This window comes from Sander vitreus, chromosome 2 (assembly GCF_031162955.1).
Source record: "Sander vitreus isolate 19-12246 chromosome 2, sanVit1, whole genome shotgun sequence".
NCBI lineage: Eukaryota > Metazoa > Chordata > Actinopteri > Perciformes > Percidae > Sander > Sander vitreus.
The window spans coordinates 11595335-11716020 of record NC_135856.1 but is presented as its reverse complement, the minus strand read 5'-3'; the positions used below and the strand labels follow the sequence as shown (position 1 = coordinate 11716020).

Genomic DNA, 120686 nt, shown 5'->3' with positions numbered 1-120686 from the left:
ACTGCGGCTACGAGTGACAGTTATGGGATAATGCTAAATGCTAAACTACTGTCTCGCATTTAGCTAAAATGCTCTGCTATTGTAACAGTAGCACAAGTGGAAAAGAGTCACAAAGTCAGCAAACCGAATCAGTCATGTCCATTATACAGCAACATAATGTTAGCTAACATTAGCTCACATGAGCTAACATGAGCTAACATACTGGTCATAGGCCTACCAGACCATGCATGTAAGGCTGTTTCAGCAAAGTTTAAAATAAAAGACTTAAGTGTGTTGAATTTAAGAACAGTGTGTTTTACTGCTTAAATTTGTAAGAGAACGAGTGTAATTTCAAATCTTACACTGTCTCGCTTTAAGTGTGCATTATCATCTGTCTGGACTGTTATACACCTCTTCTCTACAAGATGAATGTCGATAAATGCAATGATAATACTATTGCTCAGGTGGTGGTGATATATCAGTTTGAGTGCCATTAGTAGCCAATCGTTGAATTAAAATGAGGGGAAGGGTGATGGAAGGTGTGTCTGCTGACAGTGTTTGGTGCTGGGACACTCGTTTATCGGTGTTTTAAGCCCCCAACGTCTCCTTCCAGACAGCGCTGCCTGGAAGGCACTAGGATTAGGCAATGGTTATGGTTATGGTTAGGGTTAGGGTTTAGGTTAGGTGCCTTGAAGTCAACGGTCGCAGCGCTGCCTGGAAGGAGACGTTGGGGGCTTAAAACACCATCGAGCGGGACACTCACCACCCTACACCACCAGAGTCCTTTATTGTGGTGGGACATTAGATTATTCCTTCATTTGAACCATGCCTCACATTTAATTTGCTCCATGATATGCAGAGCTGGCACTTGGAACCACCACTTGCTCAGTAGTGGTTTGTGTTTGTGTAGTTAATCTAATGATTGTGTGCGAGGCACCCAGCAGGCTGCTCTGCGGTACATCACCTCCTCGTGAAGCCACAGTAAAGTATGAGATTATAGGCAGGGCTCAGATCTCACACGATGATGGTAAAGAATCTAGTTCAGCTGCAAGAACAACAGAGCACAGGGAGGTCCACTTCTCTTCTGGCAAACTCACTATGAAAATGTGTCCACATTTGGTTTTATTCCTCACTGGAAGAGATAGTCAAGTGTGCAATGAGACCAGCTGAGACCTCAACAGTTAAAGAAAGACATAAAAAGCTTTACGAGGAATGACAACAAGAAAAGTGTTTAATATTTGACATGATCTCAACACTACAAAGAGACACCACAATCAAAAAAGCATAAAGTGTAAGCTTACATAATGACAAAACATACATTTTATCTTGTTTTGTTAAATGTGAAATGAATGACAGTGTGAGTCAAACTATATGACCATTTATTGTTGAATGTCATAGAAGTAAAGCAGTAAATAGTAAAATTCACAACATCACTAATCATTTTGGCATATTATCATTTACATCTCATTACGTTCACTTCCTGGAAAAGTGTACATACATTTTTACATAATGGTGTGACAGCAGGCATAAATAAAAACTATTAAGATATAGTTGTCTTTTTTAACACCTTCCCCATTAAATAAAATAGTATTTCTCTAATCCCCAAAACCCTTAAAACACATGCTGTCAAATGCATGTTTAACAACCATAGAACAAATGAACAATGTATGAGTATGTATGATGTGCTGCTGACAACAAACAACATAAAATTATCACTCCTAATGCAAATACATCTTTGGAAAGAAGGACACTTTGGAAAAAGATTAATACCTGCAGAGATTGTATTTGAATAGTGTGAATATTTATGTCATGCTCATTGTGACTTACTGATTTAAAGGAAATGAACACAAAAACTGAACAAGTAATGGTGCCTCCTCTGAGGCTGCAGCACTTTAATTAGCCCACTATGAGCCACGTGGCACTATGTCTCAGTCGTCCACAGCCAATGAGCCAAACTGTTACACAAACTGGGTTCCTTATAGCAGTAACGAACTGCACTGATGTATGGATATATAGTATTGGTAGAGTTGAATTTCACAATTATTTTAATAAATTGATGTCTGCACGAATGACACCATCTATCGTATTACTGTTAACATATCATCCACTAACAACTAGCAGATAGTGAGGCCACAAGTTAGCAGCACATTTTATTTTGAAGTTATAATTTGCATAAGAACAAATAACAAATGTGCAGCTCTTTGTCTGAGGAGGTGAAGGAGACGCAGTGTCACGCTGGGTAAAGCCTCAGAGGAGGCAGCTGCCTCCAGCGGTCACAAAAGTCTCCTGAGCCTGGATGTGTGTGTTTCAGGAAGCTTCATTATTAAACATGACTATGAATTTGGAAACGTTGTCTGTCTCTAGTAAAATGCCCAAAATTTCAATTTTCCAGGAACAAAGAAAAACAGCATGTTGAGATTGACAACCCCACTTTTTTTTTCTTTTCTTTTTAAATCTAAAGCAGTTTGAAAAGAGTTGTGATAGACCCTGTTGTTGTAGAATTGTATCAATAGATCACGTAATACTTAAAACGCAGGGGAGACATATCACAAAAACTGGAGTTGAACTTCCCTTAATCAACAACTTATTTCACGAAAATATTTCAGTACTCAATAGCATGCTGAGCCGAGTTCTGTGAGTGTGCAGACATGTTAAGAGCTAATACTACTTATTGTTTAGGATATAGCTTTCAAATATACTAGCACCGGATAAAATGTATGTCATTCACAATGTATTAAAAAGGTAAATTATTCTAAAGGACAATTTTTTTGGCCTCCAAAGATTTTTGCCTATCTACTATCAACTATTGGACGGACACATTACACATGGACGAGGTAGGGTTCCTCTAGTCTAAAGTCTCAGTGTTCACAACATTTTTTTTCCCCAAAAACAAACCCAAAAATACTTTTTCCTTTTTTTAACTGGCTAGCGAGATAAAGACAAAATCTGTCTGTCAACTAAAAGCTTATTTGATTGAAACGTGTTCTTCAGAATGTATGACCAGAATGAACTGCATCAGTTTTCTTGGACAACAAGACTCCTCCCAATGAAAATGTGTACAGACGAGCACACAACATAAAATACATACGCCTAGTATTCAACAGACAGAACAGCCATGAAACTTATTTGGAGGCTTTTCACTTCTCAGAAATGTTTAATAAGACGAGCTAACAGGTCCTCAACAATGTCTTCATATATAGTATAGTGATCATCATGATTGAATTTAATATTACGGGACCTTCAACAGAAAACTTTGCTTCCCTCACATTTACAGGTGGATTTACTTAGGTCATCTTTAAAAACAAAACAAAAAATCCATATAAAGACAAACATGAGACCTTCGATCTAGTCAAATGGTTAGACTGGGTGCTTCACGACAGACGGTGGTTACAATCTTACAAAATATAAAAAGAAAACCCTGGTGAGTCGGTTGTGTTAGCCCGGGACATGGCACAGAGGAAACAGTCCCTGCATGGACAGACTATAAACATAAAAAGGTGGGAGAACAATAGTAGGACCCTCTCATCTGATGTAACACGGCAGGCAAACGGACAGTGGATGATGAGACCGTCGGTAACAGTTGGTAAAGGACAGTGGCGGAAAGAAGGAAAAAGTGGTGGGGCTACATTTCTGGGAAGTGCGGTGGTAGGAAGGAGCGGTCAGTTGACAAAAACAGAGCAGAAGAAGAGACAGAGAAGACTTTAGCCTCTGCTGAACCAAGGAATCTAAAAAGAAAACTGAAATAAAACAGTAGTTTTCTGTTCAATCACTTTCCCTCCCAGGCATCCTCCTTCTGTTTGGCTGCCAGGTGCTTTTGTTCTGAAAAAAATAAATCACAAAGACACAGTTCAGCATATCAATCAGCCCTTAACTAAACAAGACTACGTTTATTTGGTGCTCTAAATTAGTATAGCGGTCAGGGAAGTAAAGAGCTGAGGCAGACTGAAGAGCTGGCGGTTAATTAATCTCTGGATAAGACCTTACGTGGCATTCATTCCAAGGACACAATGTTCGGCACATGATGCACGTCTGCGCTAACATCCACTGTGCGTGTTATGATCTTACATAAAGAGCACAGCAGTAAGAACAAAGGAACTTTTTTTTAGTTTTCTATACTCAAGGTCCTAACTTCCTGACTGGCTCTTTAGTGGACAGCCATTTGTGGTTTTCTGTGCCTATATACTTATGTTCCATCTGCGAAGGGAAAAGGCTGCTGTACTGATTATAGACCTGTTATGATCTGTGCAGCAGTGGAAGGAGAGCAACTGCGCATCAACTTGCAACTACACAGCTCCCACTTGTGGTGGAAACCGTGTGATGCAAAGACTAAGACAGTCAGGTAAGGACTGTTAAGTGTTTATAATATTTATGTATTCAGTGAAGGTTTGCCTGGGAACCCATGTTCTTTTTTTAAGGACACCCTGCTTGACAGTATGGCTGTGGCAATTACCACATTACCTCGGTGACGCGGTCACCTCACACCCACCGCTTAGTCAAGCTTATAACTGCGGGGTTTTGTTCTTGCAAGCGTGTTACGTTCAATAAACAGTGTTGAGTAGCCTGTCTGTCAGTGTTTCAATAATGAATGCAGGCCTCCGCCGAATGCATGTGAGCGGAGTGGTGGGTCCAGAATTTCCCACTCCTCCTCACGAAGGGGTTTATTCCCCGTGCTGCGTTGTATTTATGAAATGGCGCCCACCCTCCCTCCATGCCGCCAGTGCCAGGAGCTCCTCGTTCACCCGCCGGCAAAAAGTCAGCCAGATGCCGGCGATGCTCTGGGTATTGAGGGCGGGCGCCTTCATCTGAATGTACAATGTGAGCCTGGGCAGGGCTCGGCGATGCTTAGAACTCAGCAGTACCAGAGCGGGAGGTAAGGCAACGCTTCAACTTTTTGAAACATCGTCTCTGCGCTCCATCCAAAACCCTCCCGCTCCGCTCACATGCTCTAATCCAGACCAATATTCCTGCAATGTCAGCCTCTTAATAACACTGAAATAAAGATAGCTATTTAGAATATGTATGCTAGAAAGAATAGACTACTAAGGAACTATTTTATAACAGCTGAAATTAAAACATTTTTTATGGTGGTAACTGCGACAGTTTAAATGACTTCACAAATTTGTGCAGTATGAAAAGAAATCAATACCGTGACAGCCCTACTTGACACTCAAACATATTAAACCCATTCTTCACGTATGCGATAAAGATCTGCAGTATTTCAGTCAAAAGTCTGCTTCTCAAACATCTAGACTACATGCAGAGAGACCAGAGCTGCATCTCATGGCTCTTAATGTTGACTTCGGGTCACATTGACCCATTTTCAATTTTTGTTTTATGTCAGGGAATATGGGACATAGAAATAAGCGCTGAAAATGTGTAGAAGAAAAATTTAACAATTTAAAACGTTGGAAAAAGCAAAAACAAACTGAAAAAAGGCGTCAAAAACGTCGAAAAAAAACAAGGTTTCTTTTTCAAGGTTGACGGGAGGACATCACAAGGGTTAAATTGCCTCCTTGAGTCCTCCACTTGCCTGTTTTACAAGCATCTTAGTCCCTTCCACCGAGGAGGCACGGGAGAGATGCGAGGAAATCATGGGAGGAGAGAGGCAATGAGCAAATCTGTTTTGAGAGGGATGAGATGTTTTTTCCTCTAAAGCGTCACATGAATTCGTCAGCAACTCCTTCAGCTGCACGGCTTCAGGGAAGGCTACTCTTGTGTATCCTCGCCTATAGCTCCTCGATGAGCCCACTTTGATGATCCTTCCTCGATGATCCCTCCTCAATGATCCCTCCTCAATGATCCCTCCTCAATGATCCCTCCTCGCTCCTCAGGGCAGAATTAAGAGCTTTGAGACGGCCTTCACCGAGGGGGGACAGAACAACTGCTGGTTCAGACGAGGACCGAGGAGTCGAGGAGCTATCAAATAAGGGCCATGAAATGCAGCCCAGGCCTTCAAAAGAAGATGTTCTGCTGACCACAGTACATCTTCACATAAAAAAAACTCAAAATCATAAGCTGAACATAACATCTCTGTTAATAATGTACCTCTCGCCTCCTGCAGCTTCTTCCTCTCTGACTCACGCTGATCCTTCGTCTGGTTGCTCTTTATACCGAGGGCACCGATCACAAGCTTTCGAGCCAGTGCTGCACTCGTCTGAGGTCTCTCTTTAGCAGGCAGGAGGTAGTCTGAGGATGGGAAGAAAAGATAGTAATGTAAACATAATATTAGTCTCTAAATATGTGAGCTAGAGAAGCCAAACTGATAAAGAACTGGAAAGGCACATGGCTATATTTGTACCTGAGCAGCTACGAGCTTGGGCCTTTATGGCAGAGGAGGATTTGGAAAGAGGTCGCAACTTCATCAGTGGATGTCTGGATCTTAAAGCTTCACGAGCTGAAAAATGGAGAAGAAACTAATTACACAGGTCTATGTGGTGGGAAAATCAGTTAAATACAACAATAACACACCAACAATTCAGACAGTAAACTATTTATTTTCTCAATACGGTCTACATGTTGTTTAATATATTTTGGAGACAACTGAAAAAGCACATTTGTAAAATTATGTCCAAACGTGATTTAAACGCGTTTCCTCTTACAACTCACCACAGTTTCATATAATGGCTTCGCAACACCTAACTAAGGTCGATAATCTTGAGTTTCTCCCATCAGTCTACTTTATTTCCTCCCATTATGGCAGGGAAAAGTATCACAACAATATTTACTGCAGAGGATAGTATTGTTAGGTATTCCCCACCTAAACCGCCCTTCATGTAATCTCTATCTCTATCTATATATATATATATATATATATATATATATATATATATATATATATATATATATATATATATATATATATATAGGCAAATGGACTTTGGTATTGGAAGCATTCTTGTTTCTGTTTGTAGTCTGAGTAGTGCTGACCAATCATGTTTGAGCAGGTAAACAGCCCGTGTGAAGAGTAAAAGAGGCGGAACACATTGATTGATGACTGTTTTGTGTATCTGCACCTTGACCACCCAAATTTCCCTATTTGGGATATTGAAGTTTACCTTGACCTCGAAATGCAATCTCAGAACCCATCAGCTATCGTCTGACGATGATTTAGCTGAAATGTTGTCTAGAGCTAAAACAGTTACAAAAAGGTATTGACTCAGACTGTAAACAACGATCCATTATCCGGATATCGGCAGTCTTCACTGGAACCCCCGAAATATTGGCCGTTGCGGCCGGAGGCTAAAACATTGTCAGGCTGATAGCCGATGGGTTCCAAGATTGCCTTTGATGTGATGCAGCACTTCACTAACCTGCTATGGGGCTTGAGAAGAGGCCCAGGGCATGTGAGTCATCAATCCACTTGATGTCAAAGCCTCTCTCTCTATAAAAAAGAGGGAGTGAATAGTCACACAACAAGCAGTGCAGAAACAACTGTTACTCCTGTGTCTTGTGGCTCTCACATGCAATGCAAATACTAGGGATACCACATTCTCTGAGATTTTATTATAGTGCTTTAGTCAAGAATCCAATGTTGATCTTAAAATGCAGCAAAGACTAGCAAGGCTAGGAGTGGTACGTTGAATTCTACATACTGGTAGCACTGAAATAACTTGAGAAGGTCCTCCGTCTTAAACTCTGCAGGGAAGTCGTAGATCTCTACAATGTGAGCAAGTTCGTCCTCTGTGAGGTCGATGTCGTCCTCGTCATCTCGGTCCATGTTGTAGTAATCAAACCTGGGGTCCTGGATTGACTTCTTCTTTCTACCTTCCTTCAAAGAGAGCTGAAGAGGGAAGAAGTGAGAAGAGTGAGAGCAGATGAGAACAGGTGGAAGAAGAGGGAAAGGACAATTGGATTTGAGTTTTCCTGCTGGGTTGTAAGCGTTAAGTGTATTATAAGAAAACGTATTAGACTGCATACAAATAAACTGACAAATGAGTGTGTGAATTTTGGGGACAGTTCTACCACCAAGACCAAGCTCTTACCTCCTTAAGTAGGTGTGGTTCCAGACAATCTCCATCATCATTGAACAAGGTGTCCCAACTCTCCTCTTCTTCTTCCCCTTCCTGGGGGGATGTTTCTTCCAGCCATGAGTTAACATCTGTCTCCACATTGGTGGAGTCAGGCTGACCATTAACCGGCACATCTGTATCCTGTAACTGCACTTCCTTCACATCAGGATCCCCATTCTCTGTCTTACCTCCATCTTCTCCTCCAACAGACGCTTCCTTGGCCGCTGCTCCAGCCTTGTCCTTCTTGTTCTTGGCGTTTTTCTTTGCCTTGTCTGTGTAGCGAGGCCGGGGTCTTGGTTTTACTTCTCCCTGAGTCTGAGCTTTCTCTTTGGAGCCATGAAGTCGTTGCTTGGGCACATACAGACCCTGACTGGGCTTCTTTGACTGAGCAGGAGGTGTGGGTGTTGGCTGGGTTTGAGCACAGTCTTCTGTTGCCTGTTCCAACTCCATTATTTAATTATGTTTAAAAAATAACGTTACCTGGATCATAGAGGAAAAGAAAACAGGAGAAGAGTCAATGCAGTGGAAATAGCAAGGGGCCTTCCGTCAGAAATCACCCCTTTCGGTAGGTTTTTTTTTCCAAGTCTATAAATTTGACTAAAAGCATTTAACCACGACAATGCTGTTAGCTAGTTAGCTTACCAATCCAGCTAACTTAACTTCCACTAGCTGAGGTTGTAATAATTGTTTATTGAAGACATAAACATAAAGTTATTATTATACATTAAGTTATCGATGTACGTTCAAATGTAATGACGTTCATTTCATTCAAAAGCATGCCTTAACAAATTATATATAATAACGGTTGCTCTGTCGGCTTACCCGTGTTTGTTTTGTTTAGCTCGATACAGATTTTCGTCGCACTAATGACGCAAGCATAGGATAACGCAAAGCTTTTTGGGAGATAGCGTTCCTGATTGGCGCTGCAGCTGAACCACTCTGGACGGCGAATATGTTTGTTTACCGTCGAATTGGTTTTTCATCAAAATATTTATCATCTTTATATGTCAGTATTTCTACCCCGGCAGGAATTATTAATGTGCTGTCGCTTGAATGTATTCTGCCTTTGTCAACGCAGTAATGTATTTGTATATCAGCGCATACAAAGCCACAAACAGAGCAGACTTCCGCCTCTGACAGACACGCTCACAGAAGCACAGACCAGCCATTGGTCAACATTCTAATTAGGCACGCAGTTCTTCGCTGATTGGTCAATCTTCACATAAGTTACACAAGCTGTTTCGTACATTTTAAAAGCAGAAGATATGTAAAGTGGAGGGTCTTTGCCAACTAATATAATAAACAGCGCTCTGTGCACTCACATCGCTGCAGCGAAGTCAGATCATCTCCATCTATATACACTGATAGAGCTGTCAGGTAAGAAGGATTTTGAAGTAAAAAAAAAAATCCTACACGCCAGTCTGCTCAGAAACAAACAGGGATGAGGACTAGCTGCAAGAATATATATCGTGCGTCATTTTTAACAACAGTTAACCAAGAAATCTTCAAAATGTCACTACGAACACTACAGAGCGTTAATATAGCTGTAGATACAGATACAAACATGTTCGTTTTATGGACATTATGCAAGCATCTGATGATTTATTTTCAAGTGTAGGATTACCTTCTCAAAATGGGAAAATAAAAACATAATGGTGTTTACTGGTGAATTTGCAGAGAAACACCTCAAATATTTCTGTTTGTTTTGATGATTATTTTGAAACCCTTCAGATAATTTAGGCTTTTTGTACACTTTGATGTGTAAAATGTATCAATTAAATTGGTGGTGTTCTTCTGTAAATACATGTTACTCATGCACAGTATCTCTATACAATATATTTGGTCATCATCAGTATGTCTTCCCTGCTTTATACAATAGAGTATTATAAATTGAAATGCGTAACCCAGCCCTGCTCTGTGTTCCACCAGGTTGAAATTATGTGGGGTTCAGGTCTGTTGCTCCTTTTGTTTGGACTCTGCCATCAGACCCACACCCAGGGCTCTGAGCCCATGCTTCAGGTTGTAACACAGACAATACTTCCTCCTGACAGTCTGCACAATCCCATACAACTCAACTATGGAATGGCTGTTACAGATGTGGATGGTGACGGAGACCTTGAAGTGGTTGTGGCAGGGTGAGTTTGAAAATGGTTAGCTTGTTTCATATGTTCATTTCACTGCATAGAAATTCATATCATATATGTGCAAAACAAATGTGTGTGATGTTCTCCCTCAGGTACAATGGGCCCAACCTGGTGCTGAAGTACGATCACACTCAAAACAGGCTGGTAAACATTGCTGTTGATGACAGCAACTCTCCATACTATGCCCTGAGGGACCGAGCAGGAAATGCTATTGGAGTTACTGCGTGTGATGTGGATGGAGATGGACGTGAGGAGATCTACTTCCTCAACACAAACAATGCCTACTCTGGTAAATAGTGCATTCTTATGATATGTCCTCAACATTTTTTACCCCAGCAAGTAATTTCAGGTAGCTGAATGCACTTCAAAAAAGCAAAATCTTACCAAGTATATTCATCTAATTTATAGTCATAATATGTAATAACACTTAATATAAGACACAATCACCTAACAAGTAATATTTCAGTGAGATATAGGGACTTGTTTTTAGATGATGAATCTCAAATATCTTGTTAAGTGAAAGAGTGGAAAACATTTTGCTGAGTCGTATTTCAGATGAAACAAGCTTTTTTTTTAACATCTCATAAGGTTTTTAAGCTACTGTTGTTGTGGTTTTGGACATTTCTGTTGTGGTTTTGGATATTTCTGTTGCCTGTTTTCTTAATTCTGTCTGTTTCCCGTTTTGTATATTTATTCTGTATATTTCTGTTCACTGTGGTGTAGATTTATCCTGTTTTGTGTATTCTGGTTTGTGTATACTTCTGTTCCCTGTTGTTTGTATTATGTTCTGTTTCCGGTTTTATTTTGATAGTCTAGTTTTCTGTCATGTCTAGTTTTGCCTCCTGTGTTTTCCCATCTGTGTGACTGTCTAATGTGCTCCACCTGTTCCCCAGCCCTGGTGTCACCTGTCCCATGTGCGCTCATTACCTAGTTTATTTAGCCCCTGTGTTTCCTTTGTCTCTTGTCAGATTGTTTTGTGTCTTCGTCCGGTCAGTTTGTGTGTGTTTTACCTCCCTGTGTCAGTCAATTCAAGGTTGTTACTCCCTGGATTTCCTTTTTATCGGTTTCCTAGTTTTTTGAGACTCTTGTGGTTTTTGGTTTTCATCTCCTTGTTTTTTGCATTTTTTTGGATGGAAGTTTTTCCCCTTGGCTTTTGGGGACTCTCTCTGTTGTCATTTTCCTTTTTGTAATGAAATAAACCCCCGTGCTCAAACCTTCTCCTGCCTTCCTGCCTCATCTCTGCATTTGGGCCCACTATTCACTGCTCGTGTAACAGCTGTGTTATTTGTTGTTTGAAGATCATATCTTATTTCAAGAAATCTTACCAGGTGAATTTGTACTTGGTCCATTGGCAGATTTGTTTTACTTATTACAAGCAAAAAAACACCTTGATTCATTGTTTGTTAGTTTTTTTACTTATTTTTGCATTGGCCCTTTTTCCTCATAACTGACTATTTTGGGTTTTTTTAAATGTAGGACGGGCAACTTATTCAGACAAGCTGTTCAAGTTTCGGAATGGCCGCTTTGAAGATCTTCTGGGGGACGCGCACAATGTGCGTCGTGTCGCTAATCGCATGGCAGGACGTTCGGTTGCATGTGTTGACAGAAAGGTCAGTAAACCCACTTTGTAAACCTATTTATAAAGTCCCACAATCTGATCTCTATTTACTCTTTTTTTCTGCTGTTTCTCAATAATTCACAATTCCTTCAAAAAAATCTTCAAATAGAAGCTCACTTGGTAGAGCGTGCAACCATATATAGAGGTTTACTCCTCGAAGCAGCAGCCACGGGTTTGACTCCGACCTGCGGCCCTTTGCTGCATGTTGTTCCCCCTCTCTCTCCCCCTTCATGTCTTAAGCTGTCCTATACAAATAAAGGCCTAAAATGCCCAAAAAAACAAAAAGTCTTCCTCTCACTCTCGTGCCTGTTGTTGTTGTTGTTGTTGTTCTGCAGGGAACAGGCCGTTACTCAGTTTACGTGGCCAACTATGCCAGTGGCAACGTCGGTCCCCACGCCCTCTTAGAGATGGATGAGACCGCCAGTGATATCACCAAGGGCATCATTGCTCTGTCTGACGTGGCAGCCGAGACGGGGGTCAACAAGTTCACAGGTCAGGAGTCTCAGGTTGGAGAGTTGAAGTCTGTGATGTTTTGAAGTGTTCTGAATCAGCTGAAGCATTCACCGCTTTGCTTCTTGTGCAGGGGGGCGCGGTGTGGTGGTCGGACCAATCCTGAGCCAATCGAGGTCGGACGTGTTCTGTGACAACGAGAACGGACCCAACTTCCTGTTCAGGAATAATGGGGACGGGACTTTTGTTGATGTGGCCAGACAGGCAGGTGGGTAGGAAACCGGATGGAAAGAAGCAGGTATAGTCAGAAGAAGATACGTTGTGTGTAGTGCTAATAAGCAAATTATTCAACTCAATTTTATTTATAGTATCAAATCATAACAAGAGTTATCACAAGACACTTTACAGATAGAGTAGGTCTAGACCCCACACTATAATTTACAAAGCCCCAACAATTCCAGTAATTCCCCCAAGAGCAAGCATTAGCAGTGGCTAATGCGACAGTGGGGAGGAAAAACTACCTTTTAGGAAGAAACCTCTGCAGACCCAGGCTCTTGGTAGGCGGTGTCTGACGGTGCCGGTTGGGGATGTGATGAACAGTGGCAATAATAGTCACAAAGATAATGGAACAGTGACTACAAATGGTAGTCATAGTAGTTCATGTCATAACAGGGCACTGAAGGGCGTTACAGGAGGTAGCGTGGCATAGCATGGGTGGACGTAGCAGGATGCAGCAGGACGCAGCCGGACACTGCAGGGCATCGCAGAGCGTAGGACCACAGTTACAGCTCCAACCGAGATCTTGGTGCCACCCTAATCCAAGGGTATATTCTAGGCGAGAAAAGAAACATAAGGACTCCGGGGAGTAAACTCCCCAGAGCTAGGTTAGTAACAAGCATTTCTGGGACATGGATGCACACAAATGGAAACAAATGGAAAAAGAGAGGAGAGAGCAGCTCAGTGTGTCACAGGAAGGAAGGAACTTCCCCGGCAGTCTAGAATTATAACGGCTTAACTAAGAGAAACAGGTTAAGGAGTGGAGCCTGGTCGGGCTAGAACTCTCCCCAACTCGGGCTGTACTGACCTGCCTCCCTCTACTTTTATTATATTGATTATATGGTAGATGAATCTGACTATGAAGAGAAGCAGAGAAGAGAAGGGGTGCTGTGTCTATAGCTATACACCCTGCCCCGCCGTTCTAGGCGTACGCTGCAACTCCTCACTCCCTAACTATAAGCTTTATCAAAGAGAAGGGTTTTCAGTGTATTCTAAATATGGTGATGGTGTCTGCCCCCCGAACCCAGACTGGGAGCTGGTTCCACAGGAGAGGAGCCTGATAGCTGAAGGCTCTGGCTCCCATTCTACTTTTAGAGACTCTAGGAACCACAAGTAGCTCTGAGTTCTGGGAGTGTTGTGCTCTAGTGGGACAATAAGGTACTATGAGCTCTTCAAGATATGAAGGTGCTTGACCGTTTAGAGCTTTGTAGGTCAGGAGAAGGATTTTAAATTCAATCCTGGATTTTACAGGAAGCCAATGCAGAGAAACTAATACAGGAGAAATATGATCTATTTTCTTAGTTCTTGTCAGAACACGTGCTGCAGCGTTCTGGATCAGCTGGAGAGTCTTAAGGGACTTATTTGAGCATCCTGATAGTAAGGAATTACAGTAGTCCAGCCTAGAAGTAACGAAATGCATGGACTAGTTTTTCAGCATCGTTTTGCGACAGGATGTTCCTAATTTTGGCAATGTTACGCAGATGAAAAAAGGCTGTTCTTGAGGTTTGTTTTAGATGGGCGTTGAAGGATAAATCCTGATCAAAAATAACTCCTAGATTTCTGACAGTAGTGCTGGAGGCCAGGGCAATGCCATCCAGAGTAGCTATATCTTTAGATAATGAAGGTAGGTGTTTGGAGGCCAACACAATCACTTCAGTTTTGTTTGAGTTTAACATCAGAAAATTGTAGGTCATCCAGGTTTTTATATCGTTAATGCACACTTAAGTTCAGCCAACTGACTGGTTTTGTCTGGCTTGATTGACAAGTATAATTGGGTGTCATCTGCGTAGCAGTGAAAGTTCATTGAGTGTTTCCTAATAATGTTGCCTAGAGGAAGCATATATAAGGAGAATAGAATTGGTCCAAGCACTGAGCCTTGTGGAACGCCATGGCTAACTTTAGCGTACTTGGAGGATTTATCATTAATATTAACAAATTGAGATCGATCAGAGAAATGGGACTTAAACCAGCTTAGTGTCATTCCTTTAATGCCAACTAAATGTTCCAGTCTCTGTAACAGGATGGTATGGTCAATAGTGTCGAATGCAGCACTAAGATCTAATAAGACAAGTATGGAGGCAAGTCCTTTGTCAGCAGCAATTAGAAGGTTGTTAGTAACTTTCACCAGTGCCATCTCTGTGCTATGATGCTTTCTAAATCCTGACTGAAAGTCCTCAAATAGACTATTCCTATGTAAAAAGTCACATAACTGATTAGCGACTACTTTCTCAAGGATCTTGGAGAGAAAGGGAAGGTTATATATAGGTCTATAGTTGGCTAAGACCTCAGGATCGAGGGTGGGTTTTTTCAGAGGTTTTATTACAGCTACTTTGAATGACTGCGGTACATAACCTGTTAACAAAGACATATTGATCATATCTAGTAATGAAGTGTTAACCGTGGGTAACACTTCTTTAAGTAGCCTCGTTGGGATGGGATCTAAGAGACAGGTAGATGGCTTAGCAGAAGAGACCTTTAGCATTAATTGTTGAAGGTCTATAGGAAAAAAGCAGTCTAAGTATATGTCAGGTCTTGTCGTTCTTTCAAGCACTCCTGCGTTTAAAGGTCAACCGTTATAAGTTTAGGGCAAAAGGTGATGAATTTTAACTCTAATTGTTATAATTTTATCATTAAAGAAGCTCATGAAGTCGTCACTACTAGGAGCTAGAGGAATAGATTGCTCAATAGAGCTGTGGCTATCTGTCAGCCTGGCTACAGTGCTGAAAAGAAACCTTGGGTTGTTCTTATTTTCTTCTGTTAGTGATTTAGTAATAGTCTGATCTGGCATTTCTGAGGGCCTTCCTATAATTTTTCAGACTGTCTTGCCAATCTAATTTGCGAGTTTGGGAGTTATACCAGGGTGCTAGTTTCCTTTGCTTCGTCATCTTCTTTTTAATAGGAGCAACAGAGTCTAAAGTTGTCCGTAGGCAGGCCATAGCACCGTCTACAAAATTATCAATTTGGGAGGGACTAAAGTTAACATAAAGGTCCTGTTATATTAAAGCATGACATTGAGTTAAATGCTGTTGGAATATCTTCCTTCAATTTTAGCTATAGCACTGTCAGATAGGCATCTAGTGTAGAAGCTTTTATTTAATTTTGTGTAGTAAGAATTCGAAAGTTATTAAAAAATGGTCTGATAATAAAGAATTCTGTGGAAATACTATTAAATTATAGCATGCTAACACGCTAAACTAAGACCGTGACCATGGTAAACGTACCTGCTACACATAAGCATGTTAGCTATGTCATTGTGAGCATGTGAATGTTTAGCTCAAAGCACCGCTGTGCCTAAGTACATCCTCACAGAGCCGCCAGCTTGGCTGAAGACTCTAGTTTCTTGTTGAAAGGTTTTTAATAAATGAGACCAGGGAGGTAACTGAAATATTGAGGTTATTACACTGAAAATGTACCAAAATGCAATGCTGTCTGCCAGAGTGTCTTTTTTAATACTACCACTAAGGGTTGCCAATATAGGGAATTTTCAAATCCTACACATAGAGGGCTTTAAAAGGCACTAAGGCTTTCAACATTGTGTAACTTCTGCAAGGTGTGGAGGACCGGGACCAGCATGGCAGAGGAGTAGCACTAGCTGACTTCAATGGCGATGGAAAGACAGACATCGTCTATGGCAACTGGAATGGCCCACACAGACTTTTCCTGCAGGGCAGTGACTCTAAATTCCGGGTAAGGAAGAAGAACAGGACAGTGGTGGAAAAGATGAAGTGAGTTTGATGAAGCAAGACCTGACAGTTTTCTCTTGCGCAGAACATAGCCACTGGAGGATTTGCGGCTCCCTCACCTATTCGCACAGTCATCGCTGCCGACTTTGACAACGACAAGGAGCTTGAAGTGTTTTTCAACAATATTGCTTATAGAAGCAGCGCCCCTAACAGGCTGTTCAGGTAACATTTCAATTATTATGTAAGTCCTATAAGAAGAACACACTATTACACAAATAACAGTTGTCAGTTAATCAAATCCTGGATTATTGTTTACATTATTAGCTATATTTAGATTATTGTGTGTTTGTTTGCAGGGTGTCAAGGAGAGCTGATGCAGACCCTTTGATCCAGGAGCTTAATGTGGGAGACGCTGCAGAGCCGCAGGGGCGAGGAACAGGTCATCTTTCTCTCAACTCACAACAGAGGACATTGGATAACAGACTGTCATCCGTTTTAATCTCAAAATGTTCTAAACTCGAAGTGAATCATCTCTGCTACCTATCTGTGTGGATAAGATTTGCAGAGACACAGCTGTCAGATAAACACCACAGTGAAGTTGTTATGTAGGTCAGTGCAGTGAAAGCTCTGTTTGTTTTGGACAGGTGGCACTGTGACAGACTTCGATGGGGACGGACAGCTGGACCTGCTGCTGGCACATGGAGAGAGTGCCCAGCAGCCAATCTCTATCTTCAAAGTCACACAGGTGTGTGTGTGTGTGTGTGTGTGTGTGTGTGTGTGTGTGTGTGTGTGTGTGTGTGTGTGTGTGTGTGTGTGTGTGTGTGTGTGTGTGTGTGTGTGTGTGTGTGTGTGTGTGTGTGTGTGTGTGTGTGTGTTTTAACTTGGCCCTAAAGAACTGTCAAACCTCACCAGGGCTCGTCCAACAACTGGCTGCGGGTCATCCCTCGCACCAGGTTTGGCTCTTTTGCCCGGGGAGCCAAGGTGACAGCCTTCACCGCTCACAGTGGAGCACACACACGCATCATTGACGGAGGCTCGGGGTACCTGTGTGAGATGGAGCCTGTCGCACACTTTGGTTTAGGTAACTTCTTTTCACACTTTATAATCCAAAGACACTGAATGAAAATGGGACGCTCAAACATATAAATCTAAATTATTTTTTATTGCATGTATTAAACCCAATCTACACATTGTTTATATTAGTACAGTGGAGTTCAACACTTTGGGAAATACACTTGGACGCTTTTATTCACATTCTTGCAGAGCGTGTCATGAGAAGATCAATACCAGATTATCTTTGATCAGTTTATCTTAGTTTAAAGAATGTGCCTACTTAAGCCCCTAAAGCTAATTACTTAACATGCATTTTGTTTGTTTATTCCATCAACAAATGGATACAACAATTTATGTTTTTATAGGGAGTAATGTGCTGGAATCATTTCTTGACAAACAACTCATTATTCATCGCTTTAGCACTTCTGTGCTAGTTTCATGGCAACCTGAAAATGTCAAGAGCCTGTGAAGTCCCAGTAGTTTAACATTTTAACAATGGTCAGAGTCACGCTAGCTGTTCCCCCCCACTTCCCCTCTTTATGCTAAGCTAAGGGAATGGCCTCCTGGCTCCTGGCTCCATCTTCATGCTTAACGTACAGACATGTGAGTCATATCAATCCTCTCATCTAACTCGCCGCAAAGATTTCCCAAAAGCGGGGTGCCCTGGTATCTCACCTGGTAGAGCGTGTGCCCCCATGTACGAGGGCTCAGTCCGCACTGCAGCGGCCCGGGGTTCGATTCCGACCTGCGGCCCTTTGCTGCATGTCATTCCCCTTCTCTCTCCCCTTTTATGTCTTAAGCTGTCCTCTCAAATAAAGGCCTAAGATATCTCCAAAAAAAAAGATTTCCCAAAAGCTCAAACTTTACCGTCAACATGTAATGTAATACAGTACATGTAATATCATGTGTTGTCCCAACACGCACATAAACTTTTTGAAAGGTATATTTTCCTTTTGTGTGATGCTCAGTGATTTTCTTTCTACCCATGTCTCCCAGGTAACGATGAGGTGACGGTGCTGGAGGTCTCCTGGCCAGACAGCAGCTCCATCGCTCGAACCCTTCAGCCTGGTGAAATGAACTCAGTGGTGGAAGTAGCCTATCCCAAAGGAGGGGAAATGTCTCTGCTTGCCAATGACACGCAGGTACGCAGAATTGATCCACGGCATCTATTATGAACACTTACAATGTTTGAGGTAGTCTGTGATAGTGGCCTAAAATACTTAGCCAACCCACCACAGTCAGTCTTTTGTCTTTTTCTCTCACTGTCAATTTCAGTTCAATTAGAAGCAGTTTTACAACAAATAACAGTAGAAAATAACACTTTATTATTTCCAGTCCCTTGTCTGCAAAATCTAAATATTACAAAAAAAAAATTACAATTGCTAACATTTGTTATATACCAATGATTTTTCTTTTTGTTCAGTGTGGTAAAGGCTTTTCTGTTAAGAATGGCCGCTGTGCAGGTAAGCACATTTTCTTTTTAATCAGTTCTTTAAATGAAGTGACTTTTTTTTTTTTTAAAGCTGAATAAAACCATTTAAATCAAATTTCTTTCTTTTTTCTTGAATTTCTGTGAAGGTCTTGAAGGTCTGTGAAGAGAATCACATCAAATGCAATCAAAACATCGCTGTAGAAAATACATCGTTACAGAAAACGTTTTTAAAGATACTTTCTTTTTTGTCTGTACTTGTGTTTGTTTTCTTTACGCTATGAGTAGTTTTTAATATTGTTGTTTCTATTTTTTGTCAACCTTTAACTGCTAGGTAATGGTTGTTGTATATGTCATAGCAAAAACCCTAAATAAACTGCTACTAATCAATATGGTCAGATTGTCATTTCATAGATACAAAACAATTGTATCTGTATTCAGTGCTTTGAGAGACTCCCTCTAGTCTCACATACACAACTTCAACTTCATCACTCCATAAACTTTGACAAACCGTCTGCATGTTGGACCCACTGAGTTTTCACTAAAAACCTGCAGCCATGTGAAAAGGATTTAGTAAGAACAAGACATGAACTCTGGCAGACTAGCTGGAATAATCACAAAGGTCTAGCTCTCTGTACAAAGGAAAGATATTCCTTTATTCTTCTGTTTGCATCTCTCTTCTGCCGTTTTTTACATCTTCCTTCCATGTGCCGGTGTCAGTTTCATCCATTTGTACTGTGTTGTCTTAATCTGATGTCTGTCTTTCCTTCTTCTCCCCTATTGTGTCCCTGCATTCATGCAGCGTTGGCTCCATTTTTTACGATGGCGTCCGCTCCATCTCTGTCTCCACATTTGAAGCCTCCTGTAATAAGACTAAGACTAATAAGACGTTTTACTACAGTGTGTCATGGTGATCTCTGCACTGGCAGATCTCAGGGGTTGGTAGTCTTTAGGGTAAAGTCAATACAGTAAGACATCCTGGACCAAGCATTTGCAAAAAGACTGGACTTCCTGTGACATTCAGTACAGTAACAACAAGTCTGTTTTATCAAAAGGCATGTTCTAGTATCTGGAAATCCTGCAGTCTGCTGTTTCCTGGTGAGCTGGGTGTACGCAGTTGTAAGTAAAGAATTAAAAACTGGGTTCCGTATCATGCCTTTTACAAAGCTGAAAGTGCTGACCAAAGCTTGTTACAACATCAAAATAGCAATTTTTTTTAAATCTGACATTTGATGTCTGAAGTTTTTAGTGCAAGCAATACGTTTTTAAATCATAATCATTTACTGTAGACCTTTTCCACAGCAGACATATCGACTTGTGACTAGGAAAATCACAGGTGTTAGTAATAACATTATGGTTGGCAACATTTAAGTGCCCCAGTAAGCCAGCATGTACAGCCGTCATTAATTGTATTATGGATACCTGTGCCTTTCCTACTGTGACATGCCAAACTGTGTTTTGTGAAAAAGGTATATTGTGCATAATATAAATATCTTTGTACCTATTATCCAGTAAGTCAATTTCACATGAAGATATGAAAATACATACATATAGTTGATGGTTAAATTAAATCCTGTCCAGCCAAGATTACAAAAAAAGATCTCAAGGCACTATTGATGTGTCAAACACGTGTAATTAGTAGCATTTTCTGGCTACTTGTGGGCAGCGGAATGAACATTGGTATATTATCACCCAATAAAATTGTTATGGCTAAGGTGTTGGCAAACAGTTGCGTATTTACACATCCAGCAGTCACAGAGCAACATTATTTATTGGAAGTCATGTTTCTGACTCCACCTGATGAATGAGTCCAGTATTCACTCTCTTTTGGCTCTGTTTGTCTCCTGACAAAAATACCTAGCTCGTTATCTGCTAAATGCTTCACTTTGTTCACCAGCTAGTTGCTAACGGAGCTCTTTCACTGAAAACAGCTGCCAACACTGAAAACAAAACAGTAAAGCTGCGTAAAATTAAAACAAGCTCTCCAGAGTAAAGGTTAACTGAAAATTCTGAGTTTGATCCATTATTAATATACAAAATGTTGATTAGTGCAGCTTTAATAACTGCTTTCCATTTAGGAGTTCAAGTTGCAGAGCCCTGCTACTGTGTATGCTGGGTTACAATCATGACTTACTGGCACATCTGAATGGAACAAGGCCATTATTAATGTTATTGTAAATACCTGTACTTTTGCTGTGACTGTGAAGTAAAATGTCTGCCACAGTAAAATGTCTATTTTAAAGACAATGATGAGCTCTGTGCAGCTGTGATGAAACAGTATTTATTTGACACCAGTCATATTTGCATGTGTATCAAACAATAAGCAGTACGAAAGTTTGTTGTTGCACAAAATGTCACCCAAATAAAAGAGACATTCACATTTGTGAGCCAGTTATGGCAGTTATTGTTCTTTGGAAGTGTGTTCAGAAATCAAGCAAGGGTTGGTGTATTTTAAAACACTGAAGGTAAGATTCAGGAAGACTTTTTTGACCCATCCTTTGTCTACTTACTATTGCATGTAATGCACAGTATGTTTTTGCATTATCAAAAATGTAGGAATGGTTAATTTCACTCATTGAAACCAAGAGGTTCGTACCGAGGTGTGTGTGTGTGTGTGTGTGTGCGTGCGTGCGTGCGTGCTTCATGTGATATGGAAGATCTGCTACATATACATGGATGGGCTGAATGACATTCATCTGCTACCAGACAGCATGATTTACATCAGAGGTGAATGAGGTTCTTTGTACAGTTTATCTTGGTGGGTGAAACTTTGCGATGCCTTCAAATACTTGTACATCCTACGCAGATTTGCTAAAATCTGTAAACTCAGCCAGAGCTACAGATAACACGTTTTAACGCCAGTGTCTGGTGTGCAGGGGGTTGATGGTGGAGTTCAGTCCACCATGGTCCGGTGCAGTGCAGCTGGGGCTGATCTGGACCACATGGTGCGGCTGAGGTTTGGTGAGGCTTGTGGTCTTCACCCGTGCCTCAACACTTCATTACTCCCTCTTTTTCGCTCATCCTTTTCTCACCCACCAGATTACACAAAGCTGTGGTAACTTCAAAGAGGACAGGAAGAAAGGCAATGGTACGAACACACAAAGTATTACTAGCGAAAATAAGATTGAGACACCGCATCCTACGGTAACATGACTGCGTCGGCGCATGCACGTTCCTTTGCAACAAATTCCTGCAGCACGTGTTTTATAAGCATGAACACCGGGATGGCACGTCACACGCAGCGTGACTTTATTTGTCAAAAGCAAGTGAATCCTTTGTGTGAGCGTAGCTTTGGGATGTATGTGCTAAGTGTTGGAACAGGGGAAGCATCATTGTCCTCAGTTCTCCTGCAGGGTTGCGAGTGATCAGGGGGACATGGTTGTTAGGAAGTACCCAGTCATCGAGCGGTGCTGCCAGACACAGAGCTGCTCCCCGAGCTGGAGCCACTGGAGCCCCGGTCTTCATAGATGGAAATCTCTATCTGGTGGGAGAGTTAGGGGCCAAGAATTTGCTAGAGTGTGGTTTATTAAACAGAATGTATAAATGCACATGCACCCAAAGACATTGAGTAAGGATACGACACGCATTCCCCTTTCTATGGGATCAGTGATGAGCAGCCCTCTGGGAGCATAGATCTTCTCATTCTGTTCTTGAATGTACTTGGCTATCTTCTTCAACACCTAACACACACACACACAGAAGAAAAACGAGAAATGGTGCAGAATCCCAGACACGTTAGTCATCATCCAAGACCATTAAAATGCATAGAGTTTGAGATCGCCAGTCTGACCTTCTCATAACGCGTCTCCATGCAGAGGAAGATAAGATACGCTGTAGAGCAGGCCAGACACCCCTCCAGGTAGGACTGGCCTCCTATCTTTTCTGCCTCTGCGTAATAGTTGTTCAGCGTCTTCACAGTGTCCTCAAACAGTGTCCGCTCAATCTGCAAACGCACGCAGAGTCATGACTAGCAGGGTTAGGATTGACAGTGACAGTGGAGAAACAGACAGGTAACATGGGGAGAGAAAAAGAGGGATATGGCACGCAACTAAGTCCAACTGGAACATTTCAGTTATATGATATGTGTCTTTACAACTCTCCACTCTAACATTTTTTTAACCACTCTAAACACAACATGAATTCTCTGTACAGCAGTAAAGGTAGGTAAATAGATCAATTATATTACGTTACAATAGTTTCAATCTAGTAATATGATGTCTCCAAATATACCTTCAAATGCATGCATGGTTGGATAGGCAGGTTAGATAATGACAACACAACATTTTAAGTCAAGCCAAAGTCACAGGCTACGGTCTCCTCACCCTGCTCTCCAGCTCAGAGGGGAACTTGGTCTGAAACCGGCAGGTGGTTCCTTCGCTGTAGTCTCTCTGGATGAAGACTTTATTAGCCAGAGATGCACTGTGCCTCAACTCTTGCAGATTGTGGAACTGATGAGGATAAAACACACACACACACACACACACACACAGACAAATATGGTGAGGTTTATACAGTATGTCTTTAATGAGTCCACAGAGAGCGCTCCATCTCTCTCTGCACCTGTCCACTCACAATGTGTACAAACAGTGGCAGGTTTGGAAGTATAGGATGATAGAGGAGAAGCAGACGAGATGTGATCAATCACTCTGTGGCTCAGTGTCTGCACTCATTTCTGCCTTGTGTTCTGTTGGAGCAGAGCCCAGCATTGGACATACTATCTTTTACACATACACATACACATACACACACACACACACACACACACATTCTCTTCATCCCTTTCTCTCTGTTCACACAGGTAGAGTACAGCAGGAAACGGGACAACATTTCACTCCATCTCACAACAGATCGATCAGGCTGAACACGATGAGGCAGACTGATAAAAGGCCGTCCAAACTATTGTAATATCTCCTGTTAGTGATGGAAATATTTCATCAGGGTGTATGTTTGGTAAACATCACAACATTATTATTATTTATTTATTTTTGCATTTCTAAAAGCACGGATGCAGGCGAAAGAGGCTGACAGCAGTGAGGAAGGTCAGGGCGGCGTGGCTACTGTCCATGGTGCTGAACGCTATGCATTAGAGTGTGTGTGTGTGTGTGTGTGTGTGTGTGTGTGTGTGTGTGTGTGTGTGTGTGTGTGTGTGTGTGTGTGTGTGTGTGCGTGTGTGTGGACACCGGATTAACGGGGCGCCTCAACAGACAAAAACACCAAAACAGCTTAACATCGCGGGGAGGTGATCCGCTGTTTCTGCCCCATTTCAGTTTCCATGAAGCACACAGATGACTTTCAAATTCCCTTATAATCGTTTCCCTTTTGAAAGGCCAGAACACGCTTTACAGGAAGAAGAAAAGAAAAAAAAAAAAATACAACCAGTCCTCGGACGAAACTGACATGATAGGACACACACAGGCGTCCGTAGTGATTTAAGTGAGCCGCACATTGTGGTTTCACCGTGCGCAGCCTGCAATCCACTCATTGACCACGTTAACTGCACCTGTTTTATTTAAATAGTAATGCAATAGTGTACACTGGTGAACGAAACATCAAGCAGGAAATTAAAAGAGATAATATGACAGCCTTACCTCTGTCGCCATGTTGCCATCCGCCGCCGTAGGGACGAGTCCCTGCGTGCGCTGAAATCGCTTTAGTGGGACACAGTGACACATTGGAGGAGTGGAGGGGGAAGGGCGGGAGGGGGAGAGGAGAGAGAGGAGGGGTGGGGCTAACACAAATACAGTGTTTAGGTCATTTTAATTCAGCTTTTAGGCGAGTTTGGACGCCGCTTTAAAGATCTTGTCATTGGTGTAAGTAATACCAATACAAATGGCTCTGTGCTATTCAAGTGTCCCTGTAAACCATGACATTGGACCGTTAGCCAGCATGCACAATACCAGGAACCTAAGAATAAACCGAAGCAGATAAATAGAATTCAGCGATTATTACTTTTATTTTTTACAACTTTTTTTTTTTTTTTTAACAGGAAAAAGGTATCTATGGGAGCAAAGTACTGTTAGACTTTAAACTTATATTAACTAATTAACTGGCTACACTGACTTATTATGATCACATTTGTTAGCAAATAGAAGCCTATTTACACATCTAACAGACACATTCATTTGGAGTGGTGTTTCTGGCCACCTGGAGAATGTAAGTCCAATATTCTCTCTCCTTTTGCTCCGTCACTAACTTCTGAGAGAAATATCTGGCTCTTTAGCTGCTAAATGCTCCACTATGTTATCCAGTTAGTAACTGTGTCCTTCAGCTGTTTGGTAATGAGCAGGTAGTGTACAGTGGGTTTATAAGAGCTTCTTCGGCTAAAAACAGCTGATGAGAGTGGTGAAGTGACACAAGTTGTGCTCTGAAAGAGACTAAAATGCTCTACAGATCTGAGGGGAACCGAAAATTGTGGTTAGTAAGTCTTACAATTGAGTATTCAGTTGCTTTTATTATGTTTTTATTATGACCTTTCTTTGTTTCCATACTTCTGAAGCAAAGACACCAGAAGAGCCTGCCAGAAAACTCCAATTCAAAGTGACCATACTTGTGACTTTAAGTTAAAGTTTAAAATCATAGGGTTTAATTCAATATCTCATCCATAAAATAAGGGAAATATATACAGACATAATCATTAGGGAAAATAATAACTTGCACTTTCTGGAGTTTTAAATTAAATATATTAGATATAGTAGAACAATTTACAGTAACAGTTTGTATCAGATTACAATAAAAGCAATGCAAACTATTACAATCATCTGTGTCTGAATCATGATTAAAACAACTTTCCACCACAATCCACGTTGGGTTATAAGGCCTCCACATCAATTCTTTTAAGTCCTGCTTGCAAGAGTGTGAGGCTCTGACGACAAGTGCAGCTGGTGCTCAGTCCATTTAATCAACTTTAATCCAGTTGAGTCGACTTGGATCCGGTTAGAGGAAAAGCACAGGCTCCACGGCCCTCTAGTAGTTTTTTTTTTACTTAAAGGATATTGGTATACTCCAAAAATCTGACATGTAAACACAGGAACAATGACGACCAAAATGAAGCACCAATTTGATCATTACAAGTAGACAGAGCTGGTCCGCTAAACAGAATTTTCAGGCAACGTATCAGAAATGTAACGTGATTCATTGCAGGCCATGCATTTTCAGTTTACTGCCATAGAGTTACCATTGTTTTATGGCATGTCATATCTAATCCCCTGAATAGATAAGGGGAATAGTAAGCTCCATTAGCTGATGGGGAAAATACATTGTCCCCAAAGAACTATTCACATAACATTGTTGACCCGCTGCAGGTCAAAGTGTATTGGTGGACAGCAAACAAGCCTGGCTGGCCAGCCTGCGCACACAGTGGCAATCAAAGCCAAATGTGGAGCTTCTTTTGGTCGTACGTCTATTATTTTTGTTCATCTGAACAACCCACTAAACCATCGCATTCATCACCACTTTACAAACTTGCCATATTTATACACTGCCGGCCTCAGTTTTGTTCGTACAAAAAAAGTCCTCTCAGCATTACAGTACACATAAACTGCTACACAGGGCTGAATATATAAACATTCAAGTGGAATCAACCTTATGGCGAGACAAAGCATGTGAAAGCAAAACCATTGAAGGCTTATAAACCCGTCACAACTAGCCCATTCATGGCCTCCACTCTGCATGCTTTGAACCTCTCTCTGCTCACCAAAGGGAAAAGGTCCTTTGATTTTGCAGCCATTGTGCTCTGTAGCAAGTCTCATTGATTCATAAGGTCCAGTTCTTCATTGAGAGTTGAAACAGGAAATATTTAGCATATTACAGTGGAAGTCCCATAAGCAACACATGTAGCTAAAGAGGGTTGCAACTGCCAAAGGCATTGAGGCTGGGGCGGGGGGGGGGGGGGGGGGGGGGGGGGGGGGGGGAGTTCTTGACAGATGTAAATGCCTTAACTTAAAAACCAAGGCATGTGTTAGGGTTTCAGTAACTTGGAGGAAGGCTCAGGAATGGCCTCCAACTGGCCAATGGGAAGACATGCCATCTCACTGTAACTTGATGAGAGAGGAATTACAAGCAGCACAAACAAACACAGTCTCTCTCTGGGCCTCTGGAGCTAAAAAAAAAGAGAAAATAAGGAGGGAATAGCATCATAAGTCAAAGAACAGATGAGCAAGAGGAACAACGACAGGATAATGTGATGTGAAATGATGCAACTGCCGTGCATTTTTAACAATCTCTCTAAAAAATAAAAATTTACATTTTCCCTTCTCACCTGTTGCTCCCATGCAAGATCTCAGCACCTTGAAGGAACAGCATCGGGAACAGAAGCTGTTGCCACAGTTACTGCAGCTCCTCTGTAATACAAATAGACATTGTGTTGAAGCACGTGACAATAGAACAGTAAGACAAAATAAAATATGATGATGTTGAGATGCCTAAATATATCCTCATTCTTGTTGCAAGTTTTTCAGTCTCACCCTTTTCTTCAGCACGGAGAAGACGGCATTGCAGCTAGAGCAGTTGCCTTTGGAGAAAAAGACAGAGAGAGAAATGGTATTATGAAAAATAAAAAGCATCTGTTCGGAGCTATGAGACTAACCAGAAATAAACCAGTGGATGAGTCAGAGCAGCAGGCTGACCTGTGCTGGTGGTGGGGTAGCGTTTACGCAGTTTCTCGGTCAGTTTGGACACCTTACTGCGTATTGGTTCGTTGCGGCTCAAGAGACCATTTTCAGAAATGGTGTCATACTCAGGAGCTCCAAGAGGCCCGTCATCATCCTCCTGAGGGCGAGGGAAGGAGGGGGGGGACACACACAAGGAAAAAGGAGGTCACATACTGTGTAATCTGGAGTTGGTCTTTTGGAGAATGAAAACCTGGCCAAGAAACCAAACCCAGCGGTAGGGCTAAACTGGATACAAATTTGTTGGGATTCATTGTGACTTTCAGCCAGTTTGCCTAATAGATGTTTGGCAAATGAATCAAGTATGATGATGGCAAGTAGTTGGGCCACGAGGGCGATGAACTAAGGTGGAAAATACTTGCATTTACAGGAATAATGCATGCATGCATGCTTATATGGTTGTACCTAATCTATCTGCCATACATAAAGACACCAAACTGCTTAAGAAGCTTAGAAAAAAAATGTGCAGTATAAGCAAAAATGTTGCTTATACCTCTTTATTAAACGGGTAGCTCAAATCAAGCAATCTGATTAGTTCATAGCCGTGGTATAATAACCACATACCACAGCTATGACGACTAATTCTTAAACTATAAGTATCCCTCCGTGTCTGAGAAAAAAAAACGTAGTTCATCTGTACACACAGTGCCATGACACAGAGCTGGTTTAAAATCGGCAAAGTATCCCTTTAAGTGAACGCTATATTTAGAATATTTTCACCACTTTACCTTGCTGTCAGACATCACTTTCCGACGGGGAACTGAAGCTGTTATCTATGCTCTCTTCATAGCCACCAGACTCCATTGACAAGAACAGTAATTTTACCTTGCAGAACACGGGGGTTGGTGTTCTACCACTGCCTTGATCGGTTAGTTGCTGGTCTACTGCTGTTAGTTTGCTGTGACTTTGCTGAATCCAAGCTAACTCTTTAGCGTAAAGCAAAATAAATAGCCTATGCTAGCTGCTAGTGTAGGTTAACGTTACCTGCGTTCCATAGCAACCACCTCAGTATTTGCAGCCAGCCAGCCCAGAAGGGACTATTTTATTTTGAAATTATTATGTATTAATACAAAGCTATTTACATTGGAATGTACCTATACATTTCATATTGCAATACTTGATGACTGTTTTATTAAAGCAAGAGCTCACTTCATCCTGTTATGTTGTAATTATATCACACATACCACAACCTGTCGTAAGATATTGCTTAAATACCTTCCAACACTTATACCTCTATCTACCTACATGTTCCCAAATAAGACTTAAAAAAGGTATATTCCCCACTTTCTGGAAACCAATGGCTAGGCAATCAAGTTGGTACAACCTCATCATCTAAAGGGCCCAACTATAACGTTATAAGATGGAGGGCCAGAAAGAAAGAGAAACAAACAGTATTTTGTAACTTGTTAGCTGTGTGTTGAACAGCCAGTTTGAAAACCGCAACAACTTAAAAGCAAAGTCTGCTGATCAGGAACTCTAAAACATGTATGCACCAAATGCAAATGTCTCTATGCAAAACTCTTGTTCTTAACATACTTTCAATCAAAACACACAAACACTGAGACACACTAATGAGTCCATCTTACTGGATTGGCATGAGGAAGGAAAAGCTGATTTCACTAATGCAATATGTCTCGTGAACAATGGCAGTCATGCAGACTAGAAATGAGTGAGCTGTATAATGGGATTATTGGAGACAACAATCATGGGCCTGTTAATTCTAGTGTTACTAACACTATCACATAACTCGTGCCAGGGGAACTAACACTTGGTGATGGACGGATGGGAGGCACTGGGAAATCCACTTACCACTAAGACCAAAGGGGTTTCCTTGTCAGGAAGCAGAACAACACACGAGAACAATGTTACCCACAAACACTGATATTCAGTGTGATTACACAGGAACACAACCAAAACCATGGAACACCACAAGTTAACTTCACAGAAGGTTACAACACATGAAGTAGTTGTTCACGTGTCAAGTAGTTCTTTAGTGCGAGTTTATTGGGTGGCAGGGGGGGCACTCACCTGCATGGAAACTGAATGTTCCTGAGTTCAAAGGACAGCAGAGAGAAACAGGAAGTTACAGGACATAGGTCATGAAAGGAGGATTTTCTCACATACATGGCAAGCTCCAACAATTGTGGTTCAAATGTGTAAGTACTGAAGAGTTTTTTTCCCTAAATTTACCAGCGACATTTATTAATCAGTGGCATCAGAACATAGTCAATCATTTTATTTTAAATGGATTTCATTTACTTTTTTGGACATCAGTCTGCACACAAAAACCTACAGTGACAAAGCAAAAAGTATTAAATTCTGCTACAAAAATCAAAAACTGCAACCTCTCCTTTACATTAGTATTGAAACTCTTTGCTATGGCACTTCAGGTGCATCCAATTCTCAATTGACTTTCAATAGTCATTGCACTTAAAGCCAAATATGGTTGAACAACTTAGACAATTGTTACCTGCAAAAGTGACTAGTGTAGGAAGGTAGTTAGGAAGAAGTAAAAGGTATCCACTATCCAGAAAAGAAAAAAACTTCAGTGAATATCAATGGCAACACAGGGGTTTACAGATTTAGGGGAAAACTAGAATTACCACTGTGCAGTTGTATGCCTCTGCGAACCAGTCAAGTTGCAGTTTATATCCATGTCTGTCCAGACTTACATAATAAATGTGGTGAAAACTTTGAAAGAATTTATTAAAAGATATTAATTGTATTTTTTAACGAAACGTAGATGCACACATCTTCAACCCGGCAGCACAGAAGCTCCAAACAATCACCACAGTTTTAAGGTGGGCACCCAAGATTAGTGTCACCAATTCAGTGTCCGACCAAATGTGAAATATGGTCACACAATCTCCCATTCGGTTCCTGAGTTATGCCGTTGAATAATGGCCAGAAAAGCGTTTTTTTTTCAGAACATTAAGATGTCACAGTGAAGTTGACCTTTGAGGTATAAAATGTCATCACTTCATCCTATTAGACATTTGTGTGAAATATTGTCATAATTTGCTGAGATATCGCATTCGCAGGAATGGGACGGATGTACTATGTAAACACAGACGGACGGACAACCCCAAAAAAATGACCGTAAAGTGTAGAATTAGGTTTAGAGTGGTACTTACCTCAATGGCATCCTTAAATTCATCATCAGGCTCTGCCTCCTCAGCCTCCTCTACACTGCCAGGAGACAGGTCCTGTCATCACACACACACACACACACACACACACACACACACACACACACACACAGTAAATAAATATATAAATACTGGGCTGATGGTCCCAGGATGAGCACCGTGGACAGTGGCCATGCTGTGACTGATGGATTTGCATTACTCATACAGGGAGAGCATGGAATAAACTGGATAAGAAGGTTACAGCTACAGTTGGTTTTGATGTAAATCACAACTGCTAATTCCTTCCGTATTCAAACCCACATACACTTTTCTCCACCATGCTCCCTCCTCTCACCTCCAGACTAGTTGGCGTGGGGGTCCTGTCCAACAGGTGGCCGTGTTCCGGTTCTACACACTTTCCCTCTGAGGCCTGGGCCTGGCCCATGTGGATCAGCTTCGTAAGGTCCAACAAAACTGGAACCACAGGAGAAACAACACTTTAGCTTTCCTCTCTTAAATCAGAGCTAGTGTTGTATTCAGCCTTGCTCCGTCCAGACAGGATGAACTAACCTCTGCAGAAGTCTCTGTTCCACAGGAAGATTGCGCTGTTGAGCCCAGCAAACACCCAGCCCAGTGGAGCGATGTAGAGCAGGCAAGCCAATATTAACATCCCTCCATAGAACCTAGAAGGAGATATTACAAATGGCAGGTCTCACTTAGACAACAACCACCATATAAGTGACTGAGCGGCCAGTACATTCTTACAATGAGAAGGTTTACATTTCATGCTGTAACTATTGACCTGGGCTTAAATAAGACGGTATTTAAATGAAGGTGTTAACAGAGGTTTTATAACAGGAATATTCCACTGGTGTTCCAAATCACAGAGCACAGCCCAATGAAGTAACATTAAGTTACAACGTGAATTTTCCTTTAAGTAAAACTAAATTCAATTTTTAAAAAAAAATGATAATGTCATATCATAACAGAAGTTATCTCAGGACACTTTACAGAGAGAATAAGTCTAGACCACTCTCTATAATTTACAAAGACCCAACAATTCCCCAAAAGAGCAAGTATTTAGTGCGACAGCGGCGAGGAAAAACTTCCTTTAAACAGGCAAAAAAAACTCAAGACAGAACCAGGCTCTTGGTGGTTGGCCATCTGCCACTGCCGTAGGGCAGTAATCGTGATTATGATTTCGGCTCCCAATGATCACAAAAACAGAATAATCGAGAAAAACAATTATTTAGCTCATTACGTTTTGCAAGTAAACTCTTATTTTCTCTTGTGTTCTGAATGAAAAAAATTAAGTTTAAATAGGAAAAGTATTTTTAAGTTTTTTTACTGTTGATTTATTTAACTTTTTCCACTGTTTTTTAAGTTGAATAATTGAAACATCTTTCCAGAAGTCAACGAGTAATCGTGTTAAATTATCGTTATTTCAATATTGACCGAAATAATTGTGATTATATTTTTTTCCGTAATCGAGCAGCACTACTCTGCCGGTTGGGACACTGAACTAAACTAACTAAAAAAATGCCTCTATTTAACTATGCTTAGTGGCCGATGAAAACATCAGCACAGAAACAAAGAATAACCGATCTATTGTGAAGATGTTCATGAGCCTGTTGAGTAATGTGATACTGTCCGTGTGTGTGTGTGTGTGTGTGTGTGTGTGTGTGTGTGTGTGTGTAGATGCAGACCTTGAAGACTGGGTGTGATTATCCCAGTACAGGACCTTGTAAAAGGTTTCTGAATACAGGCAGGCAAAGGACAGCATGTCATCCAGGTGCTTCAACCTGGCGAAAACAACAAACATGAGCACAGCCACCAACACAAACGCTGTAAGAACAAAGTTACACTTCAACCTATACATGAACAAACAGCGTGTACAAATGTTACAGTTTGTAAACCTGTTCCAAAAAGAGCAACTGGTATGGTAGTAAATGGTATGAGCAAATGTAAAGGTATCCTGTGGAGTTTGTGACCACAAGCGGAGCTGTAGGGCGATGTTTTAATGATTAGGGATCCGTTTTTTTTAAACGGCTTTGCAAATGTTTTATGAGGTAGGAAATGAATAAAACAAGTTTGTAAGGCCTCAAGGATACTCATTATATAACATTGAATTTGAAAAAGGTTTGTTGTTATTTTTTACAATGAAAACTCCATAGCGTACCTAAGCATTTCTGAATGTGTAACCAACAAGTGTTTACAAAAGTAACTGCAACAAGGAGGTGGAGTGACAGGAAGTCAACATGTGTTTTTTAAAACAGCAGAAACACCCAAAGACAAGTGCACACACATAGACAAGCTATTATTAACTTTATTGTATGTGTGCCACACATACATACAGCACACTAGAGCTGAAACAATGACTCAAATAATGCAATAGTCAATCGACAGAAAATAAATGGGAAACTATTTTGATAATTGATTAATTGTTTAAGTATTTTTTTTCAAGCAAAAATATACCGATATAAAAACATTATCGATTCTCAAATGTGATGATTTGCAGTTTTTTCATTGTCTTATGTGGTAGTAAATTAAAACTATGTCAGGTCTGTGGCTATTTTCTGACATTTTATTGAGTAAACACTAACGAATAATGAATGGATAATGAAAATAATGGTTAATTAGCCCCTGCAGCACATAACCCCATCCCCTGCAGTGTTCATCTTACAGGTCTTTGACTTCCAGCATGGCCTCCTGTTTGGTGAGATGCACTGTCAGCAGGTCCCTGCGGTGCACAGCGTGAAAGCGTCTCTTGTGGAGCTCAGCATCTGAGGCTCTGCCTCCGCACCTGTCCTGCAGGTAACCCAGGGCTGCAGGCGCCGCCACCGCCACCACACCCACTGTGATCCAACCCACTGATACCAGAGAGGCAGACACAACAGTTAGTTAATACATGATTCAAGTGGCTTTTAAAACACCAAACAAAAACCTGGATCGATATTAATGACTGATCTTACCTTCATTAACAGTGTAGAAGAAGACATTGAGAAACATACAGGCAAGCAGAGAGCACAGGGGCATCTTCCATCTGAGGGATAAAAAGCAGATGATCTTGAATACTCCTATATCCTTTTTTTTTTACTGCAATTGCAATGCAAGGCCAAAACCAATGATATCATATGATGCTCAAACAGGCCACAGACAAACACGCATACACACCCGAGCAGGAAGCGGATCAGCTCCACTGCATCTGTAGCTGGTTCTAGAAACAGGGCCATTCTCTTATAGGACACCACCATGTTGAGGAGGTCAAAGTGTGGTGTACACCGTGGGCTCCCCAACTCAGAGGCCTCTGGGGACCCAGAGGTCTCTTTAGATGATGTGTGTGCCAGCTCCCCCCCTTCCCCTGCACCATGTGAAAGGTCCTGGGACAAGCCGTGCATCGTCATCCCTGCAAAGAGTGACAAAAAGAAAGCAGGCAGGATTCAGATGGTGAATTGACAGTGAAAAGGACAGAAGATTCATGACTCGCTAATTTCACAGCCCCCTAAAGAGATATACTCTGGACCCTGTCAAACCAATTTAGAGTATTTGGTCCCAATGAGACCAAACAGGCAGACAGGAAAAGTAGAGATTGAAACAGTCTGTTCAGAAGTTGGGAAGGAGTCCAGAGACCATAGCCCTGTTCAAGACCTCTCAGTCACACTCACAAGTCAAGTGAAACCACATGACAATTCAGTCTATTATCAGGCCAGGGAGACTGAAACGTGTGATTGCGTCATTAAAAGCAACTTAAGCAAATCTTGCTGCAGTGATGGTAAAGTGTAGCCTAGAAATCTAGACGCAGCCAGGGTCAGTCTAGCAACTCTCCGTTGGCTTGCGAGCTGGAAAAACAAAATTCTGGTCAGGCCAATCACGTCATGCATAGAGTTGGTAGGCGGGTTTATCATTAGGACAGCCGAGTTGCGACGGTTCCGTGTGAATTAAGAGCGAGTTAAGCACTGAAGTCACTCTTAAAAAAGCAAGATGTAGGCACTCTATTCCATTGTGTTTGGGAGTGTGAACATATAATGAAATTTTGGAAAGATGTGAAATGCATAATAGATAAAATCTTGAATATCAATATACCAATTTCTGCAAAAATATTTATATTACATCTATACCCTCTAAACATACCATTGAAAAGTAAAGAATACGCATTAACAGACGTGTCTATTACAAGCAAAGCGTCTTATTGCTTTACATTGGAAGAACATAAAGGCGTCAAGTATAGGTAACTGGCTGAAAGAAATTGCAATAAGTATGTCAATGGAAAAGGTATCTTATATTGTGAAAGGTAAATATGGGAGGTTTGGGGCGGTCTGGAACCCTTTTTTTATTCTTTCTTGAACGTGGGGGAAATGACGTACCAATGGCTGATTAAGAAGTTGTATCAAACATAAGATGTGATGAGAAGCTTTTACTTATCTTTTTTTATTTATTTAATGTTTTTACTTTTTTTTTATTATTATTCTTGGTGTCTCTGTCATTTGCATCTGTTTTTCTTAGATGCTGAACGTGCTTAGTATGTGTGTGTAAAAAAGTTTTGATATGTTAAAAAATCAATAAAAAAAATATTGATTAAAAAAAAAAAAAAAAACGCAAGATGTGTTTGGAGTTTTACCGACCGGATACGGCAAAAGTTTAATCTGTCAACTAGCATTGCTCTGGTTGGCTATGAGTGCAGACGCAATTTGAAAGACAACCGTTTATCCCGCCCCTCGGATTAAGCCCTGCCAATGGTGAGTTCCCAGACCCAACATCTTGAAGTGGGTCTGGCTTGTCAGGCTAGGTAAAGTGTACACCAGGGTGTGTCAGTAAACCATAACATCAGAGTTAGGTGTGGTTGGGCGCCCAGATAGCTCAGTTGGTAGAGCAGGCGCCCATATATAGAGGTTTACTCCTCGACGCAGCGGGCCCGGGGTTCGACTCCGACCTGCGCCCCTTTGCTGCATGTCATTCCCCCCCCTCTCTATCCCCTTTCATGTCTTCAACTGTCCTGTCAAATTAAAGGCCTAAAAATGCCCAAAAAATAATCTTAAAAAAAAAAGAGTTAGGTGTGGTTACAAGTGCAACACAAGCTGTGCTCTATTTGACCATGCTGGCTTGGTGCTTGTTATATAACAGCAAAGGCTAGGAACCCTGTTTAAATGGAGTGCAAGCAGCATATGAGGCAGAAGGTATGATGTTGAAAAACCAAGTTTGGAAATCACGCTCAACCAGCACAGACACCCACAGCATACTTCTGACGACAACCAACAGAAGTGCAACACACTTACAATTTTCAACCAGACAGTGCAGTTAAATTGCCTTTCCAGCCTGTTAAATTACTTTGATTTTCAGCAATGAAGAGCATCTAATAAAAATGACTGTCGAGCATTTTTGGAGTATAATTGTATATAATTGTATAATTGTACTATATAAATGAAGAATGTTGTCATTCTTCATTTATATAGTACAATTATACAATTATTACAATAGCAGACTATTTTTTGCAAAGGCAAGATTTATAGAAAAGCTATTCTCTATGCTGTTTTGTGTTGGGGTGTGTGTTTGGGGGGGGGACGGGTAAAGGGGTGAAAAAGACAAGAAAAAAACAAAAATGACGTGCAACATTATGAATCTTTTTTTTGTTTTGTTGCTGGTGTTTCGGTTTTGTTTATTATGCTCATGTTTGTTTTGTTTGCTAGTTTTGTCCTTTGTAGGCTATATGTCGAGCATATAGTATATTTATATAGCATGTGCTGTGTATATAATCAGGCACAGTTCACTCTATGTCTAATTTGTAGGGTTTTTTTTAAAGTTAACTGGGCTGAGCCCTCTTCTGTGTTTTGACTACAACTATTGCACAAAAAGAAGATAATGCCCTTGAGAGGGGAATAGGCTTCCGTAACCACTGATGAACTGTGCTGTATGTAATGTATTTTGGACTTAATCTGCAAATGAATAAATAAAACGTCAAAATAATTATTTGATTTAAGTTTATTTAAACCTATTAAAAGTTATCAGACTGAGAGAAAGTTATCTTTACAATGATATGTGAGTTCTTCTGACAGCATCACTGTATTAGCAGGGAATTAGTAGGGTGCAATTAACTGTAAATGTTATGGTCAAGAGATTTTTAAAGTGACCATACTAACACCTAATAGTCTCCAACAGAGCACCTTGTACTGTATGTTTTCAACACAAGTAATCATAACATGAAACATTGTGAAAACATTATGTATTTTCTTCTTATGCACTCCATCCCTGGCCATCCTCCTTTAGCAATAATGTGTGAAATTAAATTATTCATCGTGACAGTAAATAGCCGCGGGGGGGGGGAATATGAGTACTTCAATCAGCACTCAGTGCTGTCTGCTGTGGCCTGTGAGTTGCTGTCAAACAGGAAAGTTTACTTGGCTGGCTGACAGAGGGACGCTGCAGAGACATTATTGTTGTTACCAGCCACTATTATCTGCTGTCTATGAAGGTATGAAGGAGATAACATACCACGAGCTGAGTGTCCAACAACAGCCAACTTGTGAAGCAGCAGCAGCAGCGGCGGCAGCTGATAAGAGCTCAGGCTTAACTAGCGAGTCCCACCGACATCATCAGCATGGAGGAAGGAAGAGCCTCCAAATTCAACCGGTCCGGTCAACATGACAGCAGCCTGCCCTCCTGCGTGAACATTAACCTGTCGAAACGAGGCAATTTATATAACTGCCCGGTTGTCTGCAGAGAAAGTCGACGGTTAAAGCAGATATTTTGTTTGGCTGCTTATCCTAGCAGGCTTTGTTAGCTCCGTCCTGTTCTCAGAATGTCCGCTTCCTCATTTAATCCAGGCCGAACAATCGATTGCAGAAAAGGGGCCAATGTCTGATACAATCGATCACAGAGTAGGACGATCTCTTTTGGCTGCAGCTGTGGGCTTTCCTAAAATGACATATTGTAAGCTGCTTTTGGTGTGGAGGAGGTAAATATAGATTATGTTGAAAAATAAATTAAAATGACTATCCAAAGGCCTATTCTGCTTAAAATAATAATGTTGTGTCTTTGTTTGTTTTTTAAATACTTCAATTAGGCTATATACCTTGTTTAAACCAGGTTAAAACATGGTTAGGCTACTCCTCCGTCGTATTTCAAAAGTTTAACTAGACATAAAATGCCTCCTACTTCCCCTCACTTTTTTTTCCACGTCGAGTTGCTTATTGCACCATGATTGGCTTTCATACCAGCTGCAATGTCACAAAATCTTGCTTCTATGTACGGTCCTTAAACTTAGATTTAAGGTGAGCACAGAAGAAACTGTGAAGTAGCAATAAGCAAAACACATTTTGGAGTGGAAGGGGACTTTAATAATAACCTACTAAAATTATACCTTGTTGAAAGCAGTGTAACCGTTACAAAAGAGCACAGCGGGAGGACACTCCAGCAGGGCAGAGGGAGACCAATGTTGTGATTGAGGGAGAGCCACACATTCTCACACCGCAATAAGAAATGCATGTAAAGTCAAACTCATCAGTTAAAGTGCTGTTTAAGTCATTGGGTGTAATTCGTCCTCCACAAGACATAAGCTGTGTTCAGCAACTGCTGGTGAGCATTTGATGACAGTTGTGTTTTCTGCAGGAATTTGGAGCTTCGTGTTTACCCCAGAGCATGCAGGAAGGGAGTAAAACTTTAACCTTAACCTTAATACAAAGACAAAAAGACAGGGAATAAAGATGTATCACACACACACACACAAAAAAACAACAGCTATACCTAATTACGGAACATTTGATGACCTGAGTTGTACTGTGAAGTTCAGTGGAAGATTAAACTATGTCCAATTTAGAGGGTCATTTAAAAAGGCACACACAGGATGTATTTCCTTATTAAAATGTCCAATCAAACCACTGAGTCTACAGACAGGTAGGGTGTGATGTGGCTTTGCCAGACCCTCCTCCAAAGCGCGCTGAAGGTGTGATGAGACAAGACTATCTCCTGGGACACTAGAATCATTTCATTAAGCTTTAAACTGTTTTGCAAGTTCAATAGTACCTCATTTGTAAGTCCGTCAAGATGTAATGGGTCTGACACATTAATGCAAACATTTAGTGTGTGTGTACCTGGGAGAGAGGATTTTAGTGAGGCAGGGAGGAGTATAATTAGTTACCTGCCAAACAATAATAGTAAATCTACATTCTGCCAGTGTCTGAATGTATTTAACGTATCAATTTGCCCGCCAGTCTTTACAGTATATTATCTCAGTGGTTACTGCATGGATAGTAAAATGTTGATTATGCATATTTTCAGAACCGCGATTTGTGACTGACAGCAATGTCCTGTGAACTACAAATGCACCAGAGCTTAGGCAAGCTGGATTTCCTGTGACAGAGCTGTAATTCAACATCAGCATATTTCTGGTTTGGTTGTTGACAGTGTTGCACAATTTGGTAATTGTTACTTATGTGATACGTGCAAAAGACATACACCATCTAAACACTTAGATTACTAATAATCTAACATTTCCTAACCTTATATTTATTTGACTAAAAGATTGTGATTACAGTTCATTGGTTTACAAAGGGATATATCTAAACCTTTGTCTCCCTCTACTGGCAATCTGAATGTCCACAGATTGTCTTTCCTCCACTACTCTCAAACCTGGCTGCTGTCTGACTCTGAACACTCCAACATTGAACAACTAAGTTTGTGAAGTGAACTGGGACCCTGCAGAGGCTGTTCACGTCAATCTGGACCTGGATGCATCCATCAGTGGCTTGAGTGAATGTCCTTTGATACCTTCCACATATGACCAAATCAAACATTAAAAATAGACCTCAAGCCTATTAGGCTTCCATAGCATGCATGTTGATAAAACAATTTGTCCACTTCAGCAAACCCACACTTTTAATTAAAATGTTCCACAGTGTAGTCAAAATAAAATGCATATTTGGATACATCAGGCGCACACACACACACATAATTACAAAAACATTGTCATGAAGAACAGCTTTTCTTCAATAATCAAAAACGGCACTTAGAATTACACTAAAAGATTCCACACATTTCATATGTGCTACCGAGCCATTGTATACAGTAGTGGTCGATCACACAGCTACAGTATCTATATTTTGTTATTCTACTTGGTCCGTTTCTACTAATGAGGACAATGATTTATAGAACATCACTCAGACAAAGCTAACTGCATTTGTTTCAGTAGCAGAAACATTTATGGTTTGACCTTAATGATGCACGTTACCGTTCCTATAACTTGTTGAGATGCTACTTTCTGGTTGAGCGCAATAACTGTGATCTCAAAGAGAAGACCCGTTAGGTGAAACGGTATAGACGGGAGAGTCCCTGTTATAAAATGGTCACCTATTACATAACATTATCATTTAATGTTAGACCAATATAGGTGGGCCATTCATATTTTAAAATCTGATATTAGCCAGTAAGTAAGTACTTACATTTTACATAAAAATTATGCATTCAGACAAATTACATAATATCAGCTGTTTTTATCCTACATTTAAAAAAAAAAAAGTGTAACTACTGTTTGCTGTGTGAACGCTGGTGGAATTTAAGCCCCCCACAGTTCCTAAATGACTTCCCGCACTGTGCGCAGATGTAAGGCTTCTCTCCGGTGTGGATGCGGAAGTGTCTGGTTAGTGCTCCAGAGTGACGGAAACACTTGGAGCACACCGAGCAGGTGTACGGCCTTTCTCCCGTGTGGATGCGAAGGTGAGTCTTGAGGTTCTCCATGCGGTTGAACTCTCGATTGCACTCTGTGCAGCGGAAGGGGCTGCAGCCTGGTGGGTAAAGCTGCACTCTGCTCCTCTTGCTTCCATCTAAGGGCTGCTGAAGACACTGCTGGAGCTTCTGCTGGCACTGGCCGAAGTGCCGCCGCAGCAAGCTGGGCAGGGGGAACGTCTGGCCGCAGGACTTGCAGGTGTAGAGGTTGGTGTGGGTGTGGCCGAGGTTGCGGCTGGTCCGCACATGGACTCCATAGACCTGTGGAGAGGCTTCTGGAATGGGAGCTGGTTCTGCCAGCTGGAAGATGTTTGGGAACTCTGCTAAAAGGGATAGAATATCTGTGGAGGTTAGTGGTCATGTGGGGGTAAAACTGAAGGAAATTAGATTTCTCCCCCCCCTTTTAAGGTGCTGTAGGTAGGATTGTGAAGATCCAGGACTTAGCCAAAACATTTGTACATCGACAACTTCTCAGTCCCTCCCCTTTCTGCTAAAGCCCAAAACGGTCTCCTAAGCCCCTCCCCCCACATGAGCAGTGATTGACACAGTTAGCGACACCCCCCCCCCCCGGCCCTGATTGGTGCATCTGAACAGGGAGCGGTGGATTTTAGCAAATCGCACTACAGGCTGTAGGTGGTGCCAGGAGCCAGATTTTTTTTTTTTTTTTTTTAATTACCTGATTCATGTAGATGATTCAAACATAGGGTCAGTTTCAGAAAATATGACAGAAAGTTAGTTTTTTAAGTCTTACCTACTGCACCTTTAAATGTAATTTACATTTAAAAACTTGATTTAGTTTTATCAAACTTTAGTAAGAAAAACATGGCAGAAGAGTCAAACTGCCATTAAATCAAATTAGCCATAAGAATAAATATATTTACATGCTGTAAATTTGTTTTGAGCCAAACTGGCGATCATATTAATTTATAAGCTTTTACATTTTCCAGATGATTTGACGGCATTCCAAATTTTATGAGAGTACACTGATGTTTAGCAGCCATATTGTAAGTCCAGATTCCAAAATTTGGCAACTGAACGCATGAAGATGACAGTTTGACGTCACATGGATATCATGTAAACTGGCTGATTACATATTGTTTGTAGAACTGATAGAATACTACAAAACCAATCAATACAAAGGCCTTGTTCTGAATGGACATTTGATCAAATTCCACATTAGCACAGATTAGTTTTATTTTAGGTGCCCTGAGATCTAAGTGCCCTTTCAAAAAAGGTAAACACTGAGCACTTAGGATGTAAAGATACTAAATATTAACATAACGCAGTATAATACCAAACTGAACAGCTAACCCCATGTAACCTATGCTATATGTTTCTTACCCTGAGCCAGCCTGCTGCAGGACAGAGGAGCATTTGAGTCTTGGCTCTGAATATCCAGCACTTCTGGTTTCCACTCATCCAGCATTTTGGACTGGACTGCTGACATACACTCCGGGCTAAAATCCTCCATTTTGATAGAGTCTAAACAGCATGCTGAATCAACTCCCTCCTCTTCTGGTTTCTCCTGCTTTACCATAATGTGCTCAAAAGTAGACTTGTCATCCCCGCTGGGAAGTGGTGGCGAGTCGCGGTCTTGAGCTGCCCGGTCTAGACACGGTGGGTTAATGCTTTCTACCCTCACACATACACGGGAGATCACTTCGCCGGCTTCTGTAAACAAAAGATCAGTGTACATGCAGTGAGCAACATTAGACATTTTAGTTCACTTTTAGTTTATTTAATAGGGGTCATGCACAACAAAAATGTTGAGCCAGATTTGCATCCTGTGGTCTGTACACAGAACATATTCAAAAACAATACCGTGAGTTTGCTTATTATAATAATGCTCATTGTCCAAAAGCAGTTTCCATAATTTTAGCAAGGCTGACACCCTGGTCTCCCATTTTACATGTTTTTGTATCATATACTATCACATTCTAAGCTATGTAGATTCTTTAAATTGTCTAAAGTATTTATTTGTATTTTCTGTGAATGCCATCAAGTTTTGGCCATTCCACTCCCTCTTAGAAAAACTGAAAGTCCCCTAAAACCAGTTGCATTTAAGATGGTGTACATGGATAAAGTTTCTTTAATTTAACCCTACTGTAATTAATCAATGGAAAACCCAAAATATTGCAGTTTTAACCCTAAAAGGAAGACAGTCAATGAAGTGACTACACACAGTCTACTATAATAACCACACATATTGACCTATGATACCTATATATTAGATAGGAAAGTGATCCAACAGGAAATTGCTACTACCTTTGGTCAAAGCATCACAAGCAACAGCACACCCATCATCTTCTTTCTCTGAAGCAGCATCACTGAGATTCTGGAATGATCTCTGCTCCTCATGCTGGGGGTCAGGAGGCTGGTGTGCACGGCTGTGACCTGCAGGAGAGTCACCTCTGACCCCCGTGCAACTGTGCACGTTGCCTACTTTGGGATTTGGGCTTTTTTGATTGCATTTTGGGTGAGGCTGTTGATCTGTAGGTTTGTTGACATTCTGGAGTTGCTTTGTAGGGGGAGAGCTACCACCGCTTTCCTCCATGCGCGCAGAGTCCAGCATAGCTCCGGCTCTCTGCAGTCTTTGTTTGAGGGACTCGTTCTCTCGTCGCAGCTCTTCGTAGACGTCTCCTGTTGCCCGACCTACAAGCTCTGTCACCTCGCGAACTGCGATCTCCACAGCCACTTCAAACGCTCCATGTATCGCTGCAATAAGCTCCTCTTTCAGAAACAGATCAGCCTCAGCTCCGGCCGCTTTGGGGCGCGTTTGTGTACCAGTCAGCTGCGGCTTCATGGTACATTCAAATGCACTATAACGCGGTGAAATGATTCGGTAATATCAATAACTACCTACGGATAGCAGGATTTCTTAGCTATGGATGCCTTGTTTGTAAGTAAAGAGAGAGGTCTCACTTCCGGCAATAGATTGACACCTACTGTGGAGAGGCTGCAACTGCACCAATTAATTTAAAAGAATAGAAACTGACCAAGTTAAATTGAAAAAACAAGTTACATTTATTATTGTGTTGACAAAGTGTCCGAAAGGTTCAAATGGCAATTTTAACAGCAGGCAGGCATACATGATTTAACAAGTGTATAACGATGTTTCAGGGGCTTGTTTCGCAGCCACGGGTTTTATAATGGTCCAAGTGGGCAAGTATCCAACCAGAAGGTCCGAGGACGGCCACAGCCAGCACAGTCAACACGAACATAGATTCCTGCAGGACAGAGCCATTAGCCTGACAAGCCAGACCCACATCAAGATGTTGCAAATTACATGTGTTGCCGATAGGGTGCGTCTAGATTTCTAGGCTACAGAGCCATGTCACTTTAAAAATGATTCAGAAATAAGTGGTCAGGAACAAAAGAGCTTTAAATTCAAGAAATGTCCCAGCTAGCTACTGGAAAACATAACAGGGCTAATTTGTAAACTTACCGCCGGCCCAATGTTATCTTTAGGTGGTTTGCCACAGATATAACGTGCTTGTTGAATCACCACACCTGCTCTGGGAGCAAGAGCCCATCGGGCTCTCGGCAGTCCAGCAAAAATCCCACTCATGTTCGGTTTTAAAGAACAAAGGCCCCTGTCTGCTTCCGAGAAAAGATAAATGACCGTTGATGACTTTGGGGCGGATCCACGCGCGTTTAAAAGGAGCTGTCCTACAACACACCTGTTAATTGATCTGATTTTAATTAAGTTGCCTTCAGGCGCAATAGGAAACAACAACAAAAAAGCTTTGATGAGTTCAGTGTCCACGTCTGAACTTCCAATCGTTAGAAAGAAAAATGCAGTCATACCTAATTGAATATATTAATCATTCATTTACATCAACAACCCAGAGAAGATAGGGTTGTTGTGGTGTATATCTTTATTGTGGATGTTAAGTTGTGCCCACACTGCAAACGTATTTGCCTTTGGGATAGTAAAGTGCCAGGTAGCCTACACACAGTACAAAATATGGGCATTACTGCAGCAAAAGAAACACAATAAGACTTAACTTGATTACCAATGCTGGAAATAAGTATATACTCAAGTAATGTAGGCTACCTTAGTGCAGTTCTGATGTACTTTACTTGATCATTTTGATTTAGTGCCACTTAATACTTCTACTCCACTTTCAAATTTCACTTTCAGCTCAATTCATTTGACATAGAGTTAGTAAATATTTTGGAGATACATTCTGTTTACTTTGACTTTTACACCTGTGTGTGGGTGGTGATGGCGCAGTGGATATGACACATCCCTTTGGTGTGGGAGACCTGGTGACCCCCAGTTGCTCCAGAGGTGTGCGACCTCTGACATATATAGCAATTATAAGTCGCTTTGGATAAGATGACGTGTAATGTAATGTAATTGAAACCAGATGAGTTGTAGCAGGAGCGTTGGCTCCTCTCTGTCTTGGATTTGCTTTTGCTGGTTCCTGTTTGTTTTTCTTTTCTCTTTCTTTTCAAACAGGCTCTTGCCTTTAGGTGTGCAACTCGGCACTGACGTCATTAATGGATTACTCTTTGATTATTCCCTTTGGCCCCGCTGCTCTGCGAGCCACTGACGCACTGGTTGGAAGTGGGTCGGCTTGGCATTACTGTGTAGTGTTAAGGTTGTAGTTTGGATGCTGGTTGAATGAGCAGACTGTCTGTGCATGGTTACAGTTTGTCTCATTCAAACTACAGACCTGAAGGTAAGCACTTGCATTATAGGCTACTACATTCTACCAGTGTTTAAAATCATTTTGAGTTTTTTTCTTTAGTGTAAATTATTTGTAGCCTGATGTGAACATATTTTCTTGCTATAGTAGTCTTTAGTTAATGTATGTTTTGTGAAAGAGGGGCAGATTATATAAAATGAATCTTTTTTCTGCTCCTTTTCATTCAGGACTTGAAATTTGGTGTTTGCATTACATTTTCTGTCTGTTTAATGGATGAAATAAACAAATATAAATAAATAAAAAAGTTAATGGGAAATTACATGAGTAAGAGTTGGTGCTATTGGCTATTTTAATATGACATAACTAAAAATGGGTTTATATATCTATTATGAGATTAGATTACATTTATTTTGGTTTTGGACTGTTTGTCTGAATGTCAACTTGGGAGTTAAAAAATTGTGATGGACATTTTACACTACTTGTACGACATTTTATGGCGATTAATCGAGAAAATAGCTGACAGCTTAATCGAAAGAATAATGAGATAAGACTTCATCAGACAGGGAAGGTAACTATAGTTTTTTTTTTTGGCTGCAGCTATGGACATCTGTCTGCTGGCTGAAGGCTTGAGCTTTGCTTTGTGGCTGTGATCTCATTAGTTTGACCAATTTGGTCTCTCTTCTTTCTCCCCCTTCAGCTTTCCTTCCTGCTTGTCACCTGCCCCCCCACGAAATTGTCCTCCTGTCCTTATATCACCACCTGGAAGCTCCACCTTCGCACTATGGCAGAGGCCCTAGCATCCACCTCCTCTGAGGATGGCCTGCCTCAGCAGTGGAAACTTTCCAATCAACGAAGCAGGAAATCTGGACGCTCCAACATCTTTACAGGGCTCAACCTGCACCGGCTACACAGGCTGTTTAGAACAGCAGGAGACAGAGACGCTGAGCATCGGGCTAAGCTGGTGTGGCGAGGGATTGATGCAGATATAGAGGGGGCACGGGAGGTGAAGGAGGAGGAAGGGGAGGACAGCGAGGAAGAGGCAGGGCTGGCCCAGGCCTTGGTGGGGCTCCGAGTCCACGCGAGAAACAAAGCTGGTATCAGAGCGGAGGGACACAGAGACCACAAGTGGCTCAGAGCATCAGTTTATCTCAGGTAAGTGACGGTGTCAAATGGCAGGAGGCCAGCAAAAAGTAAAGAAAGCATGTAAAAAGTGTTATATAGATGAGGAGTTAAAAAGTTTAAAAAAGAGTGAAGCATTCTTTGTATCGTATTTGCAGAAAAGTACTCCTATCCCTATTTATGAATGATCTGTCATTTTACATAAACAATCAGTTGAACTGTTCAAGGGCTTGTCAAACTTGATTTCAGACTCTGCGTCTTGAAATGCAGTGTGTAAATTGTCATGTGCCTAACAAACTCAGCATGACCTCACAAGACTGTGTCCTCCTCTATCTGCATACCATCTCACACACACACACACACACACACACACACACACACACACACAAACTGTTGCTTTGCTTTCGACATTCCTCACTGAGACAAAATTAGATTTGTTGAAGGAGCAATGAAGCGCCACAGAATGGGGAAAATGGTGGTATGAGTTTATAGGGCGGTGTCCTAATAACAAAATGGTGTTCTGCAACAATTTGTTAACAACTATTGGAAGCCTTCACATATGATGCAAACATTCATGTTTCCCTCAATAAGAAATAACATTTGTCCAGTACAAATACTTGCAAAACTAATAACATTCCCATTCGTCTCAATTTTACTTTGTGGTAAGTGCTAATTAGCAAATGTTAGCATGACTAACTGTGAACATGGTGAACGGTATACCTTCTCAACATCAGCATTTTAACATATGTAAATGTGAGCATGTCATCATGCTGATGATAGCTTAGCTCAAAGCACCACTGTGCCTGAGTACACAGTCACAGCCACTAGCATGGTTGTAGACTTCTTCTCTTCTTAGTCTTCTCGCATAATGCTGCGAGTTAAAGCTGTCTTTGAATATATAGGGTTTTGTCAAACATATTCAAGTGTCTAAAGTGACATTGATATGCATGCTGCATACATCTTTATTTCAGTTGCTGAATGGCTTTTACTCTTTTCCTGAGGAAAAAAAAAATGCAATTCATGTTCAGGTCAAAGGTTTATCGTTTAAACAACCTGAATTCACGCATTAACAAATCAACAGCATTGTATGTAGTCCAATGTGCTCAGTATAATATGTACAGTAGGTATGTAATAGTAACAGCCAAACCAGAGTTACATCTCTGTCTTCCAGGATTGAGGAGCCATTATCCGGCTACCCTGTCGAGGATGAGGAGGCTGACATAGCGCCCAGTTCGGGAGAATTTCTGTCGGCGACTGAGGAAGACACCTCAGAGAACCAAAACCCCTTTAAACCCTCCTCGTGGAGGTTGGGTGTGGTAAGACATGAGGGTGCCAGTCACTCTGAACGCTACCTTCACCGCATCATCCACTAACAACGACTGAACGGACTAAACTTGGAACAACACACAGTGGTGGAAGCTGAAATCATGAAATACAGGATTGATTCAGCATGAAAGGGCATACTGTATTATTACTGTCAGCACCTTCTGCTAATATGTACTCTACATGTTAGACTCCAGCATAAAGCAATACCAGTGAACTTTGGTAAACCTGGGGATTAGTCCAACTATTATATAAAATCCAAATGTGTATCTGTTCCAATGCACGCATGTTTGGCTGGGCAGTTGGTGTTTTAATTGCCAGATAACTCATGATATATTATCACTGTCATCGTGGCAGGATAGTGAACACTGGATCAAGATCACTTTAACAGCATTTGTAGCAGAGAATGTTTTGTGTTTTTGTGACTTAACAAAACAAACAAGCGGTAAACACAAAACATATCAACTTTTAAGTTGATCTGGCGTGGGGAGTTATGTTTCTGACCACTTGGCGAATGTAAGTCCAATATTCACTCTCCTTTCATCTCCATGTTTGGTCTCCATCAACTCCTGAGGGAAATGTCTGTCTCTTCAGCTGCTAAATGCTCCACTATGTTCACCAGCTAGTCGCTAACTGTGTCGGTCTGTATGGAATGCCGTTTTATTCAATATTAAATAAATAAATACATAAATACATGAATAAATAAATAAATATGCCTTTGAAATACATATAAAAATGAATCAATTAGTTAAATAAATATATTAAAAGGTTTTACTTTTAATTATTTCATGGTACTTTTATTTCATAAGTCCACGTTTATTTATTTCAAGACTTTTATTTCCTAATGCCACATTTATTGATTTCCCTGTCTATTTATTTCCAGTTCTTATATGCAAATCAGCACACAGTCACCTACTCTGGGGTAACTAGACCACCCCAGAATAGGTGACTGTGGGCCCCCTGATTTGCATATAAGAACTGGAAATAAATAGAGAGGGAAATCAATAAATGTGGCATTAGGAAATAAAAGTCCATGGAAATAAATAAAGGTGGATTTATGAAATAAAACTACCATGAAATAATTAAAAATAAAACCTTTTAATATATTGATTCATTTTACATGAATTAATAATTTATTCATTTATTTAATATTGAATAAAACAGCATTCCATACGTCTGCTGGTTGGTGCTAAGCAGGTAGTGTACAGTGGTGTACATTACACTGGCTGAATATGTAAATGTTTCATATGCGTGTTGTCTGACTGTAAACTTTTCTCATTCACAAACACACACATTTGTATTAATGGAGTACGTTTTAATTATAATCTATCATTAAATATTACATACAAATTATACAGTGCATTGTCACAATACAATTCATCTCAGTTCAGTAGGACGTTACTTCGTTGTTTACTTACACTTTATCTTCTTCACCAATCATTTAACTTATCAGTGGAAGAAGAAAAGACTAGGGGAGCCAGACATACTTATCTCAGCTCAACAAACAGTGTGTGTTTTTCACCAAAAGTGCCTCTGCTTATTAACATCACCCCAGATGACTTTCAGATCCTAATCTAAACAGTAAGGAGGCGCAATGAGTAACTGTGAATCCAGTTCACATGGCTTGTGTTCTCGGTGTAAACACCAATGAGAGCCCAGTTCCTAAATCTTCGAGACTTAACCACAATGAACAGTTCTCTTATTTGTTTAAAAAATAAAATGCTGCTCTTCACAAGTGGCATCACTGCTTTAACCAGGCCAGGACTTTTTTTACTGCATGGGAGGGAATATGCAGGTGAATATTAAAAAAGGCAGAGAGGTATGAAGAAGAAAAAAACATGGAATGCAACACCTCCCATCCAAAAACAAAGCATGAGAGGCTTTTGACCGGTGTGCATGTGTGTGGGCAAACATTACATGCACCCAGAAGTCCAAAAGAAAAGTCTGACACCGCACTGAAAATCTCTCTCCCTCTCGCAGGAAGGTACAGAATTTTTGTCATTTAGGCGTTCGTTCTTCAATGACATCTATGCAAGGCACAGAGGCAAACAGGAAAGATATGTTGTGAAATGATCTCTCTTTTGGCCTCATCTCTCCACCCACTTACTAACTCTCTGTAACCAAAACATCAATAAGGAGAGGAGGAGAGGATGATAATTATTTCCATTTTCAGGACAAAAACCTGTGCTCTCAGATTCTGCCCCATCTTCCATCTGCACATCTACAATCCTTGCTCCTTTCCTGGCTCCGACTTCCTGCTGTCCCTCCTCTTCATCCTCACGGCATCGCTCCTACCACCAGGTGAAGAAGGGTCTTCTGCTCTGGAAACTCTGTGTGTAGGACTCACTGTTGGCTCTCTGAGGTGCTCTGGCTGTCTCGACAATTACTGGGGGCATCTGGACCAACTGGAGGGGTGTTTTACCGTCCTTCAGGGCTTGGCACAAGTTCAGGATCTTGGGATAAAAAATAAAAAAAAAAATAAAAAAAAGAGAAAGAAAAAGTATGTTTAAAACAAAAAACACTTAGGTGAATTTATGCTTTAAATTAAAAAGATTCATGCTAGTAGGAACAGTTAGTTGCATGTCACACTGCTGAAAAATATGTTTTGAGAAGAGAGGGGAAAACTCACCTGCCCCCTCATTACAGCTACTTGTTTGTGAAACTGTCCTCTGTCGAAACCAGGGTCTTTCTGTGAGACACAGTAGACAATATATTATCCATAATGTTTACAGCCAAAGAACCGAGTCATCCTCTTCTCCATCTTCCATTTTACCCGTTTCAATTTCCGCATCCGTTTTCACATTCCATTCGCTTACATAAATACCACTTCATTCTGAATAAAAATGTAGCTGAATCTGAGTCCCCCCCCCCCCAATACCTTAAATAATTCATACAAATCCTCTTCCAGGTCTTTGATAAAATTTGGGTCGGAGAGTTTGGGCAGGACCAGCTCTCTGATTTCCTGGGAGAAAGGAACTTTGGCCTGGGAAAGCCACGCCCAGTAGAATGGGTCTGTTGATTGGAAAATGAAACTGAGTCTTAATGATTATGTACACTGCTTGTAAAGAGCTGGAGAGTTAATGATACAGTGACGAAATAGCTTTAAAGAGACTTTGGATGCAATCGAGATGCGACCAAAACGAGAGCAATAAAATAGATAAATATAGGTAATAAAGAAATATATGAGATACTTTCACTGGCAGACTGTTGAAAAGAGAGTTGCTTTTTTTTTTTTAAAGCATGAACTGCGTCCTGCCGAGGGGTGAGCAGTGATTGATTAAAGACAATGTCAATGTAGGTGCTTACAGGCTCTCCAGGAGTCCGGGTGTTTGAGGGGGAAGGCGAGGCCGTTGTCTATAGCTGCCAGCTTGATGATGGGATCCTTTACTACCACCCAGTCTGTGTCCTACAGAGATAAATATATAGGTATAAAATAAACACATATTCAGCCATTGGGGTCAGCATTTCAGAAAATGGCCGTTAAGACTCTAACTTTGTCTGCGTTTCCTCACCCTATTCCCAACAGTGTCCATGGGACAGTCATACTTCAGCAACCAGTTGTCATTTCCCCTGTCTAGAATACCAAAAAAATAAAGAAGACTCAAATTCAAGCAAATAACCAGAGAAAAGCTGCCATGGAGGAATTCAAGACTGTTGTTGACTGTATGACAAGATCTTAATAACAATATCTATTCTATAAAACATATTTCATTATAATGATGAGCCAGCCCTGACAGTGCTGAGCAGAGTGACTACATGCCTGTGTTCCTGATGATGTAATCGAGGACTACGAGCCGCTCAAACTGCAGCTGGAGCTGACGGTTGGTGTTTTCAGGCAGAGGCTCCGCTTCAAACCTCCGCAGCCAGAAATCTGCATCCTTGTATCCATCAACGAAGAGCTGAAAGGAGCCAACCTGGTGAAATAGCAACATATTTCAGCAGCGCACATGAATTCTGTAGATGTTTGGGTCATTTTGTTTGACATTGTAATGCCATTGTACTTAAAGGCATACTATGCAACGTTTAGACAACTTGTAGGTCCCCCTACAGGTTGACTCATTGGAACTACAGCTTGCGAGCTGCAGTTCCAATGAGACAACCTGTAGGGGGACCGAAGCTGGAAAAGTTGCATAGTATGCCTTTAATGTACTGAACTGAGTTTAAGGAAAAATCCCCCCTTAAACTCCACACAACATGACTTGGTCTTTTTGTTGCTTGGCGAATGGCAATATACTTTTTTTTTATTGAAATCCCCGGATCACTGGATGAATTTGATCAAAAATACACACAAATCAATCACTGAAAGCAATCACCTGTGTAATACAACAATTCATCACCTTGGGTGGCAGTCCAATCCTGTGGAAGCGCTGGCCCACTTTAGGTACCTTCTCTAGGGCTAGCCTCTTTCCTCGAGACTTCACCCTGTCTATGGCACTGTAGTTGAATGTTTCACTAGCCAGGTACACCACCTGGAGTGCAAAAGATTGATTGAGAGAGGCAGTATTTGCCAAATGGTTTGTGGCTTATGTAATGGGGAGGCAGCACTGTGTGTGATCATACCTTGGTCCTGGGAACGATGTTGAGCTCCAGTTTCTGGTCGACCAGGCTGGCCCCGGCCTCTGAGAGGTAACCCTGGTTCAGGACCAAACAGTCGCGGCCAAAACAGCAGGGACAACACAGCTTCTGGAGCCACTTAGTCCACTTGGGGTTCAGCTGGCCATAGGGCTCTTCATTCTTAGGTTTGAACACGCCGATGATTTTCTGCAGAGGGAAGCAGAGTAGGGAAAATGAGAAGGAAAATCATGAAAACAGGCAGCATCCAAAGGGAGTTAAGAAAGGAAAGTTTAGGAATAGAGAAGAAAGGAAGGTTAGGTTGTAAACTTTGTAAACTTGAAGCACGCAGAGAGACCATGGAGAGGTGGATTGTGCTGCAGGAATGGTTTAAAATTACACTTTTGATACAGTATACAATGTGTTACTATTAAAATCCACTGTTGCTGAAATGAACTGAAGCTTTCCACAGCCACGTGCTCTGTAAAAAGTGAACTTCGAACTTTCTTTGAAGCCTATAGGGGAGGGTCTAAAATCATCTGGCCAAAGGACTACAGTTGAAAACTAGCCAGCTGGCTAACACTAGCGCATTTACAGAAATGTGTGTTGTCCTTTATAAATAAAAAAAATTAAAAAATAAATTAAAAAAGGAGTGTTTGATAAGCAAAAGTTAGATTGTGGGTGTCACTATAAAAGTTGTATTTAAAAATTCCATATTGTGTAACGCTTGTATGACACACACATACACACTTAACTTGGTCATCGAAGAGAATATAGCCTCATAGAGAGCTAGCACATGACTATTTAGCACAATGGTGATTAACTATAGAAACTGAGGAGGGGGGGGACAAGGGAACCAGGTCACTGGATGAAAAGCTCACGCAGCCTAGAATACTTTTTTTTCTCGGTTTTATAAGCCTTAAGTGAGTGGAGAAAGTGGCACATAGTGGCGATCAAAGTTTACCGTCATTAATCTGGCAGGATAGGATCAAAGTTAACCGTCATTAATCTGGCATGATAAAAGTCAGGAGACATTGATTCCCTGTCTTGAATGTGTAGCAATTTGTAAAACACTTAGTCAAATAGAAAAAGGAAATAGAGTGATAAGTGCTGCAACAAATCAGGCATTTGTGCTCGCTCAGCATCTTCTGTTTGATTAGACACTAAAGACTTCTTTGCCCAATTTTTGCAATACAGGGAAAAGCAAGACTTGGGATGATCTTTTCTTAAATTATTTTTTTTTCCAAACTTTGTTGATTGTATTTCATTACTTTTGTCAGTGTAAAATAAAGTTATATTCCATGAGGTCCTTATAAATCCCTCATGAGCAAATAACAAGCCAATAGTATTTCAGTCCATTATACTGTTATATGACACCACATTTAAGTTCTTTTCAAAGCAGTTTTAATTGTATTTTGCTTTATTTATGCTTAGAAATAAACACATTGGTATCATTTGTGAAAAATCCTCTGTCTTGCTTTTGGTGACAAATCGAAGAAGAAATGCACTAAGAATGTCCATGCATTGATTCCCTGTTTTGTCTTGAATGTGTAGCAATTTGTAAAACACTTAGTCAAATAAAAAAAGGAAATAGAGTGATAATAAGTGCTGCAACAAATCAGGCATTTGTGCTCATTTAGCATCTTCTGTTTGATTAGACACTTAAGACTTCTTTGCCCAATTTTTGCAATACAGGGAAAAACAAGACTTGGGATGGTATTTTCTTAAATTATTTTTTTTTTTAAACTTTGTTGATTGTATTTTATTACTTTGAGTATTTACACTGCCAGTGTAAAATAAAGTTATATTCTATTGTTATTAGTGTAAAGTGTAGGTTCATGTTGTGTTGGCATGCATTACAGCCTATTTGCCAAGTCATCACGGGCTAGTTGGAAGAGGGCCTTTCGTAGAACCGACCAACACTTTTATCAAAACATCTTGCAGCCATTGCAACGTATACACACACAACACGTCAGATACCAAAGATCATTCATAAGACAGCTAAAGGCAACGTTAGCATGACAACAACTGTTGGTAATATAAGTTAGACGCGTTTCTTCTTACCCCCTGTGAGTCTTTGACAAAATAGCTTCCACTGGATCCTTGGTAGATCCTCTCCGGGTAGATCCCCTCCTCTATGGCTCGCTCGGCCTTTCGGATGATCTCTCTGAACTCGGGATCCTCCGGGAACTCGTTCCTGTGCGGCTCCCGCGGCGAGCTCCCACGGTCCCGGTCCAGGAGCGGCTGTCTCTCCCGGCTGCGCCCCGGACTCCCTGCCGGGATGCGCACCACCGAGCCCGGTGTGCTTCCAAACGCGCCCCGGGGGCTGGTGGGCTCTGTGGGATAGTAGCTGAAATCACCGGAGTCCCGAAGGGGAGAGACGAGCGGACTCGTCTCATCCATGATTTTGGAGGTGGACGAGGAGTTATTTTAACTCCTGTAGAAAGACAAGAAAAAGAAAAGAGAACGAAATAGAAGAAGGAAAGTAAGTGGGACGGTTGTTTTGTTGGCTAGTACTGACGCTGGCTAACAAGGAACAGAAAAAGAAAAGTCAGGTGACTGTCAGCTTCCGGGAAGAGGCGGGACTTGTAGAGTGTTTTGATTTTTAACCAATCAGCGTTCAATCTAATCTTTAGCGTTGATTGGACACGACCATTTCGCCCAAGGAAGACACGTGAGAGCATGGTAACCCAATCAACTAACTCCATAAAAATAAAAAAGGCTTTGGTGAAAATGTGCTATCATGGGACTGAGGAATAATCATTTCACTTGCAGTTGTCAGACTGGAAAATCTCGAGAGATTCTGCTGGCCTAATGGAATATACACAGCATTCAACTCCAAAGTTTGTTACGCCCTATATTGAACATTTCTCAAATTCATTTGACAAAATGTAATCAATAAATGTTAATATTAACGGATAATAAAGTGATTAATTATGTTTACCCATCAAGATTCCATGGACCAATAAGCTGGAAATAGTGTAGCCTACCTGACTTTTTTTAGTTGTTTTTTTTTTTAAACCAACATATTAAAATAACTATTCTTTTAACTTTATCTTTGACCCTGGTCATTCCTCAATTAATTCTTTTAATTTGCATTGACGGATGTTCAAAACCACAATGTCTACTTTCAAAATCTAATGAGTAATACAGAGTGTCTGTAGCTGGGGAAGTCCAAGTCACAAATCCATGAGGTCCTTATAAATCCCTCATGAGCAAACTTAAAGTTGAACAAATAAAAAGCTAATAGTCTTTCAGTCCATTATACGACACCACATTTAAGTTCTTTTCAAGCAGTTTTAATTGTATTTTGCTATATTTATGCCTACAAATAAACATATAGGTATTATTTGTAAAAATCCTCCTTTTTGTCTTATCCAGGGCCAAGGTTAAAGTCTACACTTAAGCCTCTTTCCGACCAAATAGTTTCAGGAACGTAGTTAAAGGAACAGTCCACTTCTAAACAGTTCTACTAACTACTCTCCCCCAAAACCGTTTTTTCCAATTGCATTCGCACTGGCCAAGTGGCCATAGGGACTGGTAGGAGGGGTAAGGGAGTGATGTAAGCACTGCAACGGTCTTTATAGTGTTAATATCAGAAAACAAATATACCAAAAAAAGTATGAACTAAATACTAAATCTAATGTATATAGCATATTTGTCATAATTTAGAAAGAAATCTCTCTCTCTCTCCCCCGCCTCTGCCTGCTGCGCTGTGGACGTGTGTGTGTGTGTGTGTGTGTGTGTGTGTGTGTGTGTGTGTGTGTGTGTGTGTGTGTGTGTGCGTGCGTGCATGCGTGCGTGCGTGTGTGTGTGACGGCCAGCAAGTTGCAGGACATGCCTGTGGAGTTTAATTCCGAAAATAGGCTACAGTTAACCACAGGTTCCTGTTAATCTTATGATGGACATGTGTTGTGATATTTAAACAAACGAACCATCAACGGTGAAATAAAAGCCTCTTATTTACGAGACCGGTCTGAGAGACCTCCAGCTCACAGCGGGGTCTCTGAGCATGACTGGCCGAGTGACAAGCTGGAGGCCTGGGCAGGTGACGGCTGACTGTCGCCTCACTTCATGGATCTTCTCAACTCCGAAAACTTTGAAGCAAATTGTCAATTCGGCATCAATTTTCGCAAGACTGCCTATATTCGAAATCTAAACAGTTAATTTCTCGCCTAAAACGTTGTCAGAAGTGTCTGTCCTGGAAACCCGACCCTCTGACCTAGGTTCCTATGCTGAAAAGGGAAAAGAGAAAAGACCCTGCCCTGAAGTAGGAACTGAAAGAGTTAGGCCTACAGGAACTGTGGCCAGAGGAACTTAAAAATCCCCAAATTGGTCCAGTCGGAACAGGAGAAAAAAAGGGTTCTAGGAATTTTATGTTCTAGGAACTGCAAAAATACCTCCGGTCGGAAAATGGCTTTAGTGTCTATGCAGCCACATTTGTCTGAGCGACAGGAGCAAAATGAGGCCATCTTAAATAGATGGCCTCATTAAAGTAAACATATAGCCTACAGAGGTGTTGTTGTTTTGATAATTGATTGTTTGTTTAATGTCTTGTGACTGATTGGTATCTGAAGATTTTCATTCTAGTAGGCTATATGTTTTCCACTTACTACGGTAAGCATCATTCATGATATACTGTTGCCTATGTTTGTGTAACAAGGCAGATTTTCCAAATGACTCACTAAGGCCAGCCTGCAGTGCTGGGCGTGTGGACGTGCTGCTGTGCGCATCCTCCTGCCTCCCTCCTCCTCCGGCGCACACAGCTCGCCTTTTGATTGGTGGAAACCAGCAGGAAGAGCGCTCGTGTCGTGAGATCCGTCAAATTCGGATAGATCAGCCAACTCGTACTGCTACGACAGATTATCCCTCCAGGCTATCAAAAATACTGCGCCCGCTTCTTAGTAGGCGTCTTTGGGGTTGCGGCCAAATCAAAACATATCTGCGGACGTTGCTGCCGCACTTTAAGAAGAGTCACTTACCCCCCATTTCCCGGAAATACAGCGCAGAGGGCATCGGTGTGAGGATGGCTGCATACAAACTGGTCCTGATCCGCCATGGAGAGAGCTGCTGGAACCAGGAAAACCGCTTCTGCGGCTGGTTCGACGCGGACCTGAGTGAGACCGGGGAGCATGAGGCAAAGAGAGGTGGACAGGCCTTAAAAGGTAGGTCTACCAGATATTGTCACACAGACCAATCAGACTTTCTCTCTGTCATTGGATTAAGCCGTTGCAAGCCATTGCTTATGCAACTCTGCCGGATGGGGAAACAGGTAGCCGGCGGCCCACTGCGACACAAGAGCAGCAGGGGAGAGAGTAGGCCTATGCCTAGTGACTAAATTACTATGTTTATTGGGCTGGATGGTTGTTGTCTTTGAAACTGTAACGAACTAGAGAGGCTACACGTTTCTAGGAGAATGTAGATGCTGAAAATGGTTTGATCAGACTTGTGTCAGTCTGGCACAGATCACAGTTTCTGCTGGACCCGTTTTCCCCGGAGCCCATAATGTTTCCACACATCAGTCAAGACTGGCAGCCCCTAGTGTTATATGCTCCTTATTTTAGGATCTCCTCACCTCAGCCATTTGCAGTAAAGAGAAATATAGAGAATAATTCTGATTTTTCTTTTTGATAAATTACAGTTTGTGAAGTAAGCTTAACAGCAGAGATACTTTGGGAAAGTCAGGCCATGTACTGACAGAGATGACTCATATGATGATTTTACTGGAATGTAGGAACATTTTGAAATGTACAGCTCCAACACACATACTAATTTGGATGTAATGTCTTGAACAAATAGTGAACAAGCTTGCAGATTCTTAGGAGACAGCTCTACATTTTTTCATCTGATAACATCATGATAACGTTCATTCGATCTGTCATTCAGATCTAAGGAATAATAAAGTGCAAGCCTGTGCTGGAATTTGCAGGGTTACGGTAAAGGCCAGGACAGTTTTATTTGACATATTTCTTTTTGTGTGGCACACACGCCGGTTGGTTTTCTATGACCCAAAAATTCCTACAGCCTGCCAGTGTCCCATGGGATAGCACTGCCCCTGACTAAGCAAAAGCAAATGTTTTGGGAGAGAAGCAATAAACAATGCATAATTCCTCTAACAAAAACAAATTGTATTTATATGTTGCCTTGCACTTTTATAAGTGTATATATAAACCTCTCTCTTTGACTCAAATGCCAACGAATATTCACATTTACCGTGTTTTTCATGTCCTGTCTCTGATTCACCTCAGATGCTGGCTATGAATTCGATATTTGCTACACCTCAGTCCTAAAGAGGGCCATCCGCACCCTGTGGTTTGTTCTGGACAGCATCGACCAGATGTGGCTGCCCGTCCACCGGACCTGGCGCCTGAATGAGCGCCACTACGGGGGCCTGACTGGGCTGAACAAGGCTGAAACAGCAGCTAAACACGGAGAGGCCCAGGTCAAGATCTGGAGGCGCTCTTTTGACATTCCTCCCCCATCCATGGATGAAGGGCATGACTTCTATCAGAGCATCAGCAAGGTGACACCACAGGAACACATTGTCTCCTTCTCTTTTACAAATGAAGACATCTTTATTACATCAGTGAAAGGCCACACCGCTAAAACACAATTGACAACATTAACTCCCTCTTTTGTTGTAGGACCGGCGTTATGCCGACCTGACAGAGGACCAGCTTCCCAGCTGTGAGAGTCTCAAGGACACCATCGCCAGAGCTCTGCCCTTCTGGAACGAAGAGATCGTTCCACAGATCAAAGAGGGAAAGAGGGTGCTGATTGCTGCCCATGGCAACAGTCTCCGGGGCATCGTCAAGCATCTTGAGGGTAAGAGACAGAGCGGAGACTTTTGAGTTGCTGCTCAGTTCCAAAAGTGTTTATCTCCTGTTATATTCTGGAAAGTTTCCCTTAATAATGTGAAAAAACCCCGGAATAAAGAATAATAATAATAATAATAATTAAACAATTCATTATTTTACTATTTTACATATCATTGATTACAGATGCTGAATTTATTGAATAACATTTTACAAAACTAAACTGTGACAGGCTAAAGTGTTTATTGCTGTCTATGGGATTCATAGGTGATTTATTTCTGAGAGTATCTCTAGTTGTTGTGTACACAGTATTACATTACACCAATTAAAAAAAAAATTAAAAAAATATATATATGTGTGTGTATGTATGTCAAATTTTCTAATTCTACTAATGCTTTAACTGAGAGTTACATGTCCGCCTAAATGTTGAAAAGGCTAAAATAAATGTTTGTGTACTTTGTGAGAAAAACAACAGTTTTTTTTTTTTTTCAATCTCAGGAGCACTTTCACACTTTAAAATGAAACTTTCCTCATTCTCAGTCTGAGCAGATGTATGAAAGGCATATCCATCCAAATGGATTCTAAACTCTGCATGTATGTTACTGTTTTCCCAGGTATGTCAGAGGAGGCCATCATGGAGCTGAACCTGCCCACAGGTATCCCCATTGTGTATGAGCTGGACAAGAACCTGAAGCCTTTAGGACCCATGCAGTTTCTTGGAGATGAGGAGACCGTTAAGAAGGCAATGGAAGCTGTGGCTGCTCAAGGCAAAGCCAAAAAATAGACTCCCCACCCCCGTAAATGAGCTAGAGTATATATTGCCCATGTCCTGTTCAGTTATCAAGTTAATAGAAGGTAAATTACTGTCACTGTCATCACAGACTTGCGTACACAGACACACAACCTGCACCTTATTTTTATTGATTTGATTGGTCTTTACTTTGTGACATGCCGAAACGTATGCCATTATAACACAATGGATATCAGCTGTAATATGGTTTAAGCACTGACCAAAATGCAAAATTCGGGACCAGCGGATAGGACCTAATATAGACTTACCCTGCAGTCATTCCATGTATTCCTTCCCATTTCCGACCCATGTAGGAATGCTAAGTGGGAGCAGTGTAACCTACAAATAAACACTGGCTGTTGTTAAAAGGGCAAGTTGATATGCACTGCTGATTTTTGTTTGCTGTGGCATTGTGAGAAAAATAATAAATGTTGTCAGCCATTATGTGATGAAATCTGGTATTGTCTGACGTCGTCTTCCAGCATTAATGTCCACTCTGTCCTTATGAATCATATGGTTATGGAGATATTGGTTTGGTGTAGTCCTTCATTTATAATAGTAAATATTTTAGTTTTAAAGAGAGACTATACTACATAATGTACATAACACATGACATGTATTTTTAGGTTATTTTTAGGTCCTAGAGAACACAAAAGCCTTTTTACACTTTGGATATTTAAAGCTTTAGTGCGTAACTTTTTAATATTAACGCACGTCTGCTACATTCAAGCCATTGCCAAATGAGTTGCTACAAAGCTAATTAGGACTATCGGCTCAAACAAAACTCTGTGTATTTCTCAGTATGGCTATAGTGTCGTCCAGCGACTTTCACGCGCAGAAACTCAAGTGAAGATAATGACCTCTTCTGAAGAGTCCTACATGTTTTTTTAATCCTCCGTGTCCTTCTTGGCTACTAGCAACTCTGTGGAGGAGGGATGAGGGGGGTGCACGATCACAGAAGGCTTGCATCATGTGGATGCGCCGACAGTTTTGTTGTCATTACTTAGAATTCCTCATGGGGGCGACAGAAACTACGCACTATAGCACACATATAGCCCTCTAATGTGATGCTGCCCCCTAAATAAGTTTTATTCCTGCAAACAGTGTCAGTGCATGTCCATATACACTGACAGCTACAAATAAAAGAAAGATGCATTTAAATGCTAAATAACATCACTAGCTAATAAAATCAGAAAGTAAGTTTGCAAAGCATAATTAAAAACAATATCTTACTAGATTATTAAAATGACTTAGTAAATACTGACAAATACCATAATCCCAAACCCATCCCAAATAAAAATAGCTTTTACTCATTTAATAATTGTCAATAACACAATATGTTTTATATGTGGTTGTTGTTGTAGAAGAAGACAATTGTACATATTAAACCTATTCAATTCATTTATGTAGATTAAGTGGATTGACATGGATGTATTAGACCCACGGATGTAGAGTAGACCTGGATGCGGAGCTCCGTTCATTCTAGTTGCTCTGTGGCGTATCCGCCACCATAGCCTGTTTAACAGTCTATGAGATATGTGTGTGTGACTCAACAAATATGGCGGACCGAACAGTCCTTCTTTCCTTCCGCTCAGCGTGCAATTGGCCAATCAGATTCGACTCGAGCCCTTCGTCACAGCCAATCGGCTGAGGATCTGCTCTTCTCGAAAACATGTCGCCCATGAAGCTGTGTGTTCCAGGTGAGTCCCGTAAATTTGCAATTACTGTCACTGAAGATGTAGTTAAATCAAACTTTAGACCGTTTTTTCGTTCTGTGCTAATGTTGGCTTTTGTGGATGTCGCCGTGTTTCTATAAATTATAGTTACTCTTCAGTCCGACGGTGTAAAACACTTAACTATTTCCAGCTGCCATGCGTAGTGTGGGCTTGGGCTTCTAGTACAGTTAACGTTACATTCCGCTTCTTCTAAATGTATGGCTAGCTGTAATATGTGAGTGTTATAGGCCTTTCAGACCAAACGCAATTTGCGCTGCGCTTGCCGCTAGGTTCAGCGCACAAGTTACAGCGCGCCGTGCTCAAAGTTTAGCGCTTTGCTCGACGCAGTAAAATGCCGTCGTGGCGCGGCGCAAGCCATTGGGAATAATGGGTGTCAGAACGCAGCGGTGTCGTTGAGTTGAGCGCTGTTATATCAAAAATGTTTTATGGTAAATAACTTAACGTTACTGTACTCGTACAGGGCTGTGAGCTCTTGACTTTTACTTCCCACGGCACGTTTCATCTCCTGCCCTGCCCACTGCCTCAGGCAGGATAGCAGCATTCCTCTCTCACTTGTTTTGACTCACCCGTGTGAGATCCTCTGTTGTAGGTGGCAGTAGCGAATGTCATCGAAAGTCTTTTAAACCGCGAGCAATTGTATAAGGTCCGATAGTGACCTTTCGATGTGTTAAAGTTGCATGGAAACACCTGTTCTTTAAAGTAGTAACCTGGGGTGCTGCTGTCAGTTGTCTTAGGCAGGATTAGTATTTCATGTCAGGATTAGTATTTCATGTCATGGTAATACTAAGGTTAAATGGTTCAAAGGGACCAGATAAGTGATTCTAGGGCAAGAATTGTTCTGGACGAGTTTCACTTTAATTCATAATATCCAGGGGTGTTCTTTAGAGTCTCAAAAGTAAACCTGTCACCAATCTATAGCTGCATTACTGTTGTTAAAAGTCTGTGAATGCAGAAAATGGTATCCAACCATATCCTGATGTTACTTGTCTTAGCCGATGATGACACACTTGTGAAATGGTTGGCATTTCCTTTGTGAAAAAGTGCCTCCGGTCTTTTACTTCAACAGCTAATATTTTATCTTAAAGTGTAAAATTGTATTCAGTTTTTAACAGAGATGATCACCTCCACTACCAAAATACTGTACAACTTTTCTCCAACAGTACTGTCTGTCTAACTGTTTTCCCCTTCTTCCAGGTGACAAGCTATGCAGTGTAGAAGACTGTATTCCCGGCACAGGAGTATATCTTCGGCACGGCTACATTTACTCTTCCCTAGCAGGCTACGTGCTCAAGAAAAACGAGGGAGAGGAGGTGAGGGGTGTGGGTAGGAGAGGAGAAAGCTGCACAAGCAATTAGGTGCGTGGGAGTGCCGGAGGAAAGGGATTGCGCAACATTGGTGTGCATGTGATTGAACAGAAATGTTTGTTCTGTAATTAGTGACCCACGGTTTTTCACGTTTTGAACTTGAATCTAAAAAAACTAAACTGGTTTTGTGTGACCTGTGTGTGCATTGAAACGTGAGATGTTTGTCTTTCTAGTTACCAGTGATCTCAGTGGTGAGGGAAACAGAAACGCAACTACTACCCGATGTAGGAGCAATAGTCACCTGTAAGGTATGCAATGGAATCCAATACTATTTTTCTGTATTTTGATGATCTGATACAGTGATCCTGCACAGTTTAGATTCAGACCGTTTGGTTTGTCTCGAGCCTCAGTGTTCTTTGTTTGGACAGGTGACTAGTATCAACCCCAGGTTCGCCAAGGTCCACATCCTTTATGTAGGCTCAACACCACTGAAGGACCGCTTCAGAGGAACAATCAGGTAACCGGGGAAACTGTCTCCAATAGTGAAACAATGTGTTACATACTTCCCTGTGTCATTCACAAAACTGAGCCCACTCTCTCTGACTCTACAGAAAAGAAGATGTGCGTGCAACAGAGAAAGACAAGGTGTGTTTGAATCCATATATTCAATTAGATCATCATATGTTTACTCATAAATCTAAGATGGCATGCCTAGCGTAAAGCTTTCGCTTTTATTGTTACAGGTGGAAATATACAAAAGCTTCAGACCTGGTGACATCGTCTTGGCGAAAGTGGTATCCTTCCCCTGCCCGTGGGTCTAAAACAAATAAATAGTGAAAGATGAAATTATTCAGCACATGCTTCGCTTGCCTTTTTTACCTGAACCCAGAATGATTCGGGTATAGTAAAGAAAATCACCTCCAAACAACAAAGTCATGGGCTGCATCTCATAACCCTTAACTTGCCTCCTTGAGTCCTCCACTTGCCTCCCTTTCTCGCGTCTTAGTCCCTCCCACGAGGAGGCCCGGGAGAGACGCGAGGAAATCATGGGAGGAGAGAGGCAACGAGCAAATGTGTTTTTAGAGGGATGAGACGTCCTTTCCTCTAAAGCGTCCCATGAGTAAGTCAGCTGTTAGGGCGGAGTTAGCTACTCATTCAGCTGCACGGCTTCCGGGAAGGCTGCTCTCGTGTGTCCTCTCCTATAGCTCCTCGATGATCCCTCCTCGGAGTCAAGGAGCTATCAAATAAGGGTTATAAGGTGCAGCCTCTGTCTGCACAGTGAACATGATTTAACTCCTACAACACTATGTCTAAAACGGTCCTTCATCTAAGGAAGACGCATCTTGCGCTAGAAGAGCTATCAAATAAGGGTTATGAGATGCAGCCATGTTCCCTGTCATGATCTCTGGGAGCGTGACAGATGTACATTTTCACTTGTTACTTTTACAATGCCTTTGGATATTCCCTATGAGTGAATTCAAACAACAGTTGCCACTTCAATAGTGTGGATGTATGCTGTTTACATCTGTGTCTATAACCCTTGACCTGTGATGTCAGATTTCCCTCGGTGACGTGCAGTCTAACTACCTGTTGACAACAGCAGAGAACGAACTGGGGGTGGTGGTGGCACACAGTGAAGCAGGTAACTCTCATTTTTCAATTACACAGTTTATTTTTGTATATAAAACTTTGAAACACGGGAGGGTTCCAGCACAGCACTGCACAGATTGATAGTATCCTGTTTAAACACAAGGTGGCACAAGAGCTACTGCCCAGATAACTGCAGACAGGTATTGTCACTTGACACAGCCATTTGCATAGTGAGCCATATTTATCAAGAATTTGTTGTAGTGTTGTTGCCGTTAGGCAGAATTTTAGAAGAGTGCCAATCTAGTCATCTCAGAACCAGTAACAAAGCATTTCTTGTGTAGCATTGTGAGAGAGACATGATGCAGTTATAGCACTTTCAGTTCAATTAGTTTGCCCCTCTGAGAGCAATAAAAGTGACAACACTCAAAAATTATTATTAAAATGTATTTAGAAATTCTGCACAATAAGCACCAAATGAATCTCATCTTAACCTTGTACGTTGAGGAAATGATGTTTCTCTATACCTGACCAGACTGCACCAGAAAGGAAGAAAATAAAACCTCAGACTAAGAAGTGGGATGTCCTAGCCACACTGACAAAGTTTGACAGCTGGCTGCAGTATGATCTCTATTCTGCTATAAAACAGCTCGTATTTGCGTTAATAATTTTCAGGTGGCACACTCCAGAACATATGTACGGATAGCTCAGTTGGTAGGGCAGGCGCCCATATACAGAGGTTTATTCCTCGATGCAGCGGGCCCAGGTTTGACTCCGACCTGCGGCCCTTTGCTGCATGTCATTCCCCCCTCTCTTTCCCCTTTTATGTCTTCAGCTGTCCTGTCAATTAAGGGCCTAAAATGCCCCAAAAAATAATCTTTAGAAGAAAAAAAATAGTGTGATGATACAATATGTTGACTTTTTGTCTCATGCTATCACCTTTTCTTTTGTATAAGGTGTCCAGATGGTTCCCATCAGCTGGTGTGAGATGCAGTGCCCACGGACGCACAGCAAAGAGTTTCGCAAAGTGGCCCGCGTGCAGCCGGAGTACCTGCAGGCATGAGACAACTTCTATCTTTCACATGGAACACACAGCTTCCCCTCCCTCTTTCACTCACTGTCATCAAGTAGCCTCCCAACTCTTGTTTCAGATGTGTTCTGAGAGACTAGACGACGTGCATATCGTTGGCTACCTCTGCTTTCATGTCTTTTTAAATGGCTTCCCCTCTGCACATTGTGTCATCATCTGATTGTGCCAGCTTGAAAATACTGAAACAGGGTCAGACCAAACTGTCAGCACATATTCTAAACAATTTAGCGACTGTTGTAAAGACAATTTTAACCAAAGTGAGTGCATGTGCCAGCAACTTGGGTTTTTGAAGTTGCCTTTCAATTGCCTGATGGCAACCTGATTAGAACAATCTGACTCCGTTCACTCAGGATGTTACATGGCAGCTGTCGAGCTTTCTAAGTGACCACTATGAAGCTAAAAGCATAGAAGAATTTTGTACCTAGTCAAAAAAGGCCTTTTTCATAGATGCAGGATACACAAGTTTTGGTATTGAGTATAATGGCCTTATCATTAGGACACCTGAAGGATGAAGCAGTTGGTCATGTTGCTGGAACGCCCAGACTGTATTTTGTAACCTGAGAGATTTAAAGGGCAGTGGCTGTATTTGGTTTGAAATAGTGAGGACTCACAGAAATGCTGCACTTTAAACTTCTTATGCATGTCATGTATGCAACAGACTTTCATTTTTTTATTTTTGTGACAAAACGATCTCCTCGGGCTCTTTTGTCCTTACTCCTTTCCGACTCTTCCAGTTTCAAGTAAACTAATGGACAAATGTTGTCCACACAGCAGTTTAAAAGGAGACTGAATGTGATTTCGTTAAGAATTACAACACAGCTATCAATGTGCGGAAATATTGAAGTTTAACATGTGATAGTCAGATATTTCTTCTTCTAGCACATTCAGTTAAATGATTACAACAGGCAAGCAGAAATGTTTCCATTTTATCTTTGAAGTAAAGTGTACTTTGATTCCTCCTTCACTTTACAACATCATACGTCATTCATGTGCAAGATCGAAATAAATCCACTGTTAAAGCCATCAACGTGAGTTTACTCTTATTACCCAGACTGGTTTAAAGGTCCAGTGTGTAACGTGTTTAGTTGTTAATCAAAATCTGTGTTGCCCGTTGACAACTTGCCCTTTTTCATGAATATTTACCACCACCATTAATTCCTAGTATTCCTATTGGCTTGAAATTTTGCATTTGCATAAACTGGGGTAGACGCAAGGGGGTAAGCTTCGCTTCAGAGCTCGAACCTCCTATGGCGCCATTTTGATGCTACAAAGCGTTAGCATTCCATTGACTGCCATTCATTTTGACGTCACTGACAGCGAATAACTTTACATCTGAAGCGTTTAGACTATTTGTCCATTGTTTATTTCTAAAGAAACACGACAATGTATAAAATGCTCCATTACCTTGTACCTCACGTTATGGCTCCGTAGCAGACGTTTTTGACACGATTGTGTCATAACCACGCGACTTATGTCGCATAGTAGAGGAATTACCGTATAGTACAGGAGAAGCTCGCAGGCAGTTTGGACTTACATTAGCTGTTTAATTACTAATCTTAACTAGCATTTTAGTTAGCAATAGTTAGCCTGTGTCCATGTTATCTCCTTACATTTACCTACGCTCTCCGTCTCTGCGAGATTGGGAATGATTGAGATTTCTCTCGGCACAGCTACCAGAAGACTTACAACTTTCAGACACGTTGCTCACGTCACATTTACGTCGTTTCTCTCAGTTGGAGGCTGCGCAGTAATGCTCAGCGCTCACTGAAAAAGTGCTTCTAAAGGCCTTCACTGGTCTCCGTCCAGAGCAACGGGATCTGTTGGTCCATTCTTATATGCAGTCTATGGGTAGACGCTCCATATTCATGCGCCATCTTGAAATACGTTAGCTGGTAAGGGACATACAGGACATACTGCTCCGCCTTTCACATTTTTGCTCTCACATGATAAACTTACAGGTGCTGCTAACGGCGTGAAGGCTACCGTAGCTGTAATACGTCCTTTGAACTGTGTGGCGCGAGAGTTGATTGCGATATATGATCTCAATGCTAGATGGGAGAAATTCCCACACATTGAACCTTTTAAGGGATGTACTTTTTTATAAAAAACAAACATTTATTCCAACTCTGTGTAAACAATGACCTACTCAACTAATGCTCATTGCAATCTTTTAAATAAACACAGTACAGTTCCTAAAGCAGTAAGGATGTTTAATATACAGAATGTACATATGGCATTTTGTGCTGCGTGTTCGGTCTCTGATGAATTTCTGTTGCGAGATGTAGATTACGCAGTGGACCCGAACAAACAGTCAAGTGTGCAAATCCACAGTTAAAACTACACATTAAAAAAAGAACTTGTGTCCAATCACACACATTTCCATTTCCATTATATACACACACACACACTCTAATCATCAAAGCGAACTGATCGACATGAATTGATGTCAATGGAGAACTTATTTTTGGATGGTGCAGTGAACCCAAGTCCTGACCCCCTGTTACTGAAGTCCAGTCTGCGCGATTGAGCGCGTTCAAACTCTCCCAGAAGCCCTTGCTGCAACTGCTGCTGTGCGTCCTTTCCCAGTGCCATATTTGCTTCACCACCGTTTCCCGCAGCCGGCTGGAAACCCTTTTTGAAGCCGCCCATCAACCGGAGGAACTTCTGCTGCTGATCAGAGCTGTCAAACTGGGCGGTGCTCCACTGGCCGAGAGTCTGAGGAAGGGACATATTGGGGACAAATATTCAAAGCACATTAAGAAGAGCTCCACTGATTTTACACATAAAGCTCAATTTATTCGTCATGAGTAGTTATAATCAGTCTGTGAAAACAGTTATAATGTCTTCTTGGGCCAGGAGTTTTTCTAAAGTCTGAAAAAACAACCTTGATGATGTTCTCAGACTAAAAACTTGTTGGATTTGTAGACTACAAGTGTATAGAATAGAATAGAAACCCTGCGTTACAAACTGGGGAAATATAGTTAAAAAGACACGGGCATTTACCAGGCAGGGTGGGTCTAACATGAGTGCTACAGAGTTGCAGTTGCACTGTGGGAAATAATAAGGTCCAGTGTATTTTTTTAGCTTCACCAATGATAACGCGGAATAAAAATCAGGAAATCTCTGCTGCAGAATCCATTTTCACTATTCTTTTATCACTCTAAAGTCCCCCAATCTCGTGAAACTGCAATACTAAAACACAGCAGTATCCTTTAAAAGGTTAAAAGCAAAAGAGAAATTCAATAGTTTTACAAGAAAGGCAGTAATACTGACTGCAAGTTTGGCTGGTTTTTCAGGTTGAGAGGCCTTGTCAATCTCCATTTGTAAAGCCTGTCTTCTTTCCTATGACAAACCAAAACACACAATTCATTAAGCGTTATTATATATGCCTGTTTTACATATTATAGAAAACAGGCACAGAAAGCAATTTACACATTTATTTGAAGAAACAAAGTGGTCTAAAATAAACATTAATAAAAAAAATACAGTTATATATTGGCTTTAATTAAAAGTAACAGTGTTAAACATTTTGGGAAATACACTTTTTTGTGTTGCTGAGATTAACATCGGAAGGTTGATGCCACTCTCATGTCTGTTCATTAAATATGAAACTACAGCCAGGAGCTGTTACGGTTAAGTGGATTAGACAAACAAGATGCATGCCACTTAGTGAGCTTTACAAATAGTGGTTGCATGATTTTGTTTTTATGTTGTCATTTAACGCTCAGCAAGAAAGCAAATAAGAGTATTCCCGAAATATTGAACATTTATGCACAGCAATAAATATCACACTAAAATGCTCTGAACATCCACACAGGTGTATCAGTTAATCTGGCTGATTAGACTTCTTCCCAGGACTGTGTGGGTGTGGATAGACTGTAGCTAGCTATGTTTCCATCTGCTTGTCAATCAAATTATCTGTAGGTCGCTAAAAACAGTCATGCGAATAAAGCCGGTGAAAGTGTTTCCATCGGACGGCTTTAAAGGGAATAAAAACCTGTGCGTAATGATGTCACATGCTGTTTTGCGCTCAAACTGGTATATTGAATAGATTTTTTAAAAGGTGGTTCCATTCACTGAATCGCACAACATTTAAGCTAACATTTTCGAACAAAGTTTGCTAGCCATATTGGATGTCGCTGTCTACCTACAAATGATTAATATTGCACATGTTGTAATAGTGCTTATGTGCCAGCTGATAGTGACTTATCAAGCTATAAGACAACGACGACGCTATCAAAAAATGATGCCGATGGACGTAAATGCCAGACGACACAGATTTTTGCTATCTCATATAGCCGTTATATTTTGCTCATAAATTACATTTTAAAAGTCTCTCGTGTCCTCGTTCATCCACTTATATTTGTCTTTGTTGACACCCGCCATGTCTGCAAATAAAGAATGAATCCTCTACATTGAAATACAGTCACACTTTACACTGTTTAGCTGTCAGCATTTTAACCGTGTTTACTCCAGCTGCTAGCTAACAGTAGGTTAATGTTAGCTGCTGCTAAGTGTAGTGTTAATTAGCGTCCCGTGCGGCGATGTTTCAGTTCCCTCTAACGTCCGTTTTCGGAGCATCAGAGAGAAGCGCAGGCATTTAAGTGGCACCTAAATAAGGCACCAAAATCCGCGTTGCTAATCGGTCCGGTAGATAACGGTCGTTAAGGCACCGGTGCCGTATTAGCACCAGGTGCTAATAAAAAGATATAAAACTCTTTGGAGCTACACGATTCACGTGGTTGACATTTTCCCATTCAAAACGGCGATTTTTGCCGAAAAGCTACTAGTTTGCAGGTATGATTTTTTTTATGGCAAGTTGCAACCATAAAATGACATAAAACGTAATCGCAATTCAATATTTATTGACCTGCCCAGATTCTCCACTGGGCAGGTCTGAGCTGCGCCATACCACACCGGGAGTGTCTCAGAAGCGGAGCGTCTTGCCTGCCCGACAGGCAGATTTTATTGTCTCTACAAGTACTTGAAAGAACAATAACATGTTTATTAAGCTAGTATCTACCTTCCACTCCAAGCACTCCTGCAATTAAACTCCATGCCTTCTCTTCTCTGGCCTTGTCCTTATAAATAGGATCTGTGATGTCTTATTATTGCTGCATTCCAGACAATTTTTAGCCCGTAAGTTACGGGCTGATGATCTTCGCGTCAGCAAGCCAAGCTCTGCTCGCACAAGTGGCTGCTCACTTCACTTGCGCGAGCGTGTATGTACAGCAGATTTGTGCGTCTGATGATAAAAATAATGACATTTGACACACCGTCAAAGCTGGCTAGCTAAACATTGTGCCGTTGGCAGGGTTCAGGTTAGGCTACCTAACGTTGACATTAGCTAGCGATCTGGTACGAGTTCACGGGTAGTAAGTTACGGGTTTAACTGCCGTTCCAGCACATTTTCACGGGTAGAAGGTTGTGATAACACGGGTCACGGGTTGCCTGGAACGCAGCATATGTCGTCTGTGGTGTTGTAGAGGAGACATATACGATGTTGCGCGTGTGTGTGTGTATATATATATATATTGACTAGGTGCTCTCGCTGTTCCACTTTTGTCCCGGCTGTCCGAACGCGCCGCGGCTCAAATGAAAACAGACCTGCCGCGTATCTTTAGCGAAGCTTCTATTCACCCCCGCTCCTGGGACACAGCGTAACGCGGCTGGTGGAATATCAAGCATTTGACTTGAATGGCTGCGATTGCTCGCGGGGTGCACGGCGCCTCCAAAACGCAGCGCAGATGCGCCCGGTGGAAAATAGGGGTAACACAGTCATGGACTAATAATAGGAGCCATGTTTACCTGGTTGATGGTCACCTCATCGGTGTTTCCAGTCTTCTCTGACAGAAAGACCACGTCCTTGTGGGGTGACTCCTGCAACACAATGAAACAAAAACAAGGTTCACTCCCAAGGCAAAAACTAAAACACAACAGCTGAGCACCGTGTCAATTGCCGCTGACAATACACACTCACATGTTGGTCTTCCGCCTCTTCTTTAATCTTCTTGTTGTTCTTCTTCTTCTTTGCACCAGTTCCAGAACTCACAGGCTCCACCTGTGTTCCCCCCTTATTGGAACTCTTCTTCCTTTTGTTCTTCTTGCCTGTTGTTTCACTACTCTGCTCCTCAACTTCTTCACATTTGATTACTAATGGTTCTTCCTCTTCTCCCTTTTTCCTTTTCTTCTTCTTTGGCTCGGTCTCTTCTACTTCGCTGACCTCCACAGAAGCTTTTCTGCCCTTTTTCCCTCCCCCTTTCTTTTTTGGCTCCCCTTCATCGATGATAATAATCTCACTCTCTGTGGATTTGTCTTTCTTCTTGTTGGGCAGATTGTTTTTCTCCACAGTTTTGCCTTCCTTTTTTTTCACCTTTACCTCACCAGTCTCTCGCTCTGGTGTTTCTACCTTCACTCCATTCTCAGCCACTTTCACTTTAGCTGGATTTTTCTTTTTTGTCACACTAATTCCATCCACAGCTTCTGTCGTTTCATCATCAATAGTTTTCTTTTTCTTCTTCTTTTCTTTAACTTGCTTCTTACTCTCCTCTGTGTTTACAACTATAATGTGTTTTCCCTTCTTGGCTTTCTTTGGATATGTATTCTTTCCAGCTTGCTCTTTGTCCTCCTCCTCCTCCTCTTTCTCCATCTTTACATTTTCTGGTTTTATTTGTGCAGACTTGTTTTTTACTTTCTTCTTCTTCCTCTGTTTCTTTTCCACTTCTACTTTAACTGAAATGAACTGTTCAGTTTCCACTTGATTCTCAGCCAGCTGCTTCTTCTTCTTCTTGCAGACTGCTTTGCCATTTTTATTATTAACATCAGAACCATTAGCATCAGTCAGAGATTCAGTGACAATTTTCCTCTTCTTCTTTTTTTTCTTCTCTTCCTTTTCCCCACCTCCATCAGAGGACTCCTTATCTGTATCTATAACAATAACATCTACCTTTTTACCCTTCTTCTTTTCTTTTTTCACCTCTGCTAGGCTCCTATCATCAACAGTAACGTTTCTCTTTTTAGGCACAGAGGCTTGTCCTTTCTTGTGTTTCTTCTCCTTCTTTGCAAAAGTATCCTCACTCGTCGCTTCCTCCGTCTCCATTTTCTCCCTTTCCGCTCGCCTCTCCACAGCAACAGACCCCTGGCTTGTCTGGTGAGAGAAATACAATTACTGCATAAAAGACATCTTTTGATATTTTGCATAACTAGGCTCATAGGCTCTACGTGTATGTGCAAGTGTGATTGACAGAAAAATAAATACTAACCAAGGGTTTGGCTAGCTGCCTGGGCTGGGACTGCTGATCAATGTCTCTTTGCAAGGCCAGACGCTTCGCCTGCAGGTTTATGAAAATGCACCATAAAAAAAACTCTCTTTTCTCTATCAGCAAACATGTTTTCACAGATCTTACATGTATGCATCAGTCTGTGTGTGTCCGCCAATTCAAACTCTGCACAGGTGGAACTTTGCTACAGGTTCTACTTATGTAATCATACATTGTGGACTATTACAGATTCACTCATGCTGAGTTTTGTGTTAAAACATGTACATTTATGCAATTCTCAGGCTTTGTATGGCTATGTGTAGTGTTGTTTTAGCACACTTCACACAGTACAACTTATATGAAGGGTTATGTAAAGTACAGCTAGGGTTTCAATCCTAGATTATTCTACTTCTTCGCATGTATTAATTTTTTCAGTACAAATTATTCGGATTAAATCTGTTATTGCAAAACAGTACCTGGTCAACGATAATCTCACTGGATTTACGTGCACACTTTTCAGAAACAAAGATCACGTCCTCATCGGAATCCGTCTGAAACAAACGATGAACAGTGTTCTGCTGGTGCAAATGAACATGCTTTCAGTCCCACTGTTAATACCGGAGTTAATTACACGTTACACTTGAATGAAAACATGTTGATTTACGGCACATTGAGATGTAACAAATCCAGAGTAATAACACAGTACTAACAACACTTTTAAAGCAGAATAAGTTGACCACGTTTAACTATAGCACTCTCTTGGTAACTCGTGTTAACATTAGCTAGCATCTAACCGCAGCTAACGTGAAATCGCAGCTATAAGGTTAAACCGATGAAGAAACAAAATAATAAGTCACCCAGACGGTTAGACTTTGTATCACAGTTGCACAATGCATTATGAAATGTAAACTTAATGAGCTGTTTACTTACTTTGTATCTTCTGATAATTCACGTGGATAACCGGTTACTCTCTTAACCTGGAAGTCGTTTTCCTCTTTCCTGTTAGCGACGAGCCAGGCGTCCGTAGCCACGACCCCGCGGCGGTGAACCCAGTCTGTGAACACATTCCGTAGTTTCACCGAATGACTGGCCGAAGTCACGCTAAAGTTAAACAGGTATTGTTGTCGTTTTAATTTAATATTGTGTGCTTGTTTTAACTATTACAGTCTATTTAATCAATTAAACGAGTTAGGTTAGTCGTGAACGTCGGGATGGTAATTTCAGTTGTGGAACACTAGGCTAACGCTCGCTCGCCCAGTTAGATATATTTGTGTCCCTTCATTAAACCAACATGTCACACTTGCAGTCAGCCAGCAAAATGACTTAGAATGGCATATTTACCAATAATACTAAAAGGAAACAAAGATATAAATCGATATATTAAATAGTCTAACTAAACCATGGTTTAAGTATATTATAAACCAGCAGTTAATGTTACTTTTGCCTGGAGCTTCTGGCAGCACGAAAGCTGCAGTGTCAAGGCATCAGTAGACAAAGTCTTTGTCTGCATCTTTCCCCCTACACTTTGCCACTGCCTTTGACAATTGTTTTGTAACTTTTCACATCCGACTGTCACACCCAATTCACACTGCTAGTTGCCAGGTGTGGTACAGGTGAGATAGTAGGCAGGGGTGGAACTCTCTATTTATTTCATTCTTCACACCTTTTTGTATGTGCAAAAAAAGTACAACACCATGAATGCATATGAGGAGAGAGAGTCCGAAAGTGTGCACCGTTATCCCCAATTCAACAAGTATCATATCTTGCTTCCATGTGTAGGCTACCAGCGCTTTTTGTCCTTGTGCCTTCAAGTGTGGACACAAACCCAAAGTTGTTCAAAACACTTGGCCTTCAATTTTTGCCAGGAATCAGTCGAAGCCCCCGCCTCCACCTTCAACCTCCGCCTCCATCTGCTACTTTTATAATACCACCCGCCGCCAAAAATGTCTATCCCCATCTTTTGATGACAGCTTCCGGGTTCAGCTGGTGTCCCTGCTTCTGCCTACTACCTATGACAGCCATCTGCAACCCCAGCATCCGACTACAGCCCATGACAGCTACATTTACAGCCTCCAACAGCCCAAGCACTTAGGGTGCCATGACTTGAAGATAAAAAATATATTATTCTTCAAGACCCAGTTTGAAAAGCTGGGTCTAGAATGACCCTTTTGGAAGGGAGGGGTTGTAACTAAATTTCTTTGTTTCATGTGTGCGCTCACAACATCTTTTCAGAATAATCTTTCCAGAAAATTACACATGGACGTCAGTCTTCAGTGTCCCCTGGAAACCTGCATATCATGATTTGCTTATGTTTTATTTATTTGCAGCTTTTTTAAAAAGTTACATTTGTCAAAGTGGTGAGGATTTTCTTCTTTATTTGGTTGTATTTTCTTAAAGGGACAGTTCATCCCAAAATCAAAAACACACATTCTTCCTCTTACCGGTAGTGCTATTCATCAGTCTAGATGGTTTTGGTGTGAGTTGGCCAGTTTTGGAGCGAAGATATGTCTGCCTTCTCTCCAATATAATGTATAATAATAATAATAATAATAATAATAATTGTGGTGCTCAAAGCGCCAAGAAATATATTTCAAAAACAGCAATGCCTAATCAACAGATCTGGTTGTGAGCAGTTTCATGTAGGACCTATTTTCTTGCTACTGAACTACACCTACTATCACCGCACAAGAAAATAGCACTACAAAAGAGGAAAAAAATATATTTTTGATTTGGGGGTGAACTGTCCATTTCAATTGCAATGCATTGAGCTTTCTCTGTCACCGTACATGTCTCTACTCTGTTGTGTGTGTTCACAGTAGTAGCTGATTGTATAGCTGCAATGGATCTATCTGTGTACCATAAGGACAAGTGGATGAAGAAAAATCTGCTCAATGACCAGACAATAATTACCAGAAAATATGCACCGATGTATTAGTCACTTTGTGCGAATCACATTACAGACATTCATGTTATGCTGCCATTAAACAGTGACAGTGCTATCATTATAAGAGCATCTCATTAGGAAAAAAACATTTTCACATTTGGATTATTTACATGATTAAGATTCAGTAATATAGGGTTAATACATAAATATCCTGTTATGATAATATCTTGATGTTAATATCTCAGCACACACTTGTACACAAAAACAAATTATTTAGTTTAGTCTTATAGCAAGAAGAAATGGTCATAGCATGAACATGGTGGTTGTTTTTTAAACTGTATTTTAACTGGATGAAATATCCTTGATTGAATTCAGTGATGATCAGAAGATGAAAACTGCAACCCTCCAGTCAAGTATGAAGTTGTCTTTTTGCCTCAGAGTTTAATTGCCAGTGCATCTGAACAGCGGCTGCCAACAGGAAATCGGTCTTGACTTGAAGCCAAACTTTGCCTTGTCACTAAGATAAACACAGCGTTTCGTTCTAATTAAACTCACAGTGATGGATGACTAAATGTTTTCTATACATTCAACGGAATTGTAAATTGAAAGGGATCCTGAATGCCAGAATATTATGAGATGTTGCCATACATCTCAAACAGTGTATATAATGATCAGTAGCCTTGTTGTATCCAAAGAAACCTCAGGGAAACATGAGTGGCACTGGTTGACAAAACAGTCCAACCCCAAAGTCCATTTAGTAACTGTACCAGAGCTTCCTCTGCAGATAGGGTCCGCCCAGTTGGCATGGTATTGTAGTTGTTTTCATTTTCTGAGCCCTTCAGATGGTTTCTAATGTCAAGAATTAATTTTGCAACTCAACACTAAAACTGGGATTTATCTTCCATATGTATATCAAAATTCTAGAAAACATTTAAAATACAATTCATTTTGACAAAATACATTACCTTCAAACTGCGCTTTTACATGCATTTCAAATGATCATCTCAAATATCACAATGTCCAGATATGATGAAGTGCAAAATCACAACCTCCAACAGTAAACCTTATATACTGCAGAATAGGTGTTACGGTATTAAATGGCTTTTTAGGATATGCTTATTAAAATCTACTTATCCATGAGCTGTAGACTCATCTTAGCCTTTTAAATCACCAGATGATCCTCCAGAATTCTGCACGAGCTCATGGTAAAATGTGTCAAGCTGTCCAATAACACTGATGATAGATGGAGATATGGAGAGAAAAACACTTTGGGTCCTTTGGGTCTTCCAGCATGTAATACAGAGGCCAAGCAAGCTATGTGGGCGTATGCATGTAATTTACATAAACATCCTAAAGGATTTTATTTTTCTCAGGTGGAGCTTGACGTCAAATAGAAATAGGAAAAAAAGTGTAGGCTAGTTTTTATGAAGCGAGTAAGTAAGTAAGTAACAGCATTCTTTTAGAGCTGCTCTCACAAAATGTTTACTTCACTACATTCAAATCATCCTTTAAGTTTACTTTCTCGTTGTCAATACCAAATTACCTTAAATATAATAACATTAGCCTTCCTTATACACTAGAGGTGTGCAAAAAAATCGATATTGAATCGAATCGTGACATTTTCTGAATCGTGCACCCCTATTATACACTCATGGGAAAAGTAACTACATTTACATACTGTGAATCGTTTATTTTTTAATCAAGAATCGTTTTTGAATCGAAAATCGATTTTGAATCCAATCGTGACTATCGTGACCCTATTATACACTCCTTGTCAGTGTATTTATTTACGTATTACAGTAAGACAATCTGCGCTGATCAAAATAATGCACTTTAAATTGCCCTTTATGACAAAATCTACTAAACTGTTGAAGTTATGTCACTTTCTCTTCCCTCTCTTGTGATTTCATGTCAAGCAAAAAATACTATTAGGATTGATTCTAAAAATGTATAATTTATACATGTGTGCAGAAACACGAATACATTAAACATTTTTTAGCGCTGATCAACTCCATCCTGTGTGATATGTGATGTTTTTACATATCCGTCTTCTTAGGCAACAGGAAATTCTAATATCACACACCAGTGTTACACCAGTGTGTCCTCTTCAAGTTTTGTCCTATATCACCATAACCGTCGGCCAGTGTAGTTAACTGGGGCTGTGGGCATCTACAAGAGAGAGACAAACAAGTACTGAACAAGCAGCCTAACAGTACTCCTGTGGTTGATTATTTCGTAAATGAGAGTAAAGTACACAGAGTGTGTGTTTCTTCCATACTTACGGTTCCACCATTCATGACCAGAGCCATCTCAGTGGGTTGGTAGACGTGACCTCTGAAGGCGATGCCAGGACGCACACTCCCGTGGCTGCTGTGGTATGTTCCACTTCGGAGAGCTGACAGATCAGCAAGGTAAAGCACACACACAAGTTACAGGTGTCATGCTAAAATTTTTGTACATCTTCTAGATCATACTAATTCCAGTTTTAAGAGTAACCGCTATGATAGATGACTGTGCTGCTGATTGATACGAAGCATACATTAGTGCTGCAATATATATATATATATATATATATTTTTTTTTTTTTACTGTATCGCAATATCAGCTTGCACAATATACACATCGTGAAATGCTGCAACATCGCGATAGACACAAAGATATCAGTAGAAAACTGCACATAAAAATTTAATTGTCATTCTGTTTTTAGTGGTGCCTTTTATATTTAATCCAATGTTCAATTTGTTCAGTTAAAGAACGTTGGAATTAAATTGTTTTAAAATTCAACAAGCAATTGAACTGAGTACATAAAATCTGTTTATTTATCGCAAGTAATAACGTTATCGCGTTGTTCAACATTATCGCATATTTTCATCATATCGTGCAGCCCTAGCATACGTGCATCAAACTTGAGGATGAAGTATAATTTGTCCGACCAGTGTAGCTGTAACTCCCTTCACACCTATAAACCAACACGGGGGATTCATTCAGAAACTTGAATTTGCAAATGCATTTTTCTCCAAGGTGCAGTGTGTTTATCTTATATTTTTATTTTATAATAAAACCAGTTAAATATTTATATACAGTCAGGTACACAATATCTATATTTGATGTTTGCTAACATTATCTAGTATACAGTACTGCAAAACTTATGAGAGTGTTGAATGGTGCACTGGTGTGTTGTATTGCCTATTAATTCAACTTGACATTTGCAAGAGGAAGATTGTGTTATTTTTCTGTCAAATATCTCACTTGAAAGGAAAATTCCAGTTTTTGTCAACCTGGGTCTTTTTTTCATATTTCTAGTCATCATTCCTATCCCATATATTATCACAAGCTCTACTGCAGAACTACAGAGAGAGGGAGTTTACCGTCCATTAAAGAAAGTAACAGAAGACTTAACCCTTATCCTTTCAACTACAAAGTAAATCCTCTAGTGACTTGCTTACACTGTGTCACATGACTTCCTTCTCTGTATGACTCTGCTATTGTGCAAGTTGGACTGCTGTCCTATTCTTTGCACAGTCAGGTTCTCCTCCTCAGTCAGCCATAAATTGGCCAACCATTATCATCAGTCTCCTAAAGTCTACTTTCTTGCAAGCAGTGTTTCCTTTAGGATTTTTTTTAGCAGTGGGGGCAGGTCTGTTCGCCCAGCCGCCAAATGTTTTACGTATGAAACGGAACTGACACTTCGCTGCAACACAAACAAATATATTTATTCACCTCTATTCACACACAATGAGGCATATTTTCAGTTGTGATTGAACTGTATGTTTTGAGGAACTATAGGGCACTTAACATTTGCAACAGGTCAACACTTAGAACGGACCCACCGCGGTGACGTTTTTGGTGGAGCTGTTTGTTTAATAGTCGACTCGGAAGAAAGCAAACGTTTTGACAATAAACAACATCAACACAACATTATGTGGAGTTAAACTGGACAGGCCCAAGAACCTCTGAATAGTTCTACTTGTTGTTAAATTGCAATGTGAGCGGCAGCCAACGGGAGGTGGCAGAAATTTTGCCATGGTGGGCTGCCACTACAAAATCAACATAGAGGAAACACTGCTTGCAAGACACTCTGTGAACCGGTTCTGCTACTTCCTTCACTCTTTGTTTATCCTGGTTCATCGTGGCTTAGCTTTTCATCTGTGCATTTGGCTTCAGATAAATATGGAGAGCAACAAAAGTGAAATGACTCATACATTTGTGAGCCACATTTTGCTGTAAACAAACCTACATGGCACTCATGGTTTTATAGTTATCGGGGCTGAATCTCATCACCCTTATTTGATAGCTCCTCGACTCCTCGTTCCTCAGCTGAACCGGAAGTTGTTCTGTCCCTCCTCGGTGAAGGCCGTTTCAAAGCTCTTATTTCTTCCCCGAGGAGCGAGGCGGGATCATCGAGGAGGGATCATAGAGGAGCTATAGGAGAGGATACACAAGAGCAGCCTTCCCGGAAGCCGTGCAGCTGAAGGAGTTGCTAACTCCGCCCAAACAGCTGACGAATTGTGACGCTTCACAGGAAAGGACGTCTCATCCCTCTAAAACACATTTGCTCGTTGCCTCTCTCCTCCAATGATTTCCTCGCGTCTCTCCCGGGCCTCCTCGGTGGGAGGGACTAAGACGCAAGGAAGGGGTGCAAGTGAGGGAGTCGAGGAGGCAATTTATGAGTTTCAATTCATGAGAAGCGGCCACGGTCATCTTTCAAGTCGAACAGGGCAATGGTCTGCAGTTCAATGGATGGAAGTTTATATAGCATATTTATATTCAAAAGTAGTGTTTAAAGAATGAGTCTGAATCGTTTGAGTATGAGTACTCACCTGCTCAAAACAACTCTGGGCTACTGGCTAAGTTAGGAGAAAATCCTAAAGATAAGGGCCTACTTTAGGACTTTTAGACCTTTGTATAAGAGTCAAAGCTACAGTTTCATGTGTCTCGTTGCATCCATGTTTTAAAAAAATGCAACAATAATAAACTGTTAAAAGCATATTTTGATGGCAGGTGAGTTAGTAAATATCAAATCAGCCCACCAACAAGTTAAAACAATTCAATAACACTAGAGATACAGAGATGAGATGACTCTCCACTCCTCAGATACTGGAAAAATGCAGTTCGCAGTGCAAATGTAATATCTCAGGTGTCAGTGAGAGTTATTCCTCAAACCATTTAATTGATTTACCAACACTTTGCCGGTCACCTGTCAATCAATCAGTTGGGAGTAACGGCGTTAAAGTATAACGGTGTTACTAACGGCGTTATTTTTTCGGTAACGGAGTAATCTAATTAATTACTTTTCCCATCGTTCCAACGCCGTTATCGTTACTGAGAATGTAAAGTGGCGCGTTACTACAATTTGGTTGAATGAAGCGCGAGGTGTCAGGCTTTGGCTTTGGCTACACATCAGCTGCCTGGAGAGAGCAGGGGTGGGGATGATGACACCGTTGCAAATGCGATGATGATTGGCTGGGTGGGCGGATGCCCCGTCACGCTGTCTCACTGTCTGTGCGCTCTGACCACCACCACTAAACACAAGACAGCGACAATGGCGACGAGCCAGGGATATTCAAAGGTAGTGTTCTCGAACTGGAAGTACCGGCACTACTTCTCGCCCATTGAAATTAAAGGCAAGAATGTTTATGTAACATGCACGCTATGCCCAGGAAAAAAGACTTTATCCACGTCTGCCTCAAGCAACTCGAATCTTATGAAGCACCTCACATCAACACATGCTAACACGACCCTTGTTGCTGCTGCTAACCCAACCCCAAGTCCAAATGCAGCTAGCGTGAGCTCCAGCGAAGGAGACGGAGCCACTCTGTTAAAACAAGCAACGCTCGATTTTTCTGTATATAGTGTTATTATTCTTCAATCACTTAATATAAACATCTTTGACGTTAAAGATGTTATAGAACGTAATAGCGTTATAAAACATAAAAAATAACGTCACAGTTTACTTTGCTGAGTAACTAATTACTTTTCCAATGTGGTAACTGAGTTACTAACTTAATTACTTTTTGGGAGAAGTAATTGAGTTACTAACTTAATTACTTTTTGGGAGAAGTAATTTGTAACTGTAAGTAATTACTTTTTTAAAGTAAGATGACCAACACTGCAATCAATCACTGTAGACAGACAGTAAATTATTCTATGTGAAATTATGTCATCCCTTCTCTTAGCTTAGGAGTTCTCTGAGTCCCTCAGTGAAAGATGCTCAAGAAAAGCCCTTAAGAGGAAACCATAAAATAAGACATTTTGTGAATTTGGCCCCTGGTTACTATTTAAATTCATTGTAAATGACTGAATAAATTCAGCTGCCCAGAGCCACATTTACCACCTTTCAAACTTATAAGATAGCTTTGATTGCAGTATTGTATTATTTAAAAATGTCAGATTCCATGATAGTTACTTTTGTTGTCTACTCCTTTTTCATGACATTGAATGCAGAAAACACAGTTATTCCCGATATTTGGAGGGGAATCAAGGTAACATCCATCTTTGTTGTAAGTTGCTAGGCAACAGTGACCTCATGCCTTACCATAAAACAGTTAAATGCCAAACATATTTGTACTCAAACCTAACACATTTAAAATACAACCTAATGAGTTCCATTTGAAGGCAGCATTCGACCCAGGTTGAAAAAAATGTGTTTCCTTTAAAACAGATTATTAATCTCTGTTAAATAAACATGCACAGAAACACACACACTCACACACACACACACACACACACACACACACACACACACACACACACTACATAAGCCTACTTGCACCGTGCTCCTCCATAGAAAAAGCTTGGTTTTCAGGGAAGGGTCGGTGAGAGTGCGTTGGAAGCTCATCTCCGAAATGTGGAGGAGGGGACGTGTGAGTGGTGTCGAAGAAGTCTTGCGTGTTGGATTGTGGAGGGTTCCGGAGACACAGGTGCGCCTCTGGAATAGCATGGAACAGCAGCAGGATCCAGCCCTGAATGACCAGGGCCACCGCCAGTGCAGGCTCATCCAACACCTTTACATCCTTCTTTGCTCCTCCTCCTCCTAACCTCTCACCTTTCCCCTTTCCTCTCAGGGTCTGGCTGCCATAAAGATAAAACCCCAGCCAAGCCACCCATAGCAATGCCGATGCCAGACTGGACAGAAAGAGCCAGACAGCGTTACACTTCCATCTCCGTTTTTCACTACCTCCTTCTCTAGTTTCTTCACTCCCACCTGCTCCCTCTGCCACCATCTCTCCTCCACACAGCACCACCCCCAGAGAAAGCCCCATGGCTATGAGGAGCAGCCCCAGGGTGTAGCTGCATGTCAGAGCAAAGTCTAAAGGCGGATATTCACAGGCCGGGTGACCCTCCCTAACTACAGTCAGCAAGACCCATTCAGCAGAGATGATCCCCTGAACCAAGGCCAAGGCCAGACCGAGCGCTGCCAGGGAGCTGCCCGATGGGCTCGTCTTGCCAGCCACAAGCCTCCTGAGCCGCACACCCTGCACTAGCAAGCTGGAGAAGCAGAGGGCAAAAAGGGGCCCCCAGAAGGCCCTGCGGACCACACAGAGCACCTGGTTCTTCCCTACCAGGAAAGCCAGAGAGATGGAGAAGATCCCGAGGAGCGTGCCAAGGAGCAGGAGAAGAGGCCCCATGCCGGAGCGCCTGGCGTGGTCAGAAATGGAGCGTAGCTTGACTAGTAGGAGCACAGCGAGGACCAGAGAGGCAAGGCCACCACTGCAGGCCACGGCCTCCAGAACCACACCCCAGACTGACTCCAGGTCACACAGCACTCTGTATGGAGGTTCCACATCTACACTGCATCCCCGAGGAGGAGGAGGAGGAGAGGGATGGGAAGAGCCATAGCTGATCAGTGACAGGAGGCAGATGATGACAGGGCTGACGGCCATCTTAGAGACACAGAGACAGAAAATATGTAGTGATGGGGAGAGAGGTACAGAGAGATACACAAGAGGAGTGATATACTCATGAAAGATCCAGAGAGGAGGGGGCCAGGAAGGTAAATGTCGTGATGACTGTATATTAGTTCATACAGCATCTTCATGAGTCACAATACACAGTAGAAACAGCAGTCAATATATAAAAGATCCAATACACAGATATATCAGAAATTAATATGTTTTTCTCTTTAACACACAAACACACACTCATGCACTCAGCAAGAATAGAACTGATTTTAGCACTGGGCAATGGTTTCCATGGAAACGGGAAACAGCGTGGGCTGACTACATCGCATACTGGGCTTTTGAGAAGTCGAGTTTCAGTACCCCACAGCACAGAGAAATGCACAAGTATGCGTGCGCACACACGCACATGCAAAATGTTTGTACTTACTTGTGAGGACCCTCATTGACATAATGCATTCCCCCAGCCCTAACATTAGCCTAATTTTAACCTTTACCCCAATATCAAGTTTTAACCCTCAAACAGTGAATGAGTGAGGCCATGATGTTCTCACTTTTGAAAAATATCCTCACTGTCAAGATATGAAACTTAACTTGGTCCAAACTAGAATAGGAGTATCAGAGCAAACACAAACAGACACACAAATATACACACGTACAAACAAAATACCACAGCATTAAAATATTTTAACTCTTTAAACTCACCTCAGATAAATTATTGACTTGAATTCTTGATTATTGACAGTGAAGGGGCATCATCATCGTTTTCCAGTGTGCATCCCTTTTAAGTAGTTCAAGTATTTTTTTTATAATCCCAGTTAATGAAATCCTTGAGGCAGCAGAAACAAAACGGTTTCCATTTTGCCTCTTATGTCGCTCTCTGCGCTCAGAGTTGCCACTGTTATAAAGTACAAAATACAACACTTAATGTCCTGCTGCTGCAGTGACACGTCCGGCTGCTCCGAGAAGAATACACAATTATGATGCATGCCTTGATACTTCACACACCCACATAGTCAAATATATCTTCTGTCTCTCTTTCACTATTCACTCTCGCTCCCTCTCTCCTCTTTCTATTTATTCCGTCTGCATGTCTGTGTTTTTCTCTCCCTGCTTCACGCTGAATCTGCGGAGGTGTCAACAGAGATGCAATCCCAGCTTTACTTCTGTTCACCCACACATGGGGAGTATGATCTGCTGATGCACCTGTCTAAACAGGAAGAAAATAGGAAAAAAGTACAGTATATAAACCTGGTAAATCACAGCCAATCCAGGATTAGTCACTCGTTATTTCCCGCCTACGGGCTCCCACGTCATCCTCATACCACTTATACAATGCTTCCTCACCAGAGCTGAAGTTTTGATCACCAGATTGGACCAAAACAAATGAAGGTCTCTTCAGCAGATGTCCACTGACGGTATGTCTGTGTGTTGCAGAGTGAAGATGGGCTTTGGAAGGAGAGGGGCAGATGGTCAATCTAAACACAGGTGAGCCCTGTGGCCATGTGACCGTCCTAGTAGAGAGTGTTACATAATACCCCTTGAAGACATGAATCAGCCAAGTCTTTCTTTGGAGTGGAGTAATCTGCCCTGGAGATGGCTTCATGCAGGGATGCAAGGCAACACACGACATGAGGAAAACCATGATAGCAACCACTGTACTAGCTAGCTAATCGAGTCAATTTGGATCAGTGTGAGAGAGAGTGATGCTGACAGACTCTAGTGAGCTCAGTGACAGACAGGAGAAGCCAAAGCTGGTTTGTGGTACACAAATAAACTCACAGACGAACAGATGTAGGAAATAAGTGCACACCTGCACCTCGCTGTGTGTCAGTCAAGACAGTCTGAGAATGTGATAGGGTTTTGGTTGTTGATAACAGACAAATGGAGCGATGAATTGGTTCTTCCTAAGTGCCCATTACACTTCAGGAAGTTAGCCAGGCTAGCTGTGTTTCCCTGTTTCCAGTATTTGTGCTAAGCTAAGCTAACAGCAGCATCCACTTTCACATTTAGAAACGAGGTATTGAGAGAGGTATAAAATCTTCTCATCTAACTCTCATCAAGAAAGTGAAAAAGTGCAGTTCCTAATATGTCGAACCACTCCTTTAACTCTAGTTGTTATTTACACCATTCTCCTTCACAGACAACTCAATAAGTCAGATGACGATCACAGGGCCAAGGTCTGAGTCCACCCCTCTTAGTTGCCTTGAGAGATAAACTGAATGTTTGCTAGCTTCTCACAGACATTACTACACAGATATACATGTGTACTTCAGGTATTAATAAAGCATTAATTATAAGTCACTGTCTTCAAAAGGTTTTGGAAACCTTCTCAGACTCCGCAGAGAGCTAGATGTCTGGTGTGTATCTTGTGTGTATCTGTTTTGTTTTGTGTTTGCGTCCTTTGACAGAGACATAATAAGATAGAGGTGGTAGACAACAGGGCAGAGAAGTGCTGACTAACTCAGGACATCAACCCTAATCTGTGTAATCCCGTGGTCACTGTCCTGTAGGGCCTTGTTAAGTATGGCCCATCCCATAATCCCAGCCTCATCCCACCTCAGCCACATACAGATCACACACAGAGGGAAGTTCACAAAGGGAGACTTGCTGGGGTAGATCTTTATGTTATGACTCTGTAACACCTTACTTCACACAGAGTTAAAAGCATCCACAGCTGGAGAGCTGTAGTTACCCCCTGTCGGCCATGAGGCAGCACAGGACATTTAGGATAGAGTGCCTTGCCCGAAGGCATCAGTTATGAAGTGATCTCGGTGTTTGATTTGTCTTTAGAGGCATGTTTCTGTCCAGTTGGTTGAAGTCCTTTTGGGGGTGGTGCAAGGGTCTTTTTAAAGATATCCTTTCACTGCCAGTAGGTATAAAACAATGCACTTCATAAACAGGAAGTGGCAAGTAAACATGGCGATGTGTGAGATAAAAGACTGCAGCTCACAGTCTGTTGGCTCTATCTGCTGTCTACTTGGAGAACTGCAGTCAGTCACATTATATAGGACATTTTTGTACACTTTTGGTTTTAGCCAAGTAGAAAAACAACATAGAGAGGACCACAAATTGACTTTGGTAGGTAGTTTCAAATAGAGTATTCGAAAGCTGGGGTTTATTTAATTTAATTTTCTTGCTACTTCCTGTCCGGTTGACAACCTTCTTCTGTGTATTTATAGGTGAAATTGCAAACCAACAATCATACCACCACCTACTTTTTTAGAGCATGTAACGTAGTGTCATGAAACCATGTAAAGACTATAAAAAGTAACAATGTAGGCTACATGTACACATTCTACATTTTCTGCTACAAATGATCTTTTCCATTAAATACAGCATAGAATTAACATAAAGAAAGACATTATTACAGAATAGACCTTTTCAACAGCAGACATTTTGACTTGAAGGAAACATAGGAGGAAAAGCACAGGTTAATAATACTACTAATTACTAACAGCTCTGCACCAGAGTATTTCAGTAAGCCCAGCCTGTGATCCAGCATGCACAATACCTGGAATTCAGCCATTATTAATGTCATTAATTATACCTGCACCGTTCCTACTATGACATGTCAAAATGTCTGTTGTGAAAAAGGTCTATTCTGTAATAACGTCTATCGCCTCCTTGCAGGAGTTAGCACTGTTCAAAGGTATGATTTAGCCTCTCCACCACATGCTGCCATTATTTCCATTTCATTCAACTTTAAACCCTTCTTTGCCAGCATATGTTTGTGATAAAAGCCCACATATGCAGGGACCAGCATTGTTGTTGTAATTGTTTTTTTTATTATATAAAGAGAATTATGTAAAATTCTGAATGTAACACATTACACAATACATTATTATTCTCCCTACCCCCTCTAGATTAACCTGGAAATCCAGAGTTCTCGCAAGAGCACAATTTGAATCTGCTCAGCGAGTCACTCTGGCATTGAGTAATGATGCTCATTAACTATACCCTTGTAGCCGAGCTGCACCAATCACATCGGTGTATCTGATATAGGCGGGCCAGAGGCAAGCTAAACAGATGACGACAGTTTAATCTACCAGTTAGCTCCGCTGGTAGCTAAGCGTATGGGGTGGGGCTGGGCAATATATCGATATTATATCAATATCATGATATGAGACTAGATATCATCTTAGATTTTGGATATCATAATATTGTGATATGACAAGTGTTATTTTTTACTGGTTTTAAAGACTGCGTTACAGTAAAGTATTGTACTTTTCTGAACTTACCAGACTGTTCTAGCTGTTCTATTATTTGCCTTTTCCCCACTTAGACATTATGTCCACATTACTGATGATTATTTATCTAAAATCTAAGTGTGAAGATATTTTGTTAAAGCACCAATTGTCAACCCTAGAATATCGCTGCAATATCGATATCGATGTATTTAGTCAAGAATATCGTGATATCTGATTTTCTCCCTATCGCCCAGCCCTAGTATGGGGCTCTGGATACATCACCCTGTGTATTGTTGTGATTGGTCGTAGTGTTATCCAATTGTGTGCAGTGATATTTTAAAATGCATTCTTGGTGCCGCCCCTCAAGTTGGGCCATTTTCATTACTCAATGCCAGACCCTTAATCTTTCAGATTTGGGTCTGGATTTCCAGGCTACCTCTATATAGCATGGCAAGCCAAGTCCATTTTTTCACATTCTTTTAAAGCACCAAAAGTGTTTCTAGGAGTTGCATTTTATCATTATTGGCTTTTTTTATTTATAAATTTAGAATTATGAGGTTATATATGTTTTTATAAATACAATCTATATTGACAGGGAACTGTTTAAGCAGTTTAAACCACATTATAATAATACAGATGTAAGAAAGATAAACAATAAATAATTATTGGTTATTATTACATGGTTTGCATTTTGATCTCAGTAATGACATTTCAGTGGTTTATTCATTTAAATCATTTAATACAAGCAATGAATTGGTTATTATTGTGATAGAAAGCTTTCTTTTAACAGAATGACTTTAATCAATAAATCTAACTTAATACAGTAGTTATGTATTAGCTATCCCCACTATTTATGCCTGCAGTGTTTCATGAAAACATAATTTCCCATCATGTTGCTTAGAATATTGCACACAACTGTTTTTCTTTTAAACAAAGATGTTTTACTCATGGCCCACACATTCTGATTTTGAATGAATTTAAGTAAAATCATTCAACATTAAATCATTATAATAAATTGGAATGCAAATGCAAAGCCAAATAATTTGTGTAATTTCTTTGCAGTCTTTAAAAAACACACTGCAGTATAAAAGAATCCACTGGACAGATTTAATTTAAGTAAAATATGACTAATATTTCATCCCCAACCGGCACCGCCAGACACCGCCTACCAAGAGCCTGGGTCTGAGGAAGGTTTCCTCACCACCCGAGGTTTCTCACTAAAAGGGAGTTCTTCCTCGCCACTGTCGCACTAAATGCTTGCTCTTGGGGGAATTACTGGAATTGTTGGGTCTTTGTAAATTATAGTGTGGTCTAGACCTACTCTATCTGTAAAGTGTCTTGAGATAACGCTTGTTATGATTTGATACTATAAATAAAATTGAATTGAATATTTACCATCCTAGTTGCTTAACTTTAACACTGAGGGCCAGATGTACGTAGATTTGCGAAAGTAGCGTTATCAGCGCCATGGCCAACCCGCAGAAACCGCACGCTGTGATACTTCAGCTTACGTCTTATTTACCAAACCTGCAGTTTATCGGGTAATCAGCGCCTTTCTCCGCCCACTTTACCGTAAATTGCGCACATTTAAAAGCGCAATTGAATGGGCGATGTCAAAGAAATCCTGCTTGATGCGTGTTATTTCGGCATAAGTTGTGGGGAAATGTATGTATTGACTAGTGCGCTGTAGCAAAGCGTTAAGCATTTGTGCTATGATACGGCTAAGTGCAGACTGTGATATTCCCGCTGCTGATGCAATGACTGTTTGAAATGATCCTGATACCAATATTTGTAATGTAGCGAGGAGTTTAACAACTACTGGAATGGAATGTGAATGCTGAGTTGGAGATTCAAGGTCATCTTTGATTTCTTCCAGTAACTGAGATATTGCATGGCTGCTTAATCTGTAACGCTTAATGATTTCGTGTTCACTCAACTTAAAAAGTGTGATCCTTGTGGCAAAAATCTTTTCAGCTTGTCTCCTTGGCCTATTTCGCCGTCTTGCTCGGATTACTGCTGCCATTTCACCAGGAGGCATATGTGAGGAAACCCGCTTGCGGCTGGTTTACACCTGCTTTTAAGAGGTGGAGAATTTTCACGAGAGGTTTTTGTACATACTGCAGAATACATAATTAGGCGTACTTTACGCTTCCCTTCCCATCTCTTAGGAATTGGGAACTATGGGAAACTCCCACGTTCTCCTTCACCCTCCCACGAATGCATATGCATGACACGGAAAAGCGCAATTTGCCATTTTCAGTTCCTGCGACAGGCAGTCTGCGGTTTTACCTCAGTGCAGCCTGTTTGTACATACCTCGCCATGCTTTTTACGTGCACGTTGCGAAACAAATACGCCTGAAGTGGGCGCAAAACCGTTAGTACATGGCCCTGGCCCTGAGTTTTGTTATATTGAATTAACTTTACTTAGGTCAATCTTCATACAATCACGATTTTCTGCATCACATTTTTTACAACACAATTGCACATTTTAAGGAAAAGAAGAAATCCCAGCTCTTATGTAATATTCTATCTACAAATATGTAAAGTACAGAGTAATGCAGTTACAACCCACATTTGACACAATTGTGCACAGGATTAATGGCTACATCTGATGTGTTTGCATATAGGGGTTTGGCTCCTGTCTAAATGTTTTATTTAGTCATGGATGACTTTTCTATGTTTTGTTGGTACTTCAGCAGAGAGGACACTGCGGTGCTTTTCACATGCGTTTATGAACATGCATGACGTTGTTACAGACGGGGCAGGAATGCTGCACGTCCTTGCATTCATTCACACAGAAGGGGATGAGACAGAAAGGCCAGATCCTGGTGGCGAGTATCAGAAAAAAGTAAAAAATAATAATACTTTATCACATATCGTGTACACTGTAAATTATTTAAAGCTGGTTCAGTTTATTGGTTGTGTGTGTGTGTGTGTGTGTGTGTGTGTGTGTGTGTGTGTGTGTGTGTGTGTGTGTGTGTGTGCTAGGCTCTCTACTCACAAGAAGATTCCTAGTGTGCCACAGATCAGCCAGGTGAGCCAACCATTTGTGTATGTGACTGTAGAGACAACAGTGTTTTGGCAGTGAGGACACATCATCTGTCCAGGAAGCTCAGTTGGCCGCCTCTGTGGCTGCACCATCACCACCTGATTTACTGTGAGGGAGACACACAACATCCTGTAATTCCCACTGGCAGCTACAATTCCCATCATCTTACCATCCTGTCACTGTACTACTTATTTTAACGTGTGCAAAACCGTTGGAGAGAAACACTCACCAGGTTGAACTACCTGAGGTTGTTGGAACTGGAAGGCAGGTTGTTGAACTGGTAATGAGAAGGAGACATTTATCTAGAAAAAGGCTCAAAGATCAAACTGCCAAAAGGCTCCTTCCACATGGACTGAAATAAAAAGAATAACTTAAGAATATAAGAGCTACATTACAGCAAAATATGAAGGTAAAATAAGATGGTCAGTTGGCCACTGCTGTGCCATCTGGTTTACTGTGAGGGAGACACGCAGCACCCTTTAACTCCCACAGACAGCTACCATCCACACCTCCACACCATCTTGTCACTGAACTCCAAGCTCTCTGAGAAATGCAAATTAAGTTATTTTAACTTGTGAGAAACAACTGTAGAGAGGCACTTACCAGCTTGAATGACCTGAGGTTGTTGGTGGAACTGGAAGGCAGGTTGTTGAACTGATAATGAGAAGGAGACTTATCTTGAGAAAGGTTTAAAGAACAAGGTGCCAAAATGCTCCTAGCATATGAACTTAAAAGTCACAATGGTCACCAAAGTCGCAAATGACATTCTAAATGCCTTTGATAGGAAGATGCATTGTGCTGCCTTATTTGTTGATCTCTCTAAGGCTTTTGATACAGTTGACCACAACTTACTCCTACAAACACTGTTTAATGTTGGTATTGATAGCACTGCCAGAGCTATCTTGATGGGAAATGCCAGTGTGTGAAAACTGTGAACTTTAAACCTGATGTGTTACCCATCTTAAAGAGTGTACCACAAGGGTCGATTCTGGGTCCAGTCCTTTTTAGCTAATACATAAATGATATTACTTTTGCCCTAAAATACTTCCAAGCTCATTATTATGCTGATGACGCCATTGTCTATTGTGCAGCTGATACCTATCGATACCATATCTAAACAACTAGCTACTGAAAGACTGCAAGTTGCACTTCTAAACTTTTTTGGGGGGGCTTTTTCCCTTTATTAGATAGTGACAGTGGATAGACAGGAAAGGAAAGGTGGTAGAGAGATGGGGGATGACACGCAGCAAAGGGCCGCAGGTCGGACTCAAACCCGGGCCGCTGCAAAAGACTCAGCCTACACGGGGCGCACGCTCTTACTGGGTGAGCTAGAGGTTGCCCCACACTTCTACATTTTAAGATTGTTTTAAATGCAGAGAAGACTTAACATCCTGTAACTCCCACAGACAGCTACCATGCACACCTCACTATCCTGTCACTGAACTCCAAGCTCTCTGACTTTTTGCGTTATTCTGCAGTTATTTTAACTTGTGCAAAACAGCTGTAGAGAGGCACTTACCAGCTTGAATGACCTGAGGTTGTTGGTGGAACTGGAAGGCAGGTTGTTGAACTGATAATGAGAAGGAGACATTCATCTTGAGAAAGGTGTAAAGAACGAGCTGCCAAAAGGCTCCTACCACATAGCGGTAACTCAGCGTTTTGTTTTGTTGTTAAACTGTGTGTAAAATGAGCGGGACGTTAAATCACGAGTTTCAGGTAACAGCACCCTACGGTACCGTCTATTTGCTGGATGGTTTCAAGGTTAACGGTCGGTAGCTAACATTAGCAGATAAGCCCGTTGACAGCAACGTTATTGTTCATATTTTGGCACAATTTGTCTGACCGTAGTAGTGGTCATAGTGACTGAAAGTGTGATGTGCAGTGTTGGGGAGTAACGGAATACATGTACCAGCGTTACGTATTCAGAAAACAAATTATGAGTAACTGTATTCCGTTACAGTTACAATTTAAATAGTTGGTATTTAGAATACAGTTACATTGTTGAAATCAATGGATTACATGACGATACTTCTCTGTTTTACGGGTTTATTCACTCTCCAACTCCATGCATTTCCCAGAATCCCCAATATGAAAACAAAAAAATTTGCTATTTGCGTGATCACTGATAGAGGTAAAGATGGAGTCGGAACCGGCACAACAGAGCCAGGGCAGGAATGCGTTTCTATCTTAGAAATTCAAACAGCATTTCACATTAAAGGAAGAGAAGAGAGAACGAAATATAACTGTGCACTGCAGTGCAACTTCTGCTTGCCAGCAACCAACTTCCTTTCAGCGTCCAAATTACTCCACCTCCAACCTGAAGAAGCATCTTAAAGTAAATTATTTTTAGCCAAGGTCAGTCGTCTGCTGTAGTTTTACTGGTCACCTTGCTATTTTATAGTTGACGTGCGACTTTACATTCTCCTACATGCTGATTTACTAGCCCCAGAGCCATTGAAAGACTAGCCCCGTTTGACATGTTAGCTAACGTTAGCTAAAATTAGCTCATGGTAGCTTAGACTGCGGTTAGATTTTTGTAGTATGCAGTTCGGGACTACAAATACAAAAATCTATCTGCTTGTTTAGGTACACATTCAGCCAGTTGGAACAGAAGAACACACCAGAATAGGCCTGTTTAGTAAGCTGTATGTGATGGCCACATTGCTACTTATAAAATGCAATTCAATGTGGAAGTAATCCAAGTATTCAGAATACATTACTCAGATTGAGTAACGTAATGGAATACGTTACAAATTACATTTTTGGGCATGTATTCTGTACTCTGTAACGGAATACGTTTTGAAAGTATCCTTCCCAATACTGGTGATGTGACATGCTAAAAAGAAACTACACGCTGTTTTCAGGTAACGTTACTTTTTAACGTTCAACACCCCCCCATCCCACCCTTCCCCCCTGCCGCTGATGAAAAAAATTCTAGAGGAAACTGATAATATTGTGATATTTTCCTAGGCAATACTGTATGAATACACAAATGGCAAGTATTGATCGATATCATTATATATGTGTTGGTTAGTTTGTCTGCTTGACAATTCCATTTTACAGCAATACAATTTAACTGAGATGAACAAACAGAGAAATTTATCTTTTTAAATAAAACTATTGTTGACAAAGTTTTCCTTTGGGGACATCATTTTAAATTGAATATTTGAAGTTGAATAAAAGGTAATGCATTGCAATATATCGCAGAATATTGCAATATGTTTAAAATCGCAATAATATTTTGACATAACTATCGGGATAATATCATATCATGAGGCCTCTGGTGATACCCACCCCTATTGTCTATTGTGTAGCTGATTCTATACAACTGAAAGACTGCAAGTTGCGTATAATGACCTGCAAGCTGCACATTTAAATTTTAAGCTTGTTCTAAATGCAGATAAGACTAAATTTAATGGTATTTACAAATGCTATAAATATTGACACTATTAATCTTGTATAACTACAGTTAACAGCTCTTGTATTGAAAGTGTGTCCGAGTATAAGTACCTTGGTATGTGGATTGATCAAATATCTTCTTTTAAATATCATATTTATAATTGTGTCTGCAAGCTGCGCCAGAAGGTTGGCTTGTTGTACAGAAACAAATCCTGCTTTCCTATATCTCTCAGGAAAAGAATTGTGGAAGCTACTATCTTGCCTGTTTTCGATTATGGAGATGTGACTTATAGGCACGCTGCGTCTTGAACATTAAAACCCCTAGATTCGGTCTATCATTCTGCCCTTACATTTATTACAGATGCAAGTTGTAACACTCACCACTGTCTTTTGTATGATATGACTGGTTGGCCATCTCTTGAGAGTAGGTGAAATGCTCATTGGTTGGTGTTCATCTGTCAGGCACTTCTTAGCAAATTACCCCATTACATTTCCATGTTGTTAACTCCATATGTACATACATTTTACACTCGTTCCAATGAATGGCTTTGACTTGAGATCCCTCATAGTCAGACTGAGCTTGGCAAGACTGCTTTTTCATTTGCTGCTCCACATTGCTGGAATGCTGCACAAAGCACCTTAAAATTGGTCGCTCCCCCATCTATCAGTCAATTTAAGTCCTTGATAAATTACTTCTATGTATCTTCTTATGTCTGCTTTATTTATTTTTATCTGTTGTTATTTAAATTTGTTGAAATGCATGCTGTGCACTCAGCCCCATTGAAAATGAGGGTCTCCCTCAATGGGCCACGAGTTTTGAATAAAGGTTTGAAATGAAATGAAATGAAATGAAATGAACTCCAAGCTCTCTGACTTTTTGCATTATTCTGCAAATTCAAAGTTATTTTAACGTGTGCAAAACAGTTGAAGAGAAACACTCACCAGGTTGAACTACCTGAGGTTGTTGTTGAGGGAAGGCAGGTTGTTGAACTGATAATGAGAAGGAGACATTGATCTTGATAAAGGTTTAAAGAACAAGCTTCCACAACGCTCCTACCACATTGACTGAAATGACAGGAATAACTCAAGAATATAAAAGCTACATTACAGTAAAATATGCAGGTGAAGTAAGATAAAAGTCCCTTATCTCTTACTGCATTGGTTGCCAGGCTCAACGCTGACTACCACGTTACAGTTCATTTGGTTGCCGGGGACTGGTACATTTTCCATGATAGCTGCAAAAGGAGCAAGAAAAAAGCCGGTAAGCAAAAGAATATATGGTAATAAGGAAGTTGAATAAGGCCTTGTAATCCAAGAAACAGTTCCACTGTTTACACAGCCAAGTGAAGATGTTTAATAGAGGTGTTAAGAATGTGTGATCTATTTTTAAACCTCTTTAAACTCTTCTCTCTAATCTGTGACATCTTGCTAATCAAGTTGTACAGCATTTTAAATCAATAAAAGGCCAGTTGTTAAAGTACACCCTCTCTCTCCATGGCGTGTAAAGATAGCTGGTTTGGTGGCATTGAAGTTTTGAATTATAATGGAACAAATCATCAAAAGTGACACTAGTAACACTAGTGTGTACATTATTTAAAGCTGGTTTAGTTTTTTGGTTATGTGTGTGTGTGTGTGTGTGTGTGTGTGTGTGTGTGTGTGTGTGTGTGTGTGTGTGTGTGTGTGTGTGTGTGTGTGTGTGTGTGTGTGTGTGTGTGTGTGTGTGTGTGTATATTGTGCGAGACAAGATATGTATTTCACTAAGCAGTTTCCCACAAAACTAAGTGGTACTACGACAAACCTTTACCAAAACTTTACTTGCAAAATTATCTTTTAAATTGACCAACATCACATGTTTAATTCATGCCTCTATTAAAACGTGATCAAAAAATAATTTTTTTCTCCCCATTCACAACCATAGATATTTTTTCTGAAATAAGGTCCCATGGGGTCCACGAGAAGGGGAGGGACTTCACCTCTGTATGCCAGCAAGAACACATCGTCTCAACTGTCAAAAGCATTGTGTGTGCTTGTGAACTTGCGATTTCATTCTTCTAAGAATGATTAGCAAGAATGTTCTCCCTGAGAGTTGCATTCTTGGGATTGAGAAGCACCCAAGTGAGTGGATGAGATGGCAGATCTCGTCCAACCTGTCCACCTGTTCAGGAATCAACCACCAGATCAACACTGTTGCATTTAGAGTTCCAGGCATTACTTTCTCTGGCGAAACCTGTAATCATGATGGATGATTCAACTCTTAATCATGTTAAAAATGTCAAATAAAATGTTGCTTTTAACTTAACATGGGACAAGCCAACGCCACATTTTAACTGGTACACACATTAAACCAAGCAACACACACACTCTTCCAACATTCAGTGCAGGTTTACTGTAGTTGTTTCAACTAATCATAAAGTACAAGACATTACATTAACATAGTCTTAATACATTTTGTTTCCATTCAACACAACACTGTATTTTTTTTCTTTTACTTTTTGACAGTCTAAATAGGACAGCGAATAATCTGACTTTCAGAATGACTGTGATAGATGACCCTTTTCTGAATCTAAAGAATAGACATCATAGACAGAATCTCAGCAGCACTCTAAACTCTGCTTGTTTTAGTTTATTTTGTAATTGCACTTGAGTTGCTCCTTTTGATTTTAAACAACAGAATCATGTGTCAACAATTCAGACAAACAAGAAACTTTCAGGATTTCCTAGCATGTAGTATTTCTCCTTAATCTGAGTTTACATTTATTTTGCACGTTATAATGCTCGCCTAGCTGCTAGCGTGGCACGCCCTCATACTCTGCAACTGACTAGCTAGCAGGGCTTACCTAGGTACTGTGCATGTGTGACTCCCAACAAAGATGGAACAAAAGTGAGATGCCTCACTCTGTTACTAAAACAGAGAGCTCAACACACAGGGTGAAAAGAGGAGCTGCAGCAATGTGTAGTGTAACAAAATATGGTGTAATAAACCTATTCTGGTACAACCTCTAAATACAATTATGAACCTGAAAATGATCATAATATGAGCACTTTAAACTAATCATATACGTCAACAATTTAGACAAACAAGAAACTTTCAGGATTTCCTAGCATGTAGTATTTCTCCTTACTCTGAGCCTACATAGGTTTTATTTTGAGGCCAGATGTAATGCTGCTTACCTTGATAAAGAGGTTTAGGAGGGTGCGTGAGAGCTTCTTCCTCTGATGATTGAGCGCAATAGAAGAACACAACAAATAAAATGTTGCTGTGATGTGTCAGAAAGAAGGTGGAGCAACATTGTGAAAAGGTGTAGACCTCAGCTGTGGATCGCACTGCACTTTGTAGAATTTAGGTTATTCTGTTATTCTAATTTATAGCTCTTTGCTACACTTTCAAAAAAACAATCACCATTAGTTTTCTGCAGTGTCTTGCCACATTAACAATTTCAACAAAACTGTTTATTAGACAGTATTGTATTGTTTCATTTATTTACTCTATGCTGTGTTCAAGTATTAGATCACTAGTGTAACTTTTGATATTTGCAAACATTTGGCTGACTGGGAATAAAAAATCACTTTGGTAGGCTGACATGAAAAAACTTTAAAGGATAAGGCTGGCGTTGTTCTATATTTTCTTATGTGAACAAATCCTCTAAAAAGACCAAAGCCAACAAGACATTAGTCTGTCTATTCCCCACATATTCCCAAGCACAATAGTTTTTTTTTAAAGATTTGAATCTTTAATGATGGGTCACAAATATATACTTTGCTTTAAATAAAAAAAGCCAAATAATGTCCTCAAATAGCTGGGCACTGTACTTTTTAGCAGGAGTAAAGAGTGCATTTGTAGGGGACTATTTCCAACTGCAAATGAACAAACATTTGGAACTGCAGCAGGACAGTGTCTGTAGGATCAGCTGAAAACCAGCACTGCCCAGGTTCATTGTAATGGAACATGTCACACAGTGCAACAGTGTGACTGTTCTTAAGAGTCGAGTATTTAAAAATGAAAGTGTAACAGTAAAAGAGCACCAGGAGAGGGCTCTGTGTGACAGTGTCATTAACATGAAGTGTGACTTTGTGTTTTGTTCTGAAGAGAACAACAGCTCAGGTTGACAGTCAAATCAAGTAAATGAAAAACTCTCTTTACTCAAAATTAAACTGCCTGACGTAATGCGGTGCTGCTATTTTAGCGACCTGGTCCTCATCATTTATAATTTGTTTGTGTGCCATCACATTCATCACTTGTATTTGCTTTTACGTAATCACTTTTATTCCAGGCAGGTCTTTTTGTTTCCTATCTTTTGTGTTGTGTTTTCAGGATTAATTTACCTTGTCTTTAGAAAGGACTGCACCTTTCAACTCAGTTTTAAATGCAATGCTGCACATCTGTATCTGTTGGTATCTGCGTTTGTGTTTTCAGAGATGAAAACATTTTAACAGAACATTTAATGCGGAAAACAATGCTTAGAGTGATACAGAAATGGTGTCATTTATTTGTTTGTCGAGCAGAGCATGGTCAGCAATTAACGTGCAATACTGATATTTATTTAGCTATTTAATTATATTTATTTATTCTTTATTTTCTCATTGTTAATTTATAGAATTGGTTGACAATGTAATACTCTGTTTGTCTAATGTACCATTGCATCGGTGCACAATCCAAATAGAAATGGTCCATTTTCATTCCAGCTCAGAAATTCACTATATCGGCCGCCATATCGGTAATTGGTGAATTTCCGTTTCTCAAAAATTCCATATCTGTCGTGTTTTAATTTATTGGCCTCTTTTCCATTTAATACAGTGTAGAATTTAAAATAATATAAGACTGGATTACAGAATAGACCTTTTTCCCAGCACACATTTTGACTTGAAGGAAAAATAGGAGGAAAAACACAGGTTAATAATACTAATACTACTAATTACTAACAGCTCTGCCCCAATTAAGTATTTCAGTAAACCCAGCCTGTCCAGCATGCACAATACCTGAAATGCAGCCATCATTAATGTCATTAATTACACCTGCGCCATTCCTACTATGACATGGCAAATTGTCTGCTGTGAAGGTCTATCTCTCATCTCCCTCAATGACCCATATTGAAGTAATAATCAACAATAGACCGAAATCCAGGAGAGCTAATCTTAAATATATCAAGCCTTCTATGTCTGTCCCTGCTAATACTTCTTATCGCACTATGAAACAGCTTACAGTAATGTTAGATCTCTAGCCAATGGATGGTAATAACAGATAGCATGGTCCTACCAAACTCTCGTACATTTCATTCATTTATGGAATGGACCACCGGAGGAAAATAAGGGAGGGTCATGTCTTTTTATTCTTTGTTGAGGGGAGGGTCACCCAACACTTTTTAGTCTAGGAGGGGGGGTCACCCAACTTTTGTATTCATGAAAAAAGCAACATTTCAAAGTGGCTTGTTTGGTGCATATTTTTTCATGTAGCTCTAGTCTCTGCCCTCCTTCGCTACCAGATGGGTCTGACCCATGAGTTTGCTGGGAGGCAGAGGGAGCACTGCTCCCCTAGTGGCTGAAACGGGTAATTGCACTGTTTAAAAAATGAGAAATAATTAATTATATCTGGCATGACCAGATATTTTATAAATATCTTAAATAACACAAAACAACTAAATGGTGGTAGGTAATACATCAGATTTCATATACTGCTTTAGTAAAAAAAATATTACCTGGCTGACGATGGGAGCAGCAGGACGCAAAAAACGAAAGTTGGACTTAGTCTGGACATCTTGCCGTGCCAACCTTGCAATAAAGGTTTCCTAAATGCCATGTATAGACATGTGATGTCAGCTTACTAATTGATTGCGGGTTTTGTGTAGATTTGGACTTTTATACGTTTATTCCACTTTGTTTAAACGGCGAAGTGGAGAGGCCTCGTTCACCTGTTTGGAGCTGGCTGGTGAATGTGACGCCTTGCTGGATACACCGTGACTCTGTTTGTGGATCTACTGATCGCTGTGGATTACTTTTTTTTTTCATTGTCATTGGATTACGGCAAAATAAGGATCTTTTTTCTCAACGTGTCTTAACGTTTTATGGTGAGTTTGGAGAGGCATCTCAACAGACTGTAGGTCCAATACTGATTGTTCACTGTTACATTTTAGTTTGTCTATTGCGTTCCAAGACAACCGTGCCGCGATTGGATTTCATAAGGGCGAATTGTTAAATTGTTACAATGTAATTTAAAATCTGCTTTAAAAATAAACATATATGTTTTGGAATATAATGTTCAGCTTCGGCAGCTTTACCTATGTGCTAAATATACGACTGAGGAAGCCTAGTGACGAGTCCATAGCAACCAGTGTTGAATTGTTATTTCCCAGTGTGCTTTGCTGAATGGTCTCAATGTTTTATTGTTTTATTTCATATGAATACTAGTTTACTAGAGGAGTAACTTAGTATTTGAAGTAATGCAGTAATGCAGGAAGTGTGCATTTAGTTTCCATGCTTATTGTGTTTTCACAACTATGCTAGTGAGTAAATCTACTGAAATGGCCACCACACCATAACAGAGGAGTGTGATGTGTAAGATGAGAATGCAGAGGTTAACTCATGTCTTGGAAAGGCTGTAAAAAATCAAATGGTTTCTGTATGTCTTTGCTAAGTGCAAGTTAACACATAAGGAGAGGGTCATAGGAAAGTTATTACTGGCGAGGAGAGGGTCAAGGCTTTTCAACATAAAGGTCCCAAAACTCCTCAGGTGGCCCTTTAAATAAATAACCTTATCTAACTCCTTCATCACTATCGGCGAGCTGGAAAAAAACAACTCAAACTAGCGCACAACCTCAACGTCATCGTTCTCAGCCACTTCATCTGTTCGCTGAGTGGACCGGTAAAGATTTGGCCGGAGAAAACCCAAGAATATACGGCAAACCCAGACAGAGTACTGAAGGACAATTGTGTACATTGCGCTACTAGGAAGGGCGGGGGTTGCTGTTTTATATGATTATGTTTTTAGCTGTAAATCTGTGTCTTTTGGCATTTACCAGAGCTTTGAATACTTAGGTCTAGTTATTCTAATTTCGCTGTATTGTAAAGTACAATGACAATAAAGGCATTCAATTAAATTCAATTCAGTTCAAATTCATTTAACAATAGCTACCAGTCTGTTTACCAGTAACTAATCATTAGTGCTTGAATCAGTCAATCAGTAACTTATCATTAACTAACCATTCATTACTCATTCATCTAACAGTAGCTACCAGTCTGTTTACCAGTAACTAATCATTAGTGCTTGAATCAGTCAATCAGTAACTAATCATTAACTAACCATTCGTTACTCATTAATTCCTTATTCATTCCTCATTCATTCCTCAGTAACTACATTTTTGTGTACCTTATTGTAAAGTGTTACGGGAGAGCTCTTCCCTGGAAGGAAAGGCAGCGCAGTTTTGTCAGGGTTAGGTTTCAGGTGGTTTGTGGACATCCAAGAAGAAATGTTTTTCACATTCTTTAAAAGCACCAACAGTGTTTCTAGGAGTTAGATTTTAACATTATTGGCTTTTATTTTTTATAAATCTGGAACTATGAGGCCATAGTGTACCATCTATATTGACAGAGATCTGCTTTAGCAGTTTCAACCACATTGTGATAATACAGATGAAATAAATATGTGCAATAAATAATTATTTGCTTCATGGTTTGCAATTTGATCTCAGTAATGACATTTCCTGTTGATCAATTGGTGATTTATTAATTTGAATAATTTAATGGTACAAGCAATGAATTGGTTATTATTGGTATAGAAGTCTCTCTATTAACAGAATGAGTTTAATCAATAAATCTAACTTAGCCTCTGTATGTAACTTTATAATGTTTCTGAAACAGTGTAATTGTTCATCTAATGATCATAAATGACCTGTAATGACAAAGGAGACTAACAGTGAAAAGAACACTATTTTTATATAGTTTTTATTAATGCCTTTGCACGGGTCCGATTTTTACAAAATCAAAAAATTCACAAAGTCCCAAAATTATTTACAACAGGTAGAACAGCTCTCTAACACATTCTGATGATTTCTTATATATGGGCCTAATTATATTTTCATTTTATTTTAGAAGTTATCTGTTGTAGTTCTGGCTGATACTGGGGCAGGGCCATTACAGAAAAAAAGAAATTAAATGAAGAACAACTAAAATAAGGGAAAGTGACAGACAATGGGGAAAAATCTGAGTCTATTCCGGTCGGGCTTTCAAGAAATGGAGACAATTACGGGATTGTAAATAATTCAAAACCCACCCCGAATTGGCCCTTAGGTATGTAATATGTCTATGTCATTCATTCATAAAATAATTTTACAATGCGCGATGTGGTTGTACGTCAATACTAACTCAGTAACCTATATTAAATTACGTCCCCCTTCCATTAAGCTCCAGGTTTTTATTTATTTTCAGTCTGTGTTTGTGTTGGCTTACTATTTTCTTTTCCGTTGTCCCCCTGTACCTGTGTAAAGCGTCCTTGGGTTTCATGAAATGCGCTAAATAAATCAAAGTAATTATTACGTTGGTTGCTACAACAGACTCTTAATACTTTGGCTCGTGACACAGTGACAGTGATACCCGGTTTATCTCATGAGACATCCAAAGTAGGCAAAGTTACCGTATGCAACACTTGAAATGCAATAAGTCATCTATAATGCACTCTCTTATTGTAAATGAATGATTTTCTGTCTGTGCAAAATGTTCATCACATCTATTTAACCTCTTGGTAACGCTAATTCGGAAATACAGTGGGCAATAAATGTTGACTGGAATATTGTACAAACCTTTTTTGCTTTTAAACAAAGATTTTTGACTCATGGCCCACAAATTCTGATTCTGTTCACGTTGAAATATTTCTTCAATAAAAGCAAATCATTTTTAAGTCAACATATCAAATAACTGTTATTTAAAGCATATCATTCAACATACAATCAAAATTAAATCAATATAATTACTTGAAATGAAAATGCAAAGCCAAATCATTTGTGTAATTTCTTTATAGTCTTTAAAATTACATTGCATTGGATCTGTAGTTCGAATGAACTGGACAATGTAATGTAAAGGACAATTCCGCTTCCACCCTGTAGGGGGACCGAAACGGGAAAAGTTCTTTAGAGCTGTTACACACCAACCAGACGGCCGACCGTCGGCAGAAAAGGCAGTCGGACTGATCAGTCCGGTCCCCGAGGTCCAAAGAAATGCCTCAAAACACAATGAGGTGACGCCAACTTGAGCGTACGCTCTGCGCTGTGCAAAATGTAATACGTCTCTATAGTAGGAAGCAGCGCTTCTCTGTGTTGTTTCCCAGAAAATGAAAACAGGCAGCTGATAGGACGAACGCATCATGTGGGTCTTTTTCCTCCAGAAATTCACAGCCAGACTGTCGGCGGCTTGTTCAGAATACGATCTCATATTGTACTAAAATAGTCCACCGAAACGTCTTTCTGAAAACATTTTAAGCAAGAAATAGGCCATACAGTTGTTGAATCTGTCTTCATTTTAGATCGACAAAGGTCAGTTTAAAAGATTTTCGTCAGATTTTGAGAGGCTCATCCGCTCGCCATTTCCCGGTGTCCTGACTGCCCTGTCTCCGACTGAGCATGTCAGGTCGGCCAAAATGAAGGCCGACAGCTCCTCCGACGGACGGTGGCACGGAACACACCGAACAGACTCGAGTCACTGACTTGAATATTGTCCGAGGGCCGATAATCGGGTTGGTGTGTCAGGGCCCTTAGTGTTGCTTTAATTTAAGTAAAATAAGTATAATATTTACCATCCTTCATAGTTGCTTAACTTTAACACTGAGGTTTGTTATATTGAATTAACTTTACTTAGGTCAAGTCAAGAAAAAAATATGATCATGATTTTTCACATTAGATTTTTTACAACACCTTTGCATATTTTAAAGAGAGAGGACACTGCTGTGCTTTTCACATGCGTTTATGGATGTGCACAAGGTTGTTACAGACGGGGCAGAAATGCTGCACATTCTTGCAGGTATTCACACAAAAGGGGATGAGACAGAAAGGCCAGATCCTGGTGACGAGTATCAGAAAAAAGATAAAAATAATACTTTATCACGTATCATTGTGTAGATTGTAAATGATTTAGAGATGTTTCAATGTATTGGTAGTGTGTGTGTGTGTGTGTGTGTGTGTGTGTGTGTGTGTGTGTGTGTGTGTGTGTGTGTGTGTGTGTGTGTGTGTGTGTGTGTGTGTGTGTGTTGGGCTCTACTCACAAGAAGATTCCTAGTGTGCCACAGATCAGCCAGGTGAGCAAACCATTTGTGTACTCGACTTTAGTGACAATACTGTTTTGGCAGTGAGGACACGTCATCAGTCCAGGAAGATCAGTTGGCAGCTGCCGCCTTACCTGATTTACTGTGAGGGAGACACGCAACACCTTGTAACTCCTACTGGCAGCTACAATTAACATCATCTCATCTGTCACTGAACTCCAAGCTCCATGAGTTATTCTGCAAATTCAAAGTAATTTTAACGTGTGCAAAACAGTTGGAGAGAAACACTCACCAGGTAGACCGACCTGAGGTTGTTGTTGGTTGTACTGGTAAGCAGGTTGTTGAACTGGTAATGAGAAGGAGACATTTATCTTGAGAAAGGCTTAAAGAACAGTTGATAAACAAACTGCCAAAAGGCTTCTTCCACATGGGCTGAAATGAAAGGAATAACTAAGAATATAAGAGCAGATAAAATAAGATGGAGGTCAGTTGGCCGCTGCTGTGCCATCTTGTTTACTGTGAGGGAGACACGCAGCACCCTGTAACTCCCACAGACAGCTACAATCCACACCTTCTCACCATCTTGTCACTGAACTCCAAGCTCTCTGACGTTTTGCATTATTCTGCCATTTGAGTTATTTTAACTTGTTAGAAACAACTGTAGAGAGACACTCACCAGGTTGAATGACCTGAGGTTGTTGTTGGTGGAACTGGAAGGCAGGTTGTTGAACTGGTAATGAAAAGGAGACTTATCTTGAGAAAGGTTTAATTAGCAAGGTGCCAACATGCTCCCACCACATGGACTTAAAAGTCACAATGGTCACCAAAGTCGCAAATGACATTCCAAATGCCTTAGATAGGAAGATCATTGTGCTGCCTTGTTTGTTGATCTCTCTAAAGCTTTTGATACGGTTGACCACAACTTACTCCTACAAACACTTTTTAATGTTGGTATTAATAGTACTGCCTGTAAATTCTTCCAGAGCTATCTTGATGGGAGTGTGTGAAAACTGTGAACTTTAAACCTGATGTGTTACCCATCTTAAAGGGTGTACCACAAGGGTTGATTCTGGGTCTAGTCCTTTTTAGCTAATACATACATGATATTACTTTTGCCCTAAAATACTGCAAAGCTCATTATTATGCTGATGACACCATTGTCTATTGTGTAGCTGATTCTAAATGCAGATAAGACTAAACATCCTGTAACTCCCACAGACAGCTACCATCCACACCTCACTATCCCATCACTGAACTCCAAGCTCTCTGACTTTTTGCATTATTCTTCAGTTATTTTAACTTGTGATAAACAGTTGGAGAGAAACACTCACCAGGTTGAATGACCTGAGGTTGTTGTTGTTGGAACTGGAAGGCAGGTTGTTGAACTGGTAATGAGAAGGAGACATTTATCTTGAGAAAGGTGTAAAGAATAGGCTGCCAAAAGGCGTGTTCCGCAAGGGTCAATTCTGGGTCCAGTCCTTTTAAGCTTATTCATAAATGAATCCTTTTCGCAAAAAAAAAATGGCCAAGCCCATTTTTATGCTGATGACACCATTGTCTTTTAGGGGTGGGGGGAAAATTGCTATAGCATAATATCATGATCTTTTCCTATGCAATACTGTATCAATACACAAACACCAAGTATCGATCAATATTATTATATATGTGTTGGTCAGTTTGTCTGCTTGGCAATTCCATTTTGCAGCAATAAAATTGAACTGAGATGACATACAGAGAAATTTATCTTTTTAGATAAAACTATTGTTGACAAAGTTTTCCTTTGGGAACATAATTTGAAATATTTATTATTATTATTATTATTATTATTATTATTATTATTATTATAGAATATTTGAAGTTGGATAAAAGATAATCCATTGCAATATATCGCAGAATATTGCAATATGTTTAAAATCGCAATAATATTGTATCGTGACATAAATATCTGGATAATATATTGTGAGGCCTCTGGTGATACCCACCCATATTGTCTATTGTGTAGCTGATTCTATACAACTGAAAGACTGCAAGTTGCGTATAATGACCTGCAAGCTGCACTTTTAAATTTTAAAGCAACACTATGTAACTTTTCCCGCTTTGGTCCCCCTACTGGTTGTTTCATTGGAACTACAGCTGCAGCTAAAAGTTACATAGTGTTGCTTTAAGCTTGTTCTAAATGCAGATAAGACTACATTTAATAATAATAGTGCTGTGCACTCGGCCCCATTGAAAATGAGGGTCTCCCTCAATGGGCCACGAGTTTTGAATAAAGGTTTGAAATGAAATGAAATGAACTCCAAGCTCTCTGACTTTTTGCATTATTCTGCAAATTTAAAGTTATTTTAACGTGTGCAAAACAGTTGAAGAGAAACACTCACCAGGTTGAACTACCTGAGGTTGTTGTTGAGGGAAGGCAGGTTGTTGAACTGATAATGAGAAGGAGACATTGATCTTGAGAAAGGTTTAAAGAACAAGCTTCCACAACGCTCCTACCACATTGACTGAAATGACAGGAATAACTCAAGAATATAAAAGCTACATTACAGTAAAATATGCAGGTGAAGTAAGATAAAAGTCCCTTATCTCTTACTGCATTGGTTGCCAGGCTCAACGCAGACTACCACGTTACAGTTCATTTGGTTGCCGGGGACTGGTACATTTTCCATGATAGCTGCAAAAGGAGCAAGAAAAAAGCCGGTAAGCAAAAGAATATATGGTAATAAGGAAGTTGAATAGGTCCTCGTAATCCAAAAACAGTTCCACTGTTTACTCTGAATGTAGTGAAGTGAAGATGTTTAATAGAGGAGTTACGAATGTGTGATCTACTTTTAAACCATCGCTTCTCTCTAATCTGTGACATCTTGCTAATCAAGTTGTACAGCATTTTAAATCAATAAAAGGCCAGTTGTTAAAGTACACCCTCTCTCTCCATGGCGTGTAAAGATAGCTGGTTTGGTGGCATTGAAGCTACTTACTTTACGATTTTCCTTACTTGCAAAATGATCTTTTAAATTGACCAACATCACATGTTTAATTCATGCCTCTATTAAAACGTGATCAAAAAAATAATTTGTTTCTCCCCATTCACAATCATAGATATTTTTTCTGAAATAAGGTCCCATGGGGTCCACGAGAAGGGGAGGGACTTCACCTCTGTATGCCAGCAAGAACACATCGTCTCAACTGTCAAAAGCATTGTGTGTGCTTGTGAACTTGTGATTTCATTCTTCTAAGAATGATTAGCAAGAATGTTCTCCCTGAGAGTTGCATTCTTGGGATTGAGAAGCACCCAAGTGAGTGGATGAGATGGCAGATCTCGTCCAACCTGTCCACCTGTTCAGGAATCAACCACCAGATCAACACTGTTGCATTTAGAGTTCCAGGCATTACTTTCTCTGGCGAAACCTGTAATCATGATGGATGATTCAACTCTTAAACATGTTAAAAATGTCAAATAAAATATTGCTTTTAACTTAACATGGGACAAGCCAACGCCACATTTTAACTGGTACACACATAAAACCAAGAAACACACACACTCTTCCAACATTTAGTGCAGGTTTACCGTAGTTGTTTTTAAACTCATCACAAAGTACAAGACATTACATTAACATAGTCTTTATACATTATGTTTGCAATAACACAACATTGTTTTTTTATTACTTTTTGACAGTCTAAATAGGACAACGAATAATCTGACTTTCAGAATGACTGTGATAGATGACCCTTTTCTGAATCTAAAAAATAGACTAACTCAGAATACAGCTGCTCAAAATATCAGCAGCACTCTAGACTCTGCTTGTTTTAGTTTATTTTGTAATTGCAGTTGAGTTGCTCTTTTTGATTTTAAAGTGCTCATATTATGCTTTTTCACTTTTACCCTTTCCTTTATTGTGTTATATATCTTTTTTGTGCACGTTATAGGTTTACAAAGTGAAAAGGCCCAAAGTCCTTACCATCTCCAACAGAAAAAAAACAGCTCTAATGTAGTCCAGCCTTTACTTCCGTGACTAATGCTCGTCACTTTGTAACACACGTTATAATGCTCGCCTAGCTGCTAGCATGGCACGCCCTCATACTCTGCAACTGACTAGCTAGCAGGGCTTACCTAGGTACTGTGCATGTGTGACTCCGAACAAAGATGGAACAGAAGTGAGATGTCTCATTCTGTAGCTAAAACAGAGAGCTCAACACACAGGGTGAAAAGAGAAGCTGCAGCAATGTGTAGTACAACAAAATATGGTGTAATAAACCTATTCTGGTACAACCTCTAAATACAATTATGAACCTGAAAATGATCATAATATGAGCACTTTAAACTAATCATATACGTCAACAATTTAGACAAACAAGAAACTTTCAGGATTTCCTAGCATGTAGTATTTCTCCTTACTCTGAGCCTACATAGGTTTTATTTTGAGGCCAGATGTAATGCTGCTTACCTTGATAAAGAGGTTTAGGAGGGTGCGTGAGAGTTTCTTCCTCTGATGATTGAGAGCAATAGAAGAACACAACAATTGCTGTGATGTGTCAGAAAGAAGGTGGAGCAACATTGTAAAAGGATCAGACCTCAGCTGTGGATCGCACTGCACTTTGTAGAATATCGAAAGGTTATTCCAACTTATAGCTATTTGCTGCACTTAAAAAAAAAAAATCAATCACCATTAGTTTTCTGCAGTGTCTTGCCACATTAACAATTCCAACAAAACGATTTATTAGATAGTATTGTATTGTTTTTCTTTATTTACTGTATGCTGTGCTATGGTATAAGATCACTACATTCTTGGAAAATGTTATGTATTGATGATTGATTAAAATTTGTATTTAGTAGAAACTCAGTGATGGTCTTACAGGGACAAATGAGTGTGACAAGTTGTTTTACATAATAAAACACAACAAGAAAAAAAATGACAAGAACATAAATTGTCATATCCAAGTTGTATTAATGTTTCAATGACTGTGAGAAACCTTTTAGTGTGCCATGTCCAAGACTATACCAAAGGCACTTCTATTTGTAAGGTGCAAAGTAAATATAATCAGTTTTCTCTAGCATTCTTGTAATTCATGTAATCCTAGGGATTCATAAAAGAAGACTACACTGAGCTTGTGTGGGATATTTTGAATATGTTGTGCAAACAAAGGACTTTTATAATTTGGTTAATTTTCATAAGTACATTTTGTTTCCATATTCCATGTGATTGGCAAAGCCTAAAGTGTAAGTTTTGACATTTGCAAACATTTGGGTGACTAGAATAAAAAGTCACTTAGTAGGCTGACATGAAAAGGCTGGCGTTTTTCTATATTTTCTTACGTGAACAAATCCTCTACAGAGACCAAAACCAACAATACATTAGTCTGTCTATTCCCCACTTATTCTAAAGCACAATGTTTTCTATTTAAGATTTTAATCTTTAATAATGGGTCACAAATATATACATTTGTTTTAATAAAAAAAAGGTCTAATAATGTCCAGCTGGGCAATGTAGTTTTTAGCAGGAGTAAATAGTACATTTGTAGGGGACTATTTCCAACTGCAAATTAACTAACATTTGGAACTGCAGCAGGACAGTGTCTGTGGGATCAACTAAAAACAGACTACAGTGCCCAGGTGTATTTTATTGCAACAGTGTGGCTGTTAATAATAAAATCACATTGAGTATGTAAAAATGAAAGTGTAACAGTAAAAGAGCACCAGGAGAGGGCTCTGTGTGACAGTGTCATTAACATGAAGTGTGACTTTGTGTTTTGTTCTGAAGAGAACAACAGCTCAGGTTGACAGTCAAATCAAGTAAATGTAAAACCCTCTTTACTCAAAGTTAAACTGCCTGATGTGATGCGGTGCTGCTATTTTAGCGACCTGGTCCTCATTATTTGTAATTTGTGTGCATATCATCACACTCATCACTTGTAGCCTATTTGCTTTTTTGTAATCACTTTTATTCCAAGCATGTTTTTTTTTGTCTCCCATCATGTTGTGTGTTGTGAGGTTTCACCTTGGTTACCTCGTCTTTTGAAAGGACGGTCCCTTTCAACTCAGTTTAAATGCAGTGCTGCATACTGGCCATTTGGAATAAGCAGTCAAAAAGGAATATCTAGAGAAATACATTTTTCAGGAATGTGGCTGACTATAATCTGATTTTAACACAGCTTTACTTGCACCAGTATTACTCCTGAGTCTCCTCCTCATGACTGTCATCGTTGAGTTTCCACATCCGTCTTTATTGGCCTTTAACTACAGCCAGGATTGACTCTATGCCGCATGTGAAAAGAGTTTATATTCACTTTGAGGTGATAAGGTTCATCCATCCATCCATCTTCATCCGCTTATCCGGGGTCGGGTCGCGGGGGTAGCAGCTCCAGCAGGGGACCCCAAACTTCCCTTTCCCGGGCCACATTAACCAGCTCCGACTGGGGGATCCCGAGGCGTTCCCAGGCCAGGTTAGAGATATAATCCCTCCACCTAGTCCTGGGTCTCCCCCGAGGCCTCCTCCCAGCTGGACGTGCCTGGAACACCTCCCTAGGGAGGCGCCCAGGGGGCATCCTTACCAGATGCCCGAACCACCTCAACTGGCTCCTTTCGACGCAAAGGAGCAGCGGCTCTACTCCGAGCTCCTCACGGATAACTGAGCTTCTCACCCTATCTCTAAGGGAGACGCCAGCTACCCTCCTGAGGAAACCCATTTTGGCCGCTTGTAACCTGGATCTTGTTCTTTCGGTCATGACCCAGCCTTCATGACCATAGGTGAGGGTAGGAACAAAAACTGACCGGTAGATTGAGCGCTTTACCTTCTGGCTCAGCTCTCTTTTCGTCACAACGGTGCGATAAATTGAATGTAATACTGCACCTGCTGTGCCGATTCTCCGACCAATCTCCCGCTCCATAAGGTTCAGCTAGTGGATATTGATCAATGGCTTGGGCATTAGCCATGTCACAAAGGACTGCTTGGGTTTCCTACCACTGTACAAAGTTAATCAGGGTTAATTCCCCCTTTTAGCCTTTGATGACACTGAACAGGATAGGTAATTAGTAAAATGGATGGATGTTGAAAGTGTATATGCATGTACTGTAGATATTTTTGATGAAGAAAGGCGACTGACGCAGCTGTTAATGTGTGGAAGTCGACCTCTATTACTAACAAGACTCCTTTAGAAGAAAAACTATTTTTCTCTCACTATATAGACTGTCATGTACCCTAGCGAAGTTCTGCCCTTCATTATATATTCATTATTCATTATATAGACTGACAAAAGAAGAAATAGTAAATAATTGTAGGAGTGAGTGCAATAAAGAGGTTAGTAAGAAGGCATTAAAATAATTGTAGTAACTGCTATTGAAGACTCTCTCTCTCTCTCTCTCTCTCTCCCCCTCTCTCTCTCTCTCTCTCTCTCTCTCTCTCTCTCTCTCTCTCCTGGATCTTTCTACAGTTATGATATTCTCATAAAGAGGCTATGCTACCACAGAACCTGGGTTGGAAGAAGAATGGGGGGTTGTACTGTATTTGGTGTCACTGAAGAGAAACACTAATTTGTCATCTATTCTGTCATTGCTACTCATTACTAAATTATTTCACAATCTCAAAAACGTTTAAGTTAATGGTATAATTATGTAGTGATTACAAAAAAAATGATATTTTATTTTGTGACTTCATTGAGCTTTGCTATTTTAACACATGATCACAAAACAATTAAAACCTTGTTATATCAAAATGTCAACACTGGAACAAAACAAAGCGCAGATGTCACACAAATATAAAAATATGTTTGCAGATACATTCATGCAGGGTGCAGATGGAAATGTTCCTGTAAGCAGGCTGACAGGAATAGATGAAAGAAAAGACCTCATGAAAGTAATTTATTAGTATATAACATTCAAAGAGTGGGGCAAGAAGAACAGAGCTGTACAAAAGACGTGGGCTGTCCGCAGGGTGTTGTTTTTAAATAATGTAATTGATATAATATTAATATTATTAAATTCATTGTCCAAGTTTGAAAACTATACATAAATGCTCGACTATGTTGACCAGCTAGTCTGTCTGCTGTTTGGTGCTGAGCTGTTAGTGTACAGTGGGTTCATCAGAGCTTTTTCTGCTGAAAACAGCTTCCTGCTGCTGCTGAACACAAAGTTGGGAGAGTTGTTGAATCTAATCTAATCTAATCTGTGAGACTGAACCTAAACAGATGGGCTCAGACTAAAGTGTTTGCTTCATTTATTGTTAGTGTCGTGGGCTAAATCCTTTGAGATGTTGTCAATGACATTGAGTCATCCTGACTGGGCTGGACATTTATTTCAATGTGAAACTTTTACCTCAAATGACAACAACTCTCTTGAAAACAAATGGGGCAACGGCTGCAAGCTAGTTCAGGCAGCCAACTCGAGCTGCACTGTGGACACACACATGACATGCCTCACTCCCCATATCATTTACCAAACACACCCCCTCAATTTGGAGGTCTATTTAAGCTGCACAATTTCCCCATCTCTGCCTTGTCAATGCTGCTGCTGCCCTGCACCTGTGTCGCTGCCCGCTGTTAGCCCCACCACCACCCCCCCAGCATCCACCTGCAGGCTCCGGCCAGGGGGAAGCTACTTTATCATCATTCCCCAATATCTCATGCAAACCCATACTGCGGGGAGTGATGAGGTCGGAGTCTGGCTGCCAAACACAATGTTCTGCTGTTATAATAAACATTTCAAACATTAGCTGTCTGACTGAACTGTGTATTCGTCTTCGTGGTTGCAGCCTTTTTTCCTGTTAGCGCCATAGAACAGGGAGCTCACAAAATGTTTTCTAAATGGTCATGGCTGTGACTTTTATATTCAATCCAACTAAACAATTGATGGTGTTGGCTTTCAAATGCACAATGCTCATTTTTGTCTTACTCCCCTAAATAAAGGTCATCCCACAACTGGGGTTCTCACCTCCGCAGTTACAGCAGCTGTAGCTTTAATGGCTTGCATCTACCGCTCTAGTGTGTCAGGAGTGTCGAGAAAGCCTCCCTCATCAGCTCGACAGCCTCCCTCTTTGTTGGTGTCCCTCTGTGGATAATGGGGTGACGGCTACAAGAAGCACAGAACACTTATTGCACACAGCTATCAGCAAGATTTTAAGGGATGTTCTTTTTGGTTCATTTAGCCGACTTTCGACGCATTCGTTTTTGTATTTATTTAGCACCTTTTAAACTGTCATTACTCCCACATGGATGGTATTTTTTAACACAAACACAGCCCCACGTCTGACTCATTGTGTCCATTTAACAAAGTATAAAGCTGGAAAGAACCCAAAACGCAAGATACAGTCGCCTATAAAAATTTACAATTATTTAGTGATAATCTCTCAAAATATTGGATCAGTTCAAAGTTATGAAAATATTGTTTCACTACTTATACACTGAACCACTACATAATATCAATAATTCCTTTTTTTTTTTTTTTTTAATGGTCTACAGACATAAATGCTTTTTTTTTTTTGCTATGTTCTTCGTAGTGTGCTTTTATAAGTTTGGATATGATTCTTTTCTTTCATTTTGGGGTACAGACATCCAATCACTGAGCTGACATGGGGCTTCTGGTATAGGACCTCTTTTCACTCAACCACCATTGTCGAGAAAAAGCTACTGTTAGGCGCTAGTTCTGACCCAGAACGCAGAGATATCACACAGACAATGTAGAGCAGTTTTAAAAGGTTTAATTAAACAACGTGTACTCAGAGTTACACAGTTGATTGTGTCAGGGCGGAAAAACTCCTGGCTGGTCCGAGATAGAGGCGAGCCGACGGGGAAGAGTCCAGGTGGTTTCGGGACACAGGCAGAGATGAGTACACTGGTGGTTTTCCCAAAGTGGAGACTGAGGCTGGACGGTGAGGCTGGGAGCATGCAGGCACAGCGGAGAAAGCTGCAGGTCTGAGCGGGAACTAGAGAGAGACACACAGGGGACGTTTAAGCACAGAGAACAAAGGCAAAACTAGAATTCTTCTGGGACTTGGAGCCAAGTTACCAAAAGGGTTGTAGTTAACGAATTGGCGCTAAGGGGGATGAGCAGCTCGGGTTTAAATACTGCTGGGTTGAATCTGGATGATTAGCTGCAGCTGTGAAGATCGGCAGTGCGCGGTAGAAGCGGCCACGCCCCTTGACCTACTTTCCTCCAGACCACGCCTCCAGCACTCCAAACGGAAAAACACAGACAAAACATAAACAAACACAGACACACAGGAAAAAGACATCCAAAGCAGGGCGGAGAGAGAGCTGACCATAACAGCTACATTGATGTGTTCATCCCCATGGAGTACCTCAGCCCTGTGTGAAGCGTCAGTCCTACATTAAGGGGCATAACAAAACCCTTGTCACAAGCCGAGAGCGGCAGGGCTCGACAGTAACAGTTGCCTGGTTGCCCTTGGCAACCAGATTGAGTCAATTGGCAACCGTTTTATAGCCTCTGGTTGCCCCCTTTGGCAACCGCCTGTTCAATATTTGTTTTTGTTTTTATATATATATAAACAAATCAAAACTTACAAAACTGGAAAATCTAATTTTAAAAGAAGTCAACATTTTATTTGGTTGTCTCCGTAAAGTTTAAACACTATGTTCATGTGCAACACAACATTTCAGCTGTTATGCAACCGCTTTTCACACACTGCGTTTGCCCGGTGCCCAGTATCTACCAGACGGAATATAGCAACGCGGATTTCGGTGCCACTTAAATGTCTGCACTGTTCTCTAATGCTCCGAAACAGACGTTAGAGGCAACAGAAACATCGCTGCATGTCACGCAACACCATAGACTGTTTTTTTTAAATTTTATTTTATTTGCAAAACTTTACAAACATGTAGTATAGTGTTTGAACAGTTCGGCATCATACACACAAAAATAATCATTTCCAACCAGGGAACATTACAACCTTACTTAATAAAATAAAAAAATAAAAATATATATATAATAATAAATAATTAATAATAATAAAATTGAAATATATATATATATACACAATTTAAAAAAGGGCATTTAATACATAAATAATTAGGAAAAAAAACCATAAAATATAATACAAAGGCAATATGAAATTGAATGAAGGCTATATAATCACATTTCCTTGCAAAATCCTTGCAGTAGATCAGCTAAATAAATCGTTTTCTTATTATTAATAGTTTGGAGTGACTCAAAAAAGTTCCGAAATTCAATTCTGAAGTGAGTAAAAGCTGGCCGAGATTTAGAAAATCTCGTTTTATGGATATGAAATTTCCCTATTAGAATTAATAAGTTGACAATTCTATGTATTGTTTTGTTTTTGTTATCTTAATTAAGAATAACATATTTTGCTTCCAATTAATTTCATGGTTCTTTTGAATATTTAAATAATTTTCAATATAATATAATATATTATTATTAATATATAAATCAATATAATTTTTTTCCAGAACTCCACAGAATACCGACACTCCCAGAATAGATGTATAATAGTTTCTTCTTCAATCTTACAAAATTCACATTTATTATCCACAGCCGCAAATCTTGAAACAAATTTGTTAGTAGGATAAATATTGTGCAGTATTTTAAAATGTAATTCTTTCAGTTTATTAGGGATAACAAATTTGTACGGTAGAAGCCACGTTGATTCCCAGAATATAAAGAGTCCCAAACAAATTTCCCCCGTGGAGTGATTTTCCTTTTACTGTAGAAGTAATTCCTTATATGTTTATTTGTACATTTATTACTTTTAATATTGATTCCATTAACAAAGGCACCATAGACTGTTAATATTAATGGACAGCGCATGTGTGACGTCACCCATTGGTTTGTGGCGATCTGCTATGAGTTGTTGAGTTTGCCGTTGCGGGCGCAGCCATACTGGTTGCGGACGTGACGATTTTAGACGAGAGGGAGGAGTGAGAGAGGAGCCATAGACTGCTGCTTACACTCTACGTTACATTACACACTTTCACTGGTAATCACACCATAGCCACGCCCTAAAACACCCCCTGCTTTATTGCCGAATTTAAAATCAGAGACCATAAATAAAAAATTAACATCATTCTGTGTTGCAGAAGACTTAAAACTAGCGATTGAGACCATAAACTCATTATGAAAATGTTTACTGAGGTAATAAATCGAGTGAGAAGTGGGTCACTTTCTCATAGACTTCTACAGAAACCGTCCTCCTTTTGCAACCGCACGTGTCGCCCCCTGCTGGAATTCAGATAGAATGCAGGTTTAAGGCACTTCCGCATTTGCAGCACTTCGCTGAACCGGATGCTTTGTCCATTAATATTATACAGTCTATGGTAAACACTAACAACACGTTACACTTGACAGGCAGCAGGTAACGTTAGCCTATTGTTAGCTACAGTGGTAACTGGATTAAACACGGTTAAAATGCTGACAGCTAAAAAGTGTAAAAGTGTGACTATATTTCACTGTAGAGGATTCCAACATGGGGACATACAACAGTCTGCCACTAAAGCTATGAGCTAAAAGACACAAGCTAGCACAGTCACTGCTGTTGTCGGAAAAACAACACAGACTTGACTAAACCGTATTTGTGTAAATAAGGTTGTTTTATTACTATTATTATTATTATAACTAATTATATTATATTTTTCCATTTCCTATAGTTTATGTATATTTTTTCTCCTATGTCTAATTAATGTGTATTTGTGTTATTCTGATGTGTGTACATTTTTCTTTTGAGCTGCTGTAGCACAGGAATTTCCCCAGTGTGGGATTAATAAAGTCTGTCTTATCTTATCTTATCTTAAAGGTTGCGTTTACTTAAAACTGGCATACCTCGTGATGCATTCAAAGTTATTGTAAAATACCCTTTTCTCATCTATTTTTGTTGTTTAACAGCATCTTATTGGTAAAAGAAGTAATTATTGTTAAAAGTTATTATTACATTTTTAATAATCATTTAAATTCCCCCCTTTTTTGTGTGATCTGAAAATTGATCCAATCCGTGACTCAAAACCGTGATCTGAACCGTGAGTTTTGTGATCCATTGAACCCCTATTTGAGAGAGATGGGAAATTATATTGCAAGCCATTCTCTCATTGTTGTATTATTAAAATTTGTGGTATAGTTACATATGAAATGAATTGCTCCAAATATTGGCAGTTTAAAACATGGCAACCGTATTGTCAATGTCAGCAACCAAAAGCTGATGCCTGGTTGCCAAGCCTGGCAACCACTTAGAAAGTTAGCGTTGAGCCCTGGAGCGGTTCTTTCTTTGTACATACACAAAGACTGGATAGGAAAAATATATTTATTTCCTATTTTCCTTATATTTCCCACAACTTTCACCAATAACGTAGGTTAGTCTGTATGTAGCCGGAGAGGCGAACCACGTAGGCACATGACTCGCTGCTGCTCTTCAGCTCATCGCTTTGAGGGCGCGGTAATAAGACTCAAGACAAGCATACGAACACTTTTGGTCAACTCTTCTCTTCCTTTATCAAGAATATATTTGCTGGATAGTGAGAGGAACATTTTCAACAAGTTAAAGTGAGGGGACATGTCCCCCCCATGGAAATTATGAAATGCTGACCTTAACCTTCTGCTTTCATTGCTGCACTGTAGACAGTTGAAAGGCTTTATTTGTTATCTTAATTAGGGACAGGTGAAGGAACATCAGCACTAATGCATTATCATCAAAGAGGAGTGCTACTCTGGATAATTAAAACTAATCAAAACAATGTTTTTCTCAATGTTCTTCAGTTTAATGGTTGTCTCCATGTTGGCACTTTCTCAGGGTTCATGCTTTCATCCACTTAAGCTGATGGCAAATTGTAATGGCAACACTTTGTTATATTGGCTGTGACATTCAAATCCAAACTCTGCTGGATCCCTCATCTTTGCTCCCCTGCTGTGGACAAGAAGGACTCACATTTCATATGTAGATCACTGGCAGCTCAAAAAGGAGAAAGTGACAGCAAGTGAAGATGAAATACAAGAGAAGGATTTTATTCAAAACACTGAAAACAAAACATTCTTAAGGCCATACAATACTTGTGTACAAAAAGACGTGCAAGCTAAAGAAATGACTGATTCTCAGTTTATATTCAAGGTAATTTATGTCAGTTGAACAGTGTTTGTCTGTCATTTAGACAACCATTGCTGTTTGAACTGCAGCCTTGTGTGTTTGGTGGCCTTGTATGTTTGTTTCAGATAAAAAGGCCTGTTCCATTGTCCTAAACTTGCAGGGTTATGTCTAAAAGTAGTTCCTATACAGTTCCCCTAATATGGGAAAATCAAATAATTATCTGTGTTAAGACTATTTTAGACTAGAGTTTATTAAGTACCTTTGGACATAGGTGGACAGAAGCAACAGCTTTTTTGTTTTTAAATTTTATTTATTTATTTACTTAAAAGGGACCATGCACAGTTTAAACATAAATGTCACCATTTGATACAATGTACCAGATAACAGCTTTGAACTATTTCACATCTGCAGTCCCTTGACAGACAAGAAAGAAAGGTTCTGGTAAGTAATCTTTAGTATCTTATCTCTTTTTTTATCTCATAATTCTAAAATAGTTAAACCTGCAATAGCAGATGTTTTTGGCCTCTTGGGGGCAGCGGAAATAAGACTTTTTAAGTTGATATGATGAACTCGTTAGCAAACAGTTGCTAATTAACACATCCAGCAGTTACATTGTGACATTAGCATTTCTTTGCCTTGTTTTTTTGCCCTTGTGTATTTGGCCCTTTAGTTGTTAAATGCTCCACTATGTTCATGCACTGGTCGCTAACTGTGTCTTTCTGACTGTCATTTCGTGCTGAGCGGGTACAGTGGAATTATACCGCTTTTTTGCTCAAAACAGCAGCCTTCAGCGGCAGAAAACGACACTATGAGAGCTGTAAGAAACAAAAACAATGAGCTGAAACAGCAGGGCAAACAGTACGATCACTATAATAACAGCAGCTGCTGACTTGACAAAAACAAAATCTTAAACATACAGGCTTAACACGTATAGGCTGATTACCACTTGGGTGTTTTATTTGACATATTATTAATGATGTGCCCTGTCTGTCCTCAAAATCAGCACCTGTCAGTCATTTCTTGATAATTTGTTGATAGCAGGTTAGATTATGCTCTGTGCGGACGAGAGGACACAGAGATTATGTTTCAACAAAATAAGGAAACCCTGGAGGGGAAAAGACGGCAGCCAGCGTAAAAACAATGAAACTCAGAGAGGCAATTAGAACCTTAGAGCAATGGGCTACCAAGTATTCAGCCTAATAACATGCATTGTATCCTTTGAATGTGCTTAAAGAAAGATGGGAGCTAAAATAAGCTAACTGATCCTGAGACAGTACTCCTTGAGGCAGTGCTTTACAGTCCAAAAGGCCGAGTCCAGTCTTTATATGACATATTCCAGCTATCTCAGGGTTTGATTACAGCTGCAAGCGAGTAAACGCAATTATATACCAGGCAGAGAAAACCTTGCAGCCCTGTAGGTCAGGAGAAACATAGAGCCAGTGTTCATTTAAAGCTCGTTATGTGAAAAGGGTGTGAAATGTAGTGACGGATGTGTAAGTCCCTGCTGCAGATGTGTGACTGTGGGGGAAAGAGAGGGACAAAAGTGTACTCTGTACTCTGTACTCTATTCATTTTTTTATTAGATGTCTTTTGTGCTCTCTTTTAGATACTATTCCATACGTAATATTTACATTTACATAATGTTACATGGTTCAATTTAGAACAGGACACATTACACCCTGGTTTTGCAGAAAAGGAAAGTGGAGGAAAGGAGCAACAGCTTGATGCTGAGTGCAGCGGAGAGGGGTGAGAAGAGCAGTGAAGAGATGAGAGAGGACCAGCAGAGAGTGAGAAGCTGGTGCTGTGGAGCTGCGATGAACGCAGACCGCCGACAGCGTGGCCTTTCATATTTCAACACCCCTGCTCTTCCATTTCGTTCTCCGGCGGACCTTGCTGTCCGGCCCAAAAGTCTCATAATCTCGCCAGGGGGGCTTCAGCCTTTCAAACAAACAAAGACAGGATTTTGCCTGAACACACACACACACACACACACACACACACACACACACACACACACACACACACACACACACACAGGATTTCTGCCAAGGCTTCAGTTCAACTCTCTTGCTCCTCTGGACAACAAAGACTGCTCTAATTATATACTGTAAGTGCAAATATAATAATAATAATAATAATAATAATAATAATAAAAATAATGGCCATGTTACATCTGTGTGTAATTAGAGCAGACCAGAAATCACAGTGTAATTGGGTTTTACTGTCACACTCCTCTCTTCACCTACTTCTTTGCGGTTCCCACTCTCTTCTGGCTCTGATTTCGAGCTGCACACGGGAAAAGTTGGCCTTCAGGGATTTTTGCCAGAAATCTTCCCAGGTTTAAGCAACAAAACTACTTGGTTAAGTTTAGGAAAAGATAGTGATTTTGGTTCAAATAAACCCTCTTCAGCTCTTTAATTCCTTATTCTCTCTCAAGATGACTCTACAGCTTTAAATTTCCCTTCTCAAAGATCTCTGTTTCGTTCTCTTTTGCAGCACCTATGGCAATAAGCACTAATTGCAGATGTGTTTTTGAATCTCACTTCCCAAACAGTGTACCGCTTCACACACAAGTGAGCTGAAGAGCAAGTCTGTTGCATTAGCTCCGTCTACCT

The 120686-nt window shown here is 40.5% G+C and overlaps 12 protein-coding genes and 1 long non-coding RNA gene across 16 annotated transcripts; 5 read left to right on the top strand and 8 right to left on the bottom strand.

The window, feature by feature from the left end:
- Positions 1–1192: 1192 nt before the first annotated feature.
- Positions 1193–9004, bottom strand: r3hcc1l (R3H domain and coiled-coil containing 1-like). Its single transcript, XM_078277929.1, has 7 exons — positions 8811–9004; positions 7962–8468; positions 7572–7759; positions 7290–7360; positions 6278–6373; positions 6025–6165; positions 1193–3798 (listed from the first exon to the last, which is right to left on the bottom strand). Exons 2-7 carry the CDS (start codon positions 8436–8438, stop codon positions 3746–3748), a joined length of 1026 nt encoding a protein of 341 aa, XP_078134055.1. The 5' UTR covers positions 8439–8468; positions 8811–9004; the 3' UTR covers positions 1193–3745.
- Positions 9005–9223: 219 nt separating this feature from the next.
- crtac1a (cartilage acidic protein 1a) lies at positions 9224–19031 on the top strand. The gene is made up of 14 exons (XM_078277913.1): positions 9224–9365; positions 9918–10123; positions 10225–10421; positions 11609–11742; positions 12086–12242; positions 12334–12468; positions 16027–16163; positions 16245–16381; positions 16516–16598; positions 16804–16904; positions 17072–17240; positions 18209–18354; positions 18636–18675; positions 18791–19031. Exons 2-14 carry the CDS (start codon positions 9927–9929, stop codon positions 18805–18807), a joined length of 1650 nt encoding a protein of 549 aa, XP_078134039.1. The 5' UTR covers positions 9224–9365; positions 9918–9926; the 3' UTR covers positions 18808–19031.
- Positions 19032–20912: 1881 nt separating this feature from the next.
- On the bottom strand, positions 20913–24983 carry golga7ba (golgin A7 family, member Ba). Its single transcript, XM_078277900.1, has 5 exons — positions 24230–24983; positions 22964–23089; positions 22432–22584; positions 22220–22321; positions 20913–22122 (listed from the first exon to the last, which is right to left on the bottom strand). The coding sequence occupies exons 1-5, from the start codon at positions 24311–24313 to the stop codon at positions 22039–22041; spliced, it is 549 nt and encodes a 182-aa protein (XP_078134026.1). The 5' UTR covers positions 24314–24983; the 3' UTR covers positions 20913–22038.
- A 218-nt stretch (positions 24984–25201) lies between these two features.
- On the bottom strand, positions 25202–37262 carry zfyve27 (zinc finger, FYVE domain containing 27). The gene is made up of 12 exons (XM_078277888.1): positions 36922–37262; positions 33610–33841; positions 33408–33478; positions 33119–33305; positions 32142–32237; positions 31006–31118; positions 30791–30909; positions 30442–30513; positions 27266–27407; positions 27104–27150; positions 26899–26980; positions 25202–26739 (listed from the first exon to the last, which is right to left on the bottom strand). The coding sequence occupies exons 2-12, from the start codon at positions 33837–33839 to the stop codon at positions 26669–26671; spliced, it is 1230 nt and encodes a 409-aa protein (XP_078134014.1). The 5' UTR covers positions 33840–33841; positions 36922–37262; the 3' UTR covers positions 25202–26668.
- A 2023-nt stretch (positions 37263–39285) lies between these two features.
- LOC144535416 (uncharacterized) lies at positions 39286–43080 on the bottom strand. 2 transcript variants are annotated; one of them, XM_078277868.1, is made up of 3 exons: positions 42415–43080; positions 41491–41820; positions 39286–40472 (listed from the first exon to the last, which is right to left on the bottom strand). In XM_078277868.1, exons 1-3 carry the CDS (start codon positions 42950–42952, stop codon positions 39949–39951), a joined length of 1392 nt encoding a protein of 463 aa, XP_078133994.1. In that variant the 5' UTR covers positions 42953–43080; the 3' UTR covers positions 39286–39948. The 2 variants fall into 2 exon arrangements, with proteins under 2 accessions (XP_078133994.1, XP_078134003.1); XM_078277877.1 differs by having other exon boundaries at positions 39286–40469.
- A 2449-nt stretch (positions 43081–45529) lies between these two features.
- On the top strand, positions 45530–48021 carry avpi1 (arginine vasopressin induced 1). Its single transcript, XM_078268516.1, has 2 exons — positions 45530–45956; positions 47095–48021. The coding sequence occupies exons 1-2, from the start codon at positions 45586–45588 to the stop codon at positions 47294–47296; spliced, it is 573 nt and encodes a 190-aa protein (XP_078124642.1). The 5' UTR covers positions 45530–45585; the 3' UTR covers positions 47297–48021.
- A 519-nt stretch (positions 48022–48540) lies between these two features.
- pi4k2a (phosphatidylinositol 4-kinase type 2 alpha) lies at positions 48541–54353 on the bottom strand. Its single transcript, XM_078277855.1, has 9 exons — positions 53862–54353; positions 51807–52007; positions 51584–51715; positions 51007–51160; positions 50759–50820; positions 50553–50652; positions 50125–50258; positions 49876–49935; positions 48541–49699 (listed from the first exon to the last, which is right to left on the bottom strand). Exons 1-9 carry the CDS (start codon positions 54198–54200, stop codon positions 49538–49540), a joined length of 1344 nt encoding a protein of 447 aa, XP_078133981.1. The 5' UTR covers positions 54201–54353; the 3' UTR covers positions 48541–49537.
- A 2222-nt stretch (positions 54354–56575) lies between these two features.
- Positions 56576–59846, top strand: pgam1b (phosphoglycerate mutase 1b). Its single transcript, XM_078277843.1, has 4 exons — positions 56576–56962; positions 58046–58320; positions 58442–58622; positions 59227–59846. Exons 1-4 carry the CDS (start codon positions 56824–56826, stop codon positions 59394–59396), a joined length of 765 nt encoding a protein of 254 aa, XP_078133969.1. The 5' UTR covers positions 56576–56823; the 3' UTR covers positions 59397–59846.
- Positions 59847–60995: 1149 nt separating this feature from the next.
- On the top strand, positions 60996–66142 carry exosc1 (exosome component 1). The gene is made up of 8 exons (XM_078277813.1): positions 60996–61102; positions 62333–62448; positions 62676–62750; positions 62871–62959; positions 63054–63087; positions 63186–63236; positions 64000–64084; positions 64986–66142. The coding sequence occupies exons 1-8, from the start codon at positions 61075–61077 to the stop codon at positions 65090–65092; spliced, it is 585 nt and encodes a 194-aa protein (XP_078133939.1). The 5' UTR covers positions 60996–61074; the 3' UTR covers positions 65093–66142.
- A 1170-nt stretch (positions 66143–67312) lies between these two features.
- knop1 (lysine-rich nucleolar protein 1) lies at positions 67313–73414 on the bottom strand. Of its 3 annotated transcripts, none has more exons than XM_078277784.1 (7): positions 73309–73414; positions 72855–72929; positions 72382–72450; positions 71100–72266; positions 70928–70999; positions 68393–68461; positions 67313–67834 (listed from the first exon to the last, which is right to left on the bottom strand). In XM_078277784.1, exons 4-7 carry the CDS (start codon positions 72216–72218, stop codon positions 67529–67531), a joined length of 1566 nt encoding a protein of 521 aa, XP_078133910.1. In that variant the 5' UTR covers positions 72219–72266; positions 72382–72450; positions 72855–72929; positions 73309–73414; the 3' UTR covers positions 67313–67528. The 3 variants fall into 3 exon arrangements, with proteins under 3 accessions (XP_078133910.1, XP_078133919.1, XP_078133928.1); XM_078277793.1 differs by having other exon boundaries at positions 72855–72953; positions 73309–73388; XM_078277802.1 differs by having other exon boundaries at positions 72855–72956; positions 73309–73367.
- LOC144535394 (uncharacterized) lies at positions 73393–75982 on the top strand. The gene is made up of 2 exons (XR_013503664.1): positions 73393–73493; positions 74158–75982. It is a non-coding gene; the product is annotated as an uncharacterized LOC144535394 (long non-coding RNA).
- A 78-nt stretch (positions 75983–76060) lies between these two features.
- On the bottom strand, positions 76061–83146 carry gprc5bb (G protein-coupled receptor, class C, group 5, member Bb). The gene is made up of 3 exons (XM_078277826.1): positions 82029–83146; positions 77545–77657; positions 76061–77431 (listed from the first exon to the last, which is right to left on the bottom strand). Exons 1-3 carry the CDS (start codon positions 83143–83145, stop codon positions 77387–77389), a joined length of 1275 nt encoding a protein of 424 aa, XP_078133952.1. The 5' UTR covers position 83146; the 3' UTR covers positions 76061–77386.
- Positions 83147–89839: 6693 nt separating this feature from the next.
- On the bottom strand, positions 89840–108552 carry LOC144535349 (uncharacterized). The gene is made up of 10 exons (XM_078277773.1): positions 108484–108552; positions 106632–106712; positions 106420–106467; positions 105373–105426; positions 104718–104771; positions 91919–91969; positions 91003–91053; positions 90629–90676; positions 90352–90505; positions 89840–90175 (listed from the first exon to the last, which is right to left on the bottom strand). The coding sequence occupies exons 2-10, from the start codon at positions 106705–106707 to the stop codon at positions 90070–90072; spliced, it is 642 nt and encodes a 213-aa protein (XP_078133899.1). The 5' UTR covers positions 106708–106712; positions 108484–108552; the 3' UTR covers positions 89840–90069.
- Between the last annotated feature and the right edge of the window lie 12134 nt (positions 108553–120686).

Excerpts from the sequence above, each read along its gene's own strand:
- crtac1a (XM_078277913.1), top strand. The coding sequence starts at position 9,927 with ATGTGGGGTTCAGGTCTGTTGCTCCTTTTGTTTGGACTCTGCCATCAG. Across the intron at positions 10,124-10,224 it reads CTTGAAGTGGTTGTGGCAGG|GTACAATGGGCCCAACCTGG; the intron begins GTGAGTTTGAAA and ends GTTCTCCCTCAG. Across the intron at positions 16,164-16,244 it reads GCAGTGACTCTAAATTCCGG|AACATAGCCACTGGAGGATT; the intron begins GTAAGGAAGAAG and ends TCTCTTGCGCAG.
- LOC144535416 (XM_078277868.1), bottom strand. The coding sequence starts at position 42,952 with ATGAAGCCGCAGCTGACTGGTACACAAACGCGCCCCAAAGCGGCCGGA. Across the intron at positions 41,821-42,414 it reads TTGTGATGCTTTGACCAAAG|AAGCCGGCGAAGTGATCTCC; the intron begins GTAGTAGCAATT and ends TTTTGTTTACAG. Across the intron at positions 40,473-41,490 it reads CTGCAGCAGGCTGGCTCAGG|CAGAGTTCCCAAACATCTTC; the intron begins GTAAGAAACATA and ends TATCCCTTTTAG.
- avpi1 (XM_078268516.1), top strand. The coding sequence starts at position 45,586 with ATGGCAGAGGCCCTAGCATCCACCTCCTCTGAGGATGGCCTGCCTCAG. Across the intron at positions 45,957-47,094 it reads AGAGCATCAGTTTATCTCAG|GATTGAGGAGCCATTATCCG; the intron begins GTAAGTGACGGT and ends TCTGTCTTCCAG.
- pgam1b (XM_078277843.1), top strand. The coding sequence starts at position 56,824 with ATGGCTGCATACAAACTGGTCCTGATCCGCCATGGAGAGAGCTGCTGG. Across the intron at positions 58,321-58,441 it reads TCTATCAGAGCATCAGCAAG|GACCGGCGTTATGCCGACCT; the intron begins GTGACACCACAG and ends CTTTTGTTGTAG. Across the intron at positions 58,623-59,226 it reads CATCGTCAAGCATCTTGAGG|GTATGTCAGAGGAGGCCATC; the intron begins GTAAGAGACAGA and ends CTGTTTTCCCAG.
- zfyve27 (XM_078277888.1), bottom strand. The coding sequence starts at position 33,839 with ATGACGATGCACGGCTTGTCCCAGGACCTTTCACATGGTGCAGGGGAA. Across the intron at positions 33,479-33,609 it reads CTGATCCGCTTCCTGCTCGG|ATGGAAGATGCCCCTGTGCT; the intron begins GTGTGTATGCGT and ends TTTATCCCTCAG. Across the intron at positions 31,119-32,141 it reads AATCACACCCAGTCTTCAAG|GTTCTATGGAGGGATGTTAA; the intron begins GTCTGCATCTAC and ends ATCTCCTTCTAG.
- gprc5bb (XM_078277826.1), bottom strand. The coding sequence starts at position 83,145 with ATGGCCGTCAGCCCTGTCATCATCTGCCTCCTGTCACTGATCAGCTAT. Across the intron at positions 77,658-82,028 it reads TATGGAGGAGCACGGTGCAA|CTCTCCGAAGTGGAACATAC; the intron begins GTAGGCTTATGT and ends CTGATCTGTCAG. Across the intron at positions 77,432-77,544 it reads TGGTCATGAATGGTGGAACC|ATGCCCACAGCCCCAGTTAA; the intron begins GTAAGTATGGAA and ends TCTCTCTTGTAG.
- knop1 (XM_078277784.1), bottom strand. The coding sequence starts at position 72,218 with ATGGAGACGGAGGAAGCGACGAGTGAGGATACTTTTGCAAAGAAGGAG. Across the intron at positions 71,000-71,099 it reads AAGAGGCGGAAGACCAACAT|GAGTCACCCCACAAGGACGT; the intron begins GTGAGTGTGTAT and ends ATTGTGTTGCAG. Across the intron at positions 68,462-70,927 it reads ATGAGGTGACCATCAACCAG|GAAAGAAGACAGGCTTTACA; the intron begins GTAAACATGGCT and ends GGTTTGTCATAG.
- pi4k2a (XM_078277855.1), bottom strand. The coding sequence starts at position 54,200 with ATGGATGAGACGAGTCCGCTCGTCTCTCCCCTTCGGGACTCCGGTGAT. Across the intron at positions 51,716-51,806 it reads ACATCGTTCCCAGGACCAAG|GTGGTGTACCTGGCTAGTGA; the intron begins GTATGATCACAC and ends TTTGCACTCCAG. Across the intron at positions 49,936-50,124 it reads ATTTGTATGAATTATTTAAG|AAAGACCCTGGTTTCGACAG; the intron begins GTATTGGGGGGG and ends TGTGTCTCACAG.
- golga7ba (XM_078277900.1), bottom strand. The coding sequence starts at position 24,313 with ATGTGTCACTGTGTCCCACTAAAGCGATTTCAGCGCACGCAGGGACTC. Across the intron at positions 23,090-24,229 it reads ATGGCAACATGGCGACAGAG|TTCCACAATCTGCAAGAGTT; the intron begins GTAAGGCTGTCA and ends TATCCTCATCAG. Across the intron at positions 22,585-22,963 it reads CCTCTGAGCTGGAGAGCAGG|ATTGAGCGGACACTGTTTGA; the intron begins GTGAGGAGACCG and ends GTGCGTTTGCAG.
- exosc1 (XM_078277813.1), top strand. The coding sequence starts at position 61,075 with ATGTCGCCCATGAAGCTGTGTGTTCCAG. Across the intron at positions 62,449-62,675 it reads AGAAAAACGAGGGAGAGGAG|TTACCAGTGATCTCAGTGGT; the intron begins GTGAGGGGTGTG and ends TTGTCTTTCTAG. Across the intron at positions 64,085-64,985 it reads GGTGGCACACAGTGAAGCAG|GTGTCCAGATGGTTCCCATC; the intron begins GTAACTCTCATT and ends CTTTTGTATAAG.
- LOC144535349 (XM_078277773.1), bottom strand. The coding sequence starts at position 106,707 with ATGGAAAATGTACCAGTCCCCGGCAACCAAATGAACTGTAACGTGGTA. Across the intron at positions 91,970-104,717 it reads ACCTCAGGTCATTCAACCTG|TTCAACAACCTGCCTTCCAG; the intron begins GTGAGTGTCTCT and ends TCTCATTATCAG. Across the intron at positions 90,506-90,628 it reads ACCTCAGGTAGTTCAACCTG|TAAATCAGGTGGTGATGGTG; the intron begins GTGAGTGTTTCT and ends TCTCCCTCACAG.
- r3hcc1l (XM_078277929.1), bottom strand. The coding sequence starts at position 8,438 with ATGGAGTTGGAACAGGCAACAGAAGACTGTGCTCAAACCCAGCCAACA. Across the intron at positions 7,760-7,961 it reads AACCACACCTACTTAAGGAG|CTCTCTTTGAAGGAAGGTAG; the intron begins GTAAGAGCTTGG and ends TTCCCTCTTCAG. Across the intron at positions 6,374-7,289 it reads CTTCTCAAGCCCCATAGCAG|CTCGTGAAGCTTTAAGATCC; the intron begins GTTAGTGAAGTG and ends TCCATTTTTCAG.